At 52.9% G+C, this 122886-nt stretch overlaps 5 protein-coding genes across 5 annotated transcripts; 2 read left to right on the top strand and 3 right to left on the bottom strand.

Annotated features, from left to right (window-relative positions):
* Window positions 1-2669: 2669 nt before the first annotated feature.
* LOC144945681 (solute carrier family 23 member 1-like) lies at window positions 2670-28940 on the top strand. The gene is made up of 12 exons (XM_078874249.1): window positions 2670-2747; window positions 5060-5137; window positions 7334-7500; window positions 12535-12625; window positions 16536-16753; window positions 18436-18553; window positions 21849-22005; window positions 24523-24776; window positions 26033-26197; window positions 26758-26866; window positions 27358-27453; window positions 28030-28940. Exons 1-12 carry the CDS (start codon window positions 2670-2672, stop codon window positions 28257-28259), a joined length of 1761 nt encoding a protein of 586 aa, XP_078730375.1. The 3' UTR covers window positions 28260-28940.
* A 925-nt stretch (window positions 28941-29865) lies between these two features.
* LOC144945578 (serine/threonine-protein kinase B-raf-like) lies at window positions 29866-60724 on the bottom strand. The gene is made up of 17 exons (XM_078874063.1): window positions 60274-60724; window positions 54702-54803; window positions 53498-53881; window positions 52664-52767; window positions 51407-51509; window positions 50369-50517; window positions 47191-47362; window positions 44498-44528; window positions 42878-42990; window positions 41092-41209; window positions 40356-40440; window positions 38782-38958; window positions 37108-37154; window positions 36387-36505; window positions 35724-35855; window positions 34029-34163; window positions 29866-32615 (listed from the first exon to the last, which is right to left on the bottom strand). The coding sequence occupies exons 1-17, from the start codon at window positions 60367-60369 to the stop codon at window positions 32424-32426; spliced, it is 2259 nt and encodes a 752-aa protein (XP_078730189.1). The 5' UTR covers window positions 60370-60724; the 3' UTR covers window positions 29866-32423.
* Window positions 60725-66220: 5496 nt separating this feature from the next.
* On the top strand, window positions 66221-77791 carry PEX26 (peroxisomal biogenesis factor 26). Its single transcript, XM_078874066.1, has 7 exons — window positions 66221-66538; window positions 68171-68302; window positions 69096-69241; window positions 70327-70426; window positions 71524-71663; window positions 73015-73176; window positions 74236-77791. The coding sequence occupies exons 1-7, from the start codon at window positions 66417-66419 to the stop codon at window positions 74328-74330; spliced, it is 897 nt and encodes a 298-aa protein (XP_078730192.1). The 5' UTR covers window positions 66221-66416; the 3' UTR covers window positions 74331-77791.
* Window positions 77792-78136: 345 nt separating this feature from the next.
* Window positions 78137-86002, bottom strand: CNBP (CCHC-type zinc finger nucleic acid binding protein). Its single transcript, XM_078874067.1, has 4 exons — window positions 85672-86002; window positions 83648-83710; window positions 82415-82613; window positions 78137-80893 (listed from the first exon to the last, which is right to left on the bottom strand). Exons 1-4 carry the CDS (start codon window positions 85856-85858, stop codon window positions 80776-80778), a joined length of 567 nt encoding a protein of 188 aa, XP_078730193.1. The 5' UTR covers window positions 85859-86002; the 3' UTR covers window positions 78137-80775.
* Window positions 86003-95303: 9301 nt separating this feature from the next.
* IMP4 (IMP U3 small nucleolar ribonucleoprotein 4) lies at window positions 95304-103835 on the bottom strand. The gene is made up of 9 exons (XM_078874062.1): window positions 103723-103835; window positions 102593-102701; window positions 102021-102104; window positions 100766-100875; window positions 99981-100113; window positions 99201-99355; window positions 98021-98115; window positions 96938-97008; window positions 95304-96246 (listed from the first exon to the last, which is right to left on the bottom strand). Exons 1-9 carry the CDS (start codon window positions 103723-103725, stop codon window positions 96134-96136), a joined length of 873 nt encoding a protein of 290 aa, XP_078730188.1. The 5' UTR covers window positions 103726-103835; the 3' UTR covers window positions 95304-96133.
* Between the last annotated feature and the right edge of the window lie 19051 nt (window positions 103836-122886).

Genomic DNA, 122886 nt, shown 5'->3' with positions numbered 1-122886 from the left:
CCATAAGCGAACATTGCCCATTGACTTACATTGCCCATATATCTTCTTGGTTCTTTCGGTAAAGTCACGGAGAAGGGAAGTAATAAAATAATAAAAATAAAACATAATAAAATGAAATAATTCTCACGACGTTTCGGCTACAACGCAAGCAGCCGTCTTCAGGTGAAGAATGAGACACTACCAAGCTAGGAGCTTAAATATAAACTGGGTTGGAGGAGGAAGAGCGCCTTAACAAAAAATTCCTCTTCATATGCACAGTCTTTTTTGTTAAGGCGCTCTTCCTCCTCCAACCCAGTTTATATTTAAGCTCCTAGCTTGGTAGTGTCTCATTTTTCACCTGAAGACGGCTGCTTGCGTTGTAGCCGAAACGTCGTGAGAATTATTTCATTTTATTATGTTTTATTTTTATTATTTTATTATTTCCCTTCTACGTGACTTTACCGAAAGAACCAAGAAGATGAATCCCTGCAGTCACGAAAGCTTTAAATCGAAATTGCCCATATACTTACATTGCTCACCGACTTACATTTCTCAAAGACTAACTTTACCCTAGATTTGAAGTTTTCGTGACTGCAGGGATCCATACTCTTTGGTTCTTTCGGTAAAGTCACGTAGGTATAAAAGAAAATGAATTAAATCACGAAGTTTCGGGCACAACACAAGCGTCCGTCATCAGGTGAGACCTGGAAGGTGGGCGGGGCGAAGGGCGGAGCCCGAGGTTCTTCGAGTGTTGGTGTCACGAAGATCCACGTCTGGGAGAAGAAGCCTCTAGCCACGCGGTCCGGGATAGCGAACCGTGTCTAGTTCTGCCGTAGCGTGGCGAGATGGGCATTCGAGACCCGAGTGTAGATCGTGTTAATGTGTTGCGTGTTAATGCGGAATAAATAGTGTTGCTCCCAAGATAACGTCTGCGACTCCACTTGTGCACTACACTACTGCCATCGCAGTCCCATCACATTGTCTCACTGCTGTTATTATTTACTAATACTTGTTTATTCATAATTATGTTATGTGAGCTGCCATCAAAGTACCCCCCCCTCACCACCACCACCCCCGCCCCCTCCACAGGGGGTCACGCGCTCGCTCCCACGAGACAGAGGGAGACACACGGAGACACAACGAGTCACACGGCGACACGCGGAGACCTGACGAGACAGGCACTTGGAGACACGACGAGAGGGGCACGTGGAGACACGCGCAGACTCAACGAGACAGACACTTAGAGACACGACGAGAGGGACACGTGGAAACACGCGCAGACTCAACGAGACAGACACGCAGAGACTCAACGAGAGGGACACGTGGAGACTCGACGAGAGGAACACGTGGAGACACGCGGAGACACGACGAGAGGGACACGTGGAGACACGACCAGAGGGACACGTGGAGACGCGGAGACTTGACGAGACAGGCACTTGGAGACACGACGAGAGGGACACGTGGAGACACGACGAGAGGGACACGTGGATACACGCATAGACTCACAGGTGGAGACACGCGGAAACTTGAGACCCCTGGAGACTCAACGACACAGACACGTGGAGATTCAAACGGGGCGCACGGAGCACAGACACACCGAGAGACACGTGGACACGCTCACAAAAGAGAGACATACTGAGACAGGTTCAAGCCGAGACACAGACGCACGGGAGACACCACCGAGACATCCCCGCTTATATACATTTAGACACGTAGGGACAGACACACGTAGGGACAGACACGAAGACAAGGAGTCGCAAAAAAGTTCTGGATAATAACACGTACAGAGACACAGGCAGACGGGCAGACTTAGACATATCGAGATATCGACAGAGAAGGAGACGTAAAACAATGGCACACATAGAGTGATACGTAAGAGACCCAAGCAGACAGACACGCGGAGACACTAAGACATATTGAGACTCACAGAGGCAGAAAGAGAGAGAGAGACACACACACTCAGCCACGCTGAAATGAACACGGGTAGACACGCCGAGACACAGTGACACACACTGGGACACGCGCAGACACGGGGAGTTCACACAGAGACACGGCGGGAGGGACACACAGAGACTCAACGAGACGCTGAGACAGAGAGACACGCGCAGACACGGGGAGTTCACACAGAGACACGGCGGGAGGGACACACAGAGACTCAACGAGACGCTGAGACAGAGAGACACGCGCAGACACGCGGAGTTCACACAGAGACACGGCGGGAGGGACACACAGAGACTGAACGAGACGCTGAGACAGAGAGACACGTGGAGACACGCAGAGTTCACACAGAGACACGGCGGGAGGGACACACAGAGACTCAACGAGACGCTGAGACAGAGAGACACGCGCAGACACGGGGAGTTCACACAGAGACACGGCGGGAGGGACACACAGAGACTCAACGAGACGCTGAGACAGAGAGACACGCGCAGACACGCGGAGTTCACACAGAGACACGGCGGGAGGGACACACAGAGACTGAACGAGACGCTGAGACAGAGAGACACGTGGAGACACGCAGAGTTCACACAGAGACACGGCGGGAGGGACACACAGAGACTCAACGAGACGCTGAGACAGAGAGACACGCGCAGACACGCGGATTTCACACAGAGACACGGCGGGAGGGACACACAGAGACTGAACGAGACGCTGAGACAGAGAGACACGTGGAGACACGCGGAGACACGATGCCGAGTGTCCCGGGAAGAGTCGGAGACCGCCAGCACCCTGCGCTAAAGCTTCCCTCCGTCAACAGCCCTCCCTTGGTGAGTACTTGGGATCAGGGACCTGGCATCTGGGAACCTAGCACCTGGGACCAGGAACCTGGCATCTGAGACCAGGAACCTGGGACCACGACCCTGAGATCAGGCACCAGGGACCTGGGACCAGGGATCTGAGACCAGGAATCTGAGACCAGGGATCTGAGACCAGGAACCTGAGATCAGGAACTAGGGACCTGGGACCAGGGACCTGGGACCAGGGATCTGAGACCAGGGATCTGAGACCAAGAACCTGAGATCAGGAACCTGAGATCAGGAACCTGGGACCACGAACCTGAGATCAGGAACCAGGGACCTGGGAGCAGGGATCTGAGACCAGGGATCTGAGACCAGGAACCTGAGATCAGGAACCAGGGATCTGAGACCAGGGATCTGAGACCAAGAACCTGGAACCAGGGATCTGAGACCAGGAACCTGAGACCAGGAACCTGGGACCAGGGATCTGAGACCAGGGATCTGAGACCAGGAACCTGAGATCAGGAACCTGAGATCTGAGACGAAGAACCTGGGACCAGGGATCTGAGACCAGGGATCTGAGACCAGGAACCTGAGATCAGGAACCTGATATCAGGAACTAGGGACCTGGGACCAGGGATCTGAGACCAGGGATCTGGGACCCGGAACAGATATCTGAAACCAGGGACCTGGAACCAGGGACCTGGAACCATGAACCAGGGCCCTAAGATCATAGATTTATCGGTGCAAATGTATTGGCAACTGTGCTGCGCTGTGCATCTGTGTGTATACTTGTGTGTGTGTGTGTATCGGTTCGCGTGTGAAGTGGGGAGCGGTAGTGTAGCGGTTAGCGCGCTGCGCTACGAACCTGGCCACCCCAGTTCGATTTCCGCTCATCGCCACTTCGGAGACAAAGGCGGCCAGGCGTGGTGCTGGCCACACACCCCCTCGTGTGCCGTGCCGGCCTTCATAGCTGCTCGCTAACAGCACTTGCCCCTACAGTCTGTTAAGGCTATACGGGGGATTTTTATCTTTGTGTGTGCCTGTGTGACCATCGTGAGAGGAGCGGTGGTGCAGCGGTTGTTAGCGGGGACTGCGCTACGAACGCGGCGTCCCGAGTTCGATTCCCGTTCACGGCCACCAACACCAATCACGATTATTTAAAATTGCTATGTTATGTAAATAAAAAACAATTTGCTAAACCTTGGCCACAATATCAGGACTTGTCTTCATATAAATCAATGCATAGATTTCTGTTCATATGATTGTGGTTATGGTTGTAATTTATTAATCCCTAATCTCTGCCATTACATACAATGAAACCAGAAATGGTAAAAAAGTAAAAACAGGGAAATGTAATACAATACACTACTAGACATTATTGTAAAACATAAATAAAAAGTGCATCCCATGTGTTAGTGATTTTTTTTTTATATTTTAGGCAGGAAATTAGTTTTCAAATGTAGATATTTTTCTGGGTTGGGACCCCCAGACACCCTGGAAGATTTGGTCCCCCCAATGTTGACTCCATGGCTACGGCCTTGCCTGTGTATATATACCTGTGCTTGTACCTTCGTGGCTGGGAATGCGGGCTACATGACCCAGCCACCGCATGCCCAAGCAGCTTATGTTTGGCCGGATAGAGGGGAGCTTAACGGGCGCGGCACGGGCTAGAGGAGAGATGGAGTGATGTGGTACAGGAGGATGTGGAGCTGAGTGGACTTGCCTATGACTGGTACCAGCGGTGTCAAGACCGGCCTCTGTGGAGGAGGCTCGTGAAGGACGCTGCTGCTGGGCAGTTGGTGGCAGTCGCCCTCCAACAACAACGGAGGGCGGAGGAGTGACGCTCACAACAACGAGCGGAGCGCCGGGCGGCTAAAACTCAGCGAGTTGGCACAGCAAAGTACACGGCTGGTGCATCTGCCAGTCAGCCAACCCCACGGCACCTGGGCCTGTCCCGTGACCCTCCTGCCAGCGAGTCTTAGACACCTGACGTGGCGTCAAAGTGCACCTAGCCTGGCACCAGTGCCGTGGTAACGTCACCACCGCTTAATGGCGAACGGCGGCGGCTGTTGTTGTAACAGTGAGATTCTCACTCGCGGCCAACACCGGCGACGATTATCTCAACCGGTCCTGGGCCTCCTCCCCTAGGTCGACTCAGCCTCAAACTAGTACCTGGTGCGGTGTGTAAACATCGCCACTGGGGAGACAAAGGCGGTCTGGCGAGGTGTTGGCCACCCACCCCCTCGTGTGCTGTGCCGGCCTTTATAGGTGCTCGCTAACAGCACTTGCCCCAACAGTCTGTCACAGGCTACACGGGGGATCTTTGTCTTTGTGCCCAGGTCACCCCCTCGTCCACGCTCGCCTACTCCATCCTGGACTCGCCTCCATGGCCTCTCTGCCTGCTCCTTGGCCTACAGGTGCGACTACGCAGCACCTCCTCACCCACCTCCTCACCCACCTCCTCACCCACCTCCTCACCCACCTCCTCATCCACCTCCTCATCCACCTCCTCATCCACCACTCATCCACCTCCTCACCCACCTCCTCATCCACCACTCATCCACCTCCTCATCCACCACTCATCCACCTCCTCATCCACCACTCATCCACCTCCTCACCCACCTCCTCACCCACCTCCTCATCCACCACTCATCCACCTCCTCACCCACCTCCTCATCCACCACTCATCCACCTCCTCATCCACCACTCATCCACCTCCTCATCCACCACTCATCCACCTCCTCATCCACCACTCATCCACCTCCTCATCCACCACTCATCCACCTCCTCATCCACCTCCTCATCCACCACTCATCCACCTCCTCACCCACCTCCTCACCCACCTCCTCACCCACCTCCTCATCCACCTCCTCATCCACCTCCTCATCCACCACTCATCCACCTCCTCACCCACCTCCTCATCCACCACTCATCCACCTCCTCATCCACCACTCATCCACCTCCTCACCCACCTCCTCACCCACCTCCTCATCCACCACTCATCCACCTCCTCACCCACCTCCTCATCCACCACTCATCCACCTCCTCATCCACCACTCATCCACCTCCTCATCCACCACTCATCCACCTCCTCATCCACCACTCATCCACCTCCTCATCCACCACTCATCCACCTCCTCATCCACCTCCTCATCCACCACTCATCCACCTCCTCATCCACCACTCATCCACCTCCTCATCCACCTCCTCATCCACCACTCATCCACCTCCTCATCCACCACTCATCCACCTCCTCATGGTTCCAGCCATCTTCATCATAACTGCAACCATCACCTCATCTACCTCCTCATGGTTCCAGCCATCTTTACCATAACTGCAACCATCACCTCATCCACCTCCTCATGGCACAGCCATCTTCATCATAACTGCAACCATCACCTCATCCACCTCCTCATGGTTCCAGCCATCTTCATCATAACTGCAACCATCACCTCATCTACCTCCTCATGGTTCCAGCCATCTTTACCATACCTGCAACCATCACCTCCTCATGGCTCCAGCCATCTTCATCATAACTGCAACCATCACCTCATCCACCTCTTCATGGTTCCCGCCATCTTCATCATAACTGCAACCATCACCCCATCCACCTCCTCATGGCACCAGTGCCCAACCTCCCTCAAGGTTAAACACTACCCCTCATCACCAAATATCATCATCAGCGGCGGCAGCAGAAGCCATGATCAATCCACTGCTGGATGAAGGGCCTCCAACCCCCAAGCTGTCGCCATCTCTCCGGGGCACACGATGGAGTGATCCACCTTCGGCCTACACACAGGCTCCATGTCCGCTGCGGACGTCTCCTCGGGCACGTTCACCTCCGATTGGCAAAAATTACACAAATAACCGGAACCCACAAGTCTAAACCTAGCACCAATGTTAACCCCGACCCGAACCCCCTATCCCTGGCAATAACCTTTGAACCCTGACCCCTAACCCTACCCAAGCTATTATCAAATATTTAGCCTTCAGATTTTACTATTCAATATTTAGGGTTTGATATACACTGCTATTTAATATTTTTAACCCAGATTGAGATTAGTCAAAATTTGCTGTACTGCCTTCTGGCAGAGCCAGACACCCACGGGAAGGGAGTTTCACAACACCACCAACCCTTGCTGCTGCCTCCACAGTGCTGGATCACTGCAGGCAGCCACGTGCAGCAGCGTAGACACGAACATCGCTGTCATCACCACCACCGTCACCACCGCCATCACCACTGCCACTATTGTCACTACTACCATCACCACCACTGCCACCGTCACCACCACTACTACCACTGCTACCAACGCCACCACCACCATCGTCACGACCGCCACCATTGTGACCACCGCCACCACCACCACCACTACTAACACCGCTATCACCACCACCATTGTCACCACTACCATCACCACTGCTGCCACCATCACCGTGACCACCACTACTACCACCGGCATCACCACCACCATTGTCACCACCGCCACAACTACCACCGCCATCGCCACCGCCCGGCAAAATTCTACCAAACCCCTAACCGTGACTCTGCCCCCCCGCCCCCCTTCTCCCCGCTCCCCCCCCTCCCCGCGCCACCACCACGTGACGGGGGGCAGCATTGCGTGACGGCCATGGGGGGCCTCGTGGCCATCCCGCTGCTGCTGTCGCGCTTCCTCTGCGTCCCGCCCGGGCAGCCGGGCGACGAGGTGCGCAGCCACCTCGTCAGCACCATCCTCTTCGTGTCCGGGATGTGCACTCTGCTGCAGGCCACCGTCGGGATCAGGTGAGGAGAGGGGGGGGGGGGTGGCGAGGGCGGTGCGGGGGGGGTAAAGGTCTGGTGAGGGGTTGAGGGTCAAGTTAGGAGGTGGGTGTCAAGTGAGGGGGTCAGGGGTCAGGTGAGGGGGTGCGGATGGGTGTCGGGTGAGAGGGTGAGATTCAGTTTAGGGGGTGAGGGTCAGGTGAGAGTCAGGTACGGGGGTGAGCGTAAGATGAGGTGGGTGTCAGGTGAGGGGGTAGGGGTGAGGGTAAGGTAGATGCGGTTTCACATGGTATGACCGTTAGAGATGATTTGGGGAGGCCTTCATCGAGCACTGGATAGATCCTGGCTTATGCCTTTTTAAAGACATTTTACTCACCGCAGAGAACTGTAGTGACGCAACCGCACTCTATGATAGCTGGCGCCAAACTGTGCCACACGCCCTCCCGCATGGCTTTCTGGAAGCCTTGGTACTGGTAAAGTAATTGTATTAAATTTTTCCGGCTTCGTTTCGATGACGTACACGTACGTCATCAGAACCGAATCGGAAGAAAAACTGATGACGTAAAACTGCAATGATTTTAAATTAGACGTTTAGATATACATTTGCTTGTTATGTACGTGCGTGCGTTGAACTTTCTTTAGCGCGTACGTAGCCAACCGTGCGAATCGGAGGTGCGGGGGAAGAATGACAAACTAAGCACAGGTGGATGTGAGAGGTGGTTTTGAGGGACGAAGGTCGGTGATGGATATTCATATTCTTAGGTTTTTTCGGTAAAGTCACGTAGGTAAAAATTAAATGTAAATTAATAAAGGTAAAAGAAAAAGAAAAATCGCGACGTTTCGGAGGCAACGCAAGCTTCCATCTTCAGGTGGAACCGTCACAGCACGACAGCTGTATCAAGTAAATGAGAAAAAAAAAATGTTTCTTTTATTTATTTTACTTTTATTAATTTTAATTTTTACCTATGTGACTTTACCGAAAAAACCTAAGAATATGAATCCTTGCAGTCACGAAAGCTTCAAATCTAGAGTCGGTGATGGATTCGAGAGAGGTGTTTGTTTGTGGCGATGGATATGATGGATGCGATGGACGCGATGGACATGATGGATGCGATGGATGCGATGGATGTGATGGACTGGTGGACCAGAGTGATGGTGGCCGGCAATCAGTCTCAAGTCCTGGTTGGTGGGGGAGGGGTTAACTCAACCCATCATCCCTGCCTCCAGGGTCGACAAAATAGACATCACTTTGTGGGGAAGGTCAACAGGCTCACCCCCCGCCATAGGAATGTCGAATTGTAATCACTGGCTGCAGGGCTGTTAACGGAAAACAAGCACCGCGTCACCGCTCGTTTGAGATGTTTGATTGGACGGTTGTGATGGATGAGAGGGATAGATGGATGAGAGGGATGAGCAGGTGTTCGTGATGGAAGAGAGGGATGAGTGGATGGTAGTGATGGATGGATGGTGGTGATGGATGAATGGATGGTAGTGATGGATGGATGGTGGTGATGGATGAATGGATGGTAGTGATGGATGCGAGGGATGAATGGATGGTAGTGATGGATGCGTGGGATGAGTGGATGGTAGTGATGGATGGATGGTGGTGATGGATGAGTGGATGGTAGTGATGGATGGATGGTGGTGATGGATGAGTGGATGGTAGTGATGGATGGATGGTGGTGATGGATGAGTGGATGGTAGTGATGGATGCATGGGATGAGTGGATGGTAGTGATGGATGGATGGTGGTGATGGATGAGTGGATGGTAGTGATGGATGGATGGTGGTGATGGATGAGTGGATGGTAGTGATGGATGGATGGTGGTGATGGATGAGTGGATGGTAGTGATGGATGCGAGGGATGAGTAGATGGTCGTGATGGATAGATGGTGGTGATGGATGAGTGGATGGTAGTGATGGATGAGTGGATGGTAGTGATGGATGGATGGTGGTGATGGATGAGTGGATGGTAGTGATGGATGCGAGGGATGAGCGGATGGTACGGGTCGATCCACCCCATGCCGTGCCGGTTGTCAGCTAGCGAGGGGGTGGGATCGTCTCGTGTCTCTCCCCCGCACCCCACACGCTCCTTTTGACGGCGCTCCAACCGCATCTCTAAACGCGGTTCCTCGTGCAGCGGTGCCCCAGGGCGGTGCCAAATCCGGTGCTGCGGTCTCACGTCCTCCTCCGCCCCTCCCCCCCCCTCTTGATTGCTTTGGAATGTGGACAATGACACGCATGCCCTGCCCTCTGCTTACGCCTAGAAGCCTCGGCGGGCCTCAAGGACATCACTCTGTTGCGAGCAGGAGGGACGTGGCTACGTCGGTTCCTTCAGTCACGAATTCTATCCATGAGCCGGCACCAAAACCTCACCCCTCTCCCCGCCCCACCCCATCCCAAGCTCTGCTGTCCTCTGTATATGACGGTAGTTTTCATCGAAATAATAACGAGTGTTTTTACGTGAAGGATGAAACCAGAGCGACCCAGAGGAAAGCCAGAGAGGCAAACACCGTTTCCCGTGCAGATGGAACAGATGGGAGTCCACACTGTGCTGCACTGCCCTCTCCTGGCGAGCCAGGGGGTATGGCTCCGAATAAAATAAAATAAACTCATTCCGGGGTTCGGGCTTGAACCACCGATCCCCTCGGTCAACAGGCGGGATGACGCGCTGCCGGTGATGCCACGGAGGCCGCGAGAAGGTTCTCACCTGCTGAGAACATGGTGGCGTAATGGAACGCGACGCTCCCAAGGTGGATTCAGAAGCTGGGCGGCAGATGGTGCACCGCAATAATTGCACACGCGGGGCAGGGACGGTGGCGTTGTTTAACGTCCGTCGGTACGTGTGTGCACAGACAGATGTTGATGGCGCTTTGGGTGGCCGATGTGCACCAGGGGCGCCCGCCCCAAAAATAAATAAATGGACTTGACTCGACAGCATGGTGGAATACAGCTGGCTTCGTCAGCAATCAGGCAGCGCAGAGGTCACAGCCCGCGATCGTGACCATGACATTGAAGAAGCGTAGCGGAAGGCCGTTGACACACACGTGGCCGCGTCACGAGAGACCGCGGCCGAGTTATTCTCGAATCCACCGCAGGGCTTCTGCGGTTAACGCGTTCCTGCCGCAGTGCCGGTACACAGAGACATAATCAACGCCACCATCGTCAACAATAATAATAATAACGCCAGCGTCACCCAAGAAATTATCGGGCGTGTCGGGATAGGTCAGGTCACGTCCCTGACTTCACAACATTCAGAAGGACACGCACAAGTCAGTCATTCTCGTGATTTCAGATTATATTTGTAACTTTTATTTTTAACTTTTATTCCCACAAATTATAATCGAGTTTGGGATGCTTTCCCGGTAGTGTGAGTCTATATTGGTGTCAATGTAAGTCTACGGGTCTCTCTGTAATTCTGTGAGTCTATATAAGTCCGTGAGTCGCAATGTAAGTCTACCGGTCTCCCGATGCGAGCTTATGGCTCGCTATGCCTATGGGTCTCTATACCTATAGGGTTTTACGCCTATAGGTTTCTATTCCTATGGGTTTCTATGCCTATAGGTTTCTATGCCTATATGTTTCTATTCCTATAGGTTTCTATGCCTATGGGTCTCTATGCCTATAGGTTTCTATGCCTATAGGTTTCTATGCCTATGGGTTTCTATGCCTATAGGTTTCTATGCCTATAGGTTTCTATTCCTATAGGTTTCTATGCCTATGGGTCTCTATGCCTATGGGTCTCTATGGCTATGGCTCTCTATGCCTATGGGTCTCTATGTAAGGTACCCATGACAAGGCTGGGCCACCACCTCAGTGAACGAGCGTGTAATCGTGTGGGCGGCTGCTAAAACTCGGACTGGAGCCCCCAAGGTCTCAGCGGTGCAGGATCCGCGTCCGGATCTCCTCCACCTTTGTACTCAGGCCATAATTATATCCTCTTTACAGACCCTGAAACGACACGGCCATTATGATCCCCTTTGGCTATGCTAACCCTCCCCCTCCTGCTGATCCCATGCCTGGGGGCCCATGAATGGCTCCTCTGTGCAGCAGGGGTCTCAGCCATTGCCGAGGGGGGGGGGAGATTAAGACCCCACGTGATGGTGGTGGGGGGGGGTCTGGAGTGCATGGCCATGGGAGTTGAATCATCTGTAGCTGTAGGATTATTGTCAACAGCGTGTGTATGTGTGTGTGTATGTGTGTGTATGTATGTGTGTGTGCGTGTGTGGGGGAGCGGTAGTGTAGCGTTAAGAGCGCTGCGCTACGAACCTGGTGACCCGAGTTCCATTCCCGCTCACGGCCAACACCGGTGACGATTATTTGAACCGGTCTTGATCCTCCCCTAGGTCGACTCAGCCTCAAATGAGCAGCTGGTGCGGTGTGTAAAATATTAGAATCTCGAAGGAATCTCAGAAGTTGTTCTGTGATATCCTCTTCAGCGCGCCAATTCAGTAACATCTGGGGGTGTTGTGGAGAGGGGGGGTGGTACCGATCGCACAACCACGATTAATTTGTGGAGTATTAACAAAATACTTTAAATAAAATAATCAAGTCTTTATTGTAATAATAAGACGTTTTGATACGTAATATAAATTACGTAAATTAGGTATCAAAACGTCTCCGAGCACAGTTTGTTAGCCCGGGGGCAAAGCAAAATAACAAGCGGAGCATTTTTTAAATCGAATTTCGGCAACAAAAAAGAAAACGACCCTCACGATCTCAGGAGCCACAACGCGCCGTGGTGACGACGAGGCGAAGGTCCGTGATGAAGGACGTCGTGAAGTGGGGCCCTCATCACGGACCACGTTGGTAATCGTTGGTGAACACTGGCGAACGTTGGCGAACGTTGGGGAACGTTGGTGAACATTGGTGAACGTTGGCGAACGTTGGGGAACGTTAGCTCAAGGTTGGTGAACGTTGGTAATCGTTGGTGAACATTGGGGAACGTTAGCTCAACGTTGCTGAACGTTCGCAAAAGTCGATTCACATTGCCGACCGGCAGCTAACGGTCACGTGGTGCCCTCCGCCGCTGCCCCCCCCCCCCCCCCACCTTGTGCAGGCTGCCCATCGTGCAGGGTGGCACCTTCACGTTCCTGGTGCCCAGCGTCGCGCTGCTCTCCCTGCCCGAGTGGCGCTGCGAGGAGGCGGGGGCCGAGGGGGGGGGGGGCGGCCCCCCCGCCGGGCGGGGGGGGGTGGCCCCCCCCGGGACTCAACCACACAGCGGCGTCCGCCACCGCCATCTCCTGGCAGGCTCGAATCTGCGAGGTTGGTGAACGTCGTCGTCGTGATCAGCTCGTCATCGCTGCCGTGATCGCTGTCGTGGTGGTCTCACGGCCGTTGCCATGATCGTCGTCGTCGTTGTAATCCTCTCATAATCGTTACCATCATTATCTTCATCGTCGTCGTTGTAATCGTCTCATAATCGTTACCATCATCATCATCATCTTCATCGTCGTCGTCATAATCATCTCATGATCGTTAACATCATCATCGTCGTCGTCATAATCATCTCATGATCGTTACCATCATCATCTTCATCGTCGTCGTCGTCATAATCTCATGATCGTTACCATCATCATCTTCATCGTCGTCGTCATAATCATCTCATGATCGTTACCATCATCATCTTCATCGTCGTCATAATCTCATGATCGTTACCATCATCATCTTCATCGTCGTCGTCATAATCATCTCATGATCGTTACCATCATCATCTTCATCGTCGTCGTCATAATCATCTCATGATCGTTACCATCATCATCTTCATCGTCGTCATAATCTCATGATCGTTACCATCATCATCTTCATCGTCGTCGTCATAATCATCTCATGATCGTTACCATCATCATCTTCATCGTCGTCGTCATAATCATCTCACGATCGTTACCATCATCTTCATCGTCGCCGTCATAATCTCATGATCGTTACCATCATCATCTTCATTGTCGTCATAATCATCTCATGATCGTTACCATCATCATCTTCATCGTCGTCGTCATAATCATCTCATGATCGTTACCATCATCATCTTCATCGTCGTCGTCACAATCATCTCATGATCGTTACCATCATCATCTTCATCGTCATAATCATCTCATGATCGTTACCATCATCTTCATCGTCGCCGTCATAATCTCATGATCGTTACCATCATCATCTTCATCGTCGTCATAATCATCTCATGATCGTTACCATCATCATCTTCATCGTCGTCGTCATAATCATCTCATGATCGTTACCATCATCATCTTCATCGTCGTCATAATCATCTCATGATCGTTACCATCATCATCTTCATCGTCGTCGTCATAATCATCTCATGCTCGTTACCATCATCATCTTCATCGTCGTCGTCATAATCATTTCATGATCGTTACCATCATCATCATCATCTTCATCGTCGTCGTCATAATCATTTCATGATCGTTACCATCATCATCTTCATCGTCATAATCATCTCATGATCGTTGCCATCATCTTCATCGTCGCCGTCATAATCTCATGATCGTTACCATTATCATCTTCATCGTCATAATCTCATGATCGTTACCATCATCATCTTCATCGTCATAATCTCATGATCGTTACCATCATCATCTTCATCATCGTCGTCATAATCATCTCATGATCGTTACCATCATCATCTTCATCGTCGTCGTCATAATCATCTCATGATCGTTACCATCATCTTCATCGTCGCCGTCATAATCTCATGATCGTTACCATCATCATCTTCATCGTCGTCATAATCATCTCATGATCGTTACCATCATCATCTTCATCGTCGTCGTCATAATCATCTCATGATCGTTACCATCATCATCTTCATCGTCGTCATAATCATCTCATGATCGTTACCATCATCATCTTCATCGTCGTCGTCATAATCATCTCATGATCGTTACCATCATCATCATCTTCATCGTCGTCGTCATAATCATCTCATGATCGTTACCATCATCATCTTCATCGTCATAATCATCTCATGATCGTTACCATCATCATCTTCATCGTCGTCGTCATAATCATCTCATGATCGTTACCATCATCTTCTTCATCGTCATAATCATCTCATGATCGTTACCATCATCATCATCTTCATCGTCATAATCATCTCATGATCGTTACCATCATCATCTTCATCGTCGTCGTCATAATCATCTCATGATCGTTACCATCATCATCTTCATCGTCGTCGTCATAATCATCTCATGATCGTTAACCATGATCGTCTAGATCATCATAGGAAGTTTATCACTGCCTCTTTCCTCGCCCTCGCCATCTGCCATCCACTCACCTCTATCACTCTCTCCCTTCCCACGAATCTCTCATTCCCTCTCCCACTCTCTCCCTCTCTCGTCACCATGACTTGCCACCCTCGACTCCCCTGTCTCCCTCCATTGCTCACTCTGCCCCTTCCCCCCCTCTCTGCCCTGTCTCACCCTCTCCTCAATCTCCCTATCCACTCACCTCTCTCCTCCCTCTACCGCCCTCTCTCACCCCTCTACCGCCCTCTCTCACCCCTCTACCGCCCTCTCTCACCCCTCTACCGCCCTCTCTCACCCCTCTATCGCCCTCTCTCACCCCTCTACCGCTCTCTCTCACCCCTCTACCGCCCTCTCTCACCCCTCTATCGCCCTCTCTCACCCCTCTACCGCCCTCTCTCACCCCTCTATCGCCCTCTCTCACCCCTCTATCGCCCTCTCTCACCCCTCTACCGCCCTCTCTCCCCCCTCTACCGCCCTCTCTCACCCCTCTACCGCCCTCTCTCACCCCTCTACCGCCCTCTCTCACCCCTCTACCGCCCTCTCTCACCCCTCTACCGCCCTCTCTCACCCCTCTACCGCCCTCTCTCACCCCTCTACCGCCCTCTATCACCCCTCTACCGCCCTCTCTCCCCCCTCTACCGCCCTCTCTCACCCCTCTACCGCCCTCTCTCACCCCTCTACCGCCCTCTCTCACCCCTCTACCGCCCTCTCACCCCTCTACCGTCCTCTCTCACCCCTCTACCGCCCTCTCTCACCCCTCTGCCGCCCTCTCTCACCCCTCTACCGCCCTCTCTCACCACTCTACCGCCCTCTCTCACCCCTCTACCGCCCTCTCTCACCCCTCTACCGCCCTCTCTCACCCCTCTACCGCCCTCTCACCCCTCTACCGTCCTCTCTCACCCCTCTACCGCCCTCTCTCACCCCTCTATCGCCCTCTCTCACCCCTCTACCGCTCTCTCTCACCCCTCTACCGCCCTCTCTCACCCCTCTATCGCCCTCTCTCACCCCTCTACCGCCCTCTCTCACCCCTCTATCGCCCTCTCTCACCCCTCTATCGCCCTCTCTCACCCCTCTACCGCCCTCTCTCCCCCCTCTACCGCCCTCTCTCACCCCTCTACCGCCCTCTCTCACCCCTCTACCGCCCTCTCTCACCCCTCTACCGCCCTCTCTCACCCCTCTACCGCCCTCTCTCACCCCTCTACCGCCCTCTCTCACCCCTCTACCGCCCTCTATCACCCCTCTACCGCCCTCTCTCCCCCCTCTACCGCCCTCTCTCACCCCTCTACCGCCCTCTCTCACCCCTCTACCGCCCTCTCTCACCACTCTACCGCCCTCTCTCACCCCTCTACCGCCCTCTCTCACCCCTCTACCGCCCTCTATCACCCCTCTACCGCCCTCTCTCACCCCTCTACCGCCCTCTCTCCCCCCTCTACCGCCCTCTCTCACCCCTCTACCGCCCTCTCACCCCTCTACCGTCCTCTCTCACCCCTCTACCGCCCTCTCTCACCCCTCTGCCGCCCTCTCTCACCCCTCTACCGCCCTCTCTCACCACTCTACCGCCCTCTCTCACCCCTCTACCGCCCTCTCTCACCCCTCTACCGCCCTCTCTCACCCCTCTACCGCCCTCTCACCCCTCTACCGTCCTCTCTCACCCCTCTACCGCCCTCTCTCACCCCTCTACCGCCCTCTCTCACCACTCTACCGCCCTCTCTCACCCCTCTACCGTCCTCTCTCACCCCTCTACCGCCCTCTCTCACCCCTCTACCGCCCTCTCTCACCCCTCTACCGCCCTCTATCACCCCTCTACCGCCCTCCCTCACCCCTACAGCTGCAGGGCGCCATCATGGTGGCCTCGTGCTTCCAGATGCTGCTGGGCTGCTCTGGCGCGATGGGCTGGCTGCTGCGCCTGGTCGGGCCGCTCTCCATCGCGCCCACCGTGGCGCTCATCGGCCTCTCGCTCGTGCGCTCGGCCGCCACCAGCGCCGGCCACCACTGGGGCGTGGCCTGCATGTGAGTGCGCGGGTCATCGGGTCGCGAAGAGGTCGCGAGGAGGTCGCGGTAGGTTCGCCGACGTAGCCGCGGAGCCAAACTGCAGTTCTAGATTTGAAGCTTTCGTGACTGCAAGGATTCATATGCTTAAGTTTTTTCGGTAAAGTCACGTAGGTAAAAAAATGAAAATTAATATTTTACGTTTGGTATTCATATTCTTAGGTTGTTTCGGTAAAGTCACGTAGGTAAAAAAATTAAAAATAATAAAAGTAAAATATTAATTTTAATTTTTTACCTACGTGACTTTACCGAAAAAAAAGCTAAGAACATGAATACCAAACTGCAGTGCCCGCGATCCATCGCACCGCCGCTCCACCTCTTGGGGGCTTCGTTGGGTTAAACAAAAATCAATTCACTTTTAGAATCTGTCTGGTGATGACACCAGACCTTAGTCCGCGTCCGAGCGGCCGGTCGCGTTTGGGTGGATCGCAGATCGTAGCGGCCGAACGCGCGCTCGCAGCCACGATGGGCGACGAGCCGGGCGAGGGGCGCAGACCACGAATTGCCGGGACGATCGTCGCCCGGGCACGGCGAGGGAGGCGGGCCCGTCACGGCGCCTGCTCGCAACCGGTCGCTGAGACTTTCGGAAGCAACTCGCCGGTTGCAGGCGAAAAGCGAGTTGCGCGACTGCCGCACCGGGAAGATGGAATCGAATTGGCGATCGTAGGATGGGTGTGGTGGTTGTTGTGTTACGATTCAACTTTTTTTATTTGACCAGATAAGCACCACTGAGCTATGTAGATCACTTTCAGAAGCGACTTGGCCACGAGTGATAGCTCAACGAAATAGCTTATCACGTGTAAAGTAATAGCAGGAAAATACAGTACTATAAACGCACGTTGATGGAGGGAAAAACCGGAGGACCCGGAGAAATATCCACAACCTCCAGTATACTAGGCGAGGTAGTGAACATCTCGCCACCATGGCGTCCTCCGGCTGCGCCCCCAGTTCCCCACGCGACTCACACGGCCGTGAATCGACCGACGTGGACCACCTTGAAAAATAATGATGATGATTATCTCTGTATGTTCAACTTCTATCGCACCGTATGTAGCCAACCGTGCTAATCAGAGGTGCAGGGGAAGGACAAAAAACTAAACACAAAAAATGTTTCTAAAGAAAAAAGTGCATAGCTCCAGTGGCTTCCTAATATCAGAAGAGCATTCCAGACGGCCGCAGAAGGGTCTTCTGAAAGTGACCGTCTTTGTTCCACGGCTAGCCAAGAGCTGCTGCGAGGATGACCGGAGTTCGCGTGATGGTTTATGCTCCTTGACGAAATCAGCGAGGTACTGTGGTTCATTTGTGGCAAGCACTTTGTGTGCAATGAGTGCGACCTTACAACGCATTCGTTCAGCAACCGGAAGCCAATTCAGCTCGGCGAGCACTGGATGGACACGGTCGGATCTTGCAGTACCCCGTCACGACACGTGGTATTGTAGCACACGTGGTATTTGGCGCTATCGTGTTGACGGCGCAGAGCGATCATCGTCGCAAAGGAACGAAGGCGCCGCTGTGTTTCACAGATGGGTATCGTGTCACTCATCCACTCACCAACCCAGCCCATCACTCACTCACTCGCTCGCTCACTTACCAACCCACTCTTTTATTCACGCGCCACCATTGGGTCGTGCTCCCCCCACCAGGACGATCGCTCTCATCGTGCTGTTCTCCCAGTACCTGCGCGACCTCCATGTGCCGCTGCTGCCCGCGTGGCGGGGCGGACCGCGCCTCAAGCCCTTGCCGATCTTCAAGCTCTTCCCGGTACCTCGCGCCCACTCGGAGCGATCGCCGCCAACGCTGTTGCACAACGAGTGAACAGGGCATAGCCGGGGAGGCAGCAGAGGCGGACCGAGGGACAGTTCTGGGCGAGTGGTAATGCTAGCTTATGGTTGGCTAGACGGGTAGGGCTAGTGTGAGTGTGTGTGGCTGGCTAGACGGGTAGGGCTAGTGTGAGTGTGTGTGGCTGGCTAGACGGGTAGGGCTAGTGTGAGTGTGTGTGAGTGTCTGGCTGGCTAGACGGGTAGGGCTAGTGTGAGTGTGTGAGTGTCTGGTTGGCTAGACGAGTGGGGCTGGTGTGAGTGTGTGTGTCTGGTTGTCTATGCGAGTAGGGCTAGTGTGAGTGTGTGTGTCTGGTTGTCTAGACGAGTGGGGCTAGTGTGAGTGTGTGTGGCTGGCTAGACGGGTAGGGCTAGTGTGAGTGTGTGTGAGTGTCTGGCTGGCTAGACGGGTAGGGCTAGTGTGAGTGTGTGTGGCTGGCTAGACGGGTAGGGCTAGTGTGAGTGTGTGTGGCTGGTTAGACGGGTAGGGCTCGTGTGAGTGTGTGAGTGTCTGGCTGTCTAGACGAGTGGGGCTAGTGTGAGTGTGTGTGGCTGGCTAGACGGGTAGGGCTAGTGTGAGTGTGTGTGAGTGTCTGGCTGGCTAGACGGGTAGGGCTAGTGTGAGTGTGTGTGGCTGGCTAGACGGGTAGGGCTAGTGTGAGTGTGTGTGGCTGGTTAGACGGGTAGGGCTAGTGTGAGTGTGTGTGGTTGGCTAGACGGGTGGGGCTAGTGTGAGTGTGTGTGTGTGTGGCTGGCTAGACGGGTAGGGCTAGTGTGAGTGTGTGTGGCTGGTTAGACGGGTAGGGCTAGTGTGAGTGTGTGTGGCTGGTTAGACGGGTAGGGCTAGTGTGAGTGTGTGTGGTTGGCTAGACGGGTGGGGCTAGTGTGAGTGTGTGTGGCTGGTTAGACGGGTAGGGCTAGTGTGTGAGTGTCTGGTTGTCTAGACGAGTGGGGCTAGTGTGAGTGTGTGTGGCTGGCTAGACGGGTAGGGCTAGTGTGAGTGTGTGTGGCTGGCTAGACGGGTAGGGCTAGTGTGAGTGTGTGTGGCTGGTTAGACGGGTAGGGCTAGTGTGAGTGTGTGTGGTTGGCTAGACGGGTGGGGCTAGTGTGAGTGTGTGTGTGTGTGGCTGGCTAGACGGGTAGGGCTAGTGTGAGTGTGTGTGGCTGGTTAGACGGGTAGGGCTAGTGTGAGTGTGTGTGGCTGGTTAGACGGGTAGGGCTAGTGTGAGTGTGTGTGGTTGGCTAGACGGGTGGGGCTAGTGTGAGTGTGTGTGGCTGGTTAGACGGGTAGGGCTAGTGTGTGAGTGTCTGGTTGTCTAGACGAGTGGGGCTAGTGTGAGTGTGTGTGGCTGGCTAGACGGGTAGGGCTAGGGTGAGTGTGTGTGAGTGGCTGGCTGGCTAGACGGGTAGGGCTAGTGTGAGTGTGTGTGGCTGGCTAGACGGGTAGGGCTAGTGTGAGTGTGTGTGGCTGGTTAGACGGGTAGGGCTAGTGTGAGTGTGTGTGGCTGGTTAGACGGGTAGGGCTAGTGTGAGTGTGTGTGGCTGGTTAGACGGGTAGGGCTAGTGTGAGTGTGTGTGGCTGGCTAGACGGGTAGGGCTAGTGTGAGTGTGTGTGGCTGGCTAGACGGGTAGGGCTAGTGTGAGTGTGTGTGGCTGGTTAGACGGGTAGGGCTAGTGTGAGTGTGTGTGGCTGGTTAGACGGGTAGGGCTAGTGTGAGTGTGTGTGGCTGGTTAGACGGGTAGGGCTAGTGTGAGTGTGTGTGGCTGGTTAGACGGGTAGGGCTAGTGTGAGTGTGTGTGGCTGGTTAGACGGGTAGGGCTAGTGTGAGTGTGTGTGGCTGGTTAGACGGGTAGGGCTAGTGTGAGTGTGTGTGGCTGGCTAGACGGGTAGGGCTAGTGTGAGTGTGTGTGGCTGGCTAGACGGGTAGGGCTAGTGTGAGTGTGTGTGGCTGGCTAGACGGGTAGGGCTCGTGTGAGTGTGTGTGGCTGGTTGTCTAGACGGGTGGGGCTAGTGTGAGTGTGTGTGGCTGGTTGTCTAGACGGGTGGGGCTAGTGTGAGTGTGTGTGGCTGGTTGTCTAGACAGGTGGGCTAGTGTTTGACTGCACTCTCTATTCGCGAGCGCTGTCCGTGGTTCTAAACTGTCATCGGCAGGCGCCGTGACTGGATCACCACGATTTGGTGCCGAAAATGATACATATTTTTTTAAAAATCTTCCGATAGTGTTGTCGGTCTGTCTTGTTCCCTGTTGATTGTCTCATTGGCAACATGTTTCTGTTTTGTCGGCATCGTTCGTGCCGCGCCGTCTGCACCGTCCGTCTCACTCGTTGTCTCGGGAGCACCGCCTTTGCTCATTTGTTCCGTCTCGTTTGCGTTGTTGTATGCGTTGTTGTTCCGTTGTTGTATGCGTTGTTGTTCCGTTGTTGTATGCGTTGTTGTTCCGTTGTTGTATGCGTTGTTGTTCCGTTGTTGTATGCGTTGTTGTTCCGTTGTTGTACGCGTTGTTGTTCCGTTGTTGTACGCGTTGTTGTACGCGTTGTTGTACGCGTTGTTGTACGCGTTGTTGAGTCTCGTTTGCGTTGTTTCGTTTGTTCCGGTCCCATTCATCTTAACGGAGAGAAAATGTGCTTAACGTTATACCTCAGGATCGCATGCCTTTAACGTTAATGCAAGAATCAATGTTCACCAACGACTCCTTCCGTGCATGCGTCCACCGGAGGGCGCTGCCTGGAGTGCTGACCTCCCTCCGCTGTCCACACCTCTGCTTAGTACGGTGCGAAAGAAGTTCAACATACATACAAGGACGTGCTGCCAATGCGTGTCTGTGCGTGCGTATGCGCGGCAGTGGGGAGCGGTGGCGCAGTGGTTAGGGCGCCGCACTATGAATCTGGCAAAAACCAATTTGGATTCCCAATCGTCGTAGCGGCGAATATTTGAGCCGGTCCTGGGCCACTCCGAAGTCGACTCAGCCTCAAATGAGCACGTTTGGCTAAGTACGGTGCGAAATAACTTCAACGTACATACAAACGGGTACCTGGAGCGGTGAGTAGTAAACATCGTCACTGGGGAGACAAAGGCGGCCGGGCGTGGTGCTGGCCGCCTGCCCCCTCGTGCGCCGTGCCGGCCTTTCATAGGTGCCACTCGCTAACTGCACTTGCCCCAAAAAGTCAATTAAGGCTCTCCGGAAGGATCTTTGTGCCGCGTGTGTGTGTGTGCACACACCCCCCCCCCCCCCCCCCAGGTGCTGTTGGGGATGGGGCTGGCCTGGCTCGTGTGCCACCTACTCACCGTGTGTGGGGGCCTGCCACACCAACCCGATGCCTACGGCTACCTGGCCCGCACCGACCTCAAGGCCGAGGCGATGGGGAGCGCTCCCTGGATTTACCTGCCCTACCCAGGTAGAGTGCGCAAGGAAGCACGGAGAGAATCAAGGTGGGGAAGACGATCAGAAAGAGACAGACACGGGTCCGGGACAACATCGCATTGGTCCTCATCCAGCAGTGGAAAGAACACGGTGACGATGACGTGTGGAGATAGGCACGCTTGGAATTACACTGAGAGACAGAAAGAGGAGCTCGTGGATTAGAGAAGACACTCAAAGTGGAGACGTCAAATTGATTGTTAAGAAAGGGAGTGGGCTCCCGGGTTGTATGCTATTTGCGAGATGTTAATCACCTCGCCTGGTATGCAGGAGGTTGTGGGTTCGATCCAGACCCTGACGCCTGCTGCTGTATATTTGAGTTTGCGTGTCTCTCTTTCTCTCTCATCATCATCACGGTGGCTAGGAGATGTTAACTACCTCGCCTGGTATACAGGAGGTCGTGGGTTCGATCCAGACCCTGAGGCCTGCTGCTGTATATTTGGAGTTTGCGTGTCCCTCTCATCATCATCACGGTGGCTAGGAGATGTTAACTACCTCGCCTGGTATGCAGGAGGTCGTGGGTTCGATCCAGACCCTGACGCCTGCTGCTGTATATTTGAGTTTGCGTGTCTCTCTTTCTCTCTCATCATCATCACGGTGGCTAGGAGATGTTAACTACCTCGCCTGGTATACAGGAGGTCGTGGGTTCGATCCAGACCCTGAGGCCTGCTGCTGTATATTTGGAGTTTGCGTGTCCCTCTCATCATCATCACGGTGGCTAGGAGATGTTAACTACCTCGCCTGGTATGCAGGAGGTCGTGGGTTCGATCCAGACCCTGACGCCTGCTGCTGTATATTTGAGTTTGCGTGTCTCTCTCATCATCATCATCATCACGGTGGCTAGATGTTAACTTCCTCGCCTGGTATGCAGGAGGTCGTGGGTTTGATCCAGACCTTGACGCCTGCTGCTGTATATTTGGAGTTTGCGTGTTCTCCCCGTGGTCACGTGGATTTTTCCTCTGGGTCAACAGGGGGGGCAGATTTCATCCAACTGTGAATAGATCATGGTTGATAATGACGACATACAAAGTCACTGTATTGTATTGCATCTATCGGGCAGTGCAGCAGACACACTACATGCTTCACGTATGTATATTGAACTTCTTTCACACTCTACGTAGCCAACCGTGCTTTTCGGAGGTACACAACGCAATTCTCGGTGCAATAGAAATGTACATCACAACCATCGCTCAGCTCTGCGTTATTCTGGCATTGCACGTCGAGTTGGACGGCGATCATATCGACAAAGATTCCCCATATAGCCTCATCCAGACTGTTGGGGCAAGTGCCGTTAGTGAATGAATACCGGCACGGCGCACGAGGGAGGGTGAAGGGGGTGGGGTGTGGCTGGCACCACGCCCGGCCACCTTTGTCTCCCCATCGCTGAAGTTTGCACCAGAGACTAATTTGTTAAGGCCGAGCCGACCTAGGAGAGGATTTCGTGGCGCTGGGCGCTTTCCACTGCGCCACCACGATGGCGACGGTGACACCGCCGCTCGCTGCACGTGTGCCGTTAAAGAGCTTCACAGCTCATCGGATTTCTCCAGGATAAATAATTATTCTGATTCTCAGCACTCACTCCGCTCGCCTCGTGCACCCCCCTCTACACACTACCCCCCCCACTCCCCCCCGCCCCCCCACTCCCCCCCACCAACTCCCCTCCACCCACCACCCCCCCAACCCACCACCCCCCTGCACCGCTCCCCCACCTCCCGCCCGCCCCCCCACCCACCCACCCACCCACCACCCCCCCCCACCCAACTACCCACCAAAACCCCCACCCACCCCGCGCCCACCACCCCCCACCCACCGCTCCCCCCACCCACCCACCACCTCCCCACCCACCGCTCTCCCCACCCACCCACCCACCTACCCACCAAAACCCCCACCCACCCCCACCCCGCGCCCACCACCACCCCACCCACCGCTCCCCCCACCCACCCACCACCCCCCCACCCACCGCTCCCCCCACCCACCCACCACCCCCCCACCCACCACCCCCCCACCCACCCCTCCCCCCACCCACCCACCATCCCCCCACCCACCCACCACCCCCCCCACCCACCGCTCCCCCCGCCCCCCCCCCCACCCACCGCTCCCCCCACCCACCCACCACCCCCCCACCCACCGCTCCCCCCACCCACCGCTCCCCCCACCCACCCACCACCCCCCCCACCCACCCACCACCCCCCCCACCTACCGCTCCCCCCACCCACCCGCCACCCCCCTCACCCACCGCTCCCCCCACCCACCGCTCCCCCCACCCACCCACCACCCCCCCACCCACCCACCACCCCCCCCACCTACCGCTCCCCCCACCCACCCGCCACCCCCCCACCCACCGCTCCCCCCACCCACCGCTCCCCCCACCCACCCACCACCCCCCCACCCACCCACCACCCCCCCACCTACCGCTCCCCCCACCCACCCGCCACCCCCCTCACCCACCGCTCCCCCCCCCCACGCCCCCCCACCCCGCCCCCCACCGCGGCAGGCCAGTGGGGCGTCCCGAGCGTGAGCGCTGCTGGCGCGGTGGGGATGCTGGCCGGCGTGGTGTCGTCCGTGGTGGAGTCGGTGGGCGACTACCACGCGTGCGCCCGCCTCTCGGGCGCGCCGCCGCCCCCGCGCCACGCCGTCAACCGCGGCATCGCCCTCGAGGGCCTCGGCTGCCTCCTGGCCGGCGCCTGGGGCACCGGTAACGGCACCACCTCCTACAGCGAGAACGTCGCGGCCATCGGCATCACCAAGGTGACGGAGGGCGAGGAGGAGGATGAGGAGGGGTTGTTAAGGATGAGTAGGGGTTGCTAAGGAGGAGGGGTGGCTAAGGAGTAGGGGTTGCTAAGGAGTAGGGGGTTGCTAAGGAGTAGGGGGTTGCTAAGGAGTAGGGGGTTGCTAAGGAGTAGGGGTTGTTCAAGAGTAGGGGTTGTTAAGGATGAGTAGGGGTTGCTAAGGAGTAGGGGTTGCTAAGGAGTAGGGGTTGTTAAGGAGTAGGGGTTGTTAAGGAGTAGGGGTTGTTAAGGAGTAGGGGTTGTTAAGGAGTAGGGGTTGTTAAGGAGTAGGGGTTGTTAAGGAGTAGAGGTTGTTAAGGAGTAGAGGTTGTTAAGGAGTAGGGGTTGCTAAGGAGTAGGGGTTGTTAAGGAGTAGGGGTTGTTAAGGAGTAGAGGTTGTTAAGGAGTAGGGGTTGTTAAGGATGAGTAGGGGTTGTTAAGGAGTAGGGGGTTGCTAAGGAGTAGGGGTTGCTAAGGAGTAGGGGTTGTTAAGGATGAGTAGGGGGTTGTTAAGGATGAGTAGGGGTTGCTAAGGAGTAGGGGGTTGCTAAGGAGTAGGGGTTGCTAAGGAGTAGGGGTTGCTAAGCGTAGGGGTTAAGGATGTGTAGGGGGTTGCTAAGGAGTAGAGGTTGCTAAGGAGTAGCGGTTGTTAAGGAGTAGGGGTTAAGGATGAGTAGGGGTTGCTAAGGAGTAGGGGTTGCTAAGGAGTAGGGGTTGCTAGGAATAGGGGTTGCCAGGAATAGATGTTGCTAAGGAGTAGGGGTTGCTAAGAGTATGGGTTGCTCAGGAGTAGGGGTTGCTAGGGAGTAGGGGTTGTTAAGGAGTAGGGGTTGTTAAGGATGAGTAGGGGTTGCTAAGGAGTAGGGGTTGCTAAGGTGTATGGGTTGCCAGGAGTAGGGGTTGCTAAGGAGTATGGGTCGCCAGGAGTAGGGGTTGCTAGGAGTATGGGTTGCTAAGAGTATGGGTTGCTAAGTGTATGGGTTGCCAGGAGTAGGGGTTGCTAAGGAGGAGTAGGGGTTGCTAAGGATGAGTAGGGGTTGTTAAGGAGTATGGGTTGCTAAGGATGAGTAGGGGTTGCCAGGAGTATGGGTTCCTTGGAGGGGACGTAGCCCCATGCATAAAATTATCCTGTGCTCTGTCCCCGTGTCTCTAACTCCCCGTATCTCCTCCGTGTCCCCCACGCCCCCATGTCCCCCACGCCTCCGTGTCTATCCCCCCCCCCCTCCCGTGGCCCAGGTGGGTAGCCGCTCGGTGGTGCTCTCTGCGGGGCTCTGGCTGCTGCTGCTCGGCGTGTTTGGCAAGGCCGGCGCGCTGCTCGCCTGCATCCCCGAGCCCGTCATCGGCGGCATGCTCATCGTCATGTTCGGCGTCATCACCGCCGTCGGGATCTCCAGCCTCCAGGTGAGCGGGGATTTGTGGCATCGCCACGGCGACGGGAGGGGATGGGGTCGGCACGGTGACGGTGGAGTTTCCACGGCGATGGCGGTGGTCTCCAACTCACGCTCCGCGCCGTCACCGTCCCGCACGGATAAGCGAGCTCAAACAACCTGGCGTGGGGCGCCTTTCATCTAGCAGTGGATTGATGAAGGCCTGTAAACATTACCCCCACCATTTTTCGATATAAAGCTTTCGTGACTGCAGGGATTCATCTTCTTGGTTCTTTCGGTAAAGTCACGTAGAAGGGAAGTAATAAAATAATAAAAATTAAACATAATAAAATAATTCTCACGACGTTTCGGCCACAACGCAAGCAGCCGTCCTCAGGTGAAGACCAGGTCTGTCGGGGAGACAGCGTCTGAATGACCCCCACGCCTCCGTGTCCCCGACTTCCCTTCTACGTGACTTTACCGAAAGAACCAAGAAGATTACCCCACCAGTACTGCTGTCGGGATCCCTGGGTTTAGTGAGTTCTTGGCCACGCGCCCCACCTCCCCTCCCCACCCCCCTCTCCGCCCCCACAGTTTGCCGACATGAACTCCCCCCGCAACATCTTCATCGCCGGCTTCTCGCTCTTCGTTGGGCTCGCCGTGCCCGCCTGGCTCGAGCAGAACCCCGAGTCCATCGCCACCGGTGAGACCGCATCGCTCACAAACACAAAGACGCCCCGTGCAGCCTTCACAGGCCGTTGGGTCGAGTGCTGTTAGTGAGTAGCTCCTGTGAAGGCCGGCATGGGTGGGTGGCCAGCACGACGCCCGGCCGCCTTTGTCTCTCGACTGGCGATTTTTCACACCTCTCCAGGTACTCATTTGAGGCTGAGTCGACCTAGGAGAGGCCCAGGACCGGTTCAGATAATCGTCACTGACGTTGGCCATGAGCGGTAATCGAACCCGGGTCGGCGGGATCGTAGCGCAGTGCGCTAACCGCTACACCACCGCTCCCACACACACGCACAGGTTGGGGTCAGGGGTCAGGGGTCGGGGGTTCGGTCAGCTCAGATAGCCACCTGTCCCAGCCTCACACACACACAGACACACGTCCGTCCTTACTGGCCCCCCCCCCACCCTCCCCACCACCCCCCACCCTCCCCACCACCCCCCACCCCGCCCATCCCTCCCACACAGGTGTGCCAGGGCTGGACCAGGTGATACAGGTGTTGCTCACCACCAGCACCTTCGTGGGTGGAGCCCTGGGCTTCATCCTGGACAACACGGTGCCCGGTGCGTGAGCGCGGACGGGTCGGGGTGGACCGTGACGGAGTCCAGCTGATGTCTCTCTCTCCGTGTCTCTGTTGGTCAGCGGGGAGCGGCGGCACGGGTTAGCGTGCCACGCTACGAAGCCGGCCACCCGAGTTCGATTCCCGCTCAGGGCCAAAAACGGTGCCGAATATCGGACTCAGCCTCAATTGATGACCTGGTGCGGTGTGTAAACGTCAGTACTGGGGAGACAAAGGTGGCCGGGCGTGGCGCTGGCCACCCAGCCCCTCGTGTGCCATGCCGGCCTGCATAGGTGCTCGCTAACAGCACTTGCCCCAACAGTCTGTTCAAGGCTACACGGGGATCTTTGGCTCATGCCTGTGTCCCCATTTGTACACAGCCTCGGCCGTGTATCGCTCAGCTGCCGTGTTGATTTACGATTCCTATCTACGTAGCCCTCGCCCATGGCACAGAGACATGGGCATAGACAACCCATGCCACCATGCGCCCTCAAGCCACTGGGGCGATCCAACCCTCGTGTATCTTCCCCACGGCCCCACGGTCGATGTCTCATCCCCCGTGTCCGCCCGTGTCTCGCAGGCTCGTCGGAGGAGCGCGGTCTGGAGGCGTGGAGACGTGCACACGGAGAGACCGACGGCTCGGACTCCTCCGCCTACTCCCCCGAACTCCAGAACTGCTACGACCTCCCCCTGGATCTGTCCAGGCTGCCCCGCCTGGCTGCGCTTTGCCGCGTGCTGCCCTGCTGCCCCAGCCCTGCCCTCCCGCCGCCACTGCCCCCGGTGGACAAGGATATTCCGTGCGACGTGTGATTGTGATCCCTTGGGAGTCCCTTAGACACACTCCACCCCCCCCAAGTCCTCGAGCCGTCTCTCGATACCCAGAGAGGGATTGGATGAGGGACACATTTGTTGGGGAGCGAGTGGCAAGCGAAGGGAAATTCAAGTGCCTAAATTTCGATTTAAAGCTTTCGTGACTGCAGGGATTCATCTTCTTGGTTCTTTCGGTAAAGTCACGTAGTAGGGAAGTAATAAAATAATAAAAATAAAACAAGTGCCGCCCGTTTGGTTGTAGCGAGGGCCTCTCTCTCTAAGGGTGTGAGAGAGGGAGGGTCTCGAGTTGGCAGAGGTCTTACGCTGTTTTTGTGTTTACCGCTACACTACCACTCCCCACACTCTCTCGTCTACACAACCACTGACACACACACACTCATTCACATGTTCATCCACCAATTCACTCACCCACTAATTAATTTACTCACCCCCCTGCCAACTCTTCTACCCACCCACTCACTCACACACTAACTCACACAAACTCAAACGCACTTGCTCACCCACTGACTCATTCACCCAGCCATATACTCATGCACTTGCTCAGTCACCCACTCACCCACCTGCCTACTCTTACACCCACAAAGACACAAACACCCACTCACTCACTCGTTCTCGTTCACCCATCCACTCACTTTTTTCGAACGGCTTTTCGTGTTTAGTTTGTTGTCCCTCCCCCGTACCTCCGGGCAGCACGCTTGGCTACGTACGGTACGAAAGAAGTTCAACGTACACACACGTACGTACGTTCCCCATGAAGTATCACCCTCTCTGTGGCTCCCGGGAAGAGGCTGTGGCTCCGTGGGCTTTTGTGGTTTAGGATTATTTTTTAAACAGTGCACATAAATGCGTTCTCAACGCAGTAAACACGCGCATTAAAAAGGATCAGTTTCATAGTTTTTTTGTAAGGGTGTGGTCCTGGCTCTAACCGTAGCCAAGTCCAGCATGAGGATAAACCATAACCCTGACCCACTCTCTCTGCCGCAGCGTTCTTCATTGCAAAGCCCCATGGCCACTTGGCGGCCGCTAACGTGCAGCCCCCGACAATACACAAAGAGTGAGAACACCACCCCATCGTCATCGTGCTGCTGCTGTAAAACCCCAATGGTTTATCGAATGTCTGGCCGCCCTCACACTGATGATGTCTTATCAGCAAAAGAGCCCCCCCCCCCCCCCACTCTGAAAATCTGTGAAGAACACTGCTCTAACCCTAACCCAGCAAATGAGGCTAAACCGTGGCCCCAATCTGAACTATGACCCTAACCCAGCCCCGTACTCTAACCGTAACCTAGCAAAGAATGAGCCGAGACCAGGGGTCGGCAAACCTGGAGCTCCAGAGCCGCATGTGCCTCTAAGGACTGCTTCCTGACGGTATTTATTTTATGACCATCGTGCCATATTCACCTGCAGTTATTTACCGAATTAAAAAAATGGTTCTCATTAGTTTGGTTGCCGGCCCCTGCACTAAACCATCGCCCCTGACCTAGACTCCAACCCTAACCCAGCCCAACACTGGGCTCAACCGCAGCCCGAAACCTGAACCCTAACCCAGCCGGTTCGATACATCAAGTTTCACGAGGACGACGGATCCATGCAACCACTTTTATTCCACGCTCACCAGCGACCGCTCCCCGCACGCAACTGTCGGTGGGAACACACGGGGCGCTCCTCCTCACCCGCTCCACCCCAGGCGTGCGCAGGAGGTCCAGCGGAGGCGGCGGCGGCGTTTGCCGCGAGGTGCAACCCAATGGGAACAACGGAGCGGCTCTCGTGCGCGTGATCAGGCGACAAAGCGTGCCGTGCCGAGCGCTGCTCCGGTGACGTCGCCGCGGTGACGTCACCGGGGGCGCTAGGACGGCGCGTTCGGCTGCGCGCGGCAATCGGAGTCCCCTCTGTAACGGGCGTCGGGAGAGTCTGGGACGCGCGCGTGGCTTAGGTAGTCGGCACACGACGACGACGACGCATCGACTCGTATCAATCCAAATCGGCAAGAAGGTTATTTACAATTTATACAAGTTACGTGGAAATTGCAGGCTAATGTTAGATCTCCGCTAGCGGCGAGGAGATCTGTGCAAATGGGATAGGATGATGGTAATAAAAAAGGCAAACAACAGTAGAAACGAGACGGTTAAAAAAAAACACGGGGGGCCATGAAAGCGAATGGGTTCCCGAATCCGTCTGGGGACGTTTTTCGCGGCTGTGCCACAAGCGGTTAGGACCCGAATTCAATAAAATTCAATTCGCCCGAGGAAGCCCCCAGCAGGTGGAGCGGAACGTCGGACGTCGCGTCGATCGACGCTCGGCGGGCACCCCGCCCCCCCCAGCCGCTCCGCCCGCGAGCTTCATACCGGAGAGCAGAGGTCGCAACCGGGTACCCGATACTCGTATCCTAACCGATACCCAGCTACCCATACCCGGCCGGGTACGGGTAACCCGTTTGCGACCCTGGTGTGGCCGGGTACGGGTACGGGTAGACCGTGAGTCACTGGTGAGTCACCGTTTGTCACTCATTTCCCAACGTCTTGTCTCTTCTCGCAATTCAAGTTCCTAGAATCAACCCACCCGCACCTGCAACATGGCTTCATCCCAGAGGTCGCAATCAGGTACCCGTTTGCGACCCTGGTGCGGCCGGGTACGGGTACGGGTAAGGAATCAAAACCCGTTTGCGACCTCTGCCGGAGAGGGAGCGACGGCCGCCTCGGGCCTCCACCGCGAGTCGCGACAACGCGTCGCCTCCTGAGCCACGCGGCCACCAGGCAGACGCCGGCGGTACGAGAGCTGCGAGTTACTGGGTTACACCCTCACGCGCCTCCGGCCGTCGCTTCGCTCCACCCACACCTGGCCCCGTGTCTCCCTCTCTCTTCCCTTGGGGATAGAGGCGGGGGGGGGGGCCAGGAGTGGGGGGCGGGGAGGGTTGGTTGAGGCAGCACTTGGCCGATGGAGCAGGTCGGGCGACAACAACAACAACAACAATAATACTATGAACACACACGTGCAAACACGCGGACACAAAACAACCTTCACTGTCGACGCACCACAGAAGGAGGCAGTGTAGATCACACCGCAACAATCAAACAATCAGCACCATCCTCAAACGAACGTCAACGCCATCCCTCCGACCACTAAAACCCCGAGACCTCGCTCGAACTCTCCCACCTACGTGACTTTACCGAAAGAACCAAAGAGTATGGATCCTTGCAGTCACGAAAACTTCAAATCTCGAACTCTCCCACCAACTTTAAGCCCTTATCCCCTCCCCCCACGCCCCCCCAAAGTCCGGACCATCGGTAGCGGTTGGTTCGGCAGCCACCCAGCGGCGTGGGCGGCACCGATCCACGCGGTTGACAACCCACAACCGTGGGTGCTCCGGTCCACGCTCCGGGGTCCGTATTTCTGGCCAGTGCTGCAGTCCACACTTCACACTCCGGTCCAAACTTCTGCCACTCCGGACCACGCTTCGGTCGGCTCCGGTCGGCTCCTGCCGTCCACCCTTCGGAGTTAACACGCTCCGGCAGACACTTGTACACTCCCGTCGTCACTCCGGTCCGGGCCGTCAGACGCCTTCATAATGCTATGGAGAAACGCGGACGAGACGGGCGGCGCAGTGGGTGCGTGCGTGGCGGTGGCTGACTGACGAGTGCCACCACCCCCCACCGCCACCGCCGTGGTTGTGCTGGACGTTCCACGATGCGTTGCCCCCAACCCGGCCCCAACAACGACACGGTCGCCGCTGGCTGCTGCCGTCCCTTCTTGTCACACGATGCTACCGAGCGACGCGTTTTTATTCCGGCCCTACCACGAGGCTGCGTCAGGCCCGTGCCCCCCCCCACCCCCACCCCCAAGTCTCTCCGCCCACGCCCTGGCGTTGGGTGCTGCCTGCCCCCCGCGCTGGCCCCACCGATACGGTGGGCACGGTTTCAAACGGGAGGACGGCCCTACCACACGACGGTGGCGGTGTCGGGCGGCCGGCTTGAGGAGTGTCGAGCGGCACGCTGGCCCCACCGCGCCGTAGCGGCGGCGATGTTTCGTCGCACTCGGCCGCGCTCGCCAACACAACGGCGGCGGCGGTGGCGGCGGCGGTATTGGACAGCGGGGTATCGGCCTCGCCACGCGCTCACGGTGGTGGCGCCCGGTACCAGGCCGGCCCTACCACACGGTGGTGTTGGGCGAGAGCCAGGTGAAGCCGCTGTACGCGGCAGGGTGCAGCGGCGTCTTGGGCGAGGGCAGGTAGAGCGCCAGCTCGTCTGCGTGCAGGCCGGCGCGCGCCACCGACGGCTCCGACGTGCTGCGATGGATCTTGGGCAGCGAGTGCGCCAGCTTCTCTATCGACGCCAGGATCTGCGTCGGTGGGTGCGGAGGGAGGGGCGAGGGGGAGGGGCACCGCATTACCCGGCACATTTACAAACGAGGCACGCTGATCGCCCAAGCAAGGGGCTCGGCGATGGAACCTCGCGCGGTGGCGGCAGAGGTCGCAACCGGGTACCCGATACCCGTACCCTACCCGATACCCGGCTACCCGTACCCGGCCAGGTATGGGTACCCGTTTGCGACCCTGGTGCGGCCGGGTACGGGTAGGCCGTGAGTCACTCATTTCCCAACGTCTTGTCTCTTCTCACAATTCAAGTTCCTAGAATCAACCCACCCGCGTCTGCAACATGGCTTCATCCCAGAGGTCGCAATCACGTACCCGATACCCGTACCCTACCCGTTACCCGGCCGGGTACGGGTAGGGTACGGGTACGGCCGGGTACGGGTACGGGTACCCGTTGGCGACCCTGGTGCGGCCAGGTACAGGTAAGGAATCAAAACCCGTTGCGACCTCTGGGTGGCGGCTATCGCTGCTGCACGTGGCCGCGTGGTGATCCAGCGCTGTGGAGGAAGCAGCACCGACGGCGGGCGGATCACGGCCACGAATGTTGTGACGCTCTCCTTCCCGTGGGCGTAGAGGAGCCGCCGTACCGTGGCTCGCCAGGTGCGGCAAATGGGACTGAATGCCAGTGGGTTCCATCTGTACGGGGAGAGTTGCCCCCTCGGGAAGCGTGGGCTTTCTCCAACTTGTATAATGAACGCTCAGTCGTTGGCTGAGGGCATCTTCAAATAAAAGCCCCAACGCAGGAGCCTTCTGAAAAAGGTCCTACAACTCGGTCTGCCTTTCCTGTAAGTGACATTGTGTCAAACAAAAAAAAAGGCAGGAATACCAGATGCACCGATTACATTACATGAGCCGGGTTACCTCACAGGCCCGGTGAAGACTCAGTGGACGTGACATGGTGACGCTAAAACACGCTTAACGGCGATTGCAGCAGAAAGGTAGGATTACTACGGTACACATCAACGCGTAGGTTACTAACTTACCAAAGACAAAGATCCCCCTATATAGCTTTAAACAGACTTGGAACAAGCGCTGTTAGCGAGTACCTATGAAGGCCGGCATGACATGACGGACCAGCACCACTCCCGACCACCTTCGTCTCCCTGGTGGCGATGTTTACGCACCGCACTCAGTACTCAATCTGAGGCTGAGTCCACCTAGGGGCGGCCCGGGAACGGCTTAGACAATTATCACTGGGCGATCGACGGCCATGAGCGGGAATCGAACTCGAGCGGTCGGGATTCGCAGCGCAGCGCGCTAACTGCCGCATCAACTCTCCGCGCAAACCAACTTACCACACTCGCACATACACACACACACTACACTCTCTCTCTCGTACCGACTAGCCGCAGTGGTCGCCACACACGCACAGCTGGTACCTGCGGGAAGAGCAGCCGGTCGGTGTGCTGTGCTTTCAGGCAGTCGGCCATGAGGCGCCTCATGTCTCTTGGGCAGTTTCTGCGGACTTTGGTGAGGTCGGGACTCAAGTAGCCTCGGCCCACCATGAAGATGATCTGTCAGCCAACCGCAGAGATTCCGTCGTCACTGGAGCTTCAAGCCACACCGCACAGCGCAGGAAGCCTACAAACTTGGTGACACTTTGATTTCGATTTAAAGCTTTCGTGACTGCAGGGATTTATCTTCTTGGTTCTTTCGGTAAAGTCACGTAGAAGGGAAATAATAAAATAATAAAAAGAAAACATAATAAAATAATTCTCACGACGTTTCGGCCACAACGCAAGCAGCCGTCCTCAGGTGAAGAACAGACGCTGTCTTTCTGACAGACCTGAAACGTCGTGAGGATTATTTTATTATGTTTTATTTTGATTATTTTGTTATTTCCATTCTACGTGACTTTACCGAAAGAACCAAGAACACTTTGATCTGTCAACTTCACCACCCGTGTGCGCGTGCCGCACGACACACGATGGAGCAGGTAACACCGAGCAGTGGCTGGGCGGCTCAGGAGGTCACAGCGCTGAGACGTCACCTCTAAGCCAGAGGTCGCAACCGGGTACCCGATACCCGTACCCTACCCGATACCCGGCTACCCGTACCCGGCCGGGTACGGGTAGCCGTTTGCGACCCTGGTGCGGCCGGGTACGGGTACGGGTAGGCCGTGAGTCACTGGTGAGTCGCCGTTTGTCACTCATTTCCCAACGTCTTGTCTCTTCTCACAATTCAAGTTCCTAGAATCAACCCACCCGCGCCTGCAACATGGCTTCATCCCAGAGGTCGCAATTGGATACCCGATACCCGTACCCTACCCAATAACCGGCTACCCGTACCCGGCCGGGTATCGGGTACGGGTACCCGTACCCTACCCGGCCGGGTACGGGCAAGGAATCAAAACCCGTTTGCGACCTCTGCTCTGAGGTGCTGCTGGTTTGGAGCCCGCGTTTCAGCCGCCCGTGACGACACTGGGCTCTTATGGGTCGTGAGTTTACGGCCGCAGTTCGGTCACCAACGACTGCACTAAAACACTGGGAATGGTATAATTTCCACTCTGGAATTATAAATAATATCAGTGTCATGTGATCATAATTTTCTCTACAGCAGGACCGTTGGGCAAATGCAGCATCCCCGAGTGTGTAGACAATACAGCTGCTGCTGCTGCTACTTGAGTTGACACTGCAACTGCTGATGGTGTCAGTGCTGTCGGTGGTGCTACTGCTGTTGGTGCTGTTGGTGGCAGTGGTGATGGTGTCGGTTTGGGTGTAAAGTGTTGGTGGTGGTGCTACTGTTGTTGGTGGCAGTGGTGATGGTGTCGGTTTAGGTGTAAAGTGTTGGTGGTGGTGCTACTGCTGCTGTTGCTGTTGGTGTCAGCTTGGGTGTAAAGTGTTGGTGGTGGCACTACTGCTGTTGTTGCTGCTGTTTGTGCTGTTTGTGCTGTTTGTGCTGTTGGTGTTGGTGGTGCTGCTGCTAATGGTCGTGCCGTTGGCAATGAGTGTTAACATTTGTGCTGCTGCTGCAACTATTGATGTCAAGTGCCGCTGCTGCTGGTCCCGCTGGTGTCGGTACGAGTGCTGTTGCTACTCCTACTGGAGGTGCAGCTGCTGCTGCCGCCACCGCACCTGGTCGCGGTTGTTGATGTGGCAGTACGGCAGCTGGCCGGACATGAGCTCGAAGAGCACGACCCCAAACGCGTAGACGTCCGACTCGAACGTGTACGGGTTCTCGTCCTCCATGCGGATCACCTCCGGGGCCTGCGTACAGCACAGAGAACCACCGCCCCTCTCTATAGCCTCACGTAGGCTTGTCGTTTTCGCACGGTTGGTTACGTACGGTGCGAAAGAAGTTCAACATATATACATTGTTGGGGCAAGTGCTGTTAGCGAGCACCTACCAAGGCCCACACAGCACACGGGGGGTGACGGGGCTCCGGCCGCCTTTGTCTCCCCAGTGCCGGTGTTTACACATCTGCAGCAGGTACCACCTCTGATTAGCATGTTTGGCTACGTACGATGTGAACTAAGTTCAACATCCATACCTAAATACTTATTTAAGACCAAGTAGACAAAAATTGAGGCACAGGACCAGTTCAGATAATCTTCACTGGTGTTGACCGTGAGAGGGAATCGAACTCGGGTCGCCGTGTTTGTAGTGCAGCGCGCTAACTGCTACTACACTACCGCTCCCCCCCCCCATGCTACCGTGTAGGCTACATGAGAGATCTTTGTGCGACGGAACAGGGAACTGGTGAGCGAGCGAGCGAGTTCGCGAGCGAGTTCGCTCACCATCCACAGGATGGATCCGGATGGCTGTGTGAGTTGGTGGGAGCCGCTCCACCGAGTCTTCACCGTGGCCAAACCGAAGTCTCCGACCTTCACCGTGAGGTCATCGTGGAGGAAGATGTCTGCAGAAGGTGGTCAAGGAGACACGGGGCATGCATGCAACAAAGATCCCCCGTGTAGCCTTAACAGACTGTTGGGGCAAGTGCTGTTAGCGAGTAGCACCTATGAAGGCCGGCACGGCACACGAAGGGGTGGGTGGCCAACACCACGCCCGGCCGCCTTTGTCTCCCCAGCGATGATGTTTACACATCGCACCAGGATTTGAGGCTGAGTTGACCTAAGGGAGATCCAAGACCGGTTCAGATAATCGTCACTGGTGTTGACCGTGAGCGGGAATCGAACCCGAGTCGCCAGGTTCACATACACAACACAGACATGTGCAGAGACACACAAAAATGCAGAGACACACAAAAATGCAGAGACATATGAACAAAGACACAAATGCAAATATACAAAAAACACACAATACACATAACGTACGCAGACGTATACACAACACTCAAATACCTCACACACACAGAGAAGACACGAACGCACATTCACCAAACAAACATCCGGACGCTACACCCTAAGAATACTATCAACACTAAATGGATCCCTGACACCCTGACACTCTAGAAACGCAACAATGACTGTGTGAGACAACAGGGCTGCGCAAGGATACTGTTGGACTTGAGGTCCCTGTGGATGATGGACTTGGCATGCAGGTAGCTGCAGAAAGGGGCACAAAGCGGCATCAACGCAGCTCAGACGCTCAAACAAAAACAAACATTTTATTATTTGACCAGGAGCTGCTATGTAGCGACCTGGCCACCACAAATGACAGCGGGAGGAAGTGGCTTCATCATTTCGATTTAAAGCTTCTTTCGTGACTGCAGGGATTCATCTTCTTGGTTCTTTCGGTAAAGTCACGTAGAATGGAAATAATAAAATAATAAAAAATACAACATAATAAAATAATATAATAACTCGAATTTTCTTAAACTTTTTTTTGTTATTTTATTATTTCCATTCTACGTGACTTTACCGAAAGAACCAAGAAGATGGCTTCATCATCTTCAGAAGCGACCTGCCCACCTAACGGTTGACTACGTGCGATAGAAATTTCAACGACACGCATTTGTAATAAAGGTCGTTGAGGCGACTTCTGGAATCCGTCTTTTATTCAACTTGCTGCTGACAGGCAGCATGAGAGGGATAGAGAGAGACGCACCGCCACGTGGCAACACGGAGCCCCGCTCACGCGTGGCCCCCTCCTCCGTTCGTTCCCGTTCTGACCACGTGTCGTTCGTCTCCACCCCTATTTAATACCCGGGTCACATGGTACGTTTCCACCAATCCTGGTTAGCCTCCATGGAATATTCCAGGCTCCCTCGTCAGCTCCCGGGACCACGCCCCTGATTCATCTCCCCATTGGCTGTAGCCAAAGCCAGCAGAATCAATTCTTACAACCGTCACCTTTTTATACTGGTAGGAACGAAGTGAACCAGCCTACAATAGATTATATCGTCCGTCCGTCCGTCCGATGTCCGATTAGGTGTAGCAACATCGCCCCCTACTGCAAACACTTGGCAGGACCCTACAAAAACCTTTAGACTCAGTGAGGCTTTCCTGGCTAAACAAGTGTAACATTCCCTTATAATTCCCTGAGATAGTTTTTATTCCCTGAGATAGTTTTTAATTAAAACATTTAAATTAAAAATTAACTCACAGCGGCCTAAAGCCTACAGCTAGGCCTAAAGCCTAGAACTAGGCCTCAAACTCTCCCTTCGTATCGTACCCCCGCGTGTGTGAAAGGGAGTTAATGTTTAACAATGTTACATTCCCTGATGTTTTTAAATATAAACATTTACATTTAAAGCTTTTACATTAATAATTAAAATATTTAAATTAAAAATTTACTCACAGCGGCCTAAAGCCTACAGCTAGGCCTAAAGCCTAGAACTAGGCCTCAAACTCTCCCTTCGTATGGTCCGATTAGGTGTAGCAACATCGCCCCCTACTGCAAACACTTGGCAGGACCCTACAAAAACCTTTACACTCAGTGAGGCTTTCCTGGCTAAACAAGTGTAATAATACATTATGTTTATATTCTTTGGTTATTCGTTCCTACCAGCCCACCCCGCAGGGACCTGTTTACGTCAGGGCCACGCCCCTAGGCTTCCCCCCATTGGCTATAAACCAGGACCGGCAGAGCCAATCATCGTGACGAGTTGTGAAACGTCAGTGAGCCGGATATATCCTCACATTACACTTGCGTACACACTCATCCTATCCACACAGCAACACGGACCCTAGCGCCCCCCCCCCCCACACCCCCCCGACTCGCCCCACTCACTCCATGCCCTGCGCGGTCTGGCGCGCGATGTCTATGAGCTGCAGCACGGGCAGCCTGGTGTCGAGCACGTGCAGGTGGCGGTAGAGGCTGGAGCCCTCGCACCACTGCGTGACGATGGCGAGGCGCGGCTGCATCGTGTAGCCCATGAACAGCAGGATGTTCACGTGCCGAGTCTTCCTGCACGCACGCAACGACAAACGAGGATTCGCCACCCCGGCCCGCCCGCCCGCCCCGTCCAGATAGCCGTCAACAAACTGTTGGGGGGACAAAGTTCTGTTTGGCGAGTTGGCAGCGCTTATGAAGGCCGGCACGACTCGCGAGGGTTGTGCGCGGTTGTTGCTGTGTGACTCGCTGTGTGTGTGTGGGTCAGTGGTTGTTGTGTGACTCACTGTGGGTGTGTGGGTGAGTGGTTGTTGTGTCACTCACTGTGGGTGTGTGTGTGGTTGTTGCTGTGTGACTCGCTGTGTGTGGGTGAGTGGTTGTTGCTGTGTCACTCACTGTGTGTGTGGGTGAGTGGTTGTTGCTGTGTGACTCGCTGTGTGTGCGTGGTTGTTGTTGTGTCACTCGCTGTGTGTGTGTGGTTGTTGCTGTGACTCACTGTGAGTCTGTGGGTGTGTGGTTGTTGCTGTGTGACTCACTGTGTGCGTGTGTGGTTGTTGTTGTATCACTCACTGGGTGCGTGGTTGCTGCTGTATCACTCACTCTGGGTGTGTGTGTGGTTGTTGTTGTATCACTTGCTCTGGGTGTGTGTGTGGTTGTTGTTGTATCACTCACTCTGGGTGTGTGTGTGGTTGTTGTTGTATCACTCACTGTGTGTGTGGTTGTTGCTGTATCACTCACTGTGTGTGTGTGTGGTTGTTGCTGTATCACTCGCTCTGGGTGTGGGTGAGTGGTTGTTGTATCACTTGCTCTGGGTGTGTGTGCGTGGTTGTTGCTGTATCACTCACTCTGGGTGTGTGTGTGGTTGTTGCTGTATCACTCACTGTGTGTGTGGTTGTTGTTGTATCACTTGCTCTGGGTGTGTGTGCGTGGTTGTTGCTGTATCACTCGCTCTGGGTGTGTGTGTGGTTGTTGTTGTATCACTTGCTCTGGGTGTGTGTGTGGTTGTTGCTGTATCACTTGCTCTGGGTGTGTGTGTGGTTGTTGCTGTATCACTCACTCTGGGTGTGTGTGTGTGTGGTTGCTGTATCACTCACTCTGGGTGGGTGTGTGTGTGGTTGTTGCTGTTTCACTCTCTCTGGGTGTGTGTGTGGTTGTTGCTGTATCACTCACTCTGGGTGTGTGTGTGGTTGTTGCTGTATCACTCGCTCTGGGTGTGTGTGTGGTTGTTGCTGTATCACTCGCTCTGGGTGTGTGTGTGGTTGTTGTTGTATCACTTGCTCTGGGTGTGTGTGTGTGTGGTTGTTGCTGTTTCACTCTCTCTGGGTGTGTGTGTTTGGTTCTTGCTGTTTCCCTCGCTCTGGGTGTGCGGTTGTTGCTGTATCGTGCGCTCTGCGTGCTGCAGCTGTAGTGCTGCCCCCCCTCTGGGTGCTCTATCCGTCACTGGGGGTGATGGGCGCTGCTACGGCACTCACCTCAGCACCCCGACCTCGTTCTTGAACGCCTGCAGCTGCTGCGGTGTTGGATCGGTCACGTTCAGCACCTTCACAGCTACGTCTCCTGCACGCCGGCGACACGGCCAGTCAAGTGTGAGTTTACGCACGAGCAACACTGAGGTGACAACGCACTCCGCGGGGGCAATGGTAGTTGCCGCTACGGGATGCGTGGTGCGTGCACGGTGGCTAGGAGATGTTAACTACCTCGCCTGTTATGCAGGAGGTCGTGGGTTCGATCCAGACCTTGACGCCTGCTGCTGTATATTTGAAGCTTGCGTGTCTCTCTCATCATCATCACGATGACGAGATGTTCAATACCTCGCCGAGTATACAGGAGGTCGTGGGTTCGATCCCAACCCTGACGCCTGCTGCTGTATATTTGGAGTTTGCATTTCTCCCTCCCCATGGTCGCGTGGATTTCTCTCCGGGTCCTCCGGTTTTTCCCTCCGCATTTAGAAAAACAAACGCGTTCAGAGTATTGGCTGCAATAAATGTCCACGTGATAAGCCACTTCGTTGGGCTATCGTTTGTGGCCAGGTCGCTTCTGAAAAAGAGCTGCATAGCTCAGTGTTCCTTACCTGGTCAAAAAAAAATGTTTTTCAATCACACAGACAACCGGTCACATCGGCAGATCGAGGCGCTCACGGACCCCACGCCCCTTGACGCTCACCACGCTCTGCACGCGCGCCGCTCACTCTCGCCGCTCACCACTCACCGTGCCACTTGCCCTTGTAGACGGTTCCGAAGGAGCCCGAACCAATCCGCTGCCCGAATGCGATCTGCCCCTCCGGGATCTCCCAGTCATCACACGAATCCCTCCTCTTCAGCGGACGCTGCACACACACACACACGTGTACGCACACGTACACACACATGGATACATGCACACACACATGTACCAACACACACTCGGGTACACACACACGTACAGAGAGACGCACACACGAGCAAATACACGGCGCACACACAAGGGCACATGGGTAACGCACACGCACGCGGGCACATGCACACACACACGCACACATGGGACACATGCACACACACACACATGGGGCACATGCACACACACACACACATGGGGCACATGCACACACACACACACGGGTAAGGCACACGCACGCGGGCACATGCACGCGGGCACATGCACACACACACAGCACATGCACACACACACATGGGGCACATGCACACACACACACACACATGGGGCACATGCACACACACACACGGGTAACGCACACGCACGCGGGCACATGCACGCGGGCACATGCACACACACACAGCACATGCACACACACACATGGGGCACATGCACACACACACACACACATGGGGCACATGCACACACACACACGGGTAACGCACACGCACGCGGGCACATGCACACACACACACGGGCACACACACATACAAGGACATTAGATTTCACACATTTATGTATTCAAGGCTACATTCACTCACACACACAAAATCACCTCACTCACTCACATTCAATTACACTCACAACCATTGGTGTCTACACCCACGAACATTTACACTCACTCAATGAGAACGCACTCGTACTAATGCTTACACTCACTTGCACGCAACTCTCTCACACAATAATTTACCAACATGCTCAGTCACTCTTTAATTTTTATGTTTAAATTTGACCAGGTAAGGCCCACTTAGCTACAAAGCTCGTTTTCAAAAGCCACCTGAGCTGCAAATGTTAGCTCGGCGAAGTGGCTTATCACGTGGAAATGTATAGCAGCCAAATACTCTGAACGCCCGTTGATCACACTGGTCAACAACAACAAAAAAAAAATTCTGGCCTGAACTTTTGCAGCTGTTTTAGACTAATTTCAGGGTGCTGATTCCAAATCTGATCTCATTTTTATGCTATCGGCATACCCCATTTTCATTGATTTTACCCGAAATTAACTCTGTCACTTATGATTGCAAGTTGTTGCGAGTCAGTGACTGCTTTAGTGTTAAAATATGGTGCTGTATTTTTAGGATAGTGTGTTTATAATATCATTTTATGTAGATATCCACATTTATTTAATATTTTTCTTCTGCAGTTTTTATTGAAAATGCAATATTTGATATCTCAAAAACCTGATGTGATAGACAAAAACGTATGCCGGATTTGGAATCAGCACCCCAAAATTACATTAAAAACCGTTGGAATATCTTATACCAGAAAAAGTGTGTTGACCAGTGTTATAAATGTGGAGGGAAAAACCAGAGGACCCGGAGAAAAATGCAGGCAACAATGGGTAGAACATACAAACTCCAAACATAAACGCATCAAAGTCGGGATCGAACCCACTAACCTCCTGCATACCAGGCGAGGGAAATAACCATCTCACCACAACTGGGGAGACAAAGGCGGCCGGGCGTGCTGTTGGACTATCACTCCCTCGTGTGGCGTGCCGGCATTCATCGGCGCTCGCTCACAGCACTTGACCGATCAAACAACTTGTTAAAAGCTATCCGGGGGATCTTTGTCTTCGTACCATGTGTATGATGCGATCGTCTGTGAGCGAGGCTGGACGGGAGGGCCCGGGAGACGCGTTGCGAGCCCCGGGGAGGTCCATGGGGAAGGTGGCCGTCAGACCCACACTCGTGCCTGCATGCAGCACGCGTGTTGCTCACTCAGTCGCGCGCGTGTCCATGCGTGTGTGTGCGTGTGCGTGCGTGTATGTGTGTGCGTGTGGGGAGCGGTAGTGTAGCGGTTAGCACGCTGCGCTATGAATCTGGCGACCCGGGTTCGATTCCCGCTAACGATCAACACCAGTGACGATTATCTGAACCGGTCCTGGGCCTCCCCTAGGTCGACTCAGCCTACAATGAGTACCTGGTGTGATGTGTAAACATCGCCGCTAGGGAGACAAAGGCGGCCGGGCGTGGTGTTGGCCACCCACCCCCTCGTGTGCCGTGCCGGCCTTTATAGGTGCTCGCTAACAGCACTTGCCCCTAAAGTCTGTCAAGGCTATACGGGGGATCTTTGTCTTTGTATGTGTGCGTACATGTGTGCGTGTGTGTGTGCGTGCGGTGATTATAAATGTGCGAGAGCCCGCTGAGATTAAGAGCCTCCGTCAGGGACTCAATCAAGCAACTCCTGACGCCCTCAAATGGATTATTAAACTCAACATTAAACTAAAAAAATGTATGTTCCAAGGTAAGGCCCACATAGCTCTACATAGCTTTCTTAAGAAGCGATCTGGCCACTAATGATAGCACAACAAAGTGACTTATCACGTGGAAATCTAGAGACTCTAAACGCATGGAGGAAAAAACCGGAGGACCCGGATAAAAGCCATGTGACCACAGGCAGAGAGAGCCCGCAAACTCCAAGTACACAGGCATCAGGGTCGGGGTCGAACCCACAACCTCCTGCATACCAGCCGAGGTAGTTAATATCTCGTCACCACTGCGCCCCGATTGTTATAACATTATTGTCCATTGCTGTTTTTTTGGTTAGGCAACGTGGTGGTAGTTTTATGCCAAAGTCATTTAGCATCCACCACCCGGGGAAAACCACATGAACACAGGGAGAACATAAACACTCCAAATAAGACAAATGATTCCCGTATAGCCTTAACAGACCGTTGGGGCAAGTGCTGTTAGCAAGCACCTATGAAGGCCAAAACAGTACACGAGGGGGTGGGTGGCCAACACCACGCCCGACCGCCTTTGTCCCAGTGGCGATGATTTAACACACCGCACCAGGTACTCATTTGAGTCAACCTAGGGGAGGCCCGGGACCGGCTCAGATAATCGTCACTGGTGATGGCCGTGAGCGGGAATCGAACCCGGGTCGCCGGGTTCATAGCGCAGCGCACTGACCGCTACACTATCGATCCTCACACAAACTCCACACACTCACAAACACTCACGCTCTGCAGAACAGGAGGGGAACATACAAACTCCACACGGAAAGGGCGCCTAAAGTTGGAAATCGAACCCAGGTTCTCGTTGCTGTGTGGCACAAATCTTATCATTGCATCGCACCCTACCACCCAATCGACGACTGACACACCGTTACAACCCTAACGCCTAATCAGCAATACCCGACAGTTAGTCCCGGATTGCTAATAACTCCACGAACTGCAACGCATCAGAGGCCCATTTACCTTCATGATGCCTGCAGTCACGCATCATGTCCTGTGGAACACACATGCACGCACGAACACACGGAGATGTGATCACAATGCAGGCAACGATCGGATGTCAACAAAGCTGGCTCAGCAAGTCCACCAAGGGAGCCTCCCGCTGTGTTAAAGCAGCCTAATCAGCACCAATGTTATCCATAATAGGCATTTTTTTGGTGGGTTACATCGCGTAAATATATAAACGTGTCGTTAAACCCGCCACCACCCGACACAGCCAATTAACCGTGAATAACCCAACTAATAATCGATATTCATTGTAACAAATACGACGACATGCCGGTTGTAATCACTGGCATAACGTCGTACTCGAATTGGTAAATGCTGTGAGTTTACTCTCGAACACACAACCGGTGTGCTGAACTAGTGACTAATTGGCACGTTTTGTTTCCGTGACAAACCTTACTAATTGGCCGTGTCGGGTGGTGGCGGGTTTAACGACACGTTTATATTTCGATTTAAAGCTTTCGTGACTGCAGGGATTCATCTTCTTTGTTCTTTCGGTAAAGTCACGTAGAATGGAAATAATAAAATAATAAAAATAAAACATAATAAAATAATTCTCACGACGTTTCGGCCACAACGCAAGCAGTACCTGAGGACGGCTGCTTGCGTTGTGGCCAAAACGTCGTGAGAATTATTTTATTATGTTTTATTTTTATTATTTTATTATTTCCATTCTACGTGACTTTACCGAAAGAACCAAGAAGACACGTTTATATTTACGCGATCTAACCCAACGACAACAACAACAACAACAACAACAAAAAACCCGCCTCCATTATGGATTAGAGCATCCTTTTTGTCAACTCCCGTCTTCGTAAAAACCTCTCGTACGCGTTCCTCCTCCTCCTCCGCCCACGGTCCACATTTTTTCTCGACGGCTCCGCCGATGCATCCTGGGGCCACGAGAGGCCCGGCACTTTTGAAATGGCGCGCAATCGATATTTATCCGTCGCTGCGAGTGTCTTTGCCGCGCTAATTGGGTACAAGAGGGGAACGCTTTCGACCGGGCAACAACACCGCGTGTATAATTTTAGCGCCGCGCTCCGTGTACGTGCGCGTCTGTGTCTGTGTAGTGTAGCGGTTAGCGCGCTTCGCTATGAACCCGGCAACCCCAGTTCGATTTCCTCTCACAGCCACCACTACCGGTGACGATAATCTGAAACGGTCCTGTGCCTCCCCTAGGTCGACGTAGCCTCAAACATCGGCGTGGTGCTGGCCACCCACCTCTTCGTGTGTGGTGACGGCCTTCATTATTTTTCGATTTAAAGCTTTTGTGACTGCAGGGATTCATCTTCTTGGTTCTTTCGGTAAAGTCACGTAGAATGGAAATAATAAAATAATAAAACATAATAAAATAATTCTCACGACGTTTCGGCCACAACGCAAGTAGCCGCATTCGGTAAAGTCGACTTGCGTTGTGGCCGAAACGTTGTGAGAATTATTTTATTATGTTTTATTTTTATTATTTTATTATTTCCATTCTACGTGACTTTACCGAAAGAACCAAGAAGATGGGGCCTTCATTATTTTGCTGCTATAAATTTCCGCATAAGCCAATTTGTTGGGCCATCATTAGTGACCAGGTCGCTTCTGAAAAAGACACAAAGTTTGGTTGAGACTGCGATCCACCACCCTAAGCATGGCCTCGCCACCTTCAAATTATTTTCACTTTGAACTAAACAACACAAATTCTCTCTCCTGAAGCTCTCTCGTCATGGCCAGCAGCAGACCCCCTCAACAACGCCGCCATTCTGGCTTCTGGTTTCTTTCGGTAAAGTCACGTAGAAGGGAAGTAATAAAATAATAAAAATAAAACATAAGAAAATAATTCTCATGACGTTTCGGCCACAACGCAAGCAGCCGTCCTCAGGTGAAGAACAGGTCTGTCGGAAAGACAGCGTCTGAATGAACACCACCAGGCTTGGCAGCGTATATTTAAGCTGGGTTGGAGGGGGAAGAGCGCCTTGACAAAGGAATTTGCATATCAAGAGGAATTCAGCATATTTATGGGAAATGCAGATATGGGATTAGTCACTACTTGTGGAATGCGTAGGAGGTGGGCGGGGGGTTTCAAAGTCATATTATGCCCGTGCATTATGCAGTATGCAGGATTAGCAGCAACAAAGGGAGGGAGTAGGGTTAGCATTAATAAAGGGAAGGAATGTTAATAGTATGGAGCTGCAGCAGCTAAACCACCATGTAAAAAACTAAAATATAAACTACATCAGTATCTTTTCGATTTAAAGCTTTCGTGACGGCAGGGATTCATCTTCTTGGTTCTTTCGGTAAAGTCACGTAGAAGGGAAGTAATAAAATAATAAAAATAAAAAATAAAACAATTCTCACGACGTTTCGGCCACAACGCAAGCAGCCGTCCTGTCGAGGCGACAGACCTGGTTTTCACCTGAGGACGGCTGCTTGCGTTGTGGCCGAAACGTCGTGAGAATTATTTTATTATGTTTTATTTTTATTATTTTATTACTTCCCTTCTACGTGACTTTACCGAAAGAACCAAGAAGATGCATCAGTATCATCAATATTCTAGCCGCCGCTCAATCACGACGCTGCCACCGACGCCATCACCATCACGCGCAGGAATGGGAAAACCGCGCGCAAGGTGAGCAGCGTTGACGCGAGAGAGAGTGACGCACCTGCACCAGGTTGGCCGTCACTGGCCCCACGACGCCCGTGTGCACGTTGGGAGCGGACGTGGATCGCGGCCGGGGGGGGTGAACCGACGCCCGGCGGGGGGTCGAGCTGTCCGCCTCCGAGTGGTGCGTCCGGGTCGAAGGTCGTGCGGGCAACGGTGGTTGCCACCACGGGCTGTGTCGTGCACGCACGCACAGAGACACGCAGATACAATGCCGAGGTGTTAACTACTTCGCCTGGTATACAGGAGGTCGTGGTCTTCTTGGTTCTTTCGGTAAAGTCACATAGAAGGGAAGTAATAAAATAATAAAATTAAACATAATAAAATAATTATTTCCCTTCTACGTAACTTTACCGAAAGAACCAAGAAGATGAATCCCTGCAGTCACGAAAGCTTTAAATCGAAATTTAGGAGGTCATGGGTTCGATCCCGACACTGACGCCTGCTGTATATTTGGAGTTTGCGTGTTCTCACCGTGGTAGCGTGGATTTTTCTCCGTTTTTTCCCTCCGCATTTATAAATGTGCGTTTAAGAGTATTTGGCTGCTATACATTTCCACGCGATAAGCCACTTCGTTGAGCTATCATTTGTGATGGCCAGGGGTCGCTTCTGAAAAAGAGCTACGTAGCTCAGCGGGGCCTTACCTGGTGAAATAAAATTTTTTTTTGTAGTTTGGATTTCTGGGAGGCTAGGCACGGCGGGGTATTTTTTGTCAAACGACGCCCGATAACCCTCATCCAGCAGTGGATTGACAAGCGGTGCTGTAAGCAGTACATTGTATAGTACAGATGCGCGGGTGTGACAACTGTAGTAATATTAATAATTATACGTGGTGTCTACCTCATGGTGGGTGTTACGGATCCCCCCCCCCCGTGACAGTATCCGCAAGAGGAGGTTATTTTGCGCCGGGGTCAGGATTCAAAACTTGCCAAATTAAAACATTTACACCGAAACTTACTCAGTTGCGTGCATGGCGAACCTATTTCGCGCCGTGCGTAGCCAACCAAACTCATCGGACGTTAAAGCTGGGACGATTCGCGTCAATTTAGTCGATTGACTGACAGAACACTCAAGGTCGATTGCGTTCCATTGCTCAGAACAAATTGCCGCAAGATACTATTGGTCTGCAAAGTCAGCAGACCAATGGATTTTTTTGACGCGGCCACACAGAATGGAGTTCTGCTGATATTCACACGTGTGCTGAACATCTTTCGCAAACGTACGAAGCAAACCGAGCTCACCGGAGGTGCAAAACGTCGTGAGCATCGCCCCCTACTGGCAGGCTAGTGCCCTCAGGTCACTCGTGCAAATGAGACTGAATCCCGGTATTTAGTCGAGATCTCAGCCGGTGCAGCGAAACATTAAAGTTTAAACATGAAGCTTAAACAACGCAACATGCGGCTCGGTGGGTGAGAGCGGGGGAGGGGTCTGTGGCGTAACCGGATATGTGAAGAGGTCACATGTGAATGTGCACATAAAATGACAGTTTTACACCGTCGTGCAACGATAGATAACTTGACAAAAATAAGCGGGCACTGAGAGATTTACACGTGTGAGCCACCGCTGCCCCACTGTGCAAGAGAGGGAAGTGAACAAAGATCCCCCGTGTAGCCTTAACGGACTGTAGGGGCAAGTGCTGTTAGCGAGCACCTATGAAGGCCGGCACGGCACACGAGGGGGTGGGTGGCCAACACCACGCCCGGCCGCCTTTATCTCCCCAGTGGCGATGTTTACACATCGCACCAGGTACTCATTTGAGGCTGAGTCGACCTAGGCGAGGCCCAGGACCGGTTCAGATAATCGTCACTGATGTTGGCCGTGAGCGGGAATCGAAATCGGGTCGTCAGGTTTGTAGCGCAGCGCGCTAACCGCTACACCACCGCTCCCCACACACACACGCAGGGTTCAGCGCGAAAAGGTCCCATTTGTGAACATCTTTTAAAAGTAAATTTTGATTTGTCACGTTTGCTGTGTGAGTCAACAGATGATTTGTTGCTGCTGCTGCCGAGATGGCAGTGATGCACACGTACACGCTGCACAACAAAAAAACGACTCAACAGGTGCGTCAATAACAACACGGTATGCGGGCCTTAAAAGAAAAAATATATAACAGGCGATGTTTCGGGCTATGAAGAAGGGCCTTTGCCCGAAACGACGCCTGTTATATATATTTTTTTTATTTTAACTGCACACACACACATGCAGTGGTGTTAATGACGAATGTGTTGAGACTGTTGAAATTATTTTCGCTTGTGCATTACTGCCATCCGCAGTATCTTCACATTCTCTCCACTGTTATTATTTTTTAATCATTATTTTACGTGAGCTGCCATCAGACTCCCACCCTCGCCCCCTTCACACGGGATCATGCGCTCCCTCCCACGAGACAGAGGGAGACAGAGGGAGACAAACGGAGTCACATAACGACACGCAGAAATCCAGATAAGACAGACGCATGGAGACACACGGAGACACACAGAGACACACGGAGACACGCGGAGACACGCAGAGACACGCAGAGACACGCAGAGACACGCGGAGACACGCAGAGACACGCGGAGACACGCAGAGACACGCGGAGACACGCAGAGACACGCAGAGACACGCGGAGACACGCAGAGACACGCGGAGACACGCAGAGACACGCAGAGACACGCGGAGACACGCAGAGACACGCGGAGACACGCAGAGACACGCAGAGACACGCGGAGACACGCAGAGACACGCGGAGACACGCAGAGACACGCAGAGACACGCGGAGACACGCAGAGACACGCAGAGACACGCGGAGACACGCGGAGACACACAGAGACACGCAGAGACACGCAGAGACACGCAGAGACACACGGAGACACGCAGAGACACGCAGAGACACACGGAGACACGCAAAGACACGCAGAGACACGCAGAGACACACGGAGACACGCAGAGACACGCAGAGACAGAGACACACGGAGACACGCAGAGACACACGGAGACACACAGAGACACGCAGAGTACCGAGCAAGAAAAACACGCGGAGGCATGCGAAGACCTGGACAAGATAGACGCATGGAGACACATGGAGATTTGACGAGACAGACACAAAGTTTTTTTTTTTACTTCGACTTCCAATTAATAGTGCAATTGCATTGGAGGTGGGGCCGGGGAGGGAGGGTGGGTTAGGGGAAACTACTCACTTGATTCCGTCTAAGCTGATACAAATCATGGGCACGTCGGTGCTGCAACGCTGGTGGAATCGCATGCCGCACTCCTGGCAACGGAATCCCTGGAACAGGAGCTTGCGGCAAATGTCGCAGAACGCCAGCATCAGGTCTGTCCGGCGGACCTGTCGGCGTGGAGATAGACAAAGACAAAGATCCCCCGTCTAGCCTCGACAGACCGTGAAAGCAAGTGCTGTTAGCGAGCACCGATGAAGGCCGGCACGGTACACGAGGGTGTGGGTGGCCAGCACCACCCTGACCACCTTTGTCTAATCGGTGGCGATGTTTACACACCGCACCAGGTGCTCGTTTGAGGCTGAGTGGACCAGCGAAGTTACAACAACAGCCGGGGGGGCACGGGAGAGCGGTCGCGCACCTATCCGCTCGTCGTGGGGGTTCGTGGTTTAACGGCGGCGGCGGCGGCCATCCCGGTGAATGCCGCGGGTGTTTTATTGACCGTGAATGCCACACGTTGTCGTGGTGGGCCATGCAGGATTACTGTGACGATACTCGAAAAAGACTAAGCGACAGTCCAAGCAAAAATAAAACCACAGAAATATAACTGTAATTGGGAGATCGAATCGGCGACCAGCATGCTGACCATTTACACAACGGGCAGTACATTTGGGGAAGAACCAAATTTAACGTTACGGGTTTTAATCTCGATTTTAAGCTTTCGTGACTGCAGGAATCCATACTCTTTGGTTCTTTCGGTAAAGTCACGTAAGTAGGAATAAAATAAAATAAAAACACGACGTTTCAATCGCAACGTGACGACCGCTTGTGTTGCGATCGAAACGTCGTGATTGTTTTATTTATTTTATTTCTAACCACGTGACTTTACTGAAAGAACCAAAGAGTTACGTTTTTTTTTTGTGCCGTCATTGGGAGACATCAACTCGCTATGCTGCACAGAACCGGATTTCATCGCGGGAAAACGGAAAAAAAACCGGGTTCGAACACGGGCCCTGGGCTTGGGACACGGGCCCTGGGCTTGTGACGTGACGGACGTACAAAGTTGTGTGTGGAGAGCGGCAGGTATTTGAGGACCTCCACAGAGAGCTCCTCCCCCGACAGCCAGGCCATGTCCGTGCTCCAGTCCACCGCCGACTTTTGGCTGCATACAACGACAAAAACACCTCCATTGGAGCACCATCTTTATGACAGCGATTGTGCCCCACCGCCCACCCCCCCCGGTTTAGACAGACGGGGAGATAATGCATTAATGCTACCTTTAATAAAGGTTTTTTTTTAGGTTAGATCCCATGAATATGAATCTGGTTGTTGTAACTGCCAACAAAACATCATGGTTCTGAACATTTTTAATGTTGTGGGTTTACTCTCCAACACACCGGTGTGCTGAACTTGTAACTAATTGGCACGTGTTGTTTACGTGACGAACCTTACGAATTGGCTGTGTCGTGGTAAGCTAAATGGCACCTGGCTCAGGTGAAAAGCGTTAAAAAAACCGGGTCAAACACCCGATCCACAAGATACAAAAAAACACGAGAAAAATAAAATTGGCACAAGTCCACGGCACACACGCTGTTGCAACCGGTGTCGCAGAGTGGTTGGCACGGGCACTTGTCCAACGAATGTCCACATTTCCTTCCTCTTCATAGCCCCCGCGGCTGGAGTCCCCGGCCTACGGGAACCCCCCTCGCCCCCCGGCACCCCCCCGTGCAATTGCACCCCCTCTGCGCACGCGATAGCCACGCCGCTGGTTCTGACCGTCCACGGCGCTCTATAGCCGGAAGTAAAAATAGTGGTGCACACTTCTCCACAAAAGAAAAAGATCCGACGACGCACACAAAGACGCCCCGCGTAGCCTACACAGACTGTTGGGGCAAGTGCTGTTAGGGAGCGCCTGTTTGGGCTAACGTGACAAGCCAAGAGGTGTGTGGCTATCACCGTGCCCGGCCACCTTTGTCTCCCCTGTGCTGATGTTTCCACACCGCACCAGGGAAGCGTTAACGGAGGCCCAGTGCTGGTAAATATCACTCGCCACCGATGTACGCCATGGCCGGGAATCAAACCCACGTCGTTGGAGTTCGAAGTGCGGTGTGCGAAACCACTATTCTACCACTCACTCAGCGCACCCGACAACAACAGCTGCCATTCGCCAACAAGTGGCGGTGATGTCACCACAGCGCTTGTCCCGAGCTAGGTGCAATTAGAGGCCACCACGTGAAGCGTCGAAAGCATCACTGGCAGGTCACGAGACAAACCGAGGTGTTATGGGTTAACCGAGTCACATGCGCAGACGCGTACCCGTCTTGAAGGCGGAAGACGGCACAACACTTCGGCAAGAGGCCACGGATGTGCAGCGCTTTGGCCAGGCAATCCTTGACAGTCATCCCAGCCCTTGCTGTGACCTGCACGCAACCACAGACACATCCAGTTAGGCAGAGGTCCTGTGCGTGTGTGTGTGGTGTCTACTTGGCCTGGCACAAGCGTCGTGGTGATGTCACCGCCACTTAGTGGCGAATGGCGGTTGTTGTTGTTGTTGTTACGTGGTGTGTCACATGATGCAGAGAGCGCCGATTCATGACAGAGGAAAATATTGACAACTTTTTAGTGTTCGATAACTCGAACCTCTTAATTTAATACTATTTTATTTTACTAGATAAGGCCCACTGAGTTTTTAGGTTTTTTTCAAAAGCGACCTGACCACAAATGATAGCTCCACGAAGTGGCTTATCACGTGAAAATTTATAGCAGCCAAATACTCTAAACGCATTTTTCTCGATGTGTCGGGAAAAATTCACGCGACAACGAGGAGAACGTGCAAACTGTAAATATACAGCAGCCGTCATTTTCGTGATCCAAGCCAAGACCTCCTGTATAACCGGCGAGGTAGAAAACATCGTCACAATGGCTTCGTGGTATAAACGGCGGCCGCCCCCAACCCTGCCTCCCGAAGGCGAGATACTCCCAAAATGCACCACTTCAAAAGCGACGCTGCTGCTAACGTCACCAAGCCCGGCCACCTTGTACCTCCCATCCGGCGGTACGCGCGCTACAAACAAGACACTTCGTCCCGACTATTTTCGTGTCATCCGATCTGCCGACCGAGAGTCCACCGGCCGCGCGGCCGCCGCTCACCACGGTGCGCTGCTTGTTGGGCAGGTGCACGCGCACCGTGCGGCTCAGCGGCGACTGCGGCGTTGTCGCCTCTGCCGTCGCCTGCTCCCCCGGCGCCACCTCGGCCGCCGGCCCAGCCGGGGAGAAGGCGGCGCCCCAACCGCCGCCGCCGCAATGAGCGCTGTCGGCAAACACCGGCGATCGGCAGCGCTGCTTGTCGCTCGAGGGGCACGGCGGGCAGGGCGCGACGTGGACGGGGGGCCCTGGCGTAGCCGCGGGGGGCTTGCGCGACGGTTGCCGGGGATGCGAGGGGGCCGCCGGCGCCGACCCCTTGCCGAGGGCGCTCAGAAGTTCCTGCTCGCGAGCCTGCAGGGCGTCCAGCTTGTGCGTGTACTCCTCGTACGCCTGCGAGACACACGGGTTTGGGAGGTGGTGGGGGTTTGATGAAGAAATAAGCGCGTGACTCAGAGGCCAGAGTGCTGAGCCGGGCACCGCTGAGATCCTGCGCTTGAAATTCCTGGTTCAGCCGCCCAACCGTGACCAAAACCAGCTTCTCAGGCAATGGTGTCAGTCCGATCACCGGTGACTAACATAGATGCACACAGAGCCCCATAAAATCACAAAGAGACCTACAGATCCGCACATCCGATTAGCACGGTTGGCTACGTACAGTGCGACAGAAGTTGAAAATACATTTACAAAGAGCTGCGATTGAACCGGCTTGTCGAGTCTAAAGCTTCAATTGCATCAGCCCACTTTCACCAATGGCTACTCAAAACACCATCCCTTCATACGGAATTCTGCACTTGATTTGGGTAAACTCCAGCTCTGAGAATTAAAAACTATTGGCTTGAGATCTATTCTCATATTGGGTTGAGAGTCTTCAGATGAGAATTGCTCGATGTGACAGGGCAGGTGGGTAGGAAAGTGATTCTCTGTACCGTGTGGATCTAAGAAGTGAATCTTGACTTAAAGCTTTCGTGACTGCAGGAATTCATATTCTTTGGGTATTTCGGTAAAGTCACATAGATAGGTTCAAAGAAAATAACAAAAAACTACGTTTCGATCGCAACACAAGCGGTCATAGTTTTTTGTTATTTTCTTTGAACCTATCTACACGACTTTTCCCGAAAGACCCAAAGAATATCTAAGAAGTAGTTGCGTGACGTCCGCTTCCGCGGGCCGCTCTGTAACAACACAAAGGGGGTTGACACCGCTCTTTCACCTCCAGGTAGATGGAGGGAGGGTTGTGTTCGCCTCCGAAACGTTCCAGTAGCGCCGTCAGGTGTTCCTGCGTCAACTTGATCATCTGCTGCAGGTTCCACACCTGTTGGGGTGGAAGAGTTGAGGGGGGGGGTTGGCAGCGAGCAGAATTCCAGATAACATCAGCCTCCCTGGTGCCACGAAGCCCGAACCGGATGTTGGCTTCGACCACAAATATTTATTTCATTTTATTTAAATCACATTTGCATGTACGTACGTTGAACTTCTTTCGCACCGTGCATAGCCAACCGTGCTAATCGGAGGTGCCGGGGAAGGATAACAAACTAAAGACAAAATATCAGTTCTAAAGATATCTAGATTTAAAAGCTCACAGATCCAGTGGCTTCCTAATATCGGAAGGAAGAGCGTTCCAGACATCCACAGAAAGGCGCATCTGAAAGCACGTGACGCAGTGACCGTCTTTGTTCGATGACTAGTAGTAACATCACGGTCATCGCACTCGCGCAGTATTAATCAGGGCGGCCGCTGGATTTGAACCGTGAACCCTCTGCAACAAGCGGGGAAAGCACTACCGCAAGGCCACGTCACCGCCCTGGTCGACACAGACTTGGTCCGTAATGGCTGTGACCAATCATTTGGTCCCTAATTGAGCTGGGACTGTCCTGTTCTAAGTTTGTCTTCGTTTGATGGCGAGTCAAAAGCCGCTACGAGGATGAGCGGAATTTGCATGATGGTTTATGCTCCTGGACGGGATCAGCGAGGTATCGTGTTTAATTTGTGGCAAGCACCTTGTGTGCGCGTAATGAGCGTAACCGTACGACGTATTCGTTTGGCAACCGGAAACCAATGCAGCTCAGCGAGCACTGGACGGAAAATAATAGGCACAGGCCCAAAAGGGGTAAACAAAAACACTTCAACGTGTAATATAAAACTATTTTAATGTGCTACTTAAATTGAGGTGATTAGAGGCGCTGTAAGGGAACATTAATTACTCGCAATGCAAGTAAAGCACAGAGCAGAGGTCGCAACCGGGTACCCGATACCCGTACCCTACCCTACCTGATACCCGGCTACCCGTACCCGGCCGGGTACGGGTAGCCGTTTGCGACCCTGGTGCGGCCGGGTACGGGTAGGCCGTGAGTCACTGGTGAATAACCGTTTGTCACTCATTTCCCAACGTCTCGTCTCTTCTCACAATTCAAGTTCCTAGAATCAACCCACCCGCGCCTGCAACATGGCTTCATCCCAGAAGTCGCAATCAGGTACCCGATACCCGTACCCTACCCGATACCCAGCCGGGTACGGGTAGGGTACGGGTACGGCCGGGTACGGGTACCCGTTTGCGACCCTGGTGCGGCCGGGTACGGGTACGGGTAAGGAATCAAAACCCGTTTGCGACCTCTGGCACAGAGAGAGAAAAAACACGAGACCCTAAATCTCACCCCAAAAGCCAAATCTCCAACCTGTGCCTATCAACCACAGGACCCTCCCCCTCCAGGTCACAATCAGAATCTTTATTTAGACTGGAGGAGGAATCCGATGAGCTATGAAGCTCTTGTTCACAGATGTCCAGTATGGGCGGGTGAGCAAGTTACAACAGCAAACAATATAAAAAAACGATGGGAGTGCAAAATGGAGATAACAGGTACGCAGGTCACGAAATATAAATGAAAAATAAGCAATTTCATCTAGAATTTAAGCTTTCGTGACTGCAGAAATTATACTCATTGGTTTTTTTTCCGGTAAAGTCACGCATGTAGAAATAAAATAAAATTTAAATAAATAAAATAAAATGCAGTTTGCCGTTCTCTATGTGCTATGTACGTGGTGTCCCCCTGTGTTCCCTCGCTGTGTGTTTTATCCCATTTCCACCTGATGATGAGTGCTTGTGTTGCGTTCGAAACGTCGTGATTTCATTTCTACATACGTCACTTTACCGAAAAGAAAACAATGAGAATAAGCAATTTATTTATACAAGTCCAGTTGATCAAGCTTGGGCAAGGCAGCAGCAAAAACAACAACAACAACAGAGTCCCAGACCACACCAAGATAACCCCACACAGCGGCAGCACCTCAATAAAATGGCACATTAACACCGCACTGTCGAAACTGCACGGATCAAAGTTACAAATCACATTCGCAAATGTGACTGCTGTATCCAGCACCACTAACCTTCTGCTTCATGAGAATGTGTTTTTTTAAAGGAAGATTTACGATCTTCATTTGCCAGTAAAAAATAAGGTTCCAATGGTGTAAATGCTTACCCCGAGCTCTCATGGTGCATTGTCTTTGAGTTGTGTGCCTTTTGGCGTCATCTGGTCCAACACCATGTGAGACTAGGCTCTAAGGAAAGCTGTCTCGGGTGTGGACCAATCAACTTCAAGGACAGTGCATACATCATCAGAGTCATGTTTTTTGTTTGCATTATGGCTACAGGTATTGTGGTCTATGCAAACATGACTCCTTGTAAAAAAGGTGTCAGTTTTGTTGCCAGATAGAAGGGTAAAAAACCAATTATCAAGATTTACGATGTCCAGGGAGTGAAAAACAAGGATGTTCCAAAACATTGCAGTGATGCACCTCTCAATCCCAAAAGCAATTCGGATTAACGGTCCCAATTCAGCGATCTGATTCAACTGAAAACCGCCAAAATAATCGTCACTTTAGCCACCGTGTGATAACCATTTCTCCGTCGTAGAGTGTGCGTGTGGTAAATTGGAGCATCCTCAAAATGTGCGGATAAAAAAAGGTCACTTCAAAAGGGATCTTCAGAAGCAGTTCCGTATCGTGGGGCGTCTCTTATCACACGGGCGAGAGATACGAATGGACACTGTGTCGTGGGACGTGAAATTATGAAAAGACAAAGTAGGGCGGCAGTTACATTTTGGCCGCTTTATATTCCTTTACGTTGAAAACAAAATTACAAATTGGAGCAATTGGTCATCTCCTGTGTGATCATTTATGCAGGGTGTACACTTCCCAATACCATATGGTAATCCCAGCAGTGTTTGTTTAACAAGTCTGACTGCTGATGAGATCTAGAAGATCAAAACCGGTAGAGTTCACTTGCTTAAACAAAAAGCTCGTGGTGGATAACATTAGTCTGGAAACCAAACATTTTTTTTTCATGATAAGCAACGTGCTGCGTTCATATCAAGGCTGGCGAAGCAGTTGAGGCTACGGGAGTGATGTTGAGAATGCCTTAGATGTTGCCAGCGAATGACTGAACCATGGGACATTGCTGTACGATGTGTTCCCACATTTGGCTTTGATACACCACAGACGCATTGCGCGGATGAGCTGCTTCTCGTATTTTTGATGCGATGTTCAGATGCAGCTCAATGTGTAGGCACAGAATTGAGTTCTGCTTAACAGCCTGGCGGGTGGTGGCACACGTACGCAACGTATGAATGTTGAACTTCCTTCGCACCGTACGGAGCCAACCGTGCAAATCGGAGAAGTACAACAAACTAAACACAAAAAGCAGCTCTAAAGAAATGAGGTTTCAATCGAGATTTAAAGAGCGTTCCAGATGGCTTCAGATGTTCAACTGAAAGCGCGCCACGCAGTAGACGTCTTTGTTCGAGTTACTAGCAGCCAATGGCCACTGCTGCGAGAATGACCGGAGTTTGCGGGATGCCTGATGCACTGTGTGGATGAGGGCTGGCGAATGGCACAAATGTTGTTCAACTCCCTCCCCGTGGGTGTCGAGGTGCCATTCCCGGGCTCGCCAGGAGACGGCAGTACAGCAAGTGGACTAATCGCCATCTGTTTCCATCTGCATGGCGACAGTATGGCCTCCCCTAACACGTGTTGGTTTTCTGCGGCCGCTCCGGTTTCCTCCCACACATGTAAACACCCATCAATTGGATGAAAAGATACAGAAATAAAAACCCATCGCTGGACCCTCCTGAACGAGAGCCCTTCGACTCATCAAGGCTTTCCGGGAAAAACAAATAAATTGTTTATAATTATATTTGCTTTTAACCCGTGCAATGAGGCAACTGGGAAGGATTGGGTCCACATTGAGAAGCAGCTGAGAGGGCATTAAAGGCCTATCTGAGATGTCTTTGGGGAATGGGAATGCAATGACGCATCCATTGATGGATTAAAGTGGATTTTTTTTTTGGCCCAGTGCGTGCGATGGGAGCGGTAGCGCAATGGGTAGCACGCAGCACTACGAACCTGGCGGCCCGAGTTCGATTCCCGCTCACGGTCAGTACCAGTGGCGATTATCTAAACCGGTCCTGGGCTGCCCTAGGTCGACTCAGCCTCAAATGAGTACAGTACCTTATCGTGGTGTGTAAACGTCACGTACTGGGAAGACAAAGGCGGTCGGGCGTGGTGCTGGCCACCCACCCCTTTGTGGGCCGTGCCTACCTTCATAGGTGGTCGCTAACAGAACTTGCCCCAACAGGCTGCTCAGGCAATACGGGGGATGTTTGTCTTTTGGGGGGTGGAAGAATTGATTTTACTTTCAATTAATGGAAATATTATTTAAAAAAATTCCCCTCCGGCTAATGGTTGTAAAACAATGACAATATCCCCCCCATTCCTCAACTCTCTCTACCACCCCCTATCCCTCTCTACTCCCTCTCTATCCCCTCTCTACCCCCTCTCTATCCCCTCTCTATCCCCTCTCTACCCCCCCTCTCTACCCCCCCTCTCTACCCCCCCCCTCTTTACCCCCTATCCCCTCTCTACCCCCTCTCTAGCCCCCCCCCCCTCTATCCCCTCTCTACCCCCTATCCCCTCTCTACCCCCTATCCCCTCTCTACCCCCTATCCCCTCTCTACCCTCCCTCTCTACCCCCTATCCCCTCTCTATCCCCTCTCTACCCCCCCCCTCTCTACCCCCTATCCCATCTCTACCCCCTATTCCTTCTTTACCCCCCCCCCTCTCTACCCCCCCTCTACCCTCTCTCTACCCCCTCTCTACCCCCTATCTCATCTCTATCCCCTATCCCCTCTCTACCCCCTATCCCTTCTCTACCACCTCTCCCCTCTCTACCCCCTATCCCTCTCTACCCCCTATCCCCTCTCTACCCCCTATCCCCTCTCTACCCCCCCCCCCTCTCCAGCCCCTATCCATCTCTACCCCCTCTCTATCCCCACTCTACCCCCCCCTCTCTACCCCCTATCCCTCTCTACCCCCCCTACCCCCTCTCTACCCCTCTACCCCCTCTCTACCCCCCCCTCTCTACCCCCTATCCCCTCTACAGCCCCTATCCCCTCTCTACCCCCTATCCCCTCTCTACCCCCCCTATCCCCTCTCTACCCCGTCTCCACCCCCTATCCCCTCTCCACCCCCCTACCCCCTCTCTACCCCCTATCCCCTCTCTACCCCCCCCTCTATCCCCTCTCTACCCCCTATCCCCTCTCTACCCCCTCTCTATCTCCTCTCCACCCCTATCCTCTCCACCCCCTATCCTCTCTATCCCCTCTCTACCCCCTCGATGTCTCTCCCCGAGCCGTTTCCAGAGGCCTCTCTCTCTGCGGCCTAACCCCGACTCGAAGCCTGCCTCCTTGCCTGGCGGGCCTGGCGGGCGTGGCGGTTGCGACTGCGCCGTTTACCTCCTCGTTGGCCCGGGGGTCCCCGAGGCGCGGCCCGGCCTCGCTCCTCGCTTCGTCTCGGCCGCCGGTGCCGTGCCCCGGGATCACCGCCGCCATGGCGTCGCGGACAAAGAATAAACAACAACAGCAACAAACAACTCGCGACGATCAAAACGACAGCAACAAAAGCCGCCGCTTGCTAACGGCGGCGGCGGCCGTCAACAACAGCGGCAGCAGCAGCGCCACTCGCTCCCAGCGGCCGCTGCAGCCGCCAAACAACGTCACTACCGGCGTCATTGCGTTCTTCACACACAACTACACACACGCACAAACAACAACAACACAACAATAATCTCGTCGCTGTGTGTTGTGTGTGTGTGATGGTGGTGGGGGGGCACAGGTGGTGCCATCGTCATCGTCGTCTCAGTCAGTCGACCCGTGGCACCTGCTGGGTCTGCCCCGTGACCTGCTTCACGTGGCCTCAACGTGCACCTAGCCTGGCACAGGCACCGTGGTGGCCTCACCGCGGTTGTTGTTGTGATGGGGGGGGAGGGGGTAGCGGTGAGCGCGCTGCGCTACGAACTTGGCGAGCCGAGTTCGAATCACGGCCAACGCAAGTGAAGGGATTATCTGGGCCACCCCTAAGTCGACTCAGCCTCAAATGAGTACCTGGCGCGGTGCGTCAAAACAATCGCCACTAGGGAGACAAAGGCGGCCGGGCGTGTTGCTGGCCACCCACCCCCTCGTGCACCGTACCCAGCCTTAATAGGTGCTCGCTAACAGCACTTGCCCCAACAGTCTGTTAAGGCGATACGGGGTGGGGGTCTTTATCTCTTGTGTATGTGGCCTTGTCTTTATCTCTTGTGTGTGTGGCCTTAACACAGACATGGGCAAAGCACGGCCCTTAATTTGAAGCTTTCGTGACTGCAGGAATTACTCTTTGGTTCTTTCGGTAAAGTCACGTGTGTCCTCTCTTTGGAATGTTCACACTTAAATTCTAACTTAGCAAACTTTGAAATACGTAATCGACCAGGCTATGCGTTAATTGTGTGTTGACCGACTCTCTGTGTTGCATTACATTACATTTCGATATTTTGCTAGGTTATTTAATTTTAGTGTGTCTATCTCCCTTTCTCCTAATTTTCAAGCTTGCGTACCGTACCACACGTCGCCCTACTCATTGACATGCTAATTTTTCCTCTGCCCCCTCCCTCTCTCCGACCCCGCCCCCCCCCCTCTCTCTATTGAAGGCCCCGTCACAGAGACGATCTCTCTCTTTGTGCCGATGCGTGTCCTCTCTCTGTGTATCTTTGTGATATCTGTCTGCTTATGTGTCTGTCTATAGTTTTCTAGTTAGATTTTTGTTGCTATTTTTTTCTTTTATACCTGATGATGATTGCTTGTGTTGCAATCGAAACGTCGTAGTATGCTATTATTTAATTTATTATTTTATCTTTATACGTGACTTTACCGAAAGAACCAAAGAGTAAAACACGGCCCGTTGGGCTTTTTAATCCGGCCCGCCGAACTTGTCCAAATATTATTATTAAATTAAATTTTACCTTCCTCCTGTAATGCCCCCATTTCCCCAATAGATGACGCACTTTGTGTAATTCAACAAAACATACAAAATTTAACTCCGAGTTCTCTCCGAATTTCACGAGTCCGTTCTAGACCCCGCAGTTTTTTTTTTAAGAGTTTTAAGCACAGAAAACATAATTAAAGTTTGAAAAATCATTAATTATACAAACTTTTCAATCATTTCCTTCACTTCGATTTAAATTTTCTTTTAAAACTTCTTCTCACCAACATTACCACTCATTACCACTTTCTCCGAAGGCAAGTTTGTAAAAGAATACATGGTACAGACAGCAGACATCTTGTGTCCGGAGATCAAAAGCAAATTTGAAAAAGTCAGTTTATCACACAGGACTGTGACTCGCCGTGTGGAACTGATTGATGAAAATATAGCCAGTCAATTAAACAAAAAGTCTGATTCCTTTGAATTATATTCACTAGCACTGGATGAAAGTACGGACGTAAAATACACTGCTCAGCTCCTCATTTTTATACGAGGCATTGACGACAGTTTTGCGATAACAGAGGAGTTTTTGACCATGGAGTCCCTGAAATGAACAACGCGGGGAGAGGACTTGTATAACCAGCTATCTGCTGTCATCGAAAGAATGACGCTACCTCGGAGTAAACTTGTCAATGTCACAACGGATGGATCGCCAAATTTAACTGGAAAAATGTTGGGCTGCTGAAAAGAATCCAGGATAAAGTGAAAGAGGAAAACCCTGTCCAGGATCTTATTTTCCTTCACTGCATCATCCATCAGGAATCCCTGTGTAAGTCTGTATTGCAGCTTAATCATGTCGTGAATCCAGTCGCAAAACTTGTGAACTTTATACGAGCAAGGGGACTTCAGCACCGTCAGTTTATTACGTTCCTGGAGGAAACTGATGCGGATCATCAGGACTTGCTGTACCACTCTCGTGTCCGCTGGTTAAGTTTGGGAAAAGTGTTACAACGAGTGTGGGAGCTGAAAGAGGACATCATCGCATTTTTGGAGTTGATGGGGAAATCTGACGAATTCCCTGAGCTAAGCGACAAGAACTGGCTTAGTGACTTTGCGTTTGCTGTGGACATATTTTCACACATGAATGAGCTGAATGTGAAACTGCAGGGGAAAGATCAGTTTGTTCACGACATGTACAAACATGTGAAAGCCTTCAAATCCAAGCTCACTTTGTTCTCTGGACAAATTGCGAACAAATCTTTCGCTCATTTCCCCACACTTGCCATGCAGGAAGAGGCACCGCGAAACGCAAAAAAATACAGCAAATCGCTTGAGGACCTGCACGGAGAATTCTGCCGTAGGTTCTCTGATTTCGAAAACATTGAACAGTCACTTCAGCTGGTTTCCTGTCCCCTGTCACAAGACCCTGAAACAGCACCACAGGAGCTGCAGTTGTAACTGATAGATCTTCAGTCTGACTCCGTCCTAAAGGAGAAGTTAAACTCTGTTAAACTGAATGACTTTTATGCTTCACTTAACAGAGCCACGTTTCAAAACCTCCGGAAGACTGCACAGAAGATACTGACTTTGTTTGGCTCGACTTATGTGTGTGAGCAGACATTCAGCGTCATGAACGCCAACAAAGCCCGTCACAGATCAAAGTTAACGGATCAGCATCTCAGATCTATCCTGAGAATTGCCACAACCAAAATAACTCCAGACTTGGATGCACTGGCAAAAATGGGAGATCAACAGCACTGTTCCCACTGAAACTGAAAGTGATGATCTGTTGCTGCAGCGAGGTTGGAGCCAAATCTCCATCACACAGCTTGCGTGGCTGCTGTACCCTGTTAATGTAGATAATAAAAAAGTTTAAGTGAGGTAATTGGTTTGGGCGCAGGCCTCAGATGTTTTCATGATGTTTCATCAGTCACGTTACGACATGTTTTTGTATTGTTCATGTTCGTGCAATTTGTTAAATTTTAATTTTGGAGCTTTCGTGACTGCAGGAATTATTCTTTGGTTCTTTCGGTAAAGTCACGTATAAAGATAAAATAATAAATTAAATAATAGCATACGACGTTTCGATTGCAACACAAGCAATCGTCATCAGGTATAAATGAAATAGCAACAAAAAATCTAACCAGAAAACTATAGACAGACATATAAGCAGACAGATATCACCAAGATGCATACAGAGAGTAACACAGGTACAGAGAGGGGGATCGTCTCTGTGGGGTGGCCTTAAATAGACAGAGGGGGGCGGAGGCAGAGAGAGGGAGGGGTTAGAGAAAAAAATTACATGTCAATGTCAATTCTAAAGAAAGACAAAACATAAAAACAAGAGGAACGGAGACACACAGACAGAGCAGAACATAAGAACGACAAAAAACGAGTGTAGACAGAAAAAAGTACACTAAATATACATGCAGAAAGAGAGAGCAAAAAACCCAGAGAGAGAGGAAAAGGTAAACTTGAAACTTCCCCATAGAAGTGGTTCAATCTTAATTTTGGAGCTTTCGTGACTGCAGGAATTATTCTTTGGTTCTTTCGGTAAAGTCACGTATAAAGATAAAATAATAAATTTAAATTCCTTGCAAATAAATGCTTTGCTACCTGTTAAAGGCCAAATCCTTTCATGTAATGATTTTTACATGCCATTTATATTAGTTCACACAAACACTCCATCCATCTGTTCCTGGCCCAGCCCCTCTGTCAAATTTTAGAACCCATTGTGGCCTGCGAGTGAAAAAGTTTGCCCACCCTTGCCTTAACACATTCCTGCGGAGGGAGCTGGTAGGAACGTTGGGTTGCACGGTCAATGGCCAGGGTCAATGGCGGCGTGGTGTATTCCGCAAATATGCCCGACTGTGAGGACGGGCACAAGCCGGCGTGAGTAGGTTAAACGTTGAGTTTTATAAGGGCACCACGGGGTGACCAGCCCCTCCCCACCCAGCCCCTCCCCACCCTCTCCACCCAGCCCCTCCCCACCCAGCCCCACCCAGCCCCTCCCCACGCTCCCCTCCCCACCCAGCCCCTCCCTGCACGACGGACACAATAATCCCATGTGGGCCGGTGTCACCAGGAGGTTCCTACCAGTAAAAGTTGGCACAGTAGGGGGCACAGTTGGTGCATCTGCCAGTCATCTCAGTCAGCCAACCCATGGCACCACCTGGGTTCTGTCACCGTGACCTCCTGCCCATATCGAACCGTCGACACTTCACGGGATAGGGGCCGTCCATAAATGACGTCACGCGATTTTGGACGATTTTTTATCCCCCCCCCCTTCGTCACAAAAAGTCAGACCCCCCCCTCAAATATGACATCACAAAGCTCTGCCACCCCCCCCCCCAAAAAAAAAACATGCTTCAAACTATTGTCATTGAAGTGCGTATTTAATGTGGCGCTGCACTCTGATGTTGTAGGATAAAACATGTATTAAAAAGTCTATTTAATTAAGTAGAACGTGTTGATGTGACGTCACATTTCTCAACCCCCCCACCCCCTCGTTACACATCGTCACAAATGTCTGACCCTCCCCCCATAGGTGCGTGACGTCATTTATGGACGGCTCCCATGTACTGTACGTTGAAGTTCCTTTGCACCGCACGTAGCCAAACCGTGCTCATCGGAGGCGCGGGGGGAGGAAGCAAAAAAGTTGTAAACAAATGAGTTTCTTAATCTAGATGATGTAAAAGTGAAAAGTGGCTTCCTAATATCGGAAGAGTCCCAACAGAGATCCAGAGCCTCGTACAGAACCACAGAGAACCCAGCAGATAATACAATAAGGGGCCGTCCATAAATGACGTCACGCACCTAGGGAGGGGGGTCAGATTTTTGTGACGATGTGTGACGAGGGGGGGGGTTGAGAAATGTGACGTCACATCAAAATGCGCAACTTTAAATAAATAGAAAATTGTTATAACAACACTAATTGTTATAACAACACTCCTACAACATCAGAGTGCAGCGCCACATTAAGTACGCACTACAATGACAATAGTTTAAAGCGATTTGAAGCATGTTTTTTTTGGGGGGGGCAGAACTTTGTGACGTCATATTTGAGGGTGGGTCTGACTTTTTGTCACGCCGTGTGACGAGGGGGGGGGGTCAAAAATCGTCCAAAATCTCGTGACGTCATTTATGGACGGCCCCTAAGATGTTCAAACACCACATATATACCTTTTGAAAAGAATAAAGTCAGAAAGGGTAACAACAACTTAAACTATTCTTATTTTCAATGACAATAAAGCGATTTGAAGCGCGTTTTATTTTTTTTGGGGGGGGCAGAGCTTTGTGACGTCATTTTTGAGGGAGGGGGGGTGTCTGACTTTTTGTGACGTCGTGTGACGAAAGGGGGGGGGGTCAAAAAATCGTCCCAAATCGCGTGACGTCATTTATGGACGGCCCCTAACAGCGAATCAACCTCCCTCCATGTTAGGTGGGGATGGGAGACCCCAGTGCAGCCCCGCGGCTGTGCAGCAGCAGCAGCGAACCAATCGCCCGCCATATTACGTGGGGTGGGTGGTGGTAGGAAAGCGCGGTGCGGTGTTTAGCTACCAAAGCACGGAGCCATAGAGAGAGAGCAGAGGGAGCGCTTCTCCCTGGGACGACATCTTCGTCGTCGTTGTCTTCTACGTCCATGTCCGTCTCGGCGACGGTGGCGGAACGCGCCAATGGACTTCTCGTGACGGGGAGATTCGAGGATCTGTGGGCGCTGTGTGAGGAGAACGCGAGGGGAGATGGAGGAGGAGGAGGCTGTGGGTAAGACGGTCTGCACAGATCTCTTCTCTCGCCGGCAACACGAGACGGACCTCGCTGCTGCTGCTGCTGTTGTTGTTGGCGCAAGGATGTAGCCATGGAGTCAACTTGGGGGGGTGGGGGGGCAAATCTTATTTTTTTATTTTTTTAAAAATAATGTTTAATAGTGTATTGTGTTACATTGCTCGGGTTATTTTTATTTTATTTTTTACAATAATGTCTAATAGTGTATTGTGTTACATTGCTCGGGTTTTCTTTTTTTTACTATAATATCTAATAGTGTATTGTGTTACATTGCTCGGGTTTTCTTATTTTTATTTTATTTTTTACAATGATGTCTAATAGTGTATTGTGTTATATTGCTCGGGTTTTCTTATTTTATTTTTTACAATAATGTCTAATAGTGTATTGTGTTACATTGCTCGGGTTTTCTTATTTTTATTTTATTTTTTACATTAATGTCTAATAGTGTATTGTGTTACATTGCTATGTTTTTATTTTATTTTTTACAATAATGTCCAATAGTATATTGTATTACATTGCTATGTTTTTTTTATCTTTTCTTGTTTCATTGTAACTAATGGCAGAGATTAGGGATTAATAAAGTACAACCATAACCACAATCATATAAACAGAAATCTACTTTATAGCAATATTTTGGCGGGGGGGAGGGGGTAATTTTGAGCATATTTGAATATTGGGAATTTAAATCCGACTTGACTATGAATGTCGAAACCGGCCTAGAGTTTAAAACTATATATAACTATATTTTTTGTATTTTATCAGGTAAGGCCCACTGCGCTATACCTTAAAGATATTTTTGTTCAGAAGCAACCTGGCCACAGATGATGGCTCAACGAAGTTAGTGGCTTATGTGGAAATGTATAGCAGCCAAATACTCTGAACGCGTGGTGATGTTGATTCTAAACGTGGAGGGGAAATCAGGAGGACCCGGAGAAAAATCCACGCGACCACGGGGAGAGAGAGAGAGACACGCAAACTCCAAATATACAGCAGCAGGCAGTCAGGGTCGGGATCGAACCCACGACCTCCTGCACACCAGGTGAGGTAGTTAACATCTCCTAGCCACCGTGATGGTGATGAGAGAGACACACAAACTCTAAATATACAGCAGCAGGCAGTCAGGGTGCGATCGAACCCACGACCTCCTGCATACCAGGCGAGGTAGTTAACATCTTCTAGCCACCGTGACGCCACAGTTTTGAACTAATTGTGCGATAAATAATTTACATACCCAGGAGAGCTCCACCAAACTCGTAGGTGTCTCGCCTTTTTATGGCAAGTGTTATTGACGAATGTGTCCAGTTATTACAGTTACAGCAGCGCAGTTGACTTAATTTACACCAAATTTAATTTGGAGCTTTCGTGACTGCAGGAATTACTCTTTGATTCTTTCGGTAAAGTCACGTATAAAGAGAAAATAATAATTAAATAATATCATACAGTATGCTGTTCTTTAATTTATAATTTTCTCTTTATACGTGACTTTACCGAAAGAACCAAAGAGTGAATTTACACCGTCAATTGCGCTTGCCATGAATTACTACCAGCGTAACGAACAATGACGATTGTAACCGGCGCTCGCTGTGCCACGGTTGGTGCCGGTCGGCGCAGGCCCCGCGCCACGCTCTGTGCCCTAGGCGTGCAGGCCCTGGCGGAGATGGAGCGCTGGGCCGAGGTGCTGCCCTGGGTGCTGGCGCAGTACGGGTCAGCGGGGAACCTGCCGGCCCAGGTGCTACAGCTGTGGTGAGCAGCGAGGCGCCAACAGCTTTCGGGAGGAGCCCGTGTCTGCGCGACGTCTCCCGCATCCGGCAGTAGCTTGCCCTGGCTGTTTGCGGAGACGCTTGATCGTGCCTTCCGCCTCGCACCCCGACTCAACGAATGCAACTCTCTCGCCTCTCCATCCGTCTCGAGACCCTTATCCGCACCTTCGTAACATTGGGCCCCGTCAAAGCCCTGATGTCCAAATGTCGTGACTAGAGTCCTCACCCGCAACCCACAAATTAAGAAACGCCCACGCTGCTCAACGCATCACCGTTCACCTTGGTACCCTGTGCCGCTCAACCACGGAACTCATCACCACCTTCACACAATGTGCTGCTCAACTCTGGAACGCATCACCTTCCCGCCCTCACACCGTGTGCTATCTACGTGACTTTACCGAAAGTTCCAAAGAATATGAATTCCTTTCGATTTAAAGCTTTCGTGACTGCAGGGATTCATCTTCTTGGTTCTTTCTGACTCAGTCAGACTCTGTCTTCTCGACAGACCTGTTCTTCACCTGAGAACGGCTGCTTGCGTTGTGGCCGAAACGTCGTGAGAATTATTTTATTATGTTTTATTTTTATTATTTCCATTCTACGTGACTTTACCGAAAGAACCAAGAAGAATATGAATTCCTGCAGTCACGAAAGCTTTAAGTCGAGATTTACCCTGTACTTGCTCAACTGTGGAAGATCTCATCATCCTACGCACTCACACTTATCGTTTTTCCTCCCCCCCCCACCACCACCCTTTCCTGACTCCGGCCACCCTCCAGCATCCTGCTCATGAGCCAGGTCGGGAAGCCCGAGATGGTGCTGGACGTGGCGTGGGCCTGGCTACAGGAGCGCGTCGCCCGCCGGAGAGCCACACCGGACGCCACGGCAGATGGCGGCGGCCACAGGCCGACCCTGACGGGAGAAGGCGAGGATAATGATAACAATCTATATTTTACACCATTGGAACCTCATTTGCCAGTAAAAAAAATGATAATTGTTTTTTTACCCTTTTATCTGGCAACAAAACTGACACCTTTTTTACGAGGAGTCATGCAAACAAAAACAACTCTGTTAATGTATGCACTGTCATTGAAGTTGGAAGCTGTCTCAGGTGTGGACCAATCAACTTCAAGGACAGTGCATACATTATCAGAGTTATGTTTTTTGTTTGCATTATGACTGCAGGTATTGTGGTCTATGCAAACATGACTCCTCGTAAAAAAGGTGTCAGTTTTGTTGCAAGATAGAAGGGTAAAAAAACAATTATCAATATATTTTATAAAGCGCCTTCCCATATTGAAGTATCTCAAAGTGCTGTACGTAAAAAAAACTATACTCACAAATATAAATAGATTCTAAGCGAAGTAGAAAGCTGATAATAGCAACATCAATGACTACTCTGGAAATGGCAATAAAATTAATAACGGATAAAAGCGACTAATAATAATTGCAGAGTAATCCAATCGGACAATAGAATTGCTTTTTACATCTCACGTTACGGATAAAGCCTGTCCAAATAGGTGAGTTTTAAGACGTGATTTAAAAAGTGACAGGTACTCGGAAATCTCAAATTGCCCAAGGAAGGGGATTCCACAATCCCGGGAGCCCTGGCTGCAGAACAGAGGTCGCAACCGGGTACCCGATACCCGTACCCTACCCAATACCTGTACCCTACCCGATACCCGTACCCTACCCGATACCCGTACCCTACCCAATACCCGGCTACCCGTACCCGGCCGGGTACGGGTACCCGTTTGCGACCCTGGTGCGGCCGGGTACGGGTAGGCCGTGAGTCACTGGTGAGTAACCGTTTGTCACTCATTTCGGGTAGGGTACGGGTAGGGAACGAGTACCCGTACCCGGCCGGGTACGGGTACGGGTACCCCATTGCGACCCTGGTGCGGCCGGGTACGGGCAAGGAATCAAAACCCGTTTGCGACCTCTGCTGCAGAAGGCTCCGTCTCCCGTAGAACGACATCATCACAGGCTTGTCCTTGGAATGTTGCGTAGACCAGACGCAGGATGGGTCGGCCCTTGTGGCGGAGCTTCACCTGACGTACGTGCTGCTCCCGCTGCGGCGGTGGGGAGAGGCGGAGGAGCTGCTCAGCAGGTGAGCCGATTCGGGAAAACTGTGGCGGCGAGCCAGCGCGCACCGCCGCGTGCGAGAGAGAACGGCCCGTGAATGACGTTGGATGTTGCGAGACTACCCTGCGCGTGACTTGGATTGACATCTCTATTTTTAACGCGAGGGGCACGTTTCGTGTATGCACGTTTGTTGAACGTCTTTCGCACCGTACGTAGCCAACAGTGCTAATCGGAGGTGCGGGGGAAGGACAACAAACTATGTTGAACTTCTTTCGCACCGTACGTAGCCAACCGTGCTAATCGGATGTGCCCTGCTGCCCAGAGTTCGTCGCACGGCAAGAAAACTGCAGCAGAAATTTAGTGTAATTAAGTTAAAACTAATGCTTCTGTGTTTGTGGCATGCTTGCTATGTGTACATGGTATGGTGTATGTCTTTGTATCTATGTGCTGTGGGGATTGGTGGACCAGTGGTTAGTTTACTGCGCTCCGAGCCTGGCGAGCTGGGTTCGATTCCCGCTTACTACAACGACGGTCACACATATCTAAGCCAGTAGGGGGCATCCCTTGGGTCGGTTCGGTCTTAAGTGCATACCTGGTGCGATGTGTAAAGATCACCACTGGGGAGACAAAGGCGTCCGTGCGTGGTGCCATGGTGGCCTTAATAGTTGACAGTTAACAGATCATGCCCAACCAGTCTGTTAACGGCTATACGGGGGATCTTTTGCCTTAGTATCTGCACCGGTTGGACACATGTACGATGGACAAGAGGACATTTTAAAAGTGTGTTGTTCGGGGAAAAAATGGAAGGAAACAGGAAAGAGAAGAGGAAGACCTCGCAGAGAACGGCTTGACGATGACATCACAAGAGATCGGTGCCAGAAAGATGTGGTCACTACTTGAGCATATTGGCACAAGACAGAGAGGAAAGTGGAAACAAATGACGAAATGTGCATTGGACACCTACGGGCTAACTGTCCATGGATCGTGACGATGATCTGCGTGTATGCGTTGATCTGCATGCGTTTATGCATGTTGTCTCATCGTGTGCATGTAAAGGTCTGTACGCCTGTGTGTGTTTGTTATGGTTGGTGTGTGTGCGTGTGTCTGCATGTGCGCTTGCAGCATGACCGAGGTGTGGGAGAGCTGGCGGGGAGACCGGGCCCAGGTCTTGCTGCAGGAAGCAAGAGAGAGGGCGGCTTCTGTGCCCAAACAGAGGCCATGTGACCAGCAGCAGCAGCCACCACTGCCCGCCCAGACAAATGGTACCAGCCCACCTTCCCACAACAGTGCAGAGTTATGCTTCACCGTCAAGTCAATTTCAATCGGGATAGACCATTATATTATTGCTGCCGAGGTAAAACAGGTAACACATTCCCGCGGAGGGAGCTGGTAGGAACGTTGGGTTGCTCGGTCAATGGCCAGGGTCAACGGCGGCGTGGTGTATTCCGCAAATATGCCCGACTGTGAGGGCGGGCACAAGCCGGCGTGAGTAGGTTAAACGTTGAGTTTTATAAGGGCACCACGGGGTGACCAGCCCCTCCCCACCCAGCCCCACCCCCTCCCCACCTAGCCCCACCCTCCCCACCCAGCCCCTCCTCACCCTCCCCACCCAGCCCCTCCCCACCCCACCCAGCCCCACCCTCCCCACCCAAAAACCACCCTCCCAACCCAGCCCCTCCCCACCCTCCCCTCCCTCCCTCCCCACTCAGCCCCTCCCTCCCCAGCCAGCCCCTCTCTGCACGACAGACACAATAATCCCCTGTGGGCTGGTGTAACCAGGAGGTTCCTACCAGTATTATTGTGCAAAGCTCTTTATCAATCCACCACTGGATGGTCTCCGATGTTGGCGGTTGTGGGGATTGTTTGACCGCTCAGTGCGGTTTGGTGGTTGTAGAGGTGGTGGCGCGGGGCACTCAGGACCAGTGGGGCTCACCGAAGGTCCGATTCTGCTCTCGCTCAGGAAAAGGTTTCCCCCATACCTGGCCTACAGGATGCGATTGCAGTGACCACACAAATCAAGGAGTGGAAGACGTTCATCGTGCCTCGTCCGTCGGCCGCCATGCGACAACCGATGGAAAGGAGCGCGACTCTTGCTTGTTTGCTGCTCGCAGCGAGATTACGACACCCTCGGTGCTCGAGGTGTCGTGGTGGTGGTGGTGGTGGTGGCGGCAATAGTGATGGTGGGGTCATCGAGGTGCGATGATGTTGGTGGCGGTATGGCCATAATTGGGACTTGCCGATAATTACCGGTACCAGCAGGTGTCAAGGTCGGCCTTTGTGGAGGTTCGTCAAGGACGCTGCTGCTGGGGAGTTGGAGGCAGTGGCCCTCCAGCAACAACGGAGGGCACAGGAGCGACACAACAACGAGCGGCGCGCCGGGCAGATAACACAGTTGGCACAGTGGGAAGTACAGTTGGTGCATCTGCCAGCCATCTCAGTCAGTCAACCCATGCTGCCTGGGTCTGTTCTGTGACCGCCTGCCAACGGGCCTTTCGACACTTCGCGTGGCCTCAAAGTCCACCTAGCCCGGCACAAGCGCTGTGGTGACGTTCACCGCCACTCGGTGACGAACAGCAGCTGTAAATGTTGATAACTTTGGCGGTGTTGTTCCAGGCGATGGCATTAGCAGCAGCAGCAGCAGCAGACCCGTTAACGAGCGTTGGGGCCGCGTGTGCCGGACCCTTTTGGCCGTGATGTCGGTGGCCGGAGCCCCCGTTCGCCAAGCCGCCCTCTTCCTCTTCCTCCTCTCCATGCTGCTCTTCCAACTCGACCCCGGTGAGGATTTTAACTTTCCCAACACAGGCCTCAGGGGGCAGTCGAGCCCGCGTTTCAAACCCACTGAGTAACATTGCCTCCGAATGAAAAGCCATTCCCATATGCAGTAGGGGTGCTTGCCGCTGGGGATCCCCTAGGCCAGTGTTCTTCACTAATTTTCAGAGGGGGGGCCACTTTCGCCAATAAGACATCGTCAGTGTGAGGGCCGCCATACAATTGAAACCATTGGGGTTTGACAGCAGCACGATGACGATGTTTTCACATTTTTATATTGTCGTGGGCCGCAGTAAAGGCCACCAGTGCTAACCTAAAAGTGAATTTTCTGATCAAATAAGCAATGAAGCGGTGCTCATCTCTCAACAGGCCTCAGTCAATTGTGGAAACATTGCTATGGTAGGTGCCAGTCTACCCATAGGACCACTGTTGACGTCCCCACAAAGTGGTACATATTTTATTGGCCCCCGGAGGGATGATGTGCCGAGCGAACTCCTTGACCAGGATTTGAATTCGCAACCTTACCGCTCACCAAGTCACCTGGCCCGACTGCCACAGGGCGACGGACAGAGGTCGCAACCGGGTACCCGATACCCGTACCCCACCCGATACCTGGCTACCCGTACCCGGCCGGGTACGGGTAGCCGTTTGCGACCCTGTTGCAGCCGGGTACAGGTACGGGTAGGCCGTGAGTCACTGGTGAGTAGCCGTTTGTCACTCATTTCGTGTAGGGTACGGGTAGGGAACAGCTACCCTTACCCGGCAGGGTACGGGTACCCATTTGCAACCCTGGTGCGGCTGGGTACGGGTAGGGAACGACTACCCGTACCCGGCCGGGTACGGATACGGGTACCCATTTGTGACCCTGGTGCGGCCGGGTACGGGTAAGGAATCAAAACCCGTTTGCGACCTCTGGCGACGGATGGGTCGAGACGAGACGCGAGGCGATGATACACCAAAGCATTCCCCCAACAGCCCAATGATAAACACAATCCCTTAACCCCCTTAACGTCACGTCTGCAACGGGAGACGTTGGTAATAGTTCCAAGTGTTTTTCCGTCGCAGCGTCACCTGCTGCCCTGCGCCCCACTTCGGCCCTGGTGAGGATGCTGGTGCGGGCCTGGAGAGCCACGATGGGGCGGCTGTACCCCACGCACTGATCCAACCCGACGCGGCCGTTTAAGGACAGAGCAGCACGCACAGTGGAGTGGCGAAGAGGCAACAATATCACCCCACCACCTAAGATGACCGTCCGCCGGATTTGGGGGAAAGCGTGACCTGGCCAATAATTTTGTCGTCGTTTCGTGCGTTGAATTTCTGTCGCACCGTACATAGCCAGCCGTGCTAAATGGGAAGTGCGTGATCTATCCACGACTAGATGAAGGCTTCCCCCAAACCGTCGCACTCGCGGTCTCGTGAAGCATGAACACGCGAGAAAGCCGATGCAAACATGGTGGGGGGGGGGGTCCCGATTCGATACGAGCACTTCGTCTCTGTTGTACATCTCGCAAGTTTTAATCTGCCGAGTTCATTCCATCCAAAGTGATTCCTGCTACGAGCGAATGAAGCATTGCGGTGTTGCTCATTCTCATGTTTACAGCCCGAGCTGGGCAGTGGTGTAAATTCCACGTTCCCAAGCCGGATGAAAACTCACAATATTCCAACTGTGAGACATTTGCTCTCCCCGACCGACGTGGCCAGCTCTCCTAGATTGAATCCGGTATGTCACAATACAACTCAAGATTAAAGTGGATTATTTTGCTAATGAAACACAAATGAATTATTATCCGCGATTTACGCAATCACATTATGCTCCTTCAGTTAAACGGGACAGACCACGCCGTAGAAAAACACCGATTGCAAGATCCCGGTATTGAATCGTGAGCCAGAAGCGTGAAAATGTATCGAATCGGCAGGCGATTAAACACGCAACTGTAAATAATTTCCAAAGAGCTGTAAATAAATGCCTCTTTGCCAAAGGAACAAGCATTGGTTGTTGTAGATTAATCCTGCATTTGGCAGCCATGCCTGAAAGGTGGGTAGGGGCAACTACGGACGCCTGCAATCACCAGCACAGATGGCAGCGAGGGTTGGTAGATCACAAAACTCCCTTCCCATGAGCGTTGTGGTACAGCAAAATGTGGACTCCGCCTGTTCCATCTCTACAAGCTTGCCTCTCGCACGCTTGGGTTTCCGCCATGTAACCCATTGGCTCAATACACACAAGTACATCGTGCTTAACCTTTACAGCAGCCTTACACCCTTTGGTTCTGGAGCTTAAAAAAATGTGATGGGTTTGATGAAACAAAGTAGTTGTACGTACGTGCTCGTGTTCAATTTGTTTCGATGATTTACCTTCTAAACAAAATCCGGCACCCCCAGAAAGGACATCTCGCACCCCAGGTTAGGAACCATTGCCCTTGTATATAGAGGACCGCAAACCTTTGGCAATTGTTGGTGCCGACTCCGTGGCTTCTGCCTTCCCGCTTACCTGTGGTTCCTCAAGCCTCCGAGTTGCTCTCTTGAAGAGTAGGAGTTGGAATTACTAAATATCGCACGTTTTTCCAGACTGCCAGGGAAAGTGCTGTTTGCGAGCACCTATTAAGGTCAACACAGAAAACAGTAGGGTGGTGTGGCGTTCACAACGCCTGGTTCCCAACGTCTTCCCAGCTAAATTTCGATTTAAGGCTTTCGTGACTGCAGGGATTCATCTTCTTGGATCTTTCGGTACAGTCACGTAGAAGGGAAATAATAAAAATAAAACATAATAAAATAACGACGTTTCTTTCGGTAAAGTCACGTAGAAGGGAAATTATAAAATAATACAAATAAAACATAATAAAAGAATTCTCACGACGTTTCGGCCACAACGCAAGCAGCCGTCCTCAGGTGAAGAACAGGTCTGTCGGAAAGACAGCTTCTGAATGACGCTGTCTTTCGGAAAGACAGCGTAATGTTTTATTATTTTTATTTTATTATTTCCCTTCTCCGTGACTTTACCGAAAGAACCAAGAAGATGTCTTCCCAGCTGTTTGCACACCGCACCAGGCCTGGCTCAGTTTTTATTTGCACGGACATGCAACTCTTTACCTATGGGCACGGCATGGGCAGAGAGGGAGCGAGGTCAAGGATTTAACGGTTGGAATAAAAATGAATGCGAGGGATCAATGGGTACTTGTAGGAAAATCGAAAGACCATATGACTGGGCCAAGTTGTCCGGGAAGAGGGGCGCACGCAGAAGTGGGCGTGCATTTTCAGAGGTGGCGAGGGAAGGGATTCAAAAGTGGGGGTGGGTCACACGTGACAACTTATTACAGGTGGCTAGAGCGAATTTAGACATGGTTTTTGTAGCAATCACCATTTGAAATTCAATGGATGGCTTTAGGAGACCCGGTGTATACTGGGGCTGAACGATTAATCGATTTCAAATCGAAATCGCAATTTTAAACAATGCGATTAGCAAATCACAAAGGCTGCAATTTTTTGCGATTTGAAAAGTCCTATTTTCTTATTGGAATCATTTTATTTTTTATTATAACTTTATTTAACTTAACAATTGTTCTATGTTTAATTGTTCTATTTCGATTAGAACATTTTAAATACATTTTGGAAGCAATTGATATATTTTAAGTGCTCATCCTTGCATTAGCATATAGAGCAGTTCATTTTTTTATGGTATCATGTGGTAATGCTTCACGTTTTAAATCTATTACACAGTGAATATTGAACTGAAGCTTCAGTTTAAATTTTTTTTATCGCAAATCAAATCGCAATGTCAGAAAAATCGCAGATATTTTCCCCAAAACATTCAGCCCTTGTGTATACCGCTCGGATGCCATGTCGGTCCGGTTCTCGTCAATGAACGTGAACTTTCGGCGCGTTTGAGCGTTGTTCGCAATCTTCCGGAAGACAGTTCACCCCAGCGGTACGCGACCACCACACGGAGCGGACAGGCGACACCACCAGCCATGCAGAACCATCGTCCAGAAACAATCTCGTCAACAAGCCCACGCCGTGCCCGACGGATTTGAGCAGCTTTCTCTGCTTCACCCAAAAACAGGCTCATCCTACAGAAGAACGATTTTAAAGCAGCGTGCTCCAAATAAATACCGCTTCTCGCTCGATGAGCACACGCATACGCCGTTGTAATTCATCTTCTTGGTTCTTTCGGTAAAGTCACGTAGAAGGGAAATAATAAAAATAAAACATAATAAAATACAATTCTCACAACGTTTCGGCCACAACGCAAGCAGCCGTCCTCGGGTGAAGAACAGGTCTGTCGGAAAGACAGCGTCTGAATGAACACCACCAAGCTTGGCAGCGTATATTTAAGCTGGGTTAGGGGAGGAAGGGCGCCTTAACAAAGGAATTTGCATATCAGCAGAGGAATTTAGCACATTTATGAAAAATGGAATTCTTATTAAAGAGCGCCCGTATTGCCAGACTTTCTCCCGATTATAAAAGACTTCATGACAAATACCCCAAAATGTAAGGCGTGCCTGAACAATCCGGAGAATATGGTGACAAATGAACTGGCGGCGTTATTCACGGCCAGGAGAAGAACTCGAGTCACCAGGTTCCAATAGCAGAGCACAAACCACTGCCGTCACCCACGGAAACTAAAAAAAAAATTAACCCGTAAAAACAAAGTTTTTCACTATAAATCCTTTATATGCGTGGCGGTTAGAGTCCTCTCGTCCTCTGGCTTGAGATGGCTGCCACCTATGGGTCAGATGATTGCAATTGGTAATTAAATATAATATTTGTCCTAAAAAGTGTAACATTTTGGAAAAAAAATTTTCACGAACATTGTCACGCACAACGAGTCTGTGTGCAAAATGTCAGCTCGATTGGATAACGGGAAGTGGGTTAAAAAACGACCGAAAGATTTGCACGGTCGTAAGCAAGCAAGCGAACTTAATACAAAGGATTTTAAAAAAATAGACGCGCATGCGAGTGCACCAAATCCCCTTCCTCCTGCAGTTTTATTGACAAGTACAGTTCAAATAAAGCGCTACAAACAAGGAACTAGTCTTTTATACTTAACTCATCATTCGTTTAAAAAAAAGTTTTTCCCTCTTCTCAATTTGCCACGATGTAACCAAAGCTAAGTTGCTCCTTATGGAGGTTCCAAATAATACAAAATGTCCGAGGCAATTAAATATTTCATTTGTGGGACACTTTTTTTTTCCAGGGGTGTACTTAACTCCGTGACTGGGGGTACCAATCAATCCGAAATCGGTGCTACTTAGGATGTCGAAATGCAGCGATGACGATTGCGCCGAAACCCTGAACGTTCACACGCACCGTCGTGCATCGTGTAAAGCTCGTCGAGATGAGTCGATTGCCGCATCGCCGACCATCGACAGCCTAAAAATGACTGCATCACGGACATTATGCAAGAGCCGGGGTACCGCCATAAGGTTCAGTTGTACAAAAATAACGCTCGCCAAACTTCGGCGAAGTGATCAATCGACACGACACCACCACTGGCACAAGCGAGGCCCACGCTTCACGGTGTTCGTGTGCGCGCGGTGCACCGCCACCCATCGCTGTGATGCCTCCTCCCAGTTTCGAGCCGTTTGCACTGGAAGCTGATAAAAGTAACATTGTGTACCTTCGTAAAAAAAAAAAAACTTGTTTCTCTGGTCCATGCTGCCATCCAATGGTCACTTGGTTCACGTCGCAACAGTTAGGAATTGCCTTTGGGGCCAAAGAACGTTCCGCATGTTTCGCTCCGTGCTAAGCGGAGGTATGCAGAGTTGAAAAGGATTTGAAATTCGAAGGGGAGGGCAGTTAAAACGGTCTTTTGAGCTGGAAGCATTTGGTTCCTTTTTGCCAAATAACTCTATGACCCCCCCCCCCCGCTGCCACCCTCTGCGAGGTGGTTGCCCAGCCGATCCCTCCCTTCCCGTGTCGCCCGTGGCGGTGGTTGTCCCCTTTGGCTGCACCGTTGAGCTGAACGCCGCCATTGGCAGTGCAGAGGTCACGGAGCCGCTCCATCGTCTCAATTGTACTACCCCGAGACGTTCACATGCGGGATTATAACGAGGTGTACGGCAATGTATTTATATATTAAGTTACGTTACTTGTCTGGAGGCTCAAACACATTTTTTCTTAATTTTAGCCGGTGGATAAAACGTTTTTTCAGCTCGCTCCCGAGATGCAGAAAAAACCGTGAGGCTCATGGGTAGTGGGCGGGGGAAGTTGGGTGGCAGGGGTGGGCAGTATCGAAACCTCTCTGCATCGCGTTCCGTGGCCCCAACGGGAATTGTCAAGATAAAACCAAGTGACCAGTGGCGTGGACGCAGAGAAAACTCCTGCTGTAGTCTTCACCGCCCACTCCAGCCAGATCGTACGCATAATCCGCATACCACCCCTCTCTTCTGTGGGATCCTAACCCATCCCACAGTTTCTGCTCAGAACCCACATCTGGTATGGTCACAATTCTGGATAAAAACCGATATGGTTGAGAACTCACGTCTGGTATGAATGTGCATCCACTGCAAATCATTTTAACATGTGAACCCATGTTCTGTTTAGAACCTACATCAGGAATAGCGGACACTCCAGGTCAAAACCTATTTGGCTGGAAGCCCCGTCCCTATCTGAAACCACATCTGTTCAGAATCCCACTCCACATCATCAGGACCCTATGTATCCTGAACCTATTTAGCCACATCCGTTCAGAACTGACATTCGTTCAGAACCGACATCTGTTTCAGTACGCAACGCCTGGTCAAAAACCAGTTTGGCGTTAAACCCAAATCCAATCTGAACCCATGCCTGGTCAGAGCCTCTTTGGCCTGAACCCAGATCCATTTTTAACTGCCATCCGTTCAGAACTTTCTGATCTGAAACCACATCTGTCCAGAACTTCCATGATCTGAACCCACATCTGTTCAGAGCCCACGCCTGGTCAGGACCCTTCTTGGCCCGAACCCACGCCCTAGCTTGGTTCTACGGCGTGGCCGGGCCTGCAAGCACAACCCGCGCTCCCCGTTACTGCTGCTGCTGCTGCTGCTCCAATGGAAACCGGTGTGAGAAAAAGACGGAGAGGTGCCGCCCGCTGACGGCGCTTCTCTGGTTGAGACGGCGCCCAAGTGGTGGGGAGAGACGGAGGGAGGGGAGGGAGGGGAGGGAGGGGGCCCACGAGCAGGGAGCCGAAGCGAGGGAGGGGCGCGTCACACGGGGTTAACCACATCGTCTCCCATCTCCCTGCTGATCCCTCGAATAGACACCCACGCCACCTCCCGAGAGACACATCAAACACAACCATTAAAGCCCCAGAAAGGAGGAAAAGGGAGTGGGGGGGGGGTTTACGCTTTCGTAATTTTTTTCATCGTTGAAGTAAATTTAATATAGCACACACCTCTACCAAGCTAAACAAAGGGGGGGGGGGGGTTAGGGCCGGTAAACTCGGTGGGAAAAAGAAAGAAAAGCTCAAAAACAGCAGCCCGTTCCTCCTCCTCCGCGCGGTTTATCCACTGGCGGCGACACTTGCGTGCGCCCCCCTCCCCCCGAACTCTTTCCCCCGCCTCGTTGGGGGCGAGAGAGGGGGGGCGGGGGCGGGCGGGACGGAAGGGGCGGCCCCGGCTGCTCTTCTCAGGCCGTGGCCTCGATGGAGCAGTCCCGCGCCAGGTGTCCCGCCTCGCCACAGCGGTAGCAGTTCACCTCGCTCGCCTTGCTGCAGTTGATGGCCACGTGGCCAGTCTCGCCGCACCTGACACAGACAGAGATCGCAACCCGCACACCGTACACTTCAACAGGCTGTCGTCGTTGGGGGAAAGTTCTGTACGCGAGCAGCACCTATGAATATTCTTAGGTTTTTTCGGTAAAGTCACGTAGGTAAAAAATGTAAATTAATAAAAGTAAAATAAAAATAAAATAAATAAAATTATTTTATTTTACTTTTATTAATTTTAATTTTTTATCTACGTGACTTTACCGAAAAAAACCTAAGAATATGAATCCTTGCAGTCACGAAAGCTTCAAATCTAGAAGCACCTATGAAGGCCGGTACGGCGCACGAGCTAGTGGGGGTGTGTGGCCGGCACAAACCCCGGCCGCCTTTGTCTCCCCAGTTGCTGATGTTTACACACCGTGCCAGGTACTCATTTTAAGGGCGTCAATCCAAGGGCAGTGGTTCTCAACCGGGGGATACGTGGACCCAGGGGGGTACGTGAAGTAATTTATAAATGTGTGAAATTACATCGCACATAATAGTCATTGATTGGTAAATAATCACGTATGAATCTGCCAATATAAAATAACTATGATAGATTTTACATCCATATGGTTAACCTAGAACCATGTTGGCTCAAGCAAGGGGGTACTCGGTTGAAACAAATCAATAGAAGGGGAACAGCAGCAACAACAAAAAGTTTGAGAACCACGAATCTCGGGGAGGCCCAGCACCAGTTCAGATAATCGCCGTCACGTTGATGTTGGCTGCGAGCTGGAATCGAACTCTGGTCGCTGGGTTCGTGGCCCAACGTGGAACAAAAAAATCGGTGCACCGCCGCTCCCCACACACGCGTACGTGAACATGCACCGATGAACACACGCGCAAACGTGGACACACCCACAGACGCACACGATGCGGTGTGTGTGACCTTCCAGCGGTGCAGAAAACCCTACAAGCGGAGTCCCGCACCTAAACAACTGGTTACCCGCAATCGAATCGCTTACGCACGGATGTCTCCACAACCGGTTGCGAGCAGCTGCGCAACGTGGTGCTCACAGCTGAGACCGACTCGACTTTTCAAGCTTCGAGATGCTCAGCGATTTGTAGCAGAGGTAGTCCGTCACCACGCAAAACATTTGCTCAGCTACGATCGGCCGTTCCGATCCCAACGTGGGTCGGGGGGTGGGCGCTACTATAGAGGGGCTGTCTGGCCAGACACGACGGTTCTCCTTCTTGGTTCTTTCGGTAAAGTCACGTAGAAGGGAAGTAATAAAATAATAAAAATAAAACATAATAAAATAATTCTCACGACGTTTCGGCCACAACGCAAGCAGCCATCCTCAGGTGAAGACCAGGTCTGTCGGGGAGACAGCGTCTGAATCCCTGCAGTCACGAAAGCTTTAAAACGACGGTTCTCGTCGTACAACTACTCACTCGGATGCTAACAAAGCGGTCGCAAGCGACGACGAAAGCCGCGGTGACGGTTTCGGGAAAGTATTCCTCCGGCGCACGTCCCGGTCTGGGGCCGCGACCCCGCGACCCCGCACCCCAACCTACCGGTAGCACTTGACCTTGGTGCACTCCTTCTGGATGTGGCCGAAGCCACCGCAGGTGTAGCACTTGTGCTCGTCGGCGTGCTCGCAGTCACGTGCCAGGTGGCCCGGCTTGCCGCAGTTGTAGCAGCACTGCTCGCGCTCCTTGCGCGGAGCGCTGCAGTCCTTGGCGATGTGGCCGCTCTTGCCGCAGTTGTAGCAAGCTGGGGGGGTTAGGGGTGGCAGGCGGGAGAGGCGGGAGGGGGACAAAGACGAGGGTGACGTCTCGCTGCTGCTGCTGCTCGTCGCAGAAGATGCGAGTCTCCCTAGCCAATGGTGGAGCCAGGAGTGTCAGGTAGGGGGGCAAACCCTCCAGCAATGAAAAGTGATAGTTGTTAGTGAATAAGGACTGGTCCCTTGGTTTTTATTCGACGCGTGTTCGGCGATGGCGCAGCCATCGATCGAGGCTCGAATTAGAACCGCGTGTGATCGGCATCGCGCTCCCTGAAGGTGTTTGCCTTCAAGGAAGTCGTGGACTGTGTACGCAACTGCGCACAATTCTGTGAGTCACTTATAACTGCTTTGCCGTTACTTATTGTCAATTATGGACTCAGACTATTGTCCTATCATCTCAGAGTCCCTGGCACATAATAATATGCTACACAGTGGCAGTGGGGGTCGTAAAATGCCGATTTATCTATTACTGATAAACCCCAATGATCCGATCGAAATTAGGGATTTGGCTCGTATGCATGCTGAACTTCTTTCACACCGTACTTAGCCAACCGTGCTCATCGGAGGTGTGGGGAAAGGACAAACTAAACACAAGAATCAGTTCTAAATGAGTTTTCTATCTAGATTTAAAAGTACGTACAGTCTGCTCAAGGTAATACTGGGGATCATTACCTCGTGTGTCCAATCAAGACTGGCCAATGTGGAGGAGGCTCGTGAAGGATTTTACTGGGCAGGTGGAGGCATTCGCCACCCTCCAAAAACAAAAGACAGAAGTGACGTTCACGAGTGGAGCGCCGGGTGGCTAAGACACAGCAAGCTGGCACAGTGGGCAGCATAGGTGGTGGTGCATTTGCCGGTTATCTCAGTTAACCTCGAGCAGCACCTCGGCCTGTCACATGACCTCCTACGACATTTCACATGGCCTCACAGTGCACTTAGTGTGACACAAGCTCCGTAGTGGCTAACGGCGGCTGGAGCTGCTGCTGTTGCGTGCAGTTGTATGCATGCGTGTGCATGATTGTACCATCTTCCTGCAGCTCGCAATCCTTCGCCAGGTGGCCCGACTCTCCGCAGCGGTAGCAATTATCTGCGAGCACAGGTGAACGAAGTCAGTCAAGAGACACCGTCAACCCAAACACCGCACGCATTTCCACAGGGACCCAGAGACGCTCCCCCCACCCCAGTCTCGAACACTGGGCCCCCTACACAGAAAAAAAAAGAGAGAGATTATGTCACCCATAAGAATACAGTAAAACCTTGGATTGCGAGCATAATTCGTTCCGGAAACATGTTTGTAATCCAAAGCACTCGTAGATCAGTTGTGATCACGTGACGCTCGGCAGACAAAGCATATACACGTACTACTCGTATTGCAAGACCTCGCTCGTTTATCAAATTAATATTTGTTTCAAAAATTTGCTCGTCTTGCAAAACACTCGCAGACCAAGTTGCTCGCAATCCAAGGTTTTACTGTATGGCTGCTGGGTGGATTGTGACATCGCAGGATCGTGTGAGGTGGCGGCCTGGGGAAGCATTCATCCTGCAGTGGATCAACCATGGCCCATGTCGGGAATCGGATTAGGACTTGCGGCTGGTGAAAAACTGTAACCGGGTGTGCAATGGCACACACACACACATATATAATTAATTTACATGCGTATAATTAACACGTTCCTTCGGAGTGGGCAGGTGGGAACTTGGTTGGACGGCGCATTCATGCAATTCGTGTCACGCGGCGCAAGCTGCGTGGGGCGGCGCGTCACGTGGTGCTGAGCCTGCCCGAAGCGCTCTTTGAAATACAAATCGAGGGCGTGGCAATGCATGACAGACAGACAAATAATCCCTGGTGGGCAGTGTGGAACTGTTGTTCCTACCTGTATTACACACATAAATATAAATACGATAGATATTATTGAGAAAGTATTTCTCCATTATGTTCAGGAATACGTATGATTAGAACAATCCAAAAAAGTCAAACCATGCGGTTAGCGTACAATCTCCACAAATAAGAATGTGAGAAGTTCTAGAAGAATGATGGTCATGATGCTGTGTGTGACGACAACCGATGATGGTGTGATGATGCTTCGGAATGGTCAAGAGATGTGGTTAGTGGACACATCCTCCGAAGATGACAGCTTGATGCAAGAAGTTCTGGAAGGAAGCTGGGATTAAGCCCAAGAGACGGAAAAAGATGCTGCTTGACAATATAAAACAACTTCTTGGTTCTTTCGGTAATTTCATATTATTGTTTTATTTTTATTATTTTATTATTTCCCTTCTACGTGACTTTACCGAAAGAACCAAGAAGATGAATCCCTGCAGTCACGAAAGCTTTAAATCGAAATATAAAACAACACTACATTAATGACGTTTCAAGCAATGGCCCGTCCTGATATCAGATCAATAACGGTTGGAACGGAGCAGTCCGAGCCAAGGACCTGCTATTAGGCCGAGGACGACAGAAAAACACACTCGTTCTAGATTTGAAGCTTTCGTGACTGCAAGGATTCATACTCTTTGGTTTTGTCGGTAAAGTCACGTAGGTAAAACAATAAAATAAAATAAATGAAAACTAAATGAAATCACGACGTTTCGGATTAAGGAAGTTTGTGTTGCCTCCGAAACGTCGTGATTTAATTTAGTTATTTTATTTATTGTTTTACCTACGTGACTTTACCGAAAAAACCAAAGAGTATAACAGACAAAGACCCCCCATATAGCCTTAACAGACTGTAGGGGCAAGTGCTGTTAGCGAGCACCTATGAAGGCCGGAACGGTACACGAGGCGGTGGGTGGCCAGCACCACGCCCGACCGCCTTTGTCTCCCTAGTGGCGATGTTTACACACCGCACCAGGTACTCAATTGAGGCCGAGTCGACCTAGGGGAGGCCCAGGACCGGTTCAGATAATCACCACTGGTGTTAGCATGAGCGGGAATCGAACTCGGGTCGCTGGGTTCATAGCGCAGCGCGCTGACCGCTACACTACCGCTCCCCAGTATAACACACTCGCTCGCACACAACAAGACCATCGCCCGCAAGTTCTCACCTCGTCCGCCAGCGAAGCCTCCTCTCCCGCCACGATTCCTCCCACGTCCACGGCCCCCCCCAACGGGGCCCGGCCCGGGTGCCCCGGGTCCCCCGGCAACCCCGGTACCCCCGGTACCCCCGGCTGTGGGACACTCACGGGCCCAGTGGCCTGTGCGGCCACATTTGAAACACTCGTTACTGCTCATGCCCTTCGCCTGCCGCTCTCCCTTCACTCCCGCTCCTCTCCTCACCGCTCCTCACCACTCCTCCGCTCCTCACCACTCCTCCGCCCCTCTCCACTCCTCCGCCCCTCTCCACTCCTCCGCCCCTCTCCACTCCTCCGCCCGCACCTGCCCTGCGTGGGGAGCGATAGTAGCAATGTCACACTTGCAATATTCTTGGGTTTTTTTCGGTAAAGTCACGTAGGTAAAATCATCAGCCGCACCTTAACAACTCTTAGAACCTCCCAGTTCAACCATTCTACACAACAAAGACTCATTCCTGGCAGCGGTTTCAGCCGCACCACCTCTACATAACAAAAGGCTCAGTCCCTTTTACACGCACCTTTACATCATCCGCACCTAGTTTACACAACAGAGGCTCATTCCTAACAGCGTGCTTCAGCCGCACCGAACCTCACAAAAATAATATTCAGGGCCTACCTTGGCTCCTCCCACCCTCAACCAGTATATATGCAGGTACGGTTTTCTTGGTATTTCTCTCACTTGATACAGCTATCGTGCTGTGACGGTTCCACCTGAAGACGGAAGCTTGTGTTGCTTCCGAAACGTCGTGGTTTTTTATTTTATTTTTATTTTACGTTTATTAATTTAAATTTTTTACCTACGTGACTTTACCGAAAAAAACCAAGAATATGAATCCTTGCAGTCACGAAAGCTTCAAATCTAGAATCACACTCGCAATATTCCGCATGTGCGCTTGCGACTCTAAGCCGATACATGCAGCCACTCGCACAACACTCCACGTGTATACCCAGGCACACGTGTGCCACTCTTAAAACACTTCATGCGCACACCTCGGTACAGATACTACACCAGTTACACACAACTTCACTACACATTCAGCCACACCAGCACCACGCATGCAAACAACACATACATCACCCACTCACTCACAAAGTACAATGCAGACATCCAAAGAACGCATATACAAGTAGCACTAACACATGCAACACACACCAGCCCCAATCGTTCAGCCACACTTACACCAATCATTCACGAAGCCACACAAACACCACTCCAGGCACACTCGCTAAACACTGCCCATACCACCAGCCATTACACACACCACTTCCACACAGAAAAGTCGTCTACAACCACTCATACACTCAGCAAAACAGACCACTTCACACACACACTGAACACGCACGCACACTCTCCACCCCACAAATACAACTGGCCAATACGCACACTCCACTCAGCCACAGATACACCACTCACTCACGCCCACACCACTCCACGCTTACACACAACTTCATGTGTAGCGCATACGGATAGGGTTGACTAGTAGTAACTGTACGTATAAAATGTACTGCATGTGCTGTGTGCACTATATTTAGGTAATGCACAGTGCATCGTCTGTATGCGCATGGTTTATATACTGTATCTACTGCATGTCTCCAGTATGCACTCAATATAATGCATTTGTATACTATACATACCTATACACTGTATGGCTATAGTATATAATGTGTATGGATGTCTGTGTACTGTACGTCTATTTTACGTGTATATTTACGTACGGTGTGTCTACGTATTGTCTATGTACTGTTGTGTCGATGTGATGTTTATGTATAGGTAGTGTGTATGTGATGTGTATGTTGATGTACGTGTCTACGTAAGGGATTTATGTATGGTGCCTATGTATTGTGTATTTATGTAATGTATGTTTATATACAGTAAAACCTTGGATTGCGAGTAACTTGGTCTGCGAGTATTTTGCAAGACGAGCAAATTTTTTTAATAAATATTAATTTGATAAACGAGCGAGGTCTTGCAATACGAGCAGTACGTGTATACGCTTTGTCTGCCGAGCGTCACGTGCTCACAACTGATATACGAGTGCTTTGGATTACAAAACACGTTTCCGGAACGAATTATGCTCGCAGTCCAAGGTTTTACTGTACTGTGTCTGTGTGTATTACAGTTCATTAATTGACCAATCTGGAGATCTGTGAAATACTGGAGATTTGTGAAAAGGAGCTTAATAGCTCAGCGGATCCCTCCTGTATAAATACGGATTCTGATTCAAACACCCCAATTTTAGCTGGACCCTCCTGCAAGAGCCTCGAGCCTCAGGTTGTTCATGGGCATCATTATTACGATCAATGGGCCAGTAGAGGGTATGGCAGAGGTCGCAACCGGGTACCCGATACCAGTACCCTACCCGATACCCGGCTACTCGTACCCGGCCGGGTACGGGTACCCGTTTGCGACCCTGGTGCGGCCGGGTACGGAATCAAAACCTGTTTGAGACCTCTGGGGTGAAGGTGGTTTGGTGATGATGCGAGTGATGAGGCGAATGCTGGTGATTGCGACAGGGGGTCATGATCGCGCGATGTTGATGTGATGAGTGTGATGAGGGGTAAGGTGTGATGAGATGAAGTGATGGAGACGAGACGAAAAGACGATAACGATGGGATGGGCGAGTGATGAGGTGAATGACGGTGATTGTGACAGAGGGTTATGATCGCGTTGTGTTGATGCAAATGAGTGTGATGAGGGTGAGGAGTGATGAGATCGATGAGGCGAGGTTATGATCGCGTTGTGTCGATGCAAGTGTGATGAGGGTGAGGAGTGATGAGATCGATAAGGCGATGTTATGATCGCGTTGTGTTGATGCAAATGAGGGTGATGAGGGTGAGGAGTGATGAGATCGATGAGGCGATGTTATGATCGCGTTGTGTTGATGCAAATGAGTGTGATGAGGGTGAGGAGTGATGAGATCGATGAGGCGAGGTTATGATCGCGTTGTGTCGATGCAAGTGTGATGAGGGTGAGGAGTGATGAGATCGATAAGGCGATGTTATGATCGCGTTGTGTTGATGCAAATGAGGGTGATGAGGGTGAGGAGTGATGAGATCGATGAGGCGAGGTTATGATCGCGTTGTGTCGATGCAAGTGTGATGAGGGTGAGGAGTGATGAGATCGATAAGGCGATGTTATGATCGCGTTATGTTGATGCAAATGAGTGTGATGAGGGTGATGATGGATTAGATCGATGAGGCGATGTTATGATCGCGTTGTGTCGATGCAAGTGTGATGAGGGTGAGGAGTGATGAGATCGATAAGGCGATGTTATGATCGCGTTATGTTGATGCAAATGAGGGTGATGAGGGTGAGGAGTGAACGAAGATGAGGGAATGGGCGACTGTGGGAAACACAATACGAGTCTTAGAGTACGCCGAGTAAGATCATTACATGGCAGGGAGCCGTGACGATGTTTACCCGCGTTAAATCAGGGCTGCGTTGCTGTACTGTACTGACGGTACAGTATCGGGTTCGGTCACGTGGTTCCGAGCGTGCCCGACCCCGCCCCCCTCACGGAAATCTCGCGAGATCTGGGCCGAGGCTCGCGGCTTCATCAAAAGAGCGGCCGCCGCGGCCTTCCAAGTCTCGCGAGATCTCGCGCCTTTTTCGACTGCGCCACAACCGGGCCAGGGCGGCGAGGGAGCACCCCAGAGACCCCCTCGAATTCAGGGACCCAAAGTTACTCCAAGACCCCTACACGGGGACCCATAGACCCCCTCGAATTCAGGGACCCAAAGTTACTCCAAGACCCCTACACGGGGACCCATAGACCCCCTCGAATTCAGGGACCCAAAGTTACTCCCAAGACCCCTACACGGGGACACATAGACCCCCTTGAATACAGGGACCCAAAGTTACTCCAAGACCCTTAAACGGGGACCCATAGACCCCCTTGAATACAGGGGCACAAAGTTACTCCAAGACCCCTAAACGGGGACCCATAGACCCCCTTGAATACAGGGGCCCAAAGTTACCCCGAGACCCCCTCGAATACAGGGACCCAAAGTTTATCCAAGACCCCTACACATTAACCCATAGACCCCCCCCAGTCCCGAACACCGCCCCCCCTACACAGACTGCCCTCTTACACGTGAACGCTTCCCAACAGGGGCCCAAAGACCCCTAACACAAGGAACCCTTTTAAACCCCCATACACAGGGGACCCACGCGACACCCATACAGGGATCCCTCAGCCCTTGCACGGGGTCCCAGTAGGGCATCCACAGTTATCCAAGGCCCCCAGTGACCCGATATACAGAACCCCTTAGCAGGTAGCTCGGAATCCCTCGGCACCTACACAGAGAACCACGACAGCATCCCGAGACCCCCTTACACAGAACAAGGCCACCTGGACCCCCGACACGACCACTTCATAGACGCCCATCCCTAGATGCCCAAGACCCATAACGCAGTGGGGACTATGGGACCAGGCGAACCACCAGGGTCCATGGACTCAAGAAGTATCCCCGCACTCGCTTCCTCGCCGGGATTCGGTCACCCCCCCCACCCCATTCGCACCTCCGATTAGCACGGATGTCTACGTGCGGTGCGAAAGAAGTTCAACAGACACACACACAAGTCAGTCATTCTCCCTTGGCCCACTCCCCCCTCTCTCTCCACGCCGCTGTTCTATTTTTAGCCCCGGGGCAGCGATCCACGCCCCGTGAAGACTCGCAAGGGGAGGGGTGGAGAAAGGGGACCCCCCCCCCAAGGGGAGGGGTGGAGAAAGGGGACCCCCCCAAGGGGAGGGGTGGAGAAAGGGGACCCCCCCCAAGGGGAGGGGTGGAGAAAGGAGACCCCCCCCCCAAGGGGAGGGGTGGAGAAAGGGGACCCCCCCCCCCAAGGGGAGGGGTGGAGAAACGGACCCCCCCCCCAAGGGGAGGGGTGGAGAAAGGGGACCCCCCCCCTCCTCCCACGACTAAAGACGGCGCGTTAACATCGAAAGCGGTCCTGGGTTAAGTGCATAGAAAGCAACGGCAAAATCCCCAAGATTAAGTCAGCTGTAGTAGCAGCAGCAGCAGCTGCAACACTGGGACACCTCGAACCCGGTTCCTCCCCACCCCCTCCGCGAACCCCTGTAGCTCGAACCCCTGTAGCTCGAACCCCTGTAGCTCGACCCCCACCCACCCCCCCGGCAGGAGGCCCAGACACTGCAGGGTCCACGACGCCGATAAGGCGGCCCCCGAACCCTCAAGAGCATGGGCCACTTACGCGGCGGAGACAGCCGACTCTGCATACCTGCACAGGGACACCCCGGACCCCCTCGCGCAAGGAACCACGAGACCCACCCACCCACCCACCTCCCCCTTAAAGCCCAGGCACCGAGAAACGCCACACACCCGAGACCCCTACAAGGGGAACCCACAGACGAGGCTACCCAATGCCATATCAGAAAGCCCGAGGCCTAGGATACCCCCACGTGCTGTCAAGGGGTCCGGGCCTGCAGGCCTCAGCGAGGGTAAGCACGGAGTGGTAAGGGGTAACACAGCGGTGGTGTGGAACCCCCCCACCCCAAGTCCGAGGGGGGGGTCCATTTACTCCCACCAAGACCTGCTGCCCCCTTCAGCGCCCCCCACCACCACCTGAAGGTGAGACCCCCTTAAAGAACCCCCGTTTTGGACCCCTACGCGGCACCCACCTTAGCCACACGGAGCCGCGCAGTGTCTGAGTCAATGGACGAACACGTGATTTGCACACGGCGCGCGGCTTTGCGCACGGCACGGCGGGGAGGGGGGGGTGGGGCGAGGGGGCGGGGCTGTCAAAGTGCCGTGCGCAAAGCCACAGGCCCAGAGGATCTCCATAGCGGGCAACGATTTCCAATCTCTATGGCGTCTATTTATATGCGATGTGGAAGGGTCGTTCACCCGAAACGTCGCCCATTAATATATTTTTCTTTTCTTTAAGGTCGCGCAGTGTTATTGCCCAATGTGTTACAACATCTGTCAACCCCTTACCAGAGCTGAGCTTATTACAGACCAATTCAGAGCTGATTGGTCACCCAGTGCCCTTACAAATCTCAACGTTCATCCTACAAAGTCCTATTGCAGGGGAGAAACACAAACATATAGACAAAAACAAGTTTGTGTGCCCCATTTTAAACGTCTGTATACCGTATGGACCTGAAAACTACATTTCCCTGTACACGAATACGGCTAAGGGGCCATCCATAAATGACGTCACACGATTTTGGATGATTTTTGACCCCCCCCCCCTCGTCACGCGGCGTCACAAAAAGTCAGACCCCCCTCCCTCAAATATGACGTCACAAAGCGCTGCCCCCCTCCCCAAAAAAAACATGCTTCAAATCGCTTTAAACCATTGTCATTGTAGTGCGTATTTAATGTGCCCTGCACTCTGATGCTGTAGGAGAAAACATTTATTAAGAAGTCTATTTAATTAAGTAGAACGTGTTGTCTATATTTATTTCAAGTTGCGCATTTTGATGTGACGTCACATTTCTCAACCCCCCCCCACCCTCGTCACACATCGTCACAAATGTCTGACCACCCCCCCCCCCCCTAGGTGCGTGACGTCATTTATGGACGGCCCGTAAACCATATGAATTGACAGGTATGCGTTGACAGCGGTGAGAAAGCACAATTAGCAAAAACAAACTCAGCATGCTCATCAAGAGCAGTGTCTGTGTGGCCTTGTTGACGTTTCAGGCAATGGCCCTTCTTAAGAGAACAAGACATGTAATCATGAAAGGGACTTGCAAATCTAATATAAAAGCCCGGCGTTCCGTGTGTCCGTCAACTAAATAATGAGAGCTTTTCAGAAGTCCAGAATCTACAAGTTATAGAAAGTGGACCACCCCCCACTAAATGTGGGGGTAAAACGTTGATCCAACAGGTTTACAACAATTGTCGACCCCCCCCCCAAAAAAAAAATACATTTTGGAGGCATATATACCTACACATCCTACATACAATAGTCAGTAGTATCTACTGACTTTATATATACTTACACACAAGTCAGTATCTACTGACTCTATATGCCTACACACCCTACATAAAATAGTCAGTAGTATCTACTGACTTTATACTGGTAGGAACCCACTGGTTCCACCAGCCCGACAGGGGATTATTGTGTCCGTCCGTCGTGCAGGGAGGGGCTGGGTGGGGAGGGAGGGGCTGGGTGGGGAGGGTGGGGCCGGGTGGGGAGGGGCTGGGTGGGGAGGGGCTGGTCACCCCGTGGTGCCCTTATGAAACTCAACGTTTAACCTACTCACGCCGGCTTGTGCCCGCCCTCACAGTCGGGCATATTTGCGGAATACACCACGCCGCCGTTGACCCTAGTCATTGACCGAGCAACCCAACGTTCCTACCAGCTCCCTCCGCAGGAATGTGTTGTATACTTACACACAAGTCAGTATCTACTGACTCTATATGCCTGCACACCCGACATACAATAGTCAGTAGTATCTGGACACATGGTGGGTGGGGAGAACAGGGCATCAGTGGGGACGAGGCATGAAGCGTTGAGAAGCCCTCCCCAGAAGGTAGCATTTCGGTTGCCCCAGATGCTCCATAAAACCCCTAGTTTCATTGAGTATCATTTTCAGCATTACAGTTCTAATTTGATTGACAAATCCAATTTTTGTACGTTAATAAATGCGTGTCACGATATATGGCACCGTATAGGGCGAGGGTTAGTCGTGTTTGCTGAACGCTCAATAAAGCTACGGTCTCGTACTGTGCACGTATCTGCGTATTGTAGTGCGCACTACAGGAATACAAATCGTGCGACTTTAACCTCACTGCAACCTTCGCGGAGGCTGGAAACACCAAGTGACCTGAAAACCACGATGGCCCAACTTGAAAGACAAGTTGGAGAGAGACGAGAGGGCGCCACGTGTGTTCTTCCGCGGCAGCTGCAGCAGCAGCATCATCACGGGCAGCACAGTTGCGATGGGCACAGGCACCACAGAAATATCGCAATCGGCGACCTCGATACGCTCGGCGCAAACAACCGCAATAGCTAAACCCGCGAGGGGGCACGGGTTTAGCCGGTACCGTAATTTCACCGAGCCCTTGCCCGCTCGGCGAGTGCGGCGACGTCGTCCAACCGTCATTCGGCCCCGCGTGGTGACGTCACAACAGCGAAGCCACGTGTTTATTTATTTATTGAGGCAATGCGCGGGTCCCGTTACATCGCGATGTGACGCACGGACACACCGTCAACATAAACTACACCGGTTATATCTATTACAAAAGCAGGGGATAGAAAGGTGGGGGAGCGGACGCGACCACAGGTGTTGTTTAAAAGACGTCACATGGAGCAGGGGTTTTAAAAGCAAGTCCATGCGGACACCAACATCCGAACGGTTGTACCAATAAATCCAGAGCATTCCGGAAGAGTTCGGCTACCGCTGGTTTGGATCAGGGCGATGTTTTTCATTATTTGGGGCACTACATTTCTTTAATTGGGAAAGGCAACAATTTCGTGGGAATGTTCTCGCCAGAGGAGAAACTTATCGCTTCCACATGTTTTCCATCCGACTTCCCGTTGGCGAGATCCAGAGCGTGACGGATTGACGCTTGTGCCCTCTAATGGAGTGGGTCTCCTTTCCTTTTTCTGGTCTCATTCTCACCACAGGGGAAGGCAGAGCCACGCACAGACGTGTCAATGGGGCCACGGTCCCCACCGTTGAAGTGGCGGTGCCACGGGTTCTACGACCTCCATGCATGTGCCATGTTGAAGGGCCATTGCCCCAAACATCGCCCGTCATATATTTCCTTCTCAAGGCAGCGTCATTGAAGAACGTGTGAAACATACTGTAGAATATACAAATGATGTTGTCTTCACACATTAAACAGGTCCCTGCGGGGTGGGCTGGTAGGAACGAATAACCAAAGAATATAAACATAATGTATTATTACACTTGTTTAGCCAGGAAAGCCTCACTGAGTGTAAAGGTTTTTGTAGGGTCCTGCCAAGTGTTTGCAGTAGGGGGCGATGTTGCTACACCTAATCGGACGGACGGACGGACGATATAATCTATTGTAGGCTGGTTCACTTCGTTCCTACCAGTAATACTCCATTAAAGTAAACATGAAATGCATGACATTCATAACTCTCAATAACCAAACTTGTATTTGATGAACACACTTGCACGAGCAAAACATCCCAATGTAGTCGAACCCCTCCGATAAAAGTGTTCCAGATTTCAGTTTCGATCGAAACTGAAATCTGGAATCATCACCCCCTGCTGGCAAACTAATAGTACCCACTCGAAGGCTCGTGCCTATTCACCTTGGGGCATCGCGGTGGCGAGATGTTAACTGCCTCGCCTGGTATACAGGAGGTCGCGGGTTCAATCCCGACGGCTGTTTATTTGGAGTTTGCTTGTTCTCCCCGTGGCCGAAAGGATTTTTCTCTGGGTCCTTCGGTTTTTCCCTCCACATTTAGAAACATGCGTTTAAGAGTATTTGACTGCTATAAATCCCAAGCCACTTCATTGGGCTTTCATTTGTCGCCAGGTCGCTTCTGAAAACGAGCTCAGTGTGCCTTATCTGGTAAAATAAAAATAGATTCGTTTTGTTAGTTTAGTTTGTGCCACACGGGGACAGCTGGGGGGGGGGGTGGAAGAGGGAGAATGTCCATTGAAATGGTTGAGACAATATGTGACGCAAGGCGCTTGTGACTTCCAAAAAATATGATTTATTTTGACAGGTTTGCACATACAAACATCCTGGGTAGCACTGAAGCCAAGAGCTCCCACCCGAGGTGCGTAGCTACGAGAGAGGTGCTGTACACGGCGACATGCCACTATCTCCATCTGCCTGACTTTTTACTTAAATAAATGTTAATGTTTCATTTTGTTTATGCGTGTAGGTTTGTGTGCCCCGTTTGGCGAGCGGTGGTGCAGCGGTTAGCGGACTTCACTACGAACCCAGCCATCAGACTTCAATTCCCGCTCACGGCCATTAAGAGTGGCGAATATATGATATAGGTCATGGGCCTCCCCGAGTTTTATTCAGTCATAAATGAGTTCGTGGTGTGGTGTGTATAACATCGCAAAACTGGGGAAACAAAGGCAGGCAGACGTGGGGCTGGCCACCCACCCACTTCTGTGCCATACCGGCCTTCATAGGCGCGACCCGCTAACAGCACTTGCCCCCAGCAATCTGTTAACGGCTATATGGGGTACCTTTGTCTTTTTGTGCAATTGTGTGCGTCTGTGCGACACGTGTGACGATGTGCGTGCCATGTGTGTGATAAATGTACATCCGCAATGTGTGTGTGTGACGCGTATGATGCGCGTGTGTGACGAGGGTTGGCACAGCGATTCACGCACTGCCCTATCCACACACGACGACCTCTCAACGCCTCGGCGGAGAGCGCCGCCAGGTTCGACTCCAACTCCGGGGTTCCAGGGACAAACCTCCCCCCGCGGTGTTGGGGGGGGGGGGAAGTCGCCCCCCTCCCTCACTCCACGCTCAGGAACTTCCGCTTCTTCGCCGTGTTCATGTACGGTCGCCAGCGCCACTCCACCTCGGCGGTGGACGCGTTGTCCAGCGTGCCCAGTTTAATCTCGTAGACTGCGCGACACACAAAGGCAAAGATCCCCCCCCGACGTGTAGCCTTTAACAGACCGTTTGGGAATAGCGCTGTTCGTGAGTTAGCACGTAGGAAGGCCAGCACGGCACACAAAGGGGTGGGTGGCAGAGGTCTCAAACGGGTTTTGATTCCTTACCCGTACCCGGCCGCACCAGGGTCGCAAATGGCTACCCGTACCCGGCCGGGTACGGGTAGCCGTTCCCTACCCGTACCCTACCCGAAATGAGTGACAAACGGTTACTCACCAGTGACTCACGGCCTACCCGTACCCGGTCGCACCAGGGTCGCAAACGGCTACCCGTACCCGGCCAGGCACGGGTAGCCGGGTATCGGGTAGGGTACGGGTAACGGGTACCCGGTTGCGACCTCTGGTGGGTGGCCAGCATTACGCCCGGTCATCTTTGAATTCACAGATCGTACCTGGGGTTTTGGGATACGGGTCGGGTCGCAGAACAGCGAACGCAACCAGACCCGCGACCCCAACGACTCAAGTTCCAACCCATTCTGCGCATTACCCGCGGGCCGCCCGGCCCGACGCTAGACTCTTACATTCAAGCCCATCATCCTCCCTGGGGTTGAAAAAAGTGGAGCAACCACTTCGTAGGGAAATCATAAGGAATGTGGAATTTCCACATTCCTTGAGACGAGCAGCAACGTGTCAAGCAGACTTACGCTTCATCTCGAACCGCGGTCCCACCTCCTTCAACTCGATGTCTTTGCCGTCGCGCTTGTAGACGTGGTGTCTGTTGGGAGGGGGGGCGGGCACAGATGTCACGGGAGGGGTCGCGGAAAGTCACACGGACGGCGTTGGACTGTCATTGCGCGTCCTTGCAGACGTTTGCCAGTTAGAGAACAGCAGCCGCCCCGGTTAATACTGCGGATGCATTAAGAAATAAACAACATTACGCGCCGTCAGCTTCAGTGCGGGCGTTAAATAAACTCCGTGCCATTGTTCGAAACACTAAAGTAAAACTAAACTATTTTTATTTTACCACCGAGCTACGTAGCTCTTTTTCAGAAGCGACCTAGTTCTCACAAATTATAGCTGAACGAAGTGGCTTATCAGCACGTGAAAATTGATAGCAGCCAAATACTCTAAACGCACGTTTCTAAATGTGGAGGGGAAAACCCGGAGGACCCGAAGAAAAATCGAAGCGACCACAGGGAGAATATTCAAACTCCGAATATACAAAAGCATCAGGGTCGGGGTCGAACCCACGACCTCCCGCATACCAGGCGAAGTGGTTAACATCTCGCCACCGTGGCATGCCGGCGTCACGGTGCAAATGTACCGTGTTTGAAAAACAACTCGCAAATTACCTAGTTGGGTCAAATCACATCGCAACATCGCCCGGTTCGTCAATTCTTACAAAATAGTTTAGCTTCACGTTTGTGCATTTTCGGGGGCCGCACTAAAGTTTCAGTTTCATTTTTTTCAGTTTCATTTATTTTGGAATATCCCTGTGAGCCATTCGGCTCTTGATTCGGGTGCAACCGCAACAAGCAATAAAATTACAAGATACATTTAAAATGTACTGTACGCAAATTGAAACATCCGCTACAAAAACAATAAAATCGTCCAGAAAAAGCACCCATTTGTTTATGCTTTGTACAAAAACGTGCAAAAAAAAAAATCCCATTTTGATGTTAAATCAAAGGCCACCAGTGGCCCACGGGGGGCCTTGCAATGAAGAACGCTGCGGCAGACCCATCAGCGGACGACGACGAAAACCGAGATGTTGCGAGGAGGCGCACCTGAATGAGATGTAGTCGTCATCGTTGGCGAGCGTGATGATGCGCCGGCTGTCCTCCTTGGGCACGGGGAACAGGTACCGGAGGATGTCCGACACCTGCTCTCGCCACGAGAGAGAGACGGGGGGAAACACGCCGAGGGTAACCATCGGGTACGCGCGCGCGGAGATTCCTCTTCCCCCCCCCCCACCCCCAGCAGCACCTCCGATTAGCACGGTTGGTCTACGTACGGTGCGAAAGAAGTTCAACGGGGGTCTCTCTATGGGTCTCTTTGCTTCTATACGAGTCTCTGGATGTCTGTGGGCATCTGTGGATATCTTCCTTCCGATATTAGGAACACACTAGGAGGTACGCGCTTTAAAATCTAGATTGAACGCTCATTTCTTTAGAAATGCTTTTTTGCGTTCAGTTTGTCGTCCTTCCGCTGCACCAACTCGCGTGGATTTTTCTCCAGGTCCTCCGGTTTTCCCCTCCACGTTTAGAATCAACGTCAGGCGCTTTAGAGTATTCGGCTGCTATAAATGTCCAGATAAGCCACTTCGTTGAGCTATCGTTTGCCATAGCGAGGTCACTTCTGAAAGAGCTACGCGGCTCAGCGACGCACGTCTCGTCGCGAGACAAAGTCACTCCTGATGACGGCGGCGGTGATGGTGGTGCCGAGCCCCTACCGACAACGCGACTTTACACTCCGGCTTCGTCCATACCGGATCATCTCTACGCAAGTCCTCGTGATGACCACCCGTTACAGATAGACGGGGGTGGGGGGGGGGCAGACAGCACCTGGCCCAAAAGTCTGTTCACCCCTTCCCGTTCCGAGACATCTGCAAGTTGCCGGGTGGTAGGTGTCACGTTCACCGCTGAATCTCGGCACGCGCGAGCGGCTCAGCGTTAATTTTACTTAGAGGCGTAGCGCTGCTGCTTTTTAGAGGCGTTGCACTCACCGCAGAGAACCGTAGTGACACGACCAGCACACTCTATGGAGCAAAACTGTGCCACGCGCCCTCCCGCATGGCCTTATGGGAGTCTCGGTACATCGTCAGGTCAGAAGACGTATGGTTCCGTTTCGACGACGTATGTGTGCGTCATCGAAATGATGAAGCGTTATAGGCTATACGAGGCATCTTTGTCTCTGTGCTCGGGGGGAGGAAGATGTGCGTGAGACTGGCACGCTGCCCGCACGCACCCTCTTGCCGAGTCGCGACGTGAAGTTGTGCATCACGAGGTGCGGGAACGCCTCGGACATCGTGCCCACGTCCGGGATGTCGTGCCGCATCACCACGCTCGAGAGCGTGAAGTACGCCGTGGGGCCCAGCGGCAGGTGGCACACCACCATCCCGTCTGTGGCATCATACCACACGTCACACAGAGAGCACGCTGGAGAGTTAGACACAGCACCATCCCGTCTGTGGCATCATACCACGCGTCACACGGACAACACGCTGGAGAGTCAGACAGCACCATCCCGTCTGTGGCATCATACCACACGTCACACGGACAACAAGCCGGAGAGTTAGACACACCACCATCCCGTCTGTGGCATCATACCACGCGTCACACGGACAGTGCACTGGACAGTTAGACACACTGCCATTCCATCTGTGGCGTCATACCACATCACACCCCACACAGTTAAGACACCGCAATCCATCTGCAGCGTCATACTACACCACAACGCACATCGCACACGCAGTTAAATACACCGCCATCCCCCGTCTGTTGTACCACATCACACACACGTCACGCCGGGGAGCGGTAGCGGAGTAGCTACACTACGAACCCGGTGACCCGAGTTCGAGCATCGACAGTGGGAAGACAAAGGGGGCCAGACGCGGCAATGACAACACCATGCACCCCGCCGTGTGCCGTGCCGGCCTTCGTAGGTCGCTCGCCAAACGGCACTTGCCCCGACAGCCTGTTAAAGGCTACACGGGGGAGCTTTGTCTCCCGCGGTGCGTGAGCGTGCCTGGCATGCCGCGGTGCTCGTGCAGGACGATGAAGTCGGTGACGGCGTTGGCGCGGCACGCCCGCACCAGCGCCTCCAGCTCGTGGCCTCCGCGGTTCATCCGCTGAGCGTTCGGCAGGATCAGCTTTATCTCCTGCGGTGGTGATGGGAGGGTGGTGGTGATGGTGGGGTAACACGACGGCAAGCGGTCACGCGCCGAGCCCACTCGTCCCGCCGGCGTCCTTCCCGGCCATGCTGCTTTCACGCCCCCCCCACCCCCCCACCGCATCTGACTTGGGTTGTGTTGTTTGTTTTTTCCATTGCTGAAGCCGAGCCGTGCCGGTATACGGGGTCGCTAACCCCCATGTTGGCACAACTCAGATGCGCCAATGGAAAAACTCAACTATTTACTATTTATATTTTACCAGGTAAGGTCCACTGTGCTATGCAGCTCTTTTCCAGAAGCGACCCGGCCACAAATGATAGCCAAACGAAGTGGCTTATCATCACGTGGACATTTATAGCAGCCAAATACTCTAAACGCGTGATGTCGATTCTAAATGCGGAGAGAACAAAATTATTGCCTCGTGTGGCGTGTCAACATCACCACGACAGAGAAAAAGGCGGCCGGACGTGGTGCTGGCAACCCACCCCCTCACAAACAGCACCTGCCCCAACAGCCTGCTAAGGCTATATGGGGGACTTGTGTCTTTGCGCGCTTGTACACACGCAATACACGTGGACCCACATCCCTCACGCGCCACCTGACCCCGAACCCTACAGCCCCCGTGAGCGCGAGCCGGCACCTTGGCGAACTGCTTGAGGCGGGAGCTGGGGTCGCGCGAGGTCGTCACCATGATGCGCGGGTCTTCCACGCCGGCCCAGCGGTACTCGTCATCCACGTGGCTGCTCACTCCTATCGGCGGGGGGGGGGAGGGGGGTAGACAGAGGGGGTAGGTGGGGAAGGGGGGGGGAGACGCAGAGGGTGATCATTTGTCATACTTCACCGTGCGGGTTGAACGGTTCACAAGATCACTCGGCAGTGATCGCGTTGATTTTGTGCGGTCAGCTGAGAACTTATGAGACCAGGATGAGTCTCAAGTGCAAGAGTGAGTGACTGACTCATCCACTGGGAGTGGGTGGGTGAGATGGCGAGTGAGTGGGTAAATTGAGTAAGATGATGAGTGAGTGAATGAGTTGGTCAGTGTATGTTGAACCTCCTTCGTACGATTTTGACTTAAAACTTTCGTGACTGCAGGATTTAATATTCTTGGTTCTTTCGGTAAAGTGACGTAAATAGAAAACAAACAAAAAAAATCGAAACAAATTTTTTTTGGAAAATAATAGAAGCAAAAAACCCACGACGTTTCGATCGCAACACAAGCGGTCTTCATCAGGCGGAGAGAAAAGAGTGGCCAAGCCTCCAAATGTAGCTGCTTATCAGCGTTCCAAAGTGAGTGGGTGGCAGAAAGAGCTGCGCAAGCAACAGGAGCTGCGGAAGCAGCGCGCTCATGCAGGAGCAACACAAAGGGGGAGTTGGGTGGAGGTGAGCTCGTACAGTACGTAGCCTAGCATGCTAATCGGAGGTGTGACGAAGTCAGCACAAAAAGCAGTTCTCAAGAAATGAGTTTGTCAATCTAGACGATGATTTTAAAGTGCAAAGCTCCAGTGGCTTCCTAATGTTGGAAGGAAGAGCGTTCCAGACGATGGCCGCAGAAGCGCACGTGATGCGGTGACCACCGCCTTCATTCGACAGTCGACCAAAATTGACGGCAGCCACCACACACACACACTTCCCACGGCCGACTTTCTTTCGCGTTCACGCCACGAGATTTTTCAACGTCCACTTGGGAAGGAATCGCCGTGCGGTATTTACGGTCAACGCAACCGCGGTGCCACCGCTCGGCAGGAAGGACCCATGGCGAGCCGGGGAGGCGCGCCGATCCGGCGTGTCTAGCGGGCGGAGACTCGCGACGCTTCTCCCCCTGCCCCGGAGGCTCACGGGAAGGGAGAGAGACGCGAGGAGACGCGACGATCAGCGCCGCGGCGACGTGAGCTCACCCTCTCCTCCCTGGTCGTCGAACTCCGCGGCCTTCTGGAGTTCAAGCGCCTCCCGCCGCAGGTCCGTGGGCAGCACCAGGTTCTCTACGGTGACGACGTCGGGGGGACGGGGGCGGGCGGGGGGAGAGAATTAACAAGGAAGAAAAATCATGCGCACGCATGGATTCATTCGGGAACGCTTGTGTCGTCAGTGTCGTTTGCGTCGTCTGTACGGTCTGCAGGGCCCATCCGCCCCTCTCTCGTCTGTAGCGCCAGGACGATTAGTTCCATCTACAGCCAATGTCCCGTCTAGTTGCCTCTAGTCCGTATCGTCCCGTCCTGCAACGTCCCGTTGCCTCTCGTCCATCTTGCGTGTCTCAGTGTCTCTAGGTCCGTCTCTCGTCCGCCTTGCGTGTCTCAGTGTCTCTAGATCCGTCTCGCTGCCTCTGGTCCGTCTCGTGTGTCTCAGTGTCTCGAGGTCCGTCTCTCGTCCGTCTTGTCATGTCTCAGTGTCTCTAGATCCGTCTCGCTGCCTCTCGTCCGTCTTGTCGTCGTCGCGAGCCCGTCTCGAGGTCCGTCCCGCCGCCCGTTACCGTCGAGCGCCCTCTTGAGGCGCGCCTTCTTCTCCTCCACGAGGCTCTTCTTGGCCTCGTGCGCCTTGCGGTAGAGGTACTCGCGGCGCAGTCGCGCCTGCCTCCTCAGCTGCACCACCACACAACACACAGAGATCACCCCACCCCCCGTGTAGCCTTCAAAGGGACCGTCGGGTGCAAGTGCTGTTAGCGAGCAGCACCTTTGATACACGAAGGGGGGTGCGGTGGCCAGCACCACGCCCCCCCAGTGCTAGTATCCCCCCCAGTTCTAGCGATGTTGACCACACAGCGCTACACTCAGGCACTCATTTGAGGCCGAGTCGACCTAGGGGAGGCCCAGGACCGGTTCAGATAATCGTCACCGGTGTTGGCCGTGAACGGGAATCGAACTCGGGTGGCCGGGTTCGTAGCGCAGCGTCGCGCTGACCGCGAGACGACCATCAACAACAACCGCCATTGGCCACCAAGTGGCGGTGACGTCACCACGGCGCTCGTGCCAGGCTACGTGCACGTTAAGGCCACGTGAAAAGCGTCGAACTCCCGCTGGCAGCAGGAGGTCACGGACAGACAGACCCAGGTTGCCATTGGTTGCCTGACTGAGACGACTGGCCGATGCACCACCTGTGCCCCCTACTGTGCTGTAGCACCATCGCTCCCACCTACCAGAGGTCGCAACCGGGTACCCGGAACCCGTACCCTACCCGATACCCGGCCGGGTACGGGTACCCGTTTGCGACCCTGGTGCGGCCGGGTACGGGTAGGCCGCGAGTCACTGGTGAGTCACCGTTTGCCACTCATTTCCCAACGTCTTGTCTCTTCTCACAATTCAAGTTCCTAGAATCAACCCACCCGCGCCTGCAACATGACTTCATCCCAGAGGTCGCAATCGGGTACTCGTACCCGTACCCTACCCGATACCCGGCCGAGTACGGGTAGCCGGGTATCGGGTAGGGTACGGGTAAGGAATCAAACCCGTTTGCGACCTCTGATTAAAATACAAAGCTACACAGTTCAGTGGGGGCCTTACCTGGTCAAGGTAGAAGTACAGCTTAACAGTTTAGTTTGTAGTTTTACAACATCAGCCGGCGTGTGACACGTGCGTCCGCACGATAAGACGCGAACACACCTACCATGATGGCTTGTCCCTTGGATTTCTTTCGCACCGTACGCAGCAGCAGCAGCAGCAGCAGCAACAAACCACGAGCTTGCACCACGATGCACCTCGCGACGCCGCCGATTAATATCTGTAATTAATATCGATGGTGAATGTCTGTAATTAAAACAAGCGAGTAGGCCTAAGCCTCTGAGACTATCACCACCAACACCAGGAACCACGTGTGGCCCAAGTCGCCGGCAGTGATGAGTGGAATCGATTCCAATGGTTTAGATTCTACAACATCGATTCCAACAGATTCGATTCCTACGACAATGGATCGACAAAAAAAAATCGATTTCACTTGATTAGATTCCATATAGATTCCGCATGGATAAATTTCGCAAGAAACACCAGAATCGATTCGACGATAAAGTTCGTAAAGTTACTAAAGTGCATAGCACTTGGTTCTTTCGATGAAGTCAAGTAGAATGGAAATAATAAAATAATACAAATAAAACATAATAAAATAATTCTCACGACGTTTCGGCCACAACGCAAGCAGCCGTCCTCAGGTGGAGAACAGGTCTGTCGAGAAGACAGCGTCTGAATGACAGACCTGTTCTTCACCTGAGGACGGCTGCTTGCGTTGTGGCCGAAACGTCGTGAGTTATTTTATTATGTTTTATTTTTATTACTTTATTATTTCCATTTTACGTGACTTTACCGAAAGAACCAAGAAGATGAATCCCTGCAGTCACGAAAGAAGCTTTAAATCGAAACAACAAGAATCATGCATAGCAAAACTTGACGCTCTGGGGAATCTAAATCAGAATCGATAACATTTTTTTCGATTCCAGTCGGCGAACCGTTGCTCGCGATGACGTCATGTCACCTGCTTCCACACGCGCATATAAATTATCGGTGATGACGTCACGTAGCCTGCTTCCACGCGCACATCTAAATAATCGGTGATGACGTCATGTAGCCTGCTTCCACACGCGCATCTAAATGATCGGTGATGACGTCATGTAGCCTGCTTCCACACGCGCATATAAATGATCGGTGATGACGTCATGTCACCTGCTTTCACGCGTACATCTAAATAATCGGTGATGACGTCATGAGACCTGCTTCACAGGCGCACATCGAAATAACCGGTGATGACGTCATACAACAATTCACGTTAAATAATCGCTGATGACGTCACCCGCCACATGACGTCACGGCGGCGGTTTAAAATCGTATCGCGATATATCGTGATGATCGCACAGTCAGTTGAACACACGGCACGGAGCGACATCGCCACGCGTCGCGTTTCATGCCGGTGTGCTGTGAAGAAGGACCGTTGCCTGAAACGTCACGTAAAACGGGGCCGTCCATAAATGACGTCACGTACCTGGGGGGGGGGGTCAGACATTTGTGACGATGTGTGACGAGGGGGGTGGGGGGGGGTGAGAAATGTGACGTCACATCAAAATGCGCAATTTTAAATAAAAATAGACAAGTTCCACCTAATTAAATAGACTTTTTAATTTTCGATTTAAAGCTTTCGTGACTGCAGGGATTCATCTTCTTGGTTCTTTCGGTAAAGTCGCCACGTAGAAGGGAAGTAATAAAATAATAAAAATAAAACATAATAAAACAATTCTCACGACGTTTCGGCCACAACGCAAGCAGCCGTCTTCAGGTGAAAACCAGGTCTGTCGAGGCGACAGCGTCTGAATGAAACAGCACACGTGCTTGGAGCGTATATATATAAGCTGGGTTGGAAGGGGGGAAAAGAGCGCCTTGACAAAAGAATATGCATATCAAGAGGCATTTAGCATATTTATGGGAAATGCAGGTATGTGATTAGTACTACTCATGCCCGTGCATAATGCAGGATTAGCAGCATCAAAGGGAAGGGATATCCCTTTGATGCTGCTAACTCGGGTGGCTTCGTAGCGCGGCTGGGAGCCACCCACGGTGGTGTTGTGACTCGCCACGTGGATGGCCGATGACGGACGGGCTGAAGGCTGAGCGGAAATTCTGTCTCGCTCGACGCTGCGAACGACTTCAAGCTCGGATCGGTGAGAGTGAGTGAGGAAGGGAGACGCGCGAGTGTGTGTCTGTCTGTGTGTCTCTGTGTGTGTCTGTGTGTCTGTGTGTGTGTCTCTGTGTGTGTGTCTGTCTGTGTGTGACTGTGTGTGTGTGTGTCTGTGTGACTGTGTGTGTGTGTCTGTGTGTGTCTGTGTCTGTCTGTGTGTGTGGCTATCTGTGTGTGTGTGTCTGTGTGTGTGTGTGTCTGTGTGGCTCTCTGTGTGTGTCTGTCTGTGTGTGTGTGTCTGTCTGAGTGTCTGTCTGTGTGTGTGGCTCTCTGTATGTGTGTCTGTCTGAGTGTCTGTCTGTGTGTGTCTTTGTGTGTGTCTGTGTGTGTCTGTGTGTGTGTCTGTGTGTGTCTGTGTGTGTCTGTCTGTGTGTGTGTCTGTGTGTGTCTGTGTGTGTGTCTGTGTGTCTGTGTGTGTCTCTGTGTGTGTGTGTCTGTGTGTGTGTCTGTGTGTGTCTCTGTGTGTGTGTGTCTGTGTGTGTGTCTGTGTGTGTCTCTCTGTGTGTGTAGCTATCTGTGTGTGTGTCTGTGTGTGTGTCTGTGTGTGTCTCTGTGTGTGTGTGTCTGTTTGTGTGTGTCTGTGTGTGTCTGTGTCTGTCTGTGTGTGTGGCTATCTGTGTGTGTGTGTCTGTGTGTGTGTGTGTCTGTGTGGCTCTCTGTGTGTGTCTGTCTGTGTGTGTGTGTCTGTCTGAGTGTCTGTCTGTGTGTGCGGCTCTCTGTATGTGTGTCTGTCTGAGTGTCTGTCTGTGTGTGTCTTTGTGTGTGTCTGTGTGTGTGTCTGTGTGTGTGTCTGTGTGTGTGTGTCTGTCTGTGTGTGTGTCTGTGTCTGTCTGAGTGTCTGTCTGTGTGTGTGGCTCTCTGTATGTGTGTCTGTCTGAGTGTCTGTCTGTGTGTGTCTTTGTGTGTGTCTGTGTGTGTGTCTGTGTGTGTTGCTCTCTGTGTGTGTGTTTGTCTGAGTGTGAGTCTTTGTGTGTGTGTGTGTGTCTGTCTGAGTGTCTGTCTATCTGTGTGTGTGTGAGGGAGCGGTAGCGTAGTGGTTAGCGTGCTGCGCTACGAACCCATTGACGCAAGTTCGATTCCCGCTCACGGCCAACACCAGTGACAATTATCTGAAGCGGTCCTGGGCCTCCCCTAGGTCGACTCAGCCCCAAATGAGTACCCGGTGCGATGTGTAAACACATCGCCACTGGGGAGACAAAGGCGGTCGGGCGTGGTGCTTGCCACCCACCCCCTCGTGTGCCGTGCCGGCCTTCATAGGTGCTCGCTAACAGCACTTGCCCCAACAGGCTGCTAAGGCTACACGGGGGATCTTTGTCTTAGTGTATGTGGACACACGTGTGTGTCTGTGTGTACGTGTCGAAAGGAGGTGCAGCCGCCTTGCGCACTCTGCCACGAACTTATTTCAACCGAGTACCTGACCCAGCGTGTGTTTCGAGAAGTTAAAGTGTCACTAATGAACATCAACAGTTTAACCAATTGCCCGTTTTCTGATGTGTGTATCCCAACTAGAAAAACTAAAATCACGCGTGGCCCGCATTGTTGACGACCCGTGACTTTCGGAAGGTATCCATCGCTTTGGTTCTTGCGGTAAAGTCACGTAGGTGTAAAATAGAACAGATCACGACGTTTCGGGCGCAACGCAAGCGTCCGTCATCAGGTGACTTTACAGAAAGAACCAAAGAGATGGATTCCTGCACTCACGAAAGCTTCAAATCAAGATTTAGAAAGGTATTTTATATACCGCTCCAGGGATTTAAATTGCGTCGTGGTTATTTTATATTGGCAGATTCCACGCATGGTTATTCACCAATGACTCTTAGGAATTTCTAGATTTGAAGTTTTCGCGACTGCGAGGATTCACTTGATTGATACAGTCATTTTGCTGTGACGGTTCCATCTGAAGACGGAAGCTTGTGTTGCCTCCGAAACGTCGTGATTTAATTTATTAAAAAATTTTACCTACGTGACTTTCCCGAAAAAAAACAGAGTATGGACTCTTATGAATCACGTCACGGACACCCTTGGACATTGCCACGTGTACCCCCAGGGGTCCGCCTACCCCGAGGTGTCCCACGTACCCCGAGGGGTCCCACGTACTCCCCCAGGGGTCCACCTACCCCCCAGGGGTCCACCTACCCCCCAGGGGTCCACCTACCCCCCAGGGGTCCACCTACCCCCCAGGGGTCCACGTACTCTCCAGGGGTCCACCTACCCCCAAGGGGTCCACCTACCCCCAGGGGTCCCACGTACCCCCCAGGGGTCCACCTACCCCCAGGGGTCCCACGTACCCCCCAGGGGTCCACCTACCCCCAGGGGTCCTACGTACCCCCCAGGGGTCCACCTACCCCCCAGGGGTCCCACGTACCCCCCAGGGGTCCACCTACCCCCCAGGGGTCCCACGTACCCCCCAGGGGTCCCGCGTACTCCCCGGTTGAGAGCCGCTGCTGCGGTGTCGGCCGTGACGGCTGCGTGCCGTTGTTTGGCACTGACCCCGTTGGCTGCGCAGTGAACTCGGATCAGTGGTGGCAAGGTCGGCTCTGACAAAGTCACAGCACGGGGTTTAGCTGCGGCGTGCGTCGTGTGTGCGTGTGTGTCAATGTGTGTGTCAATGTGTGTGTCAATGTGTGTGTGTGTGTGCGTATGTGCGTGTGTGTGTGTGTATGTGTGTGCGTGTGTGTGCGTGCGTGTGTGTGCGTGTGTGTGTGTGCGTGTGTGTGTGCATGTGTGTGTGCGTGCGTGTGTGCGTGCGTGTGTGTGTGTGCATGTGTGTGCGTGTGTGCGTGTGTGCGTGTGTGTGCATGTGTGTGCGTGTGTGCGTGCGTGTGCGTGTGTGCGTGCGTGTGTGCGTGTGTGTGTGGGTGCGTGCGTGCGTGTGTGTGCGTGTGTGTGTGCGTGTGTGCGTCTGTGTGCGTGTGTGTGTGCGTGTGTGTGCGTGGGTGTGTGGTGTGTGTGTGTGCGCGAGTGTTTACGTCTCCGTGTGTACGTCTCCGTGTTGACGTGTGTGGTTGTGTACCTTTGTTGGGCACCCACCCCCTCGTGTGCCGTGCCGGCCTTCATAGGTGCTCGCTAACAGCACTTGCCCCTACAGTCTGTTACAGGCTACACGGGGGGGGGGGGGGGCGTCTTTGTCTTTGTACGGGGAGCGGTGGCACAGACTCGGCCATACACCTGGTGCCTGTGTGTGTAAACATCGCCACTGGGGAGACAAAGGCGGCCGGGCGTGGTGTTGGCCACCCACCCCCTCGTGTGCCGTTCCGGCCTTCATAGTCACTCGCTCGCAGCACGTGCCCCTACAGCCTGTGGCTGCATAAGCGCGTCTAAAGAGGGGGTGTGGGTGGGATGAATGCCCTGCCGCCTTTGTATCCCTGAAAGCCGATTACTCAATGGGCAGTCTCGTCGACGCAGTCCACGACGAGCGGTGGACAGAGGTCGCAAACGGGTTTTGATTCCTTACCCGTACCCGGCCGCACCAGGGTCGCAAATGGGTACCCGTTCCCGTACCCGGCCGGGTACGGGTACTCGTTCCCTACCATACCCTACCCGAAATGAGTGACAAACGGTTACTCACCAGTGACTCACGGCCTACCCGTACCCGGCCGCACCAGGGTCGCAAATGGGTACCCGTACCCGTACCCGGCCGGGTACGGGTAGCCGGGTATCGGGTAGGGTACGGGTATCGGGTACCCGGTTGCGACCTCTGGCGGTGGAGGACTTTGAAGAGCGACGTTCACAGCAGCAGTCGCAATCGGCATCTTCATTGTGTCCGATCGATAGCTGAGCTCCTTCTCACAGGATGTCCCAGTCGGCATTGGTCGTAGAGTGACGACGAGTGGGGCGACTGCCTCCACCGTCGAGCGAGTGACTGAGATGCAACGGTGCTGGGTCATCCTTGAACCCGACCGGGAAGGGGAGACCCAAACCCAGGGGGATTGCCGCTCGCGGGCCGTGCCGCGTCTCGACTGTTTTGACGGCGCTAATCCCGCAGGCAAAGCCCGTGCAGGTGGCGAGAGGCCGTCTCACTCCGCCGACTCCGAGAAGCAGAACCTGAGGCCCGGGGTCACGGGAAGGCAGCCAGGGGCGTGTCCTCTACCCCCCATCATCCTCCCTCCCCCCCCCCATCATCCCTCCCTCCCCCCCATCATCGCTTCCTCCCCATCATCGCTTCCTCCCCATCATCCTCCCTCCTCATCATCCTCCCCCCCCATCATCCCTCCCCCCCCCATCATCCTCCCTCCCCATCATCCCTCCCCCCCCATCATCATCCCCCCCCATCATCCTCCCCCCCATCATCCCTCCCCCCCCATCATCCCTCCCCCCCCCATCATCCCTTCCTTCCTCCCCCCCCCATCATCCTCCCTCCCCATCATCCTCCCCCCCCATCACCCCCCCCACCATCCCTCCCCCCCATCATCCCTCCCCCCCATCATCCCTCCCCCTCCCATCATCCCTCCCCCCCCATCATCATCCCCCCCCATCATCCTCCCCCCCCATCATCCCTCCCCCCCCCCCCACCATCCCTCCCTCCCCCCATCATCCCTTCCTTCCTCCCCCCCCCCATCATCCTCCCTCCCTCCCCATCATCCTCCCCCCCCATCATCCCTCCCCCCCCCCATCATCCTCCCTCCCCATCATCCTCCCCCCCCCCCCCATCATCCCTCCCTCCTCCCTCCCCATCATCATCCCCCCCATCATCCTCCCCCCCCATCATCCCTCCCTCTCCCCCCCATCATCATCCCCCCCCCCCCCATCATCCCTCCCTCTCCCCCCCATCATCATCCCCCCCCATCATCCCTCCCTCCCCCCCCCATCATTCCTCCCTCCCCCCCCATCATCCCTCCCCCCCATCATCCCTTCCTCCCCCCCCCCCATCATCCCTCCCCCCCCCATCATCCTCCCTCCCCATCATCCTCCCCCCCATCATCCCTCCCTCCCCCACCCCATCATCCCCCCCCATCCTCCCTCCCCATCATCCTCTCTCCCCATCACCCTCCCTCCTCACTCCGTGGTTTGTAAGGTTACAGATTCAAATGTTTGGTGAGATTTTGTGTTGGCAAGATTCGGGGTTGATACGGGTATGGGTTGGTGAGTGCGTGGTGGGGTTGGTGTGTGGTGTGGTGAGTGCGTAGGTTGGTGAGTGCATGGGTTGGTGAGTGCGTGGGTTGATGCGTTGGTGAGTTTGTTGGTTAGTGAGTGTGTGATTTGGTGAGCGGTTTGGTGAGTTTGTGTGTTGGTGAGGGCGTGGGTTGGTCAGTGTTGCGGTAAGTGGGTTGGTGAGAGCGTGTCTTAGTGGGATCGTGAGTTTGTAGGTTGGTGAGTGTGTGCTTTGTTGAGTGGCTCGGTGAGTTTGTGGGTTGGTGAGTTTGGGCGTTGGTGAGTTTGTGGGTTGGTGAGTTTGAGGGTTGGTGAGTTTGTGGATTGGTGAGTTTGTGGGTTGGTGAGTTTGTGGTTTGGTGAGTATGTGGATTGGTGAGTTTGTGGATTGGTGAGTTTGTGGTTTGGTGAGTTTGTGGATTGGTGAGTTTGTGGGTTGGTGAGTTTGTGGTTTGGAGAGTATGTGGATTGGTGAGTTTGTGGGTTGGTGAGTGCGTGGCTGGGTGAGTTTGTGGGTTGGTGAGTTTGTGGGTTGGTGAGTTTGTGGGTTGGTGAGTTTGTGGGTTTGTGAGTGAGGATGAAGGAATGGGTGGTGGTGATGGCGGTGGTGATGGAAGGTAAAGCGGCTGAAGATGAGAGGGGGAGAGATGTCGAAGGGGCTGGCGATGTAAGAGACGATGCAGAGAGAAAACATGGAGATGAGAGAGCGGGGAGATGATGAGAAGAGAGGAACAGGGGGGGGGGGGGGGGTGTAGGAAGTGTGGAGAGAAGCGGGGGGGGGAAGAGTGGAGGGAGTTTGAGGGGGTGGGGGTGGGGGGGGCGGGAGGGTGGGGGGGGAAGCCGCGGGTCTTTGATGGGACCGGAGGCGCGCGGGGGGCGAGAAATCGGCGCGGAACAAATCACGACGTGGGGCAACCACAGACACACACACAGACACACACACAGACACACAGACACATACACGGACACACACAGACACACACACACAGACACACACAGACACACACACAGACACACACACAGACACATACACGGACACACACAGACACACACACAGACACACACAGACACACACACACAGACAACGACAACAACCGCCATTCGCCACTAAGTGGCGGTGACGTCACCACGACGCTTGTGCCAGGCCATGTGCACCTTGAGGCCACGTGAAGTGTCGAACGCCCGCTGGCAGGAGGTCACGGGGCAGACCCAGGTGCCACGGGTCGACTGACCGAGATGACCGAGATGACTGGCTGATGCACCACCTGTGCCCCCTACTGTGCCAACTTGCTGTGCTTTAGCCACCCGGCGCTCCGCTCGTTGCTGTGAGCGTCGCTCCTCCGCCCTCCGTTGATGTTGGAGGGCGACTGCCTCCAACTGCCCAGTAGCGTCCTTCACGAGCCTCCTCCACTGAGGCCGATCTTGACACCGCTGGTACCAGTCATCGGCAAGTCCACTCAGCTTCACGTCCTCCTGTACCACATCACTCCATCTCTTCTCTAGCCCGTGCCGCGCCCGTTTAGCCCCCTCGATCCGGCCGAACAAAAGCTGTTTAGGCATGCGGTGGCTGGGCATGCGGGCTACATGACCCAGCCAACGCAGCCTTGCCTGCCGGAGGGGCTCACCGATGGGAACGTGTCCAGATCTTTCAAGGATTTGTGAGATCCTCACACAATCCAGCCTGGTTACACCCAGGAGGGGTCGTAGGGAGGCCAGCCTGAATGTTTCAAACCGGCGAAGATGTTCCATTAGGGGGGTGGGGTCCACGTTTCACAAGCGTAGAGAAGGGAGGGCACGGCTGTTGCCGAGAAGACCCGAGGCTTCGTGCGGAGCGACAGACCAGGAATTGATGTAGCTTCCACATAGCGTTAAGCAGCCGATGAAAAGATAATGCCACCCGTCTGATGCGGAGCGAGACCTCCTGCAGTCAAACCGGAACTGGTCACGAGCACAACCGCCCAGGTGTTGCAACAGATGGGGATTAGTCCACGCCTTGCTGTACCGCTTTCTACTGGCGAGCTCGCGGTACGGCATCCTCTCGCCGCCCACCAACGGGAAGGGAGTTTCACAGCGCCATCTGTGTGTGATTCACCAACCCTCGTGGGCGGGCAGCTCTTCCCCTTCCCCTTCTACGGCCGCCTTAGTCTCCCTGTGAATCGGCTGCGTGTGTGCGAGGGTGTGAACGAGTCACATCGGAAATGTAGCATCTCCTTATCTCTCGCTTTAAACTAGTTTAATTTTTACCAGGTAAGGTGCACTTGTGCTGTATCGCTCTTGTTCAGAAGCGACCTTGACACGTGATAGTTCAACGGAGTGACTCATCGTCACGTGGACATTTATAGCAGCAGCAGCCAAATAGTCTAAACACGGGACGCTGATTATAAACGTGGAGGGGAAAAGCCGAGGACCCGGATAAAAATCCACGCGACCACGGGGAGAGAGAGAGAGACACGCAAACTCCAAATATACAGCAGCAGTCGTCGGGGTCGGGATCGAACCCACAACCTCCTGCACACCAGGCGAGGTAGTTAACATCTCCTAGCCACCGTGATGATGATGAGAGAGAAAGAGACACGCAAACTCCAAATATACAGCAGCAGGCGTCGGGGTCGGGATCGAACCCACGACCTCCTGCACACCAGGCGAGGTAGTTAACATCTCCTAGCCACCGTGATGATGATGAGAGAGAAAGAGACACGCAAACTCCAAATATACAGCAGCAGGCGTCAGGGTCGGGATCGAACCCACGACCTCCTATAGACCAGGCGAGGTAGTTAACATCTCCTAGCCACCGTGATGATGATGAGAGAGAAAGAGACACGCAAACTCCAAATATACAGCAGCAGGCGTCAGGGTCGGGATCGAACCCACGACCTCCTATAGACCAGGCGAGGTAGTTAACATCTCCTAGCCACCGTGATGATGATGATGAGAGAGAGAGACACGCAAACTCCAAATATACAGCAGGCGTTAGGGTCGGTATCAAATCCACGACCTCCTGTAGACCAGGCGAGGTAGTTAACATCTCCTAGCCACCATGATGATGATGAGAGAGAGACACACAAACACCAAATATACAGCAGCAGGCGTCAGGGTCGGGACCGAACCCACAACCTCCTGCATCTCCTAACCATCGTGATGACGATGATGAGAGAGAGACACGCCAACTCCAAACATACAGCAAGCTTCAGGGTCGGTATCAAACTCACGACCTCCTGCAGACCAGGCGAGGTAGTGAACATCTCCTAGCCACCGTGGCACCCTCTCTCTCTCCCACTCACCTCCCCCCCTCTCGTCCTCTCCATCCGTCTACCCCCCCCCATCCCTCTCGCTTCCCCTCTCCTCTCTTCCCTCCCTCTCTTCCTTCCCCCCCCCCACCTCCACCCCCCGCCTCTGCCCCCCCCCCCTCTCTCTAGGAGCTGCCGGGGCCTCACGTGGCGAAGCGAGAATCACGGAGCGGGCTGAGTCAACAGCTCCCGGCTTCCGCTCAGCGGAGCCGGGCAGATGTTGAAGCGCTGTTCTGGTGGGGGCGGGGGCAAGGGGGGGGGGGACGGACCCCCCCTTCCCCCCACCTTGCCTCCCCCTTCCCCCCGCCCCCCAATTGCGCGCACACCCAGCGTCTCAACCAAAGACAAAGATCCGCCCCGGTATAGCCTGAACAGACTGTCGGGGCAAGTGCTGTTAGCGAGCACCTATGAAGGCCGGAACGGCACACGGGGGGGTGGGTGGCCAGCACCACGACCGGCCGCCTTTGTCTCCCTTAGTGGCGATGTTTACTCATCATAGCACCAGGTGTGTGTTTGATGCTGAGTCAACCTAGGGGGCAGGGCTGGTTTTGCACACATTCATGAGTGTGGGTGTGTGTGTACCTGTATTCTGTGTGTGTCTTTATGTGCGTGTCTGGAAGCAGTCAGTCGACCCGTGGCACCTGCTGGGTCTGCCCCGTGACCTCCTGCCAGCGGGCGTTCGACACTTCACGGGGCCTCAACGTGCACCTAGCCTGGCACAGGCGCCGTGGTGACGTCACCGCCACTTAGTGGCGAATGGCGCTTGTTGTTGTGTTTGTAAGCACTGGGAAGACAAAGGCGGCCGGGCGTGGTGCTGGCCACCCACCCCCTCGCGCGTCACGCCGGTCTTCGTAGGTGCTCGCTAAGAGCGAGTCTGTGAAGGCTACACGGGGGATCTTTGTCTTTGTGTGGGTGAGTGTGGGGAGCGGTGGTGCAGCGGTTAGCGCTACGCTGCGCTACGAACCCGGCGACTCGGGTTCGATTCCCGCTCACGGCCAACACCGGTGACGATTATCTGAACCGGTCCTGGGCCTCCCCTAGGTCGACTCAGCCTGAAATGAGTACCTGGTGCGGTGTGTAAACATCGCCACTGGGGAGACAAAGGCGGCCGGGCGTGATGCTGGCCACCCACCCCCTCGTGTGCCGTTCTGGCCTTCATAGGTGCTCGCTAACAGCACTTGCCCCCACAGTCTGTCAAGGCTACACGGGGGATCTTTGTCTTTGTGAGTGTGTGAGGATTGTGCGAGTGAGCAGCAGACCAGGTGTTCAGACCCCCCCCTCACCACCCCTCACCCGCCTCACCTCGGCCTCACCCCCCTCACCCCCCTCACCCCCCTTCACCCCCCCTCACCCCCCCTCACCCATTACCAGTCTCACCTCGGATGCCTCCGCACACAAGAGACAAAGGTCCCCCGTGTAGCCCTTGACAGCCTCTTGGGGCAAGGTGTTGCTAAGCGAGTCGCATCTCCGCGGGCGGCGCGGCACGCGAGAGGGTTGGGAGGCCAGAACCACGCCGGGCCGCCTTTGTCTCCCCACTCAGGCGTCAGCTGCTCAAGCCGACCTGGGGGTCGGTTCAGGCATTCGCCACTGATGTTGGCCGTGAGCGGGGATCGCAGCGCCACCGCTCCCCATTCATACAGAGGCTCAGACAGAGGCTCAATGCCGCTGATGATGTTGATGATGATGATCACGATAAAGCCAATTATAACACAGCCGATGGTGATGTCAATGTCGCTGATGATGCCAATTATAACACAGCCGATGTTGATGTCAATGCCGCTGATGACACTGCAGCAACTGATGATGACAATGTCAGTGCCGCTGCCAATGCAGATGCTGGCGATTCTGCAGGAGTGGGCTAAAGCGGTGTCTCTCTCTCTCTCTTCCACTCTCCATCTCTTTTTTTTACGATCAGTGGAAACAAGAAGATGCTCGGTGTAGTCGGCACTTTGCTTCGTTCATCATTTCGTATGTTTTTTTAATGCTTTGCTTTATGTAACCCCCCCCCCCCCATCTCGCTCACTCTCTCACACGTCTAATCTCCCCCCCCCCCCTCTCTCTCAGTGCGAACTTTCATCGTATCCCCCCTCTCTCATCCAACGCAGGCAGCTGTCTGCACCGCCGTGTTGCTGATGATGATGATGCAGGAGATCCCGGTAGGGGTGGTGGGGACAGAGGGAGTGGAAGGGGGGGGGGTCTTCCCCCCATCTCCTCCCCCTCCCCCCCTACATAGCACACGGGGTCACGTGGAAGGTCATCAAACTCAATTACGGGTGACTTAAGTGGACGGGTATTTATGTCCGTCCATCAACACAGCTGCTATCGCCGGGGTTTCCATTCGCATCACCATCGCGGCGGCGTTGACGACGGTGATAGTGTTGATGGTGGTGATGGTGGTGATGGTGTTGGTGGTGATGATGGTGGTGATGGTGGTGATGGTGGTGATGGTGGTGGTGATGGTGGTGATGGTGGTGGTCATGGTGGTGGTGGTGGTGAGGGTGGTGGTGATGGTGGTGATGGTGTTGATGGTGGTGATGGTGGTGATGGTGGTGTTGATGGTGGTGATGGTGGTGGTGTGTTGTGGTGATGGTGTTGATGGTGTTGATGGTGGTGATGGTGTTGATGGTGGTGATGGTGGTGATGATGGTGATGGTGTTGATGGTGTTGATGGTGTTGATGGTGGTGATGGTGGTGATGGTGGTGGTGATGTGGGGAGCGGTCGCGGTTAGCACGCTGCGCTACGAGTTCGATTCCCGCTCACGACCAACACCGGTGACGATTATTTGAACCGGTCATGGGCCTCCCCTAGGTCTACTCGGCCTCAAATGAGGTGTGTAAACATCGCCACTAGGGAGACAAAGGCGGCAGGGCGTGGTGCTGGCCACCCACCACCCCCTCGTGTGCCGTGCCGGCCTTCATGGGTGCTGTTACTCGCTAACAGCACTTGCCCCAGCAGTCTGCTACATGTTACACAGTGTGGCATCTTTGTCTTAATTTGATAATGATGGTGATGATGGTGGTCGTGATAACGTTGGTGGCATTCACATTTGCAGATTCCGAACTCGTGCGCTCGCTTCGACTTGCCCACCACCACCACCATGGACTTGCCCACCACCACCACCACCATGGACTTGCCCACCACCACCACCACCATGGACTTGCCCACCACCACCACCACCACCATGGACTTGCCCACCACCACCACCACCACCATTGACTTGCCCACCACCACCACCACAATGGAGATCGTGGGGGGGGGGGCTGCACAGGGAAGAGATCCGTTGGCAGTCACTCTGGTCGAGCACCAATTGGGTCGAGGCTCAAAAGAAAGCCGTCCCTTGGTGTGGACCGAGTCTCGAACGTCGGACAAAAAGTTCCTTCTGACCCTGACGCGTCCTGGGCCCAAGGGCCCCTCAACGTTTCTGAGCCCTCGAGATGACGTCTCGGGCTTTGGTCTCTCATCCACGCGTCTCTCTCGCTGTGATCTCAAGCGTGAAGCGTCGTGGTCTCTCCACTGCTAGGTGAAGATCATTGCGATGTCTTTGTCTCCCCACTCAGGCGCTCGCTGCTCAAGCCGACCTGGGGTCGGTTCAGGCATTCGCCACTGATGTTGGCCGTGAGCGGGGATCGCAGCGCCACCGCTCCCCATTCATACAAAGACTCAGACAGAGGCTCGATGCCGCTGATGATGTTGATGATGATGATCACGATAATGCCAATTATAATACAGCCGATGATGATGTCAATGCCGCTGATGTTGATGATGATCACGATAATGCCAATTATAATACGGCCGATGGTGATGTCAATGCGGCTGATGTTGATGATGATGATCACAATAATGCCAATCATAATACGGCCGATGGTGATGTCAATGCGGCTGATGTTGATGATGATGATCACAATAATGCCAATCATAATACGGCCGATGGTGATGTCAATGCCGCTGATGTTGATGATGATGATCACGATAATGCCAATCATAATACGGCCGATGGTGATGTCAATGCCGCTGATGTTGATGATGATGATCACGATAATGCCAATTATAATACGGCCGATGGTGATGTCAATGCCGCTGATGACACTGCAACAACTGATGATGACAATGTCAGTGCCGCTGCCAATGAAGATGCTGGCGATTCTGCAGGAGTCGGCTAAAGTGATGTCTCTCTCTCCCACTCTTCCTCTCTTCATCTCTCTCTCTCCCTCACTCTCTCCCCCACTCTCTCACACTCTCTGTCGTGTCTAAGTCCTCTCATCCACGCGTCTCTCTCGCTATGATCTCAAGCGTGTAGCATCGTGGTCTGTCCACTGCTGGATAAATATTCGTAAGCACTTTTGAGCTCTCGGCCCACGTTCTCTGTCCGTGATCTCGTTTCGATCCACACACGCGACTGGTCACTCTGGCAAACGTCACTCCTAGCCTCGTCTCCAGGGTTCTCTCTCCCGGTTAAATAAAATACGCGTGAAGCTATTTTCATGATCGCCGTCATGTATGTATGTGTGTTGAACTTCTTTCGCACCGTACGTAGCCAACCGTGATAATCGGGATGCGCGGGGGGAAGGACAGGAAACGAAACACAAGAAGTCGTTCCAACGTAATGAGCTGTTCAATCTATATCATTAGACCTCCTTTGCCAGTACCAAAATATAATATTAGGGGTTTTCCCCTTTTTTCTGGCAACACAACTGAAATCTTTTAACGCGGATTCATGTCACTGCATTAACCACAATACTTGCGGTCAAAATGCAAACAAAAACGCACTACTGGCAAAGGAGGTCTAATGATGTAGAAGCTCACCCCGAGCCCTCATTACTTTGATAGTGCCGCATTGTCTTTGAGCTGTACGCCGTTTGGCGTCCTCTGGTCGAGCACCAATTGGGTCGAGGCTCAAAAGAAAGCCGTCCCTTGGTGTGGACCAATCAGCTTCAAGGACAATGCATTATATATTATCACTGTGTTTTTTGCTTGCATTTTGACCGCAAGTATTGTGGTTAATGCAGTAACATGGATCCTTGTAGAAATGTTTCAGTTTTGTTGCCAGAAAAAAGGGGGAAACCCCTTATTAGTATTGTTCAGTCTGGATGATAGCTCCAGTGGCTTCTTAACATCACAACCACGTCGTCACCATCACTATTATCGCCGCCGTCACAACTACAATCATGGTCAACATCAACGTGAACATCACCACCATCACCACCATTATCATCATTCCTCCAGGATCGAACAATGATTGACATGATTAGTTTTGGTTCCTATGGATGGACCTGCCCCGTCACAGAACTGTGGAATTTCTCGTTTTCTGTCGGCCGTCGTGCAGTCATCGAGACGAACAAAGACACTCGGAGAACGACACTCAACAACAACAACAACTTTAAATAAACCAACGTAGTAACAGCCACATCAGCATTACACTTCATGTGATGGTGACGGTATTATTCGGATTATAAAACGCCCCTTTCTCTCGTATTTTAAAGCGTGGGGGGAGCAGTGCGTCTTATAATCCGGTAGCTACACGTGTGTGTGTGCATGTGGGGAGCGGTGGTGCAGCGGTTAGCGCTACGAACCCGGCGACCCGAGTTTGATTCCCGCTCACCGACGGCCAAAATCAGTGACGATTATCTGAACCGGTCCTGGGCCTCCCCTAGGTCGACTCAGCCTCAAATGAATACCTGGTGCGGTGTGTAAATATCGCCGCTGGGGAGACAAAGGCGGTCGGGCGTGGTGCTGCCAACCCGCCCCCTCGTGTGCCGTTCCGGCCTTCATAGGTGCTCGCTAACAGCACTTGCCCCTACAGTCTGTTACAGGCTACACGGGGGATCTTTGTCTTTATTCTATGTGGGTACGTGTCAAGCTCTGTCCAACTTTATTGACAATCGTGGGGGTCCGTGTTGTTTACCGGAGCGTCTTATAATCGGGAGAATACAGAAGTCGATGTTGTGCACAAAGACAAAGATCCCCCGTGTAGCCTGTAACAGACTGTTGGGGCAAGTGCTGTTAGCGAGCACCAACGAAGGCCAAAACGGTACACGAGGGGGGTGGGTGGCCAGCACCACGCCCGGACGCCTTTATCTCCCCGGTGGCGATGTTTACACACTGCACCAGGTACTCATTTCAGGCTGAGTCGACCTAGGGGAGGCCCAGGACCGGTTCAGATAATCGTCACCGGTGTTGGCCGTGAGCGGGAATCGAACCCGGGTCGCCGGGTTCGTAGCGCAGCGTAGCGCTAACCGCTGCACCACCGCTCCCCACGCTCACCCACACTCACTCGCAGACTCGCTGTAGGCGAGCACCTACGAAGACCGCCCGGCCGCCTTTGTCTCCCCCAGTGGCGACGTTTACCACACACACACCGCACCAGGTACTCTGTTGAGGCCGAGTCGACCTAGGGGAGGCACGCGCCGAGGCACGCGGCGCATCGCGGAGGGAGCGGAACGGAGTCGGCGCTCAGCGCAAGCCGCGTGCGTGGGCACGACTTCGTGGGCGGGGCAAGTGCTGTTAGCGAGCACCTATTAAGGCGGTCGCTTTGCTCAATAGGTGCCCCTCGTCGAAATGCTGCACGGCTGCCGGTGCTGGGCTGTCATCTCCGTCGTCGTCGCCCGCGTGACTGCTTTGTCCGGACTTTGAACGAGCACAACAACAACAACATACACTATGAGACATCTCCTTTACCAGTGGCAAAATATAGTAATAGGGTTTTACCCTTTCAACTGGTACAAAAACTGACACCTTTTGGCGTCATCTGGTCCAACCCCAATGGAGACTAGGCTCTAAGAAAAGCTGTCTCGGGTGTGGACCAATCAACTTCAAGGACAGTGCATATCATTATCATCATCAGAGTTGTTTCTTTTTGTTTGCATTTTGACTGCTTGTGTTGTGGTTATTGCAAACATGATGCCTTGTATAAAGGTGTCAGTTTTTGTACCAGTTGAAAGGGTAAAAACCTATTACAACAACAACAAACTCAACACGCTCCGTGTCAACAACAACTCTGTGTCTGTGAGTGTGTGGTTTTGATAGAGGAGCGGTGGTGCAGCGGTTAGCGCTACGCTGCGCTATGAACCCGGCCGCCCAGGTTCGATTCCCGCTCACAGCCAACACCGGTGACGATTTTCTGAATCGGTCCTGGGCCACCCCTAGGTCGACTCAGCCTCAAATGAGTACCTGGTGCGGTGTGTAAACATCGCCACGGGGGAGACAAAGGCGGCCGGGCGTGGTGCTGGCCACCCACCCCCTCGTGTGTCGTGCCGGCCTTTATAGGTGCTCGCTAACAGCACTTGCCCCTACAGCCTGTTAAGGCTATACGAGGGATCTTTGTTCTTATTACATAACGTGTAATGTGTGTTGAACTTCTTTCGCGCCGTACGTAGCCAACCGTGCTCATCGGAGGTGCGAAATAATGGACGACGTTTCGGACAAAGGTCCTTCTTCATGGCTTAAATAGAGGGGCCGGAGCGATGGGAGTTAATCATGATTTTAGCGGTTGAACTTCACCCTGCTTGCTTGCCTGCCTGCCTGCTCTCTCTCTGTGTATGCTCAATGCTAAAGAAGGATCCATTCTCGATTTGAAGCTTTCGTGACTGCAAGGATTCATACTTTTAGTTTTTTCGGTAAAGTCACGTAGGTAAAAAATGAAATAAAAATTAATAAAATAAAAATAATACAAATAATAAAAATCACGACGTTTCGGAGGCAACACAAGTCTCTGTCATCAGGTGGCACCGTCACAGCCAGATTTGCTGTATCAAGTGAGGCATCTTGGAATCCCTGCCTCACTTGATACAGCAAATCTGGCTGTGACTGTCCCACCTGATGACGGAGACTTGTGTTGCCTCCGAAACGTCGTGATTTTTAATTATTTTAATTATTTTAATTTTATTAATTTTAATTTCATTTTTTACCTACGTGACTTTACCGAAAAAACTAAGACTAAAGAAGGATCATTGCCCGAAACGTCGCCTATTTGTTCGCATTAAAGCCACACACACACACACACTGTGTGTTGTTGTCGACTGTGCCCGTGCCTTCGCAGCAGCTGACGACGCGAGTCCAAATCGCACTTCGTGAATTTTCACACGCAACGCGGTCGTGCTAGGTTGCACGCAACCGAATTGCGTGCAACCGATCGCCCACGCGTGGACCCGGCTGGGTTCCACCAGCAGTGCGCCAGGCCGCCTTTGTCTCCCCCGCGTGCCGGTGTTGACGCGCGCACGCAATCGTTCCCGCGAGCCCGGGCAAAGTCACTTGAGGCCGTGCCAACCTAGAGGAGGCACAGGACAGGCTTGTACACCACGTGATGACCTCGCATGGTGACCCCTTGGCTGGTGAGCTTGACCTTTGACACAATCACCATGGTCTTTAACACCACCAACACCATCATCATCGTCTTCATCATCATCACCACCACCACCATCACCATCGTCTTCATCATCACCACCACCATCATCATCGTCTTCATCACCACCACCACCATCACCACCATCACCACCATCACCACCACCATCATCATCGTCTTCATCACCACCACCACCACCACCATCACCATCGTCTTCATCATCACCACCACCATCATCATCGTCTTCATCACCACCACCACCATCACCAACATCACCACCACCATCACCACCACCACCACCATCATCATCATCACCATCGTCTTCATCACCACCACCACCATGGTATTCGTCACCGTCATTTGGGCGGATGGACTGCTCCCGCCATAGTAACGAC

Source organism: Lampetra fluviatilis, chromosome 38, assembly GCF_964198595.1.
Source record: "Lampetra fluviatilis chromosome 38, kcLamFluv1.1, whole genome shotgun sequence".
Classification (NCBI taxonomy): Eukaryota; Metazoa; Chordata; class Hyperoartia; order Petromyzontiformes; family Petromyzontidae; genus Lampetra; species Lampetra fluviatilis.
Note: the sequence above shows the minus strand (reverse complement) of the source record. Positions and strands in the feature narration are given on the sequence as shown.

Excerpts from the sequence above, each read along its gene's own strand:
- LOC144945681 (XM_078874249.1), top strand. The coding sequence starts at position 2,670 with ATGCCGAGTGTCCCGGGAAGAGTCGGAGACCGCCAGCACCCTGCGCTA. Across the intron at positions 16,754-18,435 it reads CACTGGGGCGTGGCCTGCAT|GACGATCGCTCTCATCGTGC; the intron begins GTGAGTGCGCGG and ends TCCCCCCACCAG. Across the intron at positions 22,006-24,522 it reads GATTTACCTGCCCTACCCAG|GCCAGTGGGGCGTCCCGAGC; the intron begins GTAGAGTGCGCA and ends CCACCGCGGCAG.
- LOC144945578 (XM_078874063.1), bottom strand. The coding sequence starts at position 60,369 with ATGGCGGCGGTGATCCCGGGGCACGGCACCGGCGGCCGAGACGAAGCG. Across the intron at positions 52,768-53,497 it reads CCAACAAGCAGCGCACCGTG|GTCACAGCAAGGGCTGGGAT; the intron begins GTGAGCGGCGGC and ends GGTTGCGTGCAG. Across the intron at positions 44,529-47,190 it reads TGACGGCCAACCTGGTGCAG|GACATGATGCGTGACTGCAG; the intron begins GTGCGTCACTCT and ends TGTGTTCCACAG.
- PEX26 (XM_078874066.1), top strand. The coding sequence starts at position 66,417 with ATGTCCGTCTCGGCGACGGTGGCGGAACGCGCCAATGGACTTCTCGTG. Across the intron at positions 71,664-73,014 it reads ACTGCCCGCCCAGACAAATG|GCGATGGCATTAGCAGCAGC; the intron begins GTACCAGCCCAC and ends GTGTTGTTCCAG. Across the intron at positions 73,177-74,235 it reads GCTCTTCCAACTCGACCCCG|CGTCACCTGCTGCCCTGCGC; the intron begins GTGAGGATTTTA and ends TTTCCGTCGCAG.
- CNBP (XM_078874067.1), bottom strand. The coding sequence starts at position 85,858 with ATGAGCAGTAACGAGTGTTTCAAATGTGGCCGCACAGGCCACTGGGCC. Across the intron at positions 83,711-85,671 it reads AGGCTTCGCTGGCGGACGAG|ATAATTGCTACCGCTGCGGA; the intron begins GTGAGAACTTGC and ends CTGTGCTCGCAG. Across the intron at positions 80,894-82,414 it reads ACCAAGGTCAAGTGCTACCG|GTGCGGCGAGACTGGCCACG; the intron begins GTAGGTTGGGGT and ends TGTCTGTGTCAG.
- IMP4 (XM_078874062.1), bottom strand. Across the intron at positions 100,114-100,765 it reads GCCTCAAGCAGTTCGCCAAG|GAGATAAAGCTGATCCTGCC; the intron begins GTGCCGGCTCGC and ends TCACCACCGCAG. Across the intron at positions 96,247-96,937 it reads ACCGCGGTTCGAGATGAAGC|TCTACGAGATTAAACTGGGC; the intron begins GTAAGTCTGCTT and ends TGTGTCGCGCAG.